The sequence below is a fragment of the Girardinichthys multiradiatus genome, chromosome Y (genome assembly GCF_021462225.1).
Source record: "Girardinichthys multiradiatus isolate DD_20200921_A chromosome Y, DD_fGirMul_XY1, whole genome shotgun sequence".
NCBI lineage: Eukaryota > Metazoa > Chordata > Actinopteri > Cyprinodontiformes > Goodeidae > Girardinichthys > Girardinichthys multiradiatus.
Genome location: NC_061818.1, coordinates 4558443 through 4702621, shown reverse-complemented (window position 1 = coordinate 4702621; position 144179 = coordinate 4558443). Strand labels below are relative to the sequence as shown.

The following is a 144179-nucleotide window of genomic DNA, read 5'->3' as shown; positions in this document are numbered from 1 at the left end:
TGTTAGTCATCGCATGATCAGTACTCTGCCACAGCAAACCCATTTGTGACCAAAATTTTTCATCTCTTTCTGCTTTGTGTGCAAGTTGCTTCCATTTTCCTCTGCCCAACCATCTGCTTTCTCTACACTGTTTGTCAGCCAAGTCTCTCTCCTGTTTTGATTTATTCACCTTCAACCAAAACCACTTGCCAACATTCTCTCTATCTGTCTTGCTCTTTTCATTTTTTGACAATTCTTCATTTATTTTAGAATCCATCCGTTTAACCAATTTCTGTCCTTCTCTGTATTCAAGTGATTTTTTAATAGCAGCTTTCATTACTGGGAGCTGATTCTCTATGCTCTTCCATGAATCATTCTGTTTCTCTCCACTATTATCAAATTCACCTTCCATTCTTATGACAACTACTATCCTTTTTTCTAAAAGATATATTTTTAATGCGTTATCTTAGTCACTCACTCATTCAGTTCTGACCGACCTTCAAGACACCAGAACACATTCAACCCCCAGGTGCCTGTTTTCAGTGGCCAGTGTGTGTGTGTGTCTCACAGCTCATGGACTTAAACTATAAATATTGTCTGATTTTTGCCGGAGTGTGTGTGTGTCCAGCTCATTCACTTTTTAATTCTAACAAGTCTGTTGTTGGTTATTTATCTCCAACTCACAGCTCATACATTTTTAACCCTAACAAGTCTCTTGTTGGTTATTTATATCCCCAACTCACAGCTCATGGCCGGTCTTACAGTTGTAATAACTTCTGTTCACGGCTCTTAAGAAAAACGTCTCGAACTCACAGAACTTTATATATCTTACGGCGTTAACTCCACCGCTTATACTGTTCCTTCTGTGTTTGTGCAGACGTCTGTAATCTGAGTTTTCACAGAGAAATATTTCCGTTACTCATCAAACGCAGCAATCAGCAGTCTGTCTTTGTTATCACCGTTAGGTTACTGGACAGAAAGCTGCATTCAGTCACCTGCTATGAGAGCCGCTCTGCACAGCGCTGCTCTCCAGTCGCACAAATTTTCACTCACTCCGCCTAATAATGTCTGTAACACAGATTATTTCCTCTGCGCACAGCTCATGAGTTTTTTACCAAAAAGCCTGGTCTTGCTGAATTCCTGTATTCAGCTCACAGTTCATTCATTTTATCACAAACCTGGTCTTGTTGGATTATTTCTCCAACTCACAGTTTATCACTTCACAGGATTTATTCTCAGACTACGTGCTTGTGCTTTTATTACGTCTATAATCTGGTTTTACTGAGGCAGAACTCACGTAAAACACGGCATTCACACCCAAGTGTTTATGCCTGGTCTCAGTGTATTAACTTTTATGTAGAATTTGAGGTTTCTCACTCCCCTCGGGCCTCTAACCCGGCTAACAGTAGTCCCCCGTCGAGGACTACTCTAAACTGCCACGTTCGAGAAATTACTATATTTTTCCACACAACACCACCACTAACATCCTATTCACCAGTTTAAATCCTAGTCAACATTTATGACACTCTTTTTCATATGTTTTGGTGGACTCAGACTTACTTAGACATCGGACACAATATTAATTTAGCCTATTGAAAATCCAAAAGCAGAGTTTGATAAAACAGGTTCTGCTTATCTTTTCTGTAGTTTATGGCTAGCCAGTGTCCGATATCTGTTGGTCCTTGTCAGTGATCCCAATTTTGTTCACCTGTTCTTCCAAATCCCGCATGAGCCCTCAAGTTGTCGAGGTCCGTTGATTTGGGCACAGGTTTCAAAAGAGTGAAATAAACACAAAGTGCATCAGCTTATGTTCGCCTCTGCGCAGAGTGAGAGAAAGATGCCCCAGCCAAACACCTGCGAGCCCAACTCTGCTCTCTTTCTGCTTCCAGCTTGTTTTATTATTCAGTCTCAAGGGTGTGTTCAACATATGCATATATCATGTCACTCATGTATAACATAACAGTTCCTTAGGTCCAAATAAGGAGTGCTTCTGGTTATTTTCTTCTAGCAAGCTTGTCCTCCCCTATCTCCGGCCTTCCGTGTCCTCCACCCAACTCTCTCTATCCTCTACTCCTTTGTCATTCACCAATTTATGACCTTGCACTCTCTATGCTTCACTCCCTATGCTTTTAATCCCCTCTCCTCTATCTGCACATTCCAGTTACACACATAGATAGTTTATATTCTACAGTTGTTTATCTTGATGTTCTGGTTCACATTGTAACTGTTCAAAAAAAAAGTCATAGTCTCTGTTGTAGAAAAATTTTATTTTCTAAAGAAAGCGAACGATGATAACCATTCAATCAGCTTTATTAATTTAGCCTTAAGGGAGACAGGTCTTTCAGCATCCGACGTATTACTGAGCGGAGCCGAGACCAAATCCGATGGACAAAGGCTGACACTTCCTTATATCAGTTTGGCAAAAACCTCATGTGGCCTGGCACCCCCTCTAGGATGAGCGGAGGTGAGAATCAACCTAACTTTCACGCAGACATCTCGGCTCCTCTGCAACAAATTGTTTGTTGGACCAGCAGGCGTTCCAGGGACAGGAAGAGAAACAAAACAACTTATGTTCAGGCACATTTCCCCCTGAGCTTGTAAATGCCTTGGGATGACCAATCAGAGGGGGCAGAAAGGAAGGTGGAAGCCATTGTCATTTCAGACTTGGTCATCACTTCAGAAGCACAAAAGCAATTTAAATTTTAATATCACAATTCCACACTTTTTCATCATAAATGAAATGTGTTTCATGTGTGATCAACACCAATTTAAAAGCAATTAAGAAACTGAATAATATAATAAAAGGAAGAAATAAAAAGAAAAAACAGTCATCCTCTGTGTGAGCGAAAAATCTGTCAGACGGAAATTAAAAACACATTTGTGTATCAACAAACAATCAGGCAGGAAAATACTCACACAACCCCTCCGCCAAGGTGGTCACCGACATGGTAAAGGAATGACCGGAAATAAAAGAAAGAAAAATAAAAAAAATGCAATAAAAAGAAAACGTTATACTCAAACCATCGACTCTCTGTCTTCATTATTCTTACAGAAGCATCATTAGAATCAAGAAACAACAAAATGATAAATGTAATGTTCATTAAACAGGAACAAAATCATCGTTTGAATAAATGGAGATTAAACAGTGGTAAAATCATCAAAATCCCCATCATGAGTTATTGAAGCTGAGTCATCAGGGCCATAAGGAACCCCCTTCAGAAATATGTTGAGAAACAGGAACTCTAACCTGCTGGAAGTTAGGCTTCCATAGTCCAACTAAACAACGGTGGAAATGAACACATTTCAAATTTGTACTAAAACCATAAAGATAGATATCAAACAATAAACATGAAAGTTAGATAAAGGCTTCCGAGATTTCCTCCTCAGAGTCAGTTTCGCTGTCAAAGTGGGAGAAAAGAATTTGGCTGACCCTCGCTGTCCAGGCAAAGGAGCGCCTAGTAGCCACCAAATGTTAAGAAATTAAGGAGATGCTTATTCTCATGGCGCATGGTTGACAGTCTCTCTGTTGCAGACGTCACCAGTCTATCATCTGAAGAAAGGTTATGTGAAAATGTTTAGAGGTCTTCCCTGTATGTTTCCTATGTGTCTCTCACTGTGGTGTGTGTGCAGTGAGGCAAATGACCTTATGATTTCTAACTTTCAGGCAAGGCGATGGCCTTAAGTAGATTCGGAAATAACGTTGCACTGCCCAAGGAATTATCATGCCCTTGTAAGAACAGCGTTCTTCAACCACCTCTTCAATCACTCGCCGGTGATCAGCTTACAGTTCTTTGTCTTGTGGTGGTCCGCTGTCCTCACACCTTTTTAGGCCGTGGATGATCCAGTTGGAAGATGACTTTTGTCCTTGACAGCGTTTTGGATGACAGTAGGATCTGATATGGGCTGTTCCAGCGTCTGGACGTCCAGTGTTTTCTCCTAAATTCTCTGACCAGAATCCAGTCGCCAGGAACTGTCCAAGCTACCGCACCCTGTTGGTGGTCAGACGCCTCGGAGCTCCACCGGTCCTTCAATCCCTGAAACAGTCACCACTTCTATCTAAAGACTCTTAAAGGAACGACTCTCAACCATTTTCTAACTTTTAGCTCTTTTTTATCTAAGTTAAGGCAGAGGAATGATTACAGAAATCAGCGCTGAGGCTCCTGTCTCAGACCGTCACCGTATGTTAGAGGATGACAAAGAGCCTCGATAGAAGGTCACATACAGTTTTATATCTGGCACTCCAATGCAATGGATGTGCACTCCCTCAGTGATTATCAGTAGACTATGTGTCACCAATGTGGTGTCTATCTGTTAGATTGTGTAGTAGCGGGTGTCCATACTTAATCTAAGTGTGCTGTAGCTTTCTAATCAACCCAGTTATACCGGCTGCTCCACTATCAAACCCAGTGCCCCAGCCTCAGGTCATTTATGACAAACCTTGGGCCATTTATCCTTGTACCGTATGTCTATGAGCATTCTTATCCTCTTTTAACAAAAGGGAAACATTAGAACTTATATTTTATTTCACTATAGTATAAAAGGGAAAAGCAGCTATAAGCATATTAATAAAGGTTATTCCTAACAGAACAAAGGAGTGGAGTTTGGAAGTGGATGTTTCCAGTAATGCAGCCTTCACCGTCTGTGAAATTTGAGAAAGCACAGGCGAGAGCTTTTGACAGTAAAACAACATCCTATCTTCACACAAAGATGTGGAAGGCAATGATCTCTGCAACACTCCCATGCCTAGATTAGGAGGTCTGCCAAACAGCACTTCAAAAGGACTGAGGTTTGCTCGTGTCCTTTGTCTCAATATCATGTAAGTGAGAACAATAGGCAGAGCCTTCACAACACTTGGCTAATTTTAATTTCAAAGTCCCATTCTCACGTTCCAAGTCTCCGTCACTCTGTGGGTGATAAGCACAGTGTGTTTGTAGTCCAAAAACTTATCTCCTCCATCTACAGAGGAATCATAACCATTCTATGGCCTTCAAGAGCGCAAGAAACAAACAAAATGAAGCCTATGTCTTCCTTCTGGATTTTGCTATGTAAATACAGTGGTTCATTATTACCCATGGTGCTTAATTTGTCACAGTCTGTTTTTCAACTTGCCTGCTACTAACTTTCTCTCACCCCTAAGAGGCGCTGGAGCTGCAGGCCTGAGGTTGGACAGGTGTACGTCGTTGCCTCATCAGCTGGAGGACTATATGAGGGTGGTTCGCTGGCTCTTCTACGCCTGAGTGTTTTGCCTACTGTGGTAGTGTTAACCTGGCCAGCATTTCCTGAATTTTGGAAGATCCCCTTGTTTTGAGCCTTGATTAATTGTCTGTATCTTCCCTTTGTCTTAGGCTGTTCAAGCCGAGCCGCCGAGCTGGGTTTCTCCCTCTGGGACTCACCTCCCGTCAAGATTGGATTCTGCTGCGCCTGGCAGCCGCCCTTGCAAGTGCTCCAGTCTGAAAGCGCAACCTGTCCACCCACCTTGCTTATGTAGAGGCATAAGGCTGTGTTTGAATTGATTAAAAGTGTTATTATTGTGCTTACCATTATGAGATGAATTCTGTGAATTCTTTCTTCTGTGCATAAGGAAGCAGGCCTGTCCGGAAACAGATTACATTAGGGAAAGGTTCTTGGTGAGAGGTAAAGACTAATGGGTTTGTTATTGCAGGAGATCTTGTGATGCCCTGACTCTGCCAGGTCAACGTGACATTAGAAGTTTTGCATCCAGATAAGTAATGAGAATGTTGTTATAAACTGTCACATAGGCCAATCTGATGTTTTCCAGATGTTTGGCTGAATGTGTATTCTCGGAAAAATAGAGAAAGCAATGTTGTGGATGCCAGATGTCAGTCATTTTCTACCGCTTATTCCATAGTGGGTCGCGGGGGAGCTGGAGCCTATCTCCAGCAGTCTTTGGGCGAGAGGCGGGGTACACCCTGGACAGGTCGCCAGTCCATCGCAGGGCAAAACACAAACAACCATGCACACACTCTTTCATACACCTAAGGGAAATTTTAGAGTTACCAATTAACCTAACAGGCATGTCTTTGGACTGTGGGAGGAAGCCAGAGTACCCGGTGAGAACCCACGCATGCACGGGGAAAACATGCAAACTCCATGCAGAAAGACCCCCTGCTGGGAATCGAACCCAGGACCTTCTTGCTGCAAGGCAACAGTGCTACCAACTGCGCCACCATGCAACCGGATGCCAGATGTATTACGTAAATGAATATGATGTATTTCAATTGGTCAAGAGAATCCAAATACACACCAATGCTTTGTATCTGTATAAAAACCGCCCCGTAAAGACTGAACGGGAGGGAGACTTCTGGAATTGTTGTGAAGATGTTGTTTGTGCGCTTTGAATAAAGTCCCCTCTCGTGAGGATTGTTACAAGGGAGAATATTTCTGAGTACTGTTTAATTATTTTGGCTCAGTGATCAGACCGCCCACTCCTAAATATTGGTGGCCCGTACGGGGACCTCTCTACAGGGAGAGGTTTGCGGTCATTCCTCCGGAGAGGGGCCTGAGTGACTGTGGTTCAGGGCCCACAGCAAGAGAAGGTGAGTTCTTGTCTCTTTTCTTGTTGAAAGGATCTCGGCCCCTCGGCCCCTCGACTGAGGGGGAATAGATAGAGACTTTGGTCTCTCTCTCTTTTTCTCTCTTCTAACAGTCTTCACGGTGTCCTGCATGCAGGGAGACTGTCAAAAAACATAAAGCTGGAATTGGCTAAGGCAGTCTTAAAAAGAGTGGTGCCAATGCAAGGCATAAGCTTTTTTTTCATATAGTACTTGGCATTAATATTGATTCTCTCAGAGAATTAATCCTTCTTGTTTAAGAGACAGCTAATTCATATATATGAAAGCTTGTTAGAAAAGGTACGTAGGGGACCTTGAGGAAAATTAGCCGGTGGATTTAAGTTGAAGTAAGAGAATTGTGCCTCCGTGTGATGTCCGGAGGGCAAAAAGCGCTGGAAAAGGCCACAGCTGTTGAAGTTTTACATGTACATGATTCGGAGGTTGCAATGTTGATTGCAGTGTTTTCTTTTTGTTTGAGATCTCTATGGTGAGCAGTGGTGATCTGTGTTCTGCAGACGTAGTAATGTGATCTTGTTAAAAAGACAAAAGTGAGTTAAGCAAACAATTAACTCGTGAGCTTACACAAAGTAAGAGAATTGATCACTTGGGACATCAATAATACTATAAATTAGGTTCAAACTCCCCGGGGAAGAACATCAGGTGTGAGTATGAGAGTGTGAAGAACGTATGAAGTTGGTGTGGTTTGTGAATGGCTTTGATCAGCGCTGATTGAGTGAAAGGCAGCGTGTCGATTGATATCTTATGTGTGAGGCATGTAAAGCGTATGAAAATGTGCATGTGTTGGCCATACTGAATGTGTGCATTGCTTTCTCGGGTTCCATTGTTCTGTTCAGAATGATAACTCTGAGTTTCTAAATTAAATCTGTTTTCCTCTTCTCAGCCTGGAAACCACACACACACACACACACACACACACACACACACACAGTCCCAATTCCAACCCCCTCGCTTTTTTCTCTCTCTCTCTTTCCCCCAATTTTTCCAAACCCAACCCGCCCCCCGCTCAGATAATTCACTCAATGATAAAAAGCACCGTGAGCAAAACATACTTGCGTTTACTTTACATTACTAATTTTGTTTTACATTAAGAGAGCAAACCATACAATCAACATAAAAATACGAAGCAACCAGTTGCTTATTAAGTTCAATATTATTGAAATAAGTATCTGGAATGGATAAGGCTTGATTAGGATACAAAGAGTAAAATCAAGACTCATTTGATTTGAATAAGACAATATTAAATAGTTACTAAAACTAACAACAATAATAGGAAAATAAATATATTGAAAGAACACTAAATTGTTTGGAAAAATACAAATAATCTTTTTAAGAGGACAAAAATGAGCAATCTACCAACAGTGATTATCGGGTGTAAGAACCCAGAGTATGCTTCAAAGATCCCAAAGTTTGGGTGATTGGTGTTCTGCAGAGATGTTAAATTAATCCTGTTAAAGGGATTGGAGCCAATAATCTAATAATTAGAAATGTGTGCACACATAAAAAATTTTAAACTGACTCGGCTGACCATCAAACTATTAATCCGGTCAGTGGACCCCCGGGGGCATGAAAGGGTGTGAAAAAAGGATGAAAAGTGTGGATGAGATGTATGAATGAAAAAGCTTGGATCCGCAGCGTATGGCAGATAGATGAATGGATGAATCTCTGAATGATGTATGAACAATGGTGTTTTGCATTTATGTGAGCCGTATGCAATGTCAGACTGAAGTCCGTATGTGTGTGTGGCCATGAAGCGAGTTGCATGTGATGAGAGACTGAAACTGCATGTCTTATTTTGATTACCTTAAATTCTTTCTAAGATTCATTTGCTGTGTTAAAACAACAAATTAGCTTTCGTGGTGCGCACAAGAAGCCTTGCTTTGATTTGTTTTATGGTTTCTATGGGTTAAGTGTTGAGTTATGCCCGAGTCAAATATAGATATAGCTGTGTTACGGGTTAAAATTACTGCTTGAATTTTTTGTTTACTCTTGAAGGATAGACCTAAAGAAACGTATGCATTTGGATTAGAATTAAAGCATACGTTAAACTGGGAAAGGAGTGCGCTTGTGTAACACACAGCACCCACACATGAACACATACACATGCAAAGCACACAAACATACAACACACATACACGAGCACACACCAAAGAACAGACACACACAAATGTGGGGAGCAAAATGCATATATGATGTAAAAAGAAAAGTATGAATGTCAAATGGCGGCATATGTCTGTCTAAATGTCTGTCTAAATGTCTGTCCATGTGTCTGTGTTTAATCTGTCTGTCATACATGTGGGTTTGTTGTCACTAACATTTGTTTATCCGAGTTTTCTTTTCCTTTGTTCTTTATTTTTGATAATTTATTCACAGAAGTATAACAGGTTTTTAGGAACTCCTTGGGTGCAGACCTCTCAGTGCTCACAAAGTCCAGGCTTATGATTGAACAACTAAAATTTAAATTCAAACGAGCGCGGAGTGGTCTGCAGTTACCTTGGAGTCTAAATTAACTTCACAAATGCGCAAGAAAATTGATAGAATGTCTACAATTAAAGTAAGAATCCAGGTTTACCTAATTTTTTCCTTTTTTGGTCGAAGCTCAAATGTTGACTGCCTGATGCAGGAAGACTTTTGTGAAAATACAAAGTAAAGTGTTTATATTTTCTTAACCATCAAAGGACAACTGGTATGTTTAAGATTTTATGGGGTTTAACTGAATGTTTAACTGAAGAACGTTTCTGAAATGGAGGAAAGTGTTGCACGTTTGTGAAAGTCAGTATGAAACTCAGCATGAGTGTGTTGGGAGCAGAGCAGAAGGGGGGCTCCCAGTTCCCCTCCACAGGGACGGAGCTCAAAGGGGGCCGGGCCCAGAGCTTCTACTGTCTACTTTTCATTTTACTGTAGTTCATTAATGTTTTACTGGAAAAATGGGTCACATATCATTTTGGTCAGCCTTCTATAAATAATAATGAACGTTGATTACATATTTTGGAGAAATTTGATGAAAAGAAATTCTCTAAATGTATAGAATCAGAAATTAATCTTTATCAAGGTATATTCCTTATTGTTTTTGGCATATTTCGAGTTCTTAGATTTAACCATAGAAAGCATCAGTTTTAAAATATTTTAGTGGGTGGAACAAATTCTTGGATCAGGTTCAAACTGTTTCATTAACCTGAATGTTGGGATAATACAATATGACAGTCTATGCTTTATCCTTGCTTAGTTAATGTGCAAATGTGTTTTTAGTGTAATATGAGTTTTTGTTATTTTATTTTGTTGAGCAATGTAAAAATCCGAAAGTGAGAGGTGTAACAAACCAAGAAGAAGAAATGAAAAACAGAGAATACAGCTTGATTTAATGATTAATATCAGACAGGTGAAGAGAAATGACTTGTGATTAAAATGTTATCAATTTAATTAATTTATTGTAGGAAGGAAAGGATTTTACTAGAGATTTTAGTTGGTCCATGCCAGAATTATTGTTTCTTTAGATTAAACATTAGGGGACAGAATGATACAATGATTCAATGTAAAAACAAAAAACAAATAAGGAACACTTAAAAAGGAATATGAATAGCAAGTGAATGGCTTATGATATGTGCTACATCGCCTTATCATTTAAAAATTACAATGGTAATGTTATGGATTTTGCTATTGGGAGAACTTTGCCAATTTTGCCAAGTACCTCAACAAAATTAATATTAGAAAGATTAAATTTAATGTGTTTCTCAAAGTTTTACAAACAGTGGCATGACAATAATTTACAACTACAAAGTTTTTATGCTTAAGAATAAATAAATAAACAAACAAATGAACTCATCTTGCAGCAACAATAATGCAGCCATTAAAGAATGAAAATGTTCTGTTATGGCAGAAGGGTTGAAAATATTGTGTCTGTTGTATCGAGACAAAGTCTCATGAAGGAAGCTGCCTGGTATTTTTTCTGACTGATTACTCAGTGAATTACAGCCTGTTAACACGGAGACCCAAACTGAACATCCACAGCAGAGCCTGCGTGGACAACGGAGCACTGGCGCACAGCCTGCTCAGACCTCAGATGACAGAGAAGAACCCTGGAGCCGACAAAATAAAAGGCCGAGCAAAGGAATGGTCTCCACACACGTTAACAAGGCTTTGGACAGAGCAGCACAAAGCTTCACTGAACAGCCCAGCTAGATCAGACCCGAGGCTGTAGAGATAAATTAGAAGATGTGCTAAAAAGATTCACTTAGATCAATTAAATTCATTTTTATGTTTACAAAATATAGAATAACCAAATATCTCACAAATCTTAAAAAAAAAAAAAATAGATAAATAAAATAAAACAATTTGGCCAAATTTGTTTATTAATCAGTTGGGGACTAATGACATATTTCTGAAATTGAATTAGAATAAGCTACAACATTAAACAGCTACTGAACAAAACATTGATGGCCATCATGAGTTCTTTCCTTAGCAAAATAATTCATTGCCTTTTGAGCTCCAACCAGATGATAAATACAAGTTCACTTTATAAAGCTATATAAGATATTCAAGACATTAAAATGGGACAAATTAAAAAGCTCAAAGTAACCAGACATTTTAAACAAATTAATACAGCGTGAGCAAATACTGAAATGGGAATTAGGAGTCTAACAAAGTCTAAACTTGCAAAATCGCTGATGCCCCACTCACTAAGACATGTTAAAGGGGGGCGGAGGAGAGCCTGAGAAGCTGTATATATAATGTTAATAGACTGGTTAGGTTACTACTACGAGATACACTCGGTATTTAACAGAAATGTTTAACTGTTGATGCTTTGACCTTAAAAAGCTGAAGAACTGATATTAGAACAGTCTCTATGAGTTCAGAAGCTGATTAGCTGTTGGTTGGAAATTTAATATATGTCTTTGCATTCAATTTTAAGCTATTATTTTCATTTTAATTTGAATACTTTATTGATTGTTTAATTTTTTTCATTTATGGGAATCTTATTTTAATATAAAAAGAACTGTGAATTTCTGCAAAGCTTTGTTGTTAATTAATGTCTTTACTTTGTTCTTTCTGCATAGAAATAGGTACATGTCTGACATTACCATGATCTCCTTTGAAACTATCAACTATGAACTATGTGCAGCGACACAGATGAACATTATGGGACCAGAGATGTTTCATGGTGGAACAGATTCAGCCTCACTATTAAGTGACACAAACAGGCCCAGGGTTTGATTGCATGAGTTGCATTTATAATCTGACTAACAAATAACTAACTGTATTGCTTTAAGTTTTCTCTTTTCTTTTTTTTCCAGAAGCTGCTAATCTTTCGCATTCTACCTACCTTGTTCCAATGGAAGACATGCAAATGCTATCAAATGGTTTGTTACATACATACCGTCATGTTGCCTCATGATTTATCTAATTGAAACTGGAGGTGGCCATAGGGATACCAGTGAGTCATTCCTACAATACAATCCATGTGTCGTGTACATTTGAAAAGTAAAGCATTCACATAGTTAGGACAACAAGTAAACAAAGGGACAATTAAAAAACAATTTTCAGTTGCTAGGCAGACTATATAGCAAACTAGGCGTAGAACATTTGAAATATTTTACTTATTGTAAGCAGTTTACTAAGTTGCTTCAAAGAATTACACTGTTGAATATTCTTTCTTTTTCTACCTTTTAAGTATTTGTGCTGAATGTAAAATTGTTGAAAAACATCAGTGTTAGCAAACAGTAGTTTTCCTAAGGATTAGAGGCATAAAAATATGTTGAGGAATAGAATTGTGGAACATTGAGAAACATTTCACGACTTCAGATAGTTGTTTATGATGTTAGGCTGGAGGTGACTTGCGTAGAATTACGTTTTAGTGCATAAAATTCAACAGGAAAATTTGTTTCAAATGACAGAACTGGCAGTTCTGAGTTTTTGGTCGAAGGAGTATTTATTTATTTATTTGTTTTTGTTGAGGATTGCTGGGAAAGGAATTTGGCTCTTTAGCGTTGTCACAAATTTAACCTTGAAATTTGATCTTCAGGAGACTGATAGAGTATTTTAGATGTAAAGCGAAAATAGATTTTAGAAGCCTTTACTTACAAACCACCAACGGGAACTAACTGCAAAACCAATATGATTAATATGCAACTTATTTTGAGAAATGAATGAACTGGAAAAAGCAGAACAAACGATGATTTATGCACAAAATCAAACATAAGGTTAGTGATTATAAAGTTTCTTCAAGGATACTGATCAGAGACAGACAGAACTCTGAGGAACTATGAACATTCTTGTGATAAAAGTCGTCCAACAACAACTGGAGCCAGACAGCATTTGGCTCAATCTCACTACACTACATGTTAAGGACTGACGGATGAGAAAATAAAGGAATTTAGGGCTAGGAATACAAATGCACAACAAAGTTCAAATGATAGTAATGGCAAATTATGACAGTTTTAATGATTGAAGGTGTTACCCTAGATCCCAAGAAAAACTCTGTGGGAAGTTTAACCTCTAACATATTAGCTGAGAATGAAAGTCCAGGAAACATTCTTCAGAATGCGAGTAGAGTTAGGAAATGTTTTTTGGATTAGATCCCAGAACAGAGACAGAGATAATAATTATATAAAGAACAGGGATTTGACTTAGGAAAGTTGCTTAGAGAATTTAAAACAGGAACTTGAATACATTTACAATCCTGCACGACTGAAAGGTTTTTACAGTATAGCATACTGGATTCTAAGTCTTCGCAAGTAAGCCTTTCACAGATAAATGAGTGTTTGAGATGTACAATGATAGTATATATGTACAAGATAAAATAGGTTTCTTGTTTTCTTTAAACAATGGATTTTATTAAATGTTTGTTACTGTAGGGAAAATAGTAGGAAAAAGCAATGTCCCCTTTAAGGCAAAATTTAGTTAACACCTCTTTCGCAAACAGAGAAAGTGCCATGTGATCTGGATGTCTTTCAGTAATTATATGGGGAACTTTTTGATTGTGTGTACAGACAATTATAAATTAACAAAATCTTTGTTAGTGGAAAACAGCAGCGGTGTTTGACGTAGCTATAAACAAAGTCTCAGAATGTTAGCAAACTAAGAGGTTTATATCATGGGAAGGAGGAATGAACTGCCTCCTTTTGGAATTGGTTATCTTCTGTTTGAGAAATTCCAGGCGTTGCCTCTACAATGTCAAACATCACATTCCTTGGACAAAGCACAAAATTGCAGACTCCATTAAGTATTCGCACCCTGAATACAGAGAAATAAGGGCTAAACACTTGGCATAGAAGTTAAACTAAATCTTTTAGATAAGAATGTGTGAAGGAACCAACCCTAACGGAGCTGTGATCTCTGGTACTGGATGCCAGCTGAAACTGAAAGGAAACTGACAATACTGGCAGGAGAGACAAAGTATCATATAATTTGATTATTAGTACAGAAGCAGTGGTTAATTAAGTTATTATCATGGAGATACAACATTATTCACACTTACAAAGACACAGAATGTCAATAAACAGGAAAACTTTGAATGCTGAAAACTGACTTCTTCATCTGAAAGCTTGCAGTAACAGGATGAAGTTGATTATAGAATATCAGCTGAAATCTGATACATTAACAAAATAGCAGAAACACTAGCAAACTTAAATTGTCATCTGACCTGTTTAAAAAGGAAGACTATCAGTGGAGAATATGTATCTCTCTGATCAAATGGGGGTTAAATCAGAAGTTTATGAGATCGATTTAAGAATAAAATAACACATGAGGTGAGGTCACACACGGTTTTATAAAATGACTAATTTCTGAATGATAATAAAATGTGCACCAGACAAACTATTTTTAGGTACTGGATCAAATTGAAGACTGTTTAACTTATTTTGAGTTACTGTACAAAAACACAGTAGTTAGCAATGTCAATCTATCTCTTTTCAGGATATTGTCTGAGAAATACATAGTTTAGAACAATATCTGTGCTGATAGGGCGAGGTAGAATGGCACTTCATGCTTCCAGGGGAAAAGGTGTTTGCTTGAACTATCCGTGCTAACTTCTGTTTCTTTCTTTTGCATGAAAACCCTGAGCGAATATAATAGATTATCACTGCTAAAAGGAGCAGTTCATATCTCTCTATCAATAGCCTTTTACAGGTGATGAGAGGGAACCAAATTGACCTACAGAACGTTACCCTTCGTTGATGTGGAGGCTGGACCTGGGTTGTCGTTCAGAGAGCTTGTAGAAGAAAGTTCTTTCTGATTGGAAAATGGTCAGTCAGTCATTTTCTACTGCTTATTCCATAGTGGGTCGCAGGGGAGCTGGTGCCTATCTCCAGCAGTCTATGGGCAAGAGGCAGGGTACACCCTGGACAAGTCACCAGTCCATCGCAGGGGAACACACAAACAACCATGCACACACTCATTCATACACCTAAGGGCAATTTAGAGTGACCAATTAACCTAACAGGCATGTCTTTGGACTGTGGGAGGAAGCCGGAGTACCCGGTGAGAACCCACGCATGAGAACATGCAAACTCCATGCAGAAAGACTCCCGGTTGGGAATCGAACCCAGGACCTTCTTGCTGCAAGGCAACAGTGCTACCAACTGCACCACCGTGCAGCCCCTGGAAAATGGTTTGACCATTTATTTTATTTCTTAAGAACTTTATGTATTTTATATTTGCTGCAGCACAATTCTACTCTAAAAGTTTAACTTGTTAAATTTGGTTTCAAAGTTTCATTTGTGCTCATAATTATTTTGTTTTCTGAGATTCCTATGCACTTGGGGCTGGAGTTTGAGCACTGCTCTGAAAGTCATCACACCCCTGTTCATATCATCATCGCATTGGACTATGATAAAGGAGGACGTTGAGGAAATACAGGAAAAAGGACACTAAGGAAATACAGAAAAGGTGATGCTACCGATGCAACAACACCCATTTACATGTGATACTTCTGTTACAACTATGATCTGAACAAGTTCCCTGACGTCTAATACTTGGATAACATGTATGATGTAATAACTAAGAGGAGATTAGTAAGGGTTTAACTGCCATTTTTTTTTTTACGTTTTCTCCTGTTTCTGTTAATTTAGGAAGGTGAGATGAATGTATTTGGTTTCAGTTTCTTTTATCAGGTAAGTTTTATCCATAAAAAGCAGGTCTGTTTTGGTTGTTATTTTGGCCTGGGTTAACCCTGAAGTTACAACAATCTCCTTTTTGCACAACTTAAGCTTTGATACTAGGTACATTAGTTGGTTTCATAGTCTTGAATTTTTTAGAGCTTTGTATGGTTTAGAGGGGAATATGTAGAGCAGTTAAATGGACACAAACAGTAATCGGACTGTGGAGATCTCAATAAAGGATGTTTAATTAGACATGTGGTACTTTAATGTCATGGGTTAGCACAATACTGGTCAGTATTCTCTGTCTTCTCAGAATGACACCAATCCAGAGACTGGCTGTACAAGTAACCTTTTTGGGCATTGGACTCAGAGACCTATGGACACATGAAGACTTTGTGGGACCCTGAACCAAGATAAATGCAATGGCAGAACAATAAAGTTGAAAAGAACCAATCTAAGAGACTAAAGAAGGTTCCAGGAAGACCAAGGACAGAGACTGTACTACACTGTTTTTCTGCTGAGAATTTACCTGATGTTTATCTATTTTCTGTTATAACTTAAAATTTGTCTTTATGTCGTTTTAATGTTCTGAATTGATTCAAGCTGTTTATGCACTCTGATAGAAAGGGAGCATCCATTCTTGTGATATTCAGCTCCAGAGGTTCAACATGGTCAATGTTTTCTGTTACAAATATTGTGGTCAATAGGAATGATGAACCAGGACCTGATTGGCATTAAAGGTCCTTAAAATAGATGATAATGATGCATATTAGATTCAATACAGGGATCTCTCATTCAGATTGGCCGAGAATGAGATTTCTCTGAGACCTCCAAACGTTTTTCCCCGCCTTTTAGGACGGGTGGGTTTGTCGACTGGTGTGCCCTAAGCCGACCTGAAGGTCCCCTTCATCGATACGTAAGCTTGGGAGTTTGACTGACATGGATGTTTGTCCGTGGGTGAGTTGATGAGATGTGTTCCTGAAGGAGACTTTTGGGAAGAGCTACAGAGTAGCCGGATTTGGTCTAATTAGTGAATAGGTTTAGTCTAGCATAGTCTAACTGTTATGATTTGGGGTTTTTTGGTTTCAGGTTTTTTCCTTATGTTTTTCACTGCTCAGGTTTTGAATCATGCTTTTGTTTATTATTTTTCTGGTCATGTTTTAGTCTTGTTCATGTTTTGTTTGTATATTAGAGTCTCTGTTTTTGCCGCAGCCACATTTTGTTCTGTCTGTCAATTAAGTTTATTCGGTTCACCTGCACCATGTTAATCAGTTTTGTTTTCCACCTGTACCATGCTCCATTTATACACACCTGTTCAGTTGGTCGTCGCGGAAACACTCTCATGCTCATGTCTTGTTCTCATGCTCATGTCTTGTTTTCATGCTCAAGTCTTGTTTTTTGATCATGCCATGCCTGTCTTGCCTGCCCGTTTGTTTTGTTCCTGCCTCCTGTAGTGAGTGAGTTTTTTGCTATTAAATCTTTTGCACTTACCGTCACGATGCCTGCTCGTCTGCATTCTGGGGTCCAATATCAAGTAAACCGTAACACTTACACAGTTAAAATAATGTGCGCATAGGAGCTCTAAATAGGATCTTAATTAATTAGTTGAACTTGAAATTTCAGACCTAAACAAGAACAATCATTCAGGGTTGCTTATTAATTTTGTGCATGAAGTATCTTCACTACCTTCCATAATCGTTCACATTTTTATTCGTTTAATCACTTAACTACATCACATATATTCACAGAATATTTGTAACATGAATATAAGACCTCTCTCAGCTGTTAATTAGCTTAAAAAACCTAACTAAGGGGGGAATATGTAGAGGCATAAAGCTGTGTTTGAATAGATTAAAAGTGTTATTATTGTGTTTACCATTATAAGATGAATTCTGTGAATTCTTTCTTCTGTGCATAAGGAAACAGGCCGGTCTGGAAACAGATTACATTAGAGGAAAGGTCTTGGCGAAAGACTAAAGACTAATGGGTTTGTTATTGCAGGAGATCTTGTGACTCTGCCAGGTCAACGTGACATTAGAAGTTTTGCATCCAGATAAGTAATGAGAATGTTTTTATAAACTGTCACATAGGCCAATCTGATGTTTTCCAGATGTTGGCTGAATGTGTATTCTCGGAAAAATAGAGAAAGCAATGTTGTGGATGCCAGATGTATTACGTAAATGAATATGATGTATTTCAATTGGTCAAGAGAATCCAAATACACACCAATGCTTTGTATCTGTATAAAAACCGCCCCGTAAAGACTGAACGGGAGGGAGACTTCTGGAATTGTTGTGAAGATGTTTGTGCGCTTTGAATAAAGTCCCCTCTCGTGAGGATTGTTACAAGGGAGAATATTTCTGAGTACTGTTTAATTATTTTGGCTCAGTGATCAGACCACCTGCTCCTAAACTTACCTGGAACATCGGAGCGCTCCAGCCGGTTCTGCGCAGGCTCACGCCCCAGATTTGTACCCGTCTCTTACCTCTGGTGGATCGATCGTCTCCTGAATAGTGAGCATAGATCTTGATAGGCTTGATTTATCCGATCCGTTTCCTCAGCTCATCTCTGTCTTTTCCTTACAGCCTGACTCCTGACCACTCTGCTCGCCTCGTTCCTGAAACTGAGAAATAAAACTTTAAATCTACGCTTCTCTGTCTGAGTGTCCTCTGCATGTGGGTCAAGTCGGCCTTAAAAACTATGACATAATTACATAGAACTCCAGCAAAATATCCAGCAAAATCAAAGAGAATTAATCTTCTGACTCCACCTAGTATACTAGCAGTGACCATCAGCTAAATATTCTGAACATAAAAAATGTGACATATGATGTTTGAGGAAGGCCTGATTACAGGTCATTATTTCCATAGTTTCAGAATACCCAAAGAGAATTTTAAAAGTGGTCTAATCGGTGGAGATGTAAAATTTCACAAAAGAGTTAACACCATACATTCAAACAGGTTTTCAGAATGTGATCTTAGGGAGCAGTTCACCAAATCAGAATCAGAATCAGAATCAGCTTTATTGCCAAGTTCGTACATACAAACAAGGAATTTGTCTCCGGTACTCTTTGCTCTTTTGTTCTGTTTTTGCATTACAGAATATACAAATTTACAATTTACAATGTACAATATACACATATCTAATGAAAAAGGTGCATTTGCAACATCTGTATTCTGTTGTTCTGTACTCTATTGAATGTTCATCAGAGAAACAGCCTGGGGGAAGAAACTGTCTCTGTGGCGGCTGGTTTTAGTAAACAGTGCTCTGTAGTGGTGGCCTGAAGGTAAAACTCTAAACAGTTTATGTGCAGGGTGTGTGGGGTCGGCAGAGATTTTGGCAGCTCTTTTCTTGACCCTAGACCTGTATAAGTCCTTGATGGAGGGAAGGTCAGCTCTGATTATTCTCTCTGCAATCCTGATTATTTGTTGCAGTCTGGACCTGTCCTGTTTTGTGGATGAGCCAAACCACACTGAGATGGATGAAGACAGGACAGACTGAATGATGGCAGTGTAGAAGATGACCAACAGCTCCTGTGGAAGGTTGAACTTCTTGAGTTGCCTCAGGAAGTACAGTCTCTGCTGGGCCTTCTTTCGAACAGTGTCTATGTGTGAAGACCATCTCAGGTCCTCAGAGATGGTGGTTCCTAAGAACCTGAAGTGGTCCACAGCCGATACAGTGTTGTTGAGGATGGTGAGGGGGGTGTATGGGGGTGGTGTTCTCCGAAGGTCCACCACCATTTCCACAGTCTTGAGTGGGTTCAGTTCAAGGTAGTTCTGACCGCACCAGTGTACCAGCCGATCCACCAAGAACAAGAACATCCAAGAACAACGTCTCTCTCGCATTGTCACTAAGTCCTCACTGGAGGTATTCAATTCAATTCAATTCAATTCAATTCAGTTTTATTTATATAGCGCCAATTCACAACATGTTTTCTCAAGGCACTTCACAACAGTCAGGTACATACATTCCAATTAATCCTAACAATTGAACAGTGCAGTCGGAGTTAGCTTTTTATTCAAATTGGATAAAAAGTTTTTCTATCTAAGAAAACCCACCAGATTGCATCCAGTCGGTGACTTGCAGCATTCCCTCCTCCCGGATGAGCATGTAGAGACAGTGGACAGTCACTGGTGTTGACTTTGCAGCAATCCGTCATACTGAGCATGCATGTAGCGACAGCGGAGAGGAAAAACTCCCTTTTAACAGATCTCCAGCAGAACCAGGCTCAGTATGAGCAGCCATCTGCCATGACCGACTGGGGGTTTGAGAGAACAGAGCAGAGACACAAAAAGAACACAGAAGCACTGATCCAGGAGTACTTTCTATGGGAAGGAAAAGTAAATGTTAATGGATGTAGCTCCTTTAGTCGTTTCACCTAGAAAGAAAGAACAGATAAACTCTGAGCCAGTTTTCAAGGTTAAAGTCTGAAAGAGAGCACATAGAGTTTGTTACACTTAAGCTCAGTCAATCGCCATGTCTAGGAGAGAGAAAGATTTAAACACTAAAAGACAGGGCAGGTGAGCATTAAGTTGTTGTCAGCAGAAGCTCGGACGATGCCCATCTCCAGAAAGGTGTCACAGGTAGACACAGAGTCAGGCCAGTTGTATCTTCTAGGAAGAGAAAAGAGAGAACAAGGTTAAAAGCTGAAATAACAGCAAATACTGCAAAATTGGAGAGTAGTAGCGAAGAGGGTGAAAGTGGTCGTTATGTCCTCCAGCAGCCTAAGCCTATAGCAACATAACTACACAGATAGTTTCAGTTCAGATTATTTAGTTAAATGGCGCTTATTTACAACGTCGTCTCAAGGAATCCCACAAAGGGTCCCACTGATGGTCATTGTTATACTAAAAACCACAAGGATTGGGATACCTCTCTCTGTCAGACTGATCACAACCATCGGAAAAGAGAAGGGGTCACACAGGTAGCAGAAATGGAGGGTGTGTTTGCACCTCAACCATAACTGAGCCGGTTTAGGCTAAACCTGACTCCCCCTTACTCCAACTAACAGGGAGGGAGGAAGGCTCCCTCCCTGATAAACTAAGCCACTCTAACTATAAGCTTTATCAAAAAGGAAAGTTTTAAGCCTAGCCTTAAAAGTAGACAGGGTGTCTGCCTCACGGACTAAAACTGGGAGCTGGTTCCACAGGAAAGGAGCCTGATAGAAGCCCGACTCCAGCGTCTCTCCAGCGTCTCTCTCTTTTAACCATACGAGCAGACAGAGATTTAAAGAGGAGCGGCAGTACTTGTGAACAACAGATGGTGTAATCCAGGACATGTTACTGTGAAGTGTCATCTCTGCAGTCCAGATATTGAACTGTTGGCAGTAAGTTTTCGTCCATATTATTTACCCAGAGAGTTCACCAGTGTTATTTTGGCAACAGTTTACGTTCCACCTTCCGTTGTTGCTGACACTGCATGTGCCATCAGCTCAGTTGTTGCTAAGCTACAGACACAAAACCCCAATGCTTTTGTGGCAATTTCTGGTGATTTTAACCATGCTTCACTCTCTGCTACACTTCCAACGTTTCAACAGTTTGTCAGCTGCTCTACCAGAGAAAACAAAACATTGGATTTGTTTTATGCAAATGTCAAGGACTCATACATCTCTACAGCAAGACCTCCTCTAGGCAAATCAGATCACAATCTTGTTTTTCTCTGCTTGAAATATAAGCCCCTTGTTCAGAGGCAACCTGTAATAAAGAGGACTGTGAGAAAATGGTCACAGGAAGCTGAAGAAGCTCTACAAGGTTGCTTTGAGTCTACAGACTGGGACGCACTGTGCCAGCCACATGGAGAGGACATCAATGCCATGACTGAGTGTGTAACCGACTATATAAACGTCTGTGTGGATAACATCATCCCCACCAGAACTGTGAGATGCTTCCCCAATAACAAACCTTGGATCACCAGTGACCTGAAGGACCTGCTTAACAAAAAAAAAAGAGCCTTTAGAGAGGGAGACAGAGAATTATTGAGGATTATACAGAAGCAACTTAAAGTCAAGATAAGAGACAGCAAGGAGGTGTACAAGAAGAAGCTGGAGAGCAAGCTCCAGCAAAACAATATCAGAGATGTGTGGACAGGGATGAAGAAGATCACAGGCTTCAAGCAGAAGGATGATCAGACTGATGGAGGTCTGGACAAAGTCAATGAACTGAACACATTCTTCAATAGGTTCAGTTCAGAAACAAGCTTCGCATCCTCCTCTCCTGCTCACAGCCAAACAGACATTCCATCTTCCTTTGACCCACAGGACCCACAGCTCTCCAGTAACACCTCACATTTTTTATCTTCCACCTCAGCCCTAGACCCTTCTGCTTCTACATGTTTGCCTTCAACCATATCAGAAGATGCTGATGCTTCCTTTGCTTCCCCCTTCCACCTGTGTGTCTCAAGAAGTCAGGTGAAGAGACAACTGGAGAGACTGAATAGGAATAAGGCTGCAGGTCCAGATCATGTCAGCCCTAGAGTCCTGAAGGCCTGTGCAGAGCAGCTCTGTGGGATTCTGCAGCACCTCTTCAACCTTAGCCTGGCCCAGAAGAAGGTTCCGGTGTTGTGGAAGACCTCCTGTCTTGTTCCGGTACCAAAGAAAACTCACCCATCAGTCCTCAATGACTATAGACCTGTTGTCCTGACATCCCACATCATGAAGGTCCTAGAGAGACTCCTGTTGGCCCACCTGAGTAAGCAAACAGTAAACCCTTCAGTTTGCTTATCGCTGTGGAGTTGGAGTTGAAGATGCCATCATACACCTGCTTCAACAAACCCACTGTCATCTGGACAAAGCCAGTAGCACTGTGAGGATCATGTTCTTTGATTTCTCCAATGCATTTAATACAATCCAACCTGATTTGCTTTGTCAGAAACTCCAGAAGACTCAGGTGGAGGCCTCAACAATCTCCTGGATCAAAGACTACCTGACAAACAGACCACAGTTTGTGAGACTGAAGGTTTGTGAGTCTAACCAGGTAGTCAGCAGCACAGGAGCACCACAGGGGACTGTATTCTCACCATTTCTTTTCACTCTGTACACCTCAGACTTCCAGTACAAGACAGACTCCTGTCATCTGCAGAAATACTCGGATGATTCTGCAGTCGTGGGGTGGATCAGAGATGGACAAGAAGCTGAGTACAGGAAGGTGGTGGACCGCTTTGTGGCATGGTGTGGAAACAATCATCTCATTTTGAACGTGACTAAAACAAAGGAGATTATTGTAGATTTTAAGAGAAACAGGAATAAGTCAAAAACTATTTCTATCATGGGAGAAGAAGTGGAGGTGGTGGAGGAGTATAAATACCTCGGTGTTCACCTGGACAACAGACTAGAGTGGAGATGCAACTGTGAAGCCATCTACAAGAAGAGACAGAGCAGACTGTACTTTTTGAGGAAGCGTAGGTCCTTTGATGTTTGCAGCAAGATGCTGCATATCTTCATAAGTCTGTTGTGGAGAGTGTGATCTCTTCTGCCATCATCTGCTGGGGAAGCAGCATCAGAGCCAGGGACTTAAAAAAGCTCAACAAGCTGATAAAGAAGGCTGGCTCTGTTCTGAGGACTCCTCTGGAACCTCTGGAGATCATTGTGGAAAGACGGATTCTTCATAAAATGAAGAACATTATGGAGAACCCTGAGCATTCTCTTCATGAGACTGTCCTACAACAACAGAGTGTCTTCAGTCAGAGGCTTCTTCAGATCTGCTGTAAGACGGAGTGCTACAGGAGATCCTTCCTGCCCACAGCCATCAGCATCTACAACGGCTCTTTGAGGAAACCTTCATAATATGAGCTATAACAACATTTAATTTCCCTTTGGGATTACTAAAGTATTTTTGAATTGAATTGAATTGATAACTAAAGGATCTGCCTCCCATTCTACTTCTAGAGACTCTAAGAACCACCAGTAAACCTGCAGTCTAAGAACGAAGTGCTCTGTTAGGAACATATGGACCAATCAGATATCTGATGTATGATGGAGCTAGATCATTAAGGGCTTTATATGTGAGGAGGAGAATTTTAAATTATATTCTGGATTTAACAGGGTGCCAATGAATGGAAGCTAAAATAGGAGAAATATGATCTCTCTTTGTAATTTTCATCAGAACTCTTGCTGCAGCATTTTGAATCAGCTGAAGGCTTTTAACTGCATTTTGTGGACATCCTGATAGGAAAGAATTACAATAGTCCAGCCTTGAAGTAACGAATGCATGGACTAGTTTTTCAGCGTCACTCCTGGAAAGGATATTTCTAATTTTGGCAATGTTCCGGATGTGAAAGAAGGAAATCCTAGAAACCTGTTTAATATAGGATTTAAATGACATGTCCCGGTCAAAAATAACACCAAGGTTTTTTACTTTATTACTGGAGGTCAATTTAATGCCATCCAGGTTAAGTGATTGACTAAGCAATTTCTTTTTTAAAGACTCCGCTCCAAAGACGACAACTTCTGTCATCCAAGTTTTTATATCTTCAAGACATGCTTGTAGTCTATCTAACTGGTTGGGTTCATCAGGATTTATGGATAAGTAAAGCTGAGTATCATCAGCGTAACAGTGAAAATTTATCCTATGCTGCCTGATAATTTGACCTATTGGAAGCATATATATAGTAAAGAGAATTGGCCCGAGTACTGAACCCTGTGGTACTCCACAATTAACCCTGGAGTTTAAAGATGATTTATCATTTATATGAACAAACTGGAATCTGTCAGACAGATAAGATTTAAACCAGCCTAGTGCTGTTCCCCTGAGCCCTACAGCATATTCCAGCCTTTCTAAGAGAATATTATGGTCGACTGTATCAAATGCAGCACTGAGATCTAACAGAACCAGAACAGACACAAGTCCATATCTGAGGCCATAAGAATATCATTAGTGACTTTCAGCAGAGCTGTTTCAGTGCTATGATGAGCTCTGAAACCTGACTGAAACTCTTCAAACAGGTCATTGCTGTGTAAATGCTCACACATTTGATTAGCAACTATTTTCTCAAGAATTTTAGATAAGAATGGAAGATTGGATATAGGTCTGTAATTTTTCAAGTCACCTCGATCAAGCGAAGGTTTCTTAAGTAAAGGTTTAATTACAGCTACCTTAAAAGCTTGTGGTACATATCCATTTACTAAAGATAGATTAATCATATCTAAAATAGGGCTGGTAATCAGAGGGAATACTTCCTTAAATAATTTGGTTGGGATTGGGTCTAACATACAAGTTAAAGGTTTAGTTGAAGCTAATATTTCTGATAACTCAGGAAGCTTCACAGGATCAAAACAGTCCAAACACAAATCAGGTTCTGCAGTTATTTCCAATGTTGTCTCACTTGCTGAGGATGAAGTAATCATCTTCGGGAGTATGTCAAAGATTTTCTTTTTAATAGAATCAATTTTATTTAAGAAGAAACCCATAAAGTTATGGCTGCTAAGAGCTAAGGGAATGGATGGCTCAACAGAGCTATGACTCTGTGTAAGTTTAGCAACTGTACTAAAGAGAAACCTAGGATTATTCTTGTTCTCTTCTATTAATGATCAGAAATAAGCTGTTCTGGCCTGGCGAAGTGTCTTTTTATACAACAGTAGGCTATTTTTCCAGATTAAGTAGGAATCCTCTAGGTGTGTAGAGCGCCATTTTCTCTCCAATTTTCTAACATTGTGCTTTAAAGTACGCAAATCTGAATTAAACCAAGGAGCTAGCCTCCTATTAATGATTACCTTCTTTTTCAAGCGGGCTGCATTGTCTAATGATGAAGTAACACTATGAACAAGAGAATCAATTTGTGAATTCAATTCAATTCAATTCAATTCAGTTTTATTTATATAGCGCCAATTCACAACACATGTTGTCTCAAGGCACTTCACAACAGTCAGGTACATACATTCCATTTAATCCTAAAAATTGAAAAGTGCAGTTAGCTTTTTATTCAAATTGGATAAAAAGTTTTTCTATGTAAGGAAACCCAGCAGATTGCATCCAGTCAGTGACTTGCAGCATTCACTCCTGCTGGATGAGCATGTAGAGACAGTGGACAGTGACTGGCGTTGACTTTGCAGCAATCCCTTATACTGAGCATGCATGTAGCGACAGCGGAGAGGAAAATTCCTTTTAACAGGAAGAAACCTCCAGCAGAACCAGGCTCAGTGTGAGCGGCCATCTGCCACGACCGACTGGGGGTTTGAGAGAACACAGCAGAGACACAAAAAGAACACAGAAGCACTGATCCAGAAGTACTTTCTATGGGAAGGAAAAGTAAATGTTAATGGATGTAGCTCCTTTAGTCGTTTCACCTAAAAAGGGGCAGAAACAAAATTATTGCCCTCCATTGTGCTTTTCAGTGATAATGAGGAAATTAAAAGTGGAGCAAGTTCTTTAAAGGTTGTTACAGCATCGCCTGATAATGATCTACTATAATGAAATTTTCTTTCAGGTGTGGAGTACTCGGTTAAATAAGCTACCCTTTTTCCCATGAGTGCTAAAACGTTTGTAACCCAATGTTACTTTATTTTGTTGGACCCTGCGCCTCTTCTGGCGCAGGGTCCGACCTATGCGACAATCCATCAAAAGGTTTGAAAAAAAAAAAATGTTCCAGTAACCAAGATAACATTACAGAGAACCAAATAAATGAATTCTGACATAACTATGTATCACTATGAATTTACCGAAAGCAACATAAATAAAATCCAGTTGTTTTTAAACTGCAATTCAGTTCCATTAACAACAAAACACAAACTTTAGTTGTTATGCAATTCATCAATGTCTCACTTAGAAATAAGTCACATATCATCCTGATTTGTCTTGTATGAAGATAAGTATTAGATTAATGCTAATCTAATGTAATTCTGATGCATAAACTCTACAAATTGAATCTAATAAATATTTTCCACCAAGTATGAAATCATGACTCAGATTCTACATCAAAAATATATTCCTTACTTTTGGCATATCTTGAACTGTCAGCTAGCTTAATGGCACCAGGGAAAACTTTCAATCTAATATATCACCAATGATCCTGCATGCAAAACAAATTCTTCAAACTAGTTTAAACTATTTCATTAACCTATTAATAGTAAAACACAGAAATCTAAATGTCATGCTACATCCTTAATTATTATACAAAAACATGTTTTTAAGGCAACAATCACTACAAGCCTTTTAATTCTATTGTCTCATAAACAGTGTTAAAACTCAGGAAGGGAGGTGCTGAGCATTTCCATGAAAGTGAAGATGTGTACAAACCTGGTAGGTGGGTAGAGTCAGGCAGAAGTAACCACTGATGGGCAGCCTATGGGCGGACCCCACAGTTTCTTCATTCCAACCCATCTTAGTGAACCTTAAACTGCAAAACTGTTAACATGCACCTACCTCAGAAACAAGCTGCTTCTTAACTCTCCTGAAAACTCAAAGTTTTAATCAATCTGGGATTTAGAAACATTATTCTAAACATGGATTATTGTCATGCAACATATAAACAAACATTCATTCCAACAAACAAAGACAAAACATCAAAGACAAACAAATGGCCAATTTTTCAAGAATTCAAAGAAATTTTTAACAATCTCTTTTCAAAATATGTTTTCTCAGCCATATCTTTTAATGCTGTAATTGATAAATTTTGTTATGACAATCTTCAGGATCCTTTTTAAGATGAGTGCACATAGTCCAATAAGATCTCAAACTATTTAGAAGCATAGCAACAGTTTTCTCTTAAATGAATCCAAATTTACTGATGCTGAAACCCTTTGCCAATTCTTTGTACTGTAACTCTGTAATAATAATAACTACAATCCTGAGAGTTATTGTTATAATTACATTTTTGTTTCTCAATTTGATCGCAGCAGCATTCAAGAATTTCTCTGCTCAGGTTAAATGCAAAGAAGTATTTTAAGCCGGCGTCGACATTTTTATGGTATACCCAAACAAAATAAAAACTGCAGTTTGACTTAATCAGAAATTAAGATAAGAAACTTGACTCCAAACTGGGCTTTTTTTTTCACAGTGTTTCAAAGGGAAGACACATAATTTTCCTTAATTTGGCTATTTCAATTTTGAGAGTTAGGGATAAACTTAGTACTAGAACCCCTCTTTTACAATCCAAATGCTGATAAATGTTCCAATATTTTATGATTTAGTAATCTGAAATTACTTTGTGTACCTTTGTACTCCCATGTATTCTTTTAATTTTTAAACCCTAAGAAATCAAACAAGGAGACTGTAGTTTGAGCCGACCATCCTCTTTAGTGTTGAGAGAGCCTTTATTTATTTTCTTTTCCTAAAATGAAGGATTTTACTTGTCTTTATTCCATTATAAAGAATCCTAACCTTGGCTCCAAAACAAAACTCTTCAGCCCCAATCTGTGTTCCCCAGAGCAGAAATTTTGAGTATTAATGCATTTCAAAGCCATAAAAATGACTGGAACTCATCACTGGCTTAGATGTGTTTTTTAATAGTTCTACCTTTAATTAAGTATTACAATTTTATGGACCCAAAATCTATGGCTTACGGGCTTTAGGAGGCCAGGAACCTCAGGTTGAGGACCGTTGCACTGAACAATGATGCCAGCTTTCTGCAGAGATTGAAGGATTGGCTAAATATCTCCAGATCTAAGAGTTTATCATTTCTGGTTTGGACAATAATCAGATTTAAAAATTGCAATCACTAGTTCACAGCTCCAAACCCAATTCATAAGAAGCTTCAGACAAACATTATGCTAAAAAGACAAAAACAAAACAAAAACACAGATCTGTTTTAAAATAAAGAAAAAGCATGCTTAAAGAATTTGGTACTGTGTTGGGAAATAATTCCACAGTTCTGGACGAAGGCCTTTTCTATGCAGTCTTTTAGGGAACATAAGATTAGTTTAATTTTGTGTGGTACCACTGTCCAATCAGATTATTTTTCACACTCTGACACAAAATAAACTACATCTATCCAGTCCTGCAATACAGGTTTTGCCAAAGCAATGTTTGGGACAGTCTCCTGTTTTGAAAAACTGCAGCTGGTATGAGTTCAGACAAACAGCAAGCACAGCTGTATTAGCATTCCAATACAGCATAGACGTGGTTAGTTTTTCACAAGAAATGTGGAACCAAGCTTTCTCATATTCTTTGTCAGGACCCAAAGACACATGAGCAATACAGTTTAAATCAACAGATTGCATAAAATCAGAGGAGGAATTAACAGCTGATCTAACCTCCTCCAGCAACTGCTGTGAAAACAATGAATTTTGAACTTTCCATACATAAGCATAATGTAATGCTTGTGTAGAAGCCTGTATTGCAGTAAACACAGTTTCAGACTGAGTAGAGACATTTACTCCCTCTGGAGTAGAGATTAATATTATTCCAAGCTTGCACATGAGGTCTCTCCCCATCAGATTAATGTGACACAGCTCTGAGAACAGAAAACAATGTTTGAAGGAAAACCCGTCAGGTGTTACACATGCGATGGGTTTTGTAACATGTTCCTTCGTAGTCTGCCCTGATGCTGACATAAAGAAAACATAGTTTCCACTGAGTTTAGGGGGTGTTGGAAACTCATCCATCTTAACAACAGAGGAAGTTGCTCCTGAGTCTACCATGAATGATATTTTCTTCCCTGAGACCATAAGATCAAACATTGGAAAAGCTTTATATGCCTCTGAGGTAAACTGAGCATAGGTGGGAATGTAATTCTCAAACTTCTGTTCCAAAACTGAAATAGCATGTTGTAATTTAGTCAAGTCATGATTACAGTCATTGCAAAGCAGATCTTCATTGCGAGAAACAAGAAAGAAAGAGAGGTAGTTTGGACTTGTGTGTGGGTATGTGTGTGTGTATGCAGGTGGGAAATGGGAGGAGTAGAGAGAGTGTGTGGAGGAGATGTGTGTGTGTCAGAGAGGTGTGGTGCAGTACTGCTTTGACGAGATGGCTGTTGCTGTGGTGGCCCAGCTTCCTCTGTCTTGACTAGTCAATCAGCCTTGTAAGGTGGAGCAGTGGTTGGATGGGGACAGTCATCTTGCCAATGTCCTGTCTGGCCGCAGTTGTAACAGGCCCAAGGTCTCTGCCACATCCACCACGTCCTTGTCCTTTCCATCTTCTTCGTCTTCCTTGATCTCTCTCTCTTACACTCTTTGTGACATGCTGGTACATTATAATTGCAGCAAGATGCAATTCTTTTTCAGATTTGTCCTTTTTAATTTTCTTCTGTTCGTCGGCCATGAGTTGAGCATGTCTGGCATATCTGCCAATATCAGAGAGGCGAGGTTGTTCTGCCCAGCCCATATATGTAGCTTTGAAAGGCTGTGCCACATGTGAAAGCAGTCCTTTTATAACAACATCACAGACCAGAGTCTCCCATACCCCTGATACCTGGCCCACGTCAGTGGGTTTTTGTACACCACTGTACATTGTCACAACTTCAGTCACTCTTTCAATGAAAGCATCTGTAGTTTCATCAGCTTTCTGCTTGCAAGTGTAGATGGTAGTCATGTTGATCTTCTTAGGAAATTCTTTCTTTATGGCATCTGTTAGAACAATAACAGCATCCTTATAAGTGTCATTTGCAATGTTGTCCCAAGCTTCATGTCTCAGACGTACGTTTACATCAGGGAGCTTGTCATGGATCTTGGCAATGTCAGAAGCAGCCATTTTACGTGCCAAGATTCTCCGTATTTCAGCACCAGTGGGACAGTATTCCCTGCAAAAAGCTGTGAATTCAGTGGAGAACGTTTCACCTGACTGAGCTATGTCAGGGAGAAGTTAGGCAAACTCATCAATGCCCTGGGAAGTGCATGATCGGAAAACCAGGTGAGGTCCATCAGGACCCATTACTTCAACCATAGGTGCAGTGATAGTGTGTCCATGAGTCTTCTGTCTGGTATGCATAGATGGGGGACTGGAACTCGGTCCTGGCAGTGAAACAGAAGAGCCAGAGGTGCTGTGAAGTTCAGCAGATGTTGCTTCAGAGCTCTCTTGCTTCAGTGAGAGTTGTTGCTGTGGGTCTGCAGGCGTAGCTGATTTTGTAGAGGCTGTTGGTCTAGCAGAGGAGGTGCTGTCAGGGTGCTGTCTGTTCTCTGTTGATCGGGTGAAGACACCAGTGTCCAGGTCCTGGTCCACCACAGCTGCCAGAGTCGCCAAAGCTCACACATCAGGCTATAAAGAGTGAGAAACAGAAGAATTAACAGGGGTTTTGGATGTTGCAAAAGTACTGTAAGGGGGTGGATTATGAACGTGTATGCTTGCTTCAGATTTTTCAGTAGAGTGTTCAGGAATAGGAGCAGAAATACAGCAATTGTCCTGTTGTCCACATATATCTTTAATGTCATCCTGACTACCTGCCATTAGTTTAGAATATTTCTTCCTCTGACGCTTCTCAGCATTCTCTTTCCAACATTGTAAGCATGCCTTATGCTTTTACAAAGCCTGCAAATCTTTTTGATAAACTTTCTTTTGTTTTTCTAATTTTACCTCTCTCTTGTTTATGGCCTCCTCAATGTTTTGTAGAATAGAAAGATTGAATGAACCATCTACAGGAAAATTAAATTTTTTAACTCATTCATTAATGCACTCTGTGCTTTTTGGTCCATATTTTTTTTTACCATGTAGTCAAACATTTCTCCCTGAGGAGGAGGTGTCTCCTTAGAACTTCGTCAGACCCATTACACACCGGTTAATGGGGGAATATTCCTTAAAACCTGTAGACGTCTCCATAGGAGTTCAAGGCTTTCTGGCACCCTGATAGCCTTCCTTCCAGCCAAGTAGTCAGGAGAGCCTTATTCAATCACCTAAAGGCTCCTAATCAATTGACCAGAAGAGCCTCACTCAACCACAGATAGGGAGGGGACTCTGCCAGCGAGCTACTGATCAGTTCACAGTCATAACCACCAAGGGAGAGGACATGGACCGAACCATTGCTCAACCGCACACAGCTATGTCCTTTAAGCTGTATGCTCTAAGGTGGAACAATCCTATAACACTCACACCCTCTTCCTCAGTAGAAAAGTTTTATAAATTTAAGCTTTCAATTTAATTAGTAGGACAAAATATCTAGATTCAACATTTTAAATTTCTACCAAATTTAAAATGTTGAATCTGGATATTTTGTTCTAATTTGTTTTTAGGTTTAAACCCAAGCTTGGTAAAACAAATAATGATAGTAATTATTAAATTACGCTGATTCAGGATCTCACCATCTCTGAGGAAAAATAAAAATAAAAATCAGGTTCCTTCCGGATTCCAGTGCTGAGTCTCCAAGAACCTCGGCGCAGAAGTCCTCCTTCCCTGTAACAGTAAATTGGGGTATGAGACGAGGAAACTCTTCCAAGGCTGGCCTAGCACTTCTCCGTCGATGTCCTCAGAGGAATTCAGTCAAGGAATCCTGCCGCACAACGCCAAATTGTTGTAGAAAAATTTTATTTTCTAAAGAAAGAGAACGATGATAACCATTCAATCAGCTTTATTAATTTAGCCTTAAGGGAGACAGGTCTTTCAGCATCCGACGTATTACTGAGCAGAGCCGAGACCAAATCCGATGGACAAAGGCTGACACTTCCTTATATCAGTTTGGTAAAAACCCCATGTGGCCTGGCACCCCCTCTAGGAAGAGCAGAGGTGAGAATCAACCTAACTTTCACGCAGACATCTCGGCTCTTCTGCAACAAATTGTTTGTTGGACCAGCAGGGGTTCCAGGGACAGGAAGAGAAACAAAACACTTTTTGTTCAGGCACATTTCCCCTTGAGCTTGTAAATGCCTTGGGATGACCAATCAGAGGGGGCAGAAAGGAAGGTGGAAGCCATTGTCATTTCAGACTTGGTCATCACCTCAGAAGCACAAAAGCAATTTAAATTTTAATATCACATCTCACCGGGTGAAATAAATTTTATGTGAAATGGCTTGACTTTTTGGATGCAATTTCAGATACTGTACATTTATTCAATGCTTTTTTTTTATTCATTTTTTAGGAGAATGTCCATACTGAGCTTGAACCAACATGTTGTTATTTAGCAAATACCATAAAAGGGACTTCACTTCTCTTTTATATATTTTTACATGCTTGGTCACACACAGTTCAAACAACATTCAGGGTGTGTGTGTGTGTGTGTGTATATGGGGTCAGAAAGGTTAGGGTTCATTTGTCTTGATTATAAACAAACAGAGGAAGTGGGAAGTGGGGACCTGGTGAATAGCCCCCAGATGCTGCTCATAAAATAATAAAAGCATAAAAGCATAACTCATTCTTGTGACCATCTCCCTTCCTGTAACATGTAAGGAAGGAAAAGCACTTACATGGGTGATAAACAATACAAAAGATATAAAAAACCTAACAATCTGTGACCAAGACAGCAAGTCTTTGTGATGTATCAAGAGCCACGGTATCCAGGGTAATGTCAGCATACCGCCAAGATGTACGAACCACATCCAACAGGATTAACTGTGGACGCAAGAGGATGCTGTCTGAAAGGGATGTTCGGGTGCTAACCCGGATTGTGTCCAAAAAACATAAAACCACGGCTGCCCAAATCAGGGCAGCATTAAATGCGCACCTCAACTCTTCTGTTTCCACCAGAACTGTCCGTCGGGAGCTCCACAGGGTCAATATACACGGCCGGGCTGCTATAGCCAAACCTTTGGTTACTCATGCCAAGGCCAAACGTCGGTTTCAATGGTGCAAGGAGCGCAAATCTTGGGCTGTGGACAATGTGAAACATGTATTGTTCTCTGATGAGTCCACCTTTACTGTTTTCCCCACATCCGAGAGAGTTACGGTGTGGAGAAGCTCCAAAGAAGCGTATCACCCAGACTGTTGCATGCCCAGAGTGAAGCATGGGGGTGGATCAGTGATGGTTTGGGCTGCCATATCATGGCATTCCCTTGGCCCAATACTTGTGCTAGATGGGCGCGTCACTGCCAAGGACTACCGAAACATTCTTGAGGACCATGTGCATCCAATGGTTCAAACATTGTATCCTGAAGGCGGTGCCGTGTATCAGGATGATAATACACCAATACACACAGCAAGACTGGTGAAAGATTGGTTTGATGAACATGAAAGTGAAGTTGAACGTCTCCCATGGCCTGCACAGTCACCAGATCTAAATATTATTGAGCCACTGTGGGGTGTTTTGGAGGAGCGAGTCAGGAAACGTTTTCCTCCACCAGTATCACGTATTGACCTGGCCACTATCCTGCAAGAAGAATGGCTTAAAATCCCTCTGACCACTGTGCAGGACTTGTATATGTCATTCCCAAGACGAATTCACGCTGTATTGGAGGCCCTACACCATACTAATAAATTATTGTGGTCTAAAACCAGGTGTTTCAGTTTCATTGTCCAACCCCTGTATTTTTCTTTTATTATTATTGTTAGGTAGTCATTGTTATTCCCTTTGTGTAGAACGGTGCTTGTTAGTTAGGTGAAGGTTTTTGGACCAGAATAATGGTATATCAGGATTATTTGGCTTCAATAAATCTTCATATATATAATTAAGAGAAGCGTTTATTTCGTGCAAGAGTGATTTACCTGTCAAAACAAGGTTGAAGTTCCCCCACCTTCGGTGAAGCGATTGAATAAACAGTGACAGTTGGTGGCTTTGGTTAATAATTTGTAATTATTAAAGAGTTTTGAGCCCATAATCACAACACCAGAGGACATCTCTGATTTCTATTCGTAAGTAATGATTTTTGGTTAAGAAATTATTTTTTTTCAAATTATGATTTTAAATTATAATTCTTGATGAATATTAATTAACCAATAATCATAATCCTTACAATTACATCAGGCCAATAGAAAAACACCTTTAAAACAGAAATGTGGGCTTGACGTATATTTAATACCTGCTTAAAGGTTGTTATTTTCGAATTATATTTTTAATCTGACAAGCATGCCTCATTGAAATGCATATTCTAATAATCCTAACAATTAGAATATGTGTTTCAATGAGGGTTAAATTAGAATATGCTTGTTATAGTAGATTCTTCTGTGAAAATCTGAGTAAAATGGTTTATTTCTGACAATGCTCAGTAAAAGGAAACTTTGTTTAAAATGTTGGTTGGTGAGGTGAAAACTTTAAAATAGGAGCAAAATGTGATCCTTAAAAGCTTTAAAATGGAAACAAAACCAGAAAGATGTGAAAGAAAACTGAAAACTTTGATTCAGCTAGATGGCAAAAATGGCACCAATAATCAGCTCCAGGAAGATCTGAGAAAATCAACAGTTAGTGAGTAATGGAACCGTTAGATCAGGTTGTTTCTCATAGTATGGTGCCAGGCCTACCTTTCACATACCAGGGATCATGGATTTATATTTGAATATACATTAAAGTACTTTGAAAGGTTATATTACTTTGCTGATGAGGGAATATCCTTGAAATGTGTGTTTTAACAAACACACCAGTAAGTGAGCAGCATATTGGGTCCAGACCCAACAAGATTTGTATTATTTAGTGTGTTGTGCAGCTATGGCTGGTTTCACCCTAGGCATGCTTATATGAGGGGGCAGCCAGAAATGTGAAGGGGGCATCATCATGCGTACACATTATGCTCCGGCATGTTTAATGTTGTTGTTGATTAGTGTTTTCTTCATGTGAATGGGGTAAACCAGCGCCAAAGAAAGAGAGAGTTACGACACTCTTTGAACTTGCCGATAGGCGGTCACGTGGTTCATGTAGCTCTCAATAGTTCCAAACATCTCAGCGGTGTCAGTCAGGTTGAATGGCTTCAGGCGCGACATAACGCAAAAAGCGACTTTTTTCACTCTTTCCTGTGACTTTTGGTAATTAAATAATAATGAACTGATTACTGGCTACCAAATCATAATTTGAAAAGCCTGACAGAAGTAACAATACCTATTATAAATGCTCTTTCTGATCTCCTCCGCATGCTAGCACATGCTAGCATGGGAATGCTATAACTATTCTGTGCCAGCAGTTAAGAGCTCTGATCAAACTTACCTTCAGATCTACATCCTATACTACGTGGAAAGATCTATTGCCTATGTATTTCAAAAAAAAATATCCAAATTACAAGCAGCACGTCTACAGATGTTTTCCTAAATTTCCGGGTTTGTGCTCTGTCCCGCCCCCGTCATTTCTTTCCAATGGGAACAATGATCGTCACCCGCGTGGCTTTGTTCACAAGTAATAGTTCCCTTACAAAAAGTACAATGTGAAAACAAACCGCAGCAAATGAAAAAAATAAAGTTCGCTTTTGGTCCGAACCAAACAAGTGGACCAAAGGACTTTCTTGGTGTGAATATACCCTAGAATAACCATGAACTAAAGGAAACAGAGAAACTGGAGGAAACAGAAAAACAACAAAAACAACAACAACAACCTAAGATCTAAGGACTTAACAAAATAGAAACCATAAGGTGTTGGAATAATTGTATATAGATTTATCTTATATTTCCTCCATTGCTGTTAACTCTGCAATTTGACCTTTATAACCTTTCATGTTGTATGTGTAAGTAAACATGTGATGAGTTGTTTGCAGGCAAGGAGGAAAGGTGGAGCCGGGATGATGCTGTCACAGTTGAGGACATCACAAAGATAATGGCTGATTGTGCTGAACAAATGAGGCACATATCTTAAGATTATGGAGACTGTGCAAGTGTGTTTGTACAAGATAATGGTGTGCATGACCTATGTCACGTTGCTGCTGTTTTCCCCCACCCTTAAGAAGCAGCAATGTTTATTGTAACTAGGGACCACCCCAAAGATAATAAAAAGAGAGGTGCGGACAGATGGTTTCCACAGCGGTAGGTTTGTAACTGAAAACACATCTCTGTTCGTTCTCCTCGCAGCGAGTAAAATAACTAATTCTTTGTCTTTGTCTTCTTTTTGTGATGTTATAAGTATTTTAGGTTGATTGAACCTGACATAAGGAAACCCTGAGTACAAAAGTAAACAAACCTAAACAAACACTGACTGAACCAAACAGGGAAATGAAGCAGAGGATGTGAGGACTTAAATACATACCAAGATGTAAACAAGAAGTAAGATTCCAAAAAATAAATCCAATAGGGGAAAACTAGAGTCCATAATCCAAAGCAAAACAAAGTCCAGGAAGCTAATGTTCTGGTAGCCTGCAGCAATGGAGCAAGCGGCGAAGATGCAGGCGGTTAGGAGGCCAGTGACGAAGATGCAGGCGGTCAGGAGGCCAGCAACGAAGAGGCAGGTGGTCAGGAGGCCAGCGACGAAGATGCAGGCGGTTAGGAGGCCGGCGACGAAGATGCAGGCGGTTAGGAGGCCAGCAACGAAGATGCAGGCATCCAGGAGGTCTGCAGCGTGGCCAGGTTAACCTACGAAGCGAGAGTCCAAAAACTTCCAAACCCTGACAACTAGACAGTCAGAACAATGGTTGTGGCCATGCTTTTACTTTAACATGCTTTTTCTTAGACTTTAACATCAAAATAAGTTTATGAAATTAGTGAAATGGTCTAATTAGTCTGTTTGTGTATCTCCCTCTCTTTTTCTCTTCATTAAACCTGACAAACATCAGTCAAATGCTGGACAAGGCTTTGAAATCACTGGCTTTATGAGTACAAAACGATAGGCAATGCATTATGCAGCCATGCATGGATGCTGATTGAAAGAAAATGCAAGCATTTTTCAGCAGGCGTCGCACTGAAATACCACCGTCTCCGGCCCTTTTTTTGTGTGACATAGCGTACGTCGTCATAAAAATTTAGCTCTGCAGACATCTATGGTGTCCGAGCTACCCTAATGTCGGTCAGATGTCTCGGATCTCCCCTGAGTCCTTTTTCCCCAGAAATGTCACCTCTGTTTCCAACACTGTCTCTTAAAGGAATGACTCTCAAACTGTTCTATACTCTCAACAATTTTATTCTAAATAAGGCAGAGGAATGGTTACAGAGATCAGTGCTGATTGAAGTGACGAAAAAAGCCCCAAAAGAAGGACACACGTGGTTTTTATGTCTGGTACTGGCTTCTTATCCTATCCTAACAAAAGTGAAAACATTAGCATTTATACTTTATCATTATGGTGTGTGTGTAAAAGCTCATGTGTAAAATTCTAAGTAATAGTAAGCAAGGTTATTCCTAACAATGGCAAGCCAACAGTGCCACAAAACGCCACTTTTACCACCCATCTGGGTAAAATATCACAAAAATGCTGTTTTATAAGTCAGGACGCCATAAAATACGGCGAAAATCCCATTAAGGCGCCGTTTACTGTGACGTTTTAAGAGCACTGAACGCCGAAAAAATGACGTTTTTCTAGGCATTGAATGCCGCTTTTTACGCCTAAAAGGTTTTCAAAATCCGAACAAAACACCGTTTTTTTGCCGCTTTGTTACATTTTTTACGCCGAAGCAGGGCCCTGCCAACACTCTTTTTTTAACCAATTAATTTAAACTCCAGCAACCCAATAAGAAAAGAAGAACTGCAGACTCCACTTATTCATAACAGTCCGACTGTGCTGAAAAGAGATCTGATAGTTTTTTTTCTGATGAATTTCATGCATTCTGCAGCACTCTGTAATCATCTCAATATTAATTTTAATGCCTTTAAAGTCAAAAGCAAAGAAAAAAAAAACACAATAATTGTCTGAAACAAGTGAAGACCGACATGCAATTTTAAAATCCGAGTTGTAGCTGTAATACTTTTCTCCTCCACCAGATGGCATTCGCACGGGAGCTAGTCCACAGAAATGCTATCTGTGGACATTTGGTGGTTGTAATGTTATCAAAAACAGGAAAATAAATCTTGTATGCAGTATTTGCTGTTATTTTTCTATGAACAATTACTAGAAAGATTCGTAATCTATGAGTTGGCATGCATTAAGGACTGAATAAGATCCCTAAAATAGTAAAATGTCCCTAAAATAATGAAAAAATCCCCCAAATCATTACCGGAATTATCATGTTACATATTTTCAATCAAAGCAAGTCTGCTCAAAAAGGTATACAGCTGTTGTTCCATCTGCATGTCACAGCCCTAAATAATTAATAATATAATCCAGGGGTTCTTTATCATTACTCAAACATTTCTCTCAAAGTGCAAACACAATATTAAGAGAATGAAACAAAAAAACTTGTCAAAATACTTAACATATGAAAAGATAATGTAAAGGTATTTGCAGAAGTCTTTCATGTTAAAATTAAGCATTCCCTGTGCTATATCGTTGTGGTAAAAATGGGTCTCTGAAATATAATCTTCTAACTCCCAAGGTTTGTATTATTAAAATAAAAAAGAATTGGGTCCAGATATTCAGCCATTCTTTTGACATATTTTCATCTACACATATATTCCCTCACTTGTACATGTAAGCCACAATTTTACTCAGACTGAAAGTTAGCACCAACTTTGACAAGAATGACTTCTATTCAGTACCATTTGGTTTTTCAATTTTAGACAGATATTTTGTTATAATTTGGTTTGTATTTTTCATACTAGATTGCCTGTTCTGGAGTCCTAATATATTTAATGGACACTTTATAATCTGTTGTCCATGTTGTCTGTGTTCTGTCTAAGCAATAAGCAGGCCTATATTGTGATATGTATGTTTCCTAGGTACTTATTAAGAAAAACATTTTCCTTTTAGCTTTCACTCCTGTTTAATCACTTCATTCTGTATATTTTTGTAGGAAAATTAAATAAAGGCACTTCACATTTTTGCTTTCCTTTTGAAAATAAATGTCTTCACAATTCCTTATTCTTTAGAGTGCATTTTTGCCCCAGGTGTTACCTGTTTTTTGTAACTTCTATATGACCCTGTTTTTGGCACATTATCACGTCAGTAAGTCAAGGTCTGATGGCTGATTTCAAGCCAATTCCTTTTTCATTCTGCTTTGTGTTTAATTTTTTTTAATGGAGTGCATCATTTTATTTAACTAAATGTAAAGTTATGTCTGCATTTAATCTTGTCACTTCTTTAGGGTTCCATTTTGGGGAATATTTATAAGGCCATAATAGCCAGGTCATGTCTTACCCTTGTTGATATTTTGTTTTTAAAGAAAGCAAAAACAAAACTCTAAACAATTTATATATATTTATATATATTTATATAAATATATATTTATATATATTTATATATATATATATATATTTATATATATATATATATATATATATTTATATATATTTATATATTTCATGGGTATATGGTTACTACGTTTCATTCTGTTGTGTAAAACATTTAAAATTCAGCAATACTTCAGAATCTTATGTGAATGCCCTATAACCTAAATATAGCCAGTTTTTTAAACTGTTACAATTCAGTTCAGTTCAATTCAATTCAGTTTATTTATAAAGCACCACTTCACAACACATGTCGTCTCAAGGCACTTCACAAAAGTCAAGCTACATACATTCCAATTACTTCTAATCATTGAACAGTGCAGTCAGATTCAGTTATTTATTCAAATTGGATAAAAAGTTTTTCTATCTAAGGAAACCCAGCAGATTGCATCCAGTCAGTGACTTGCAGCATTCACTCCTCCTGGATGAGCATGTAGAGATAGTGGACAGTCACTGATGTTGACTTGGCAGCAATCCCTCATACTGAGCATGCATGTAGCGACAGTGGAGAAGAAAAACTCCCTTTTAACAGAAAGAAACCTCCAGCAGAACCAGGCTCAGTGTGAGTGGCCATCTGCCACGACCGACTGGGGGTTTGAGAGAACAGAGCAGAGACACAAAGAATACAGAAGCACTGATCCAGGAGTACTTTCTATGGGAAGGAAAACTAAATGTTAATGGATGTAGCTCCTTTAGTCGTTTCACCTAGAAAGAAAGAACAGATAAACTCTGAGCCAGTTTTCAAGGTTAGAGTCTGAAAGAGAGCACATAGAGTTAGTCACAGTAAAAGCTCAGTCAATCGCCAATGTCTAGGAGAGAGAAAGGGTTAAACACTAAAAGACAGGGCTATGTGGATAGAGGCTGAGCATTAAGTTGTTGCCAGCAGAAGCTTGGACGATGCCCCTCTCCAGAACGGTGTCACAGGTAGAGAGAGAGAGGTAGAGAACAAAGTTGAAAGCTGAAATAACAGCAAATAATGCAAAATTTGAGAGTAGTGTGAAAATGAAGGGTGAAAGTGGTCATTATGTCCTCCAGCAGCCTAAGCCTATAGCAGCATAACTACAGAGATAGCTCAGGATATCCTAAGCCACTCTAACTATAAGCTTTATCAAAAAATAAAGTTTTAAGCCTTAAAAGTTGACAGGGTGTCTGCCTCACGGACTAAAACTGGGAGCTGGTTGGCTCCACACGAGAGGAGCCTGATAACTAAAGGATCTGCCTCCCATTCTACTTCTAGAGACTCTAGGAACCACCAGTAAACCTGCAGTCTGAGAACGAAGTGCTCTGTTAGGAACATATGGAACAATCAGATCTCTGATGTATGATGGAGCTAGATCATTAAGGGCTTTATATGTGAGGAGGAGAATTTTAAATTCTATTCTGGATTTAACAGGGAGCCAATGAAGGGAAGCTAAAGTAGGGGAAATATGATTTCTCTTTTTAATTTTCATCAGAACTCTTGCTGCAGCATTTGGATGAGCTGAAGGCTTTTAACTGCATTTTGTGGACATACTGATAGTAAAGAATTACAATAGTCCAGCCTTGAAGTAACAAATGCATGGACTATTTTTTCAGCGTCACTCCTGGACAGGATATTTCTAATTTTGGCAATGTTCCGGAGGTGAAAGAAGGAAATCCTGGAAACCTGTTTAATATGGGATTTAAATGACATGTCCTGGTCAAAAATAACACCAAGGTTTTTTACATTATTCTGGGAGGTCAATTTAATGCCATCCAGGTTAAGTGATTGACAAAGCAGTTTCTTTTTTAAAGACTCCGGTCCAAAGATGACAACTTCTGTCTTGTCTGAATTTAGAAGCAGAAAATTTAAAGTCATCCAAGTTTTTATATCTTCAAGACATGCTTGTAGTCTATCTAACTGGTTGGGTTCATCAGGATATATGGATAAGTAAACCTGAGTATCATCAGCGTAACAGTGAAAATTTACTCTATGCTGTCTGATAATTTTACCTATTGGAAGCATATATATAGTAAAGAGAATTGGACCAAGTACTGAACCCTGTGGTACTCCACAATTAACCCTGGAGTTTAAAGATGATTTATCATTTACATGAACAAACTGGAATCTGTCAGACAAATAAGACTTAAACCAGCCTAGTGCTGTTCCCCTGATCCCTACAGCATATTCCAACCTTTCTAAGAGAATATTGTGATCGTCTGTATCAAATGCAACACTGAGATCTAACAGAACCAGAACAGACACAAGTCCATTATCTGAGGCCATAAGAATATCATTAGTGACTTTCAGCAGAGCTGTTTCAGTGCAATGATGAACTCTGAAGCCTGAGTGAAACTTCTCGAACAGGTCATTGCTTTGTAAATGCTCACACATTTGATTAGAAACAATTTTCTCAAAAATTTTAGAAAATAACAGAAGATTGAATATAGGTCTGTAATTCATTAAGTCATCTCAATCAAGCGAAGGTTTCTTAAGCAAAGGTTTTATGTTGGGACCCACTACCATGGATTTCAACATTAAACTCTGGTACGGACCTTTCTGGAACTTTCAAAATAAAGTACATTAACCTTCTTCCGGCAAAGCCAGGAAACGGGATAACTGCGGACTTCCTGTGACGCCACTACCCGAATAAAAACACAGCTGTTGCTACATCCGCCCTCTTGCAACACGACTTCTAGTGGGACCGGTCAGGGGAGGCCCAGCGCGCTGATGTCTCTTTGCTGGCAAACAGACATAAACTCTTCAACTGGATCCAAGGATGTCATACGATCATCGATCATATGCAAAGTTAAGCACGAATGAAATACTGTCTGTGTATCCGGTATTTTCATTCATGAACGGGGGTAATTAAAGTACAAGCATTGCTTGACTGTCTCTCCGAGCCCTGTAGGAGCAAACGGTGTTCGAGAGAAACCCCCTGCAAAGACGCAGTCTCCCAGTCTGGAAGGAAGATAGCAGAGACCGCAGCGGACAGGACGGACCGCCCAGCTACAGCTCCGGAGCAAACCCTTTTGTTCAGAGCGAACGCACCTTCAACCCCCCGCGAAGCTACCGAGCTAACCAATTGTTGACTATGGAGACCTTCTTCAAACTTCGCCCTTGGACAACGTTTCCTCACCACGGTTCATGAGGTTAAGTGTTTTGGGCAGAGACAGATTTAGAATGAAGTGATCTAAACGTTTTTCATTTTATGAAGTTTTGTTTGTGTGAAACTCGGCTACCTTAGTGCTAGCAGGCTATCTGCAGTACACGTGCCGGTTTGTGTTATTTGTATGTTTTTATGGTTTTTATGCTTTGTATGCTTTGTATGGTTTCTGTGAGGCAAAATAAATCAATCTGATTGTTACAAATCAAGTCACTAACTAGCAAAGTCTTTGAAGAGATAGATCTTATGTTCAGTAAGCCACATTTAATTGTTTTATTTTTCTTTTTAGTCTGAGTTGTGTTTATTTTTATTAGATTTTCCTGATTTTCTTGTATTAGATTTTTTTTTTATCTATTAAATTTTGGCCGTGGGCGAGACACTGTCTTAATAGGGTAATGGGTGGGTAGCAGTACAGAAGCTGCAGAGAGGAGTATTAAACTACGACCCTGCTTCCTGGTCTGCACCCTGGTTTGTCAGAGTTTTGGAGAATTAAGAAATTCGGCCAGATTCCTAGAAAGAAGAGCTGCTCCATCCAAAGCGGAATAGATGCCGTCTCTCCGGATCAGTCCAGGTTTTCAACAAAATGTTTGCCAGTTATCAATGTAACCCACATTGTTTTCTGGACACCACCTAGACAGCCAGCGGTTGAGTGACAGCATGCGGCTAAACATGTCGTCACTGGTCAGCTCAGGGAGGGGACCAGAGAAAATTACGGAGTCCGACATTGTTTTGGCAAACTTACACACCGAAGCAACACTAACTTTGGTGAATGTATTTACGCTGATCCTTAGCCAGCAGTTTCAGGTAGGATTTGATGTCACCCGTTCTAGCCCCTGGCAGACATCTGACTATGGTCACTGGTGTCTCTAGTGCCACGTTTCTGACTATGGAGCTGCCAATTACCAGTTGGCTTCTCAGCGGGTGTGTCGCTGAGCGGGGAAAATTTGTTAGAAACGCAGACAGGTTGGTGGTGACCTGTGGGCTGGGATCTAGGACTATGCTTTCTACGTACAATCACCCAGGCGGCCTGAGGCCCCGGCTGCACGGGCTCTGCTGAAGGACTGCTACGGGGAGCTACCCTCGGTGGCTCCGCACTGGCTAAAGGGCCTTGGCTATCTGCTGGCTTGAGGGGGTTGTTTCATGAGTAAGTTGTTTCTTCTTGTTTCCAACTGATTTACTTTACATGTTTACTATTTCAACAATGTTTTCGTTATTCTATGTTGTAATAACTGTTGTGTAGGACATGTGTTGTGTAAAAAATCTATAAACAACAATCAAATCACATCACATTATCATTATACAAAGGGTAAATGTCATGACCAAAGGCTATTTCATATGCAGAAAGAGTCCTACAATGGAAATCAGCACTTTTTTATTTGACCAGATTCCCTTTTATGAAATGAAAAACACATTTCCAGCTCCGCCTGACACATTGCACACTAAACCTTTTGTGGAACATAATGTTTCAACTGGTTCAGTCCAAATTTACTGTAGTTATGGCCTAGGATTTCAAAAAGATTTTCATGATGTTTTGCAATGTTCATTTAGTGAAAGATTTTGGCAAGGCTAAAAAAAAGTTAATTTTTTCTCTGTTAACAAAAAAATCAGACATAGTAACAGTTACAAAAGTGGTTTCACTGGAAAATATTCTTTTATGTCTTACCTTACTAAAAGTTTGCATTTAGACTTTATAACTGTAGAGTTATACTTGATTTATTTGAGGTATGTAATTTCAGGCGGACATTGCCACTAAAACCTTTGGGGCTTCACTCTCCCTCCTTCAGTCTCTCTTCCATCAGCTGCTCTTAATTCCCCTTTGATTAGCTCCCATGGTTCATTGGTCCATTCTCCACTCTCCCTCCGTATTTATACCTGATTGTCATTGTTCCCCACTGGTTCCTCCTGTAAACTACCCTGGCTTCTACACATTCCATGTATGTTACCCAGTCTTTAAGTTTTCCTCCTTGTTGTTATTATTATTATTATTATTATAATAAAATTGAGCTCTACAACTCACCATGCTGCTCCTAAGTATTGTTCTGCACATTGGTCCGACAGAAACTCAACATTATACAATAGAAACCCACAGGAGGAGCCTGCCTGGAGAACAATTTGTCCTCTTCATTTCTTTATTAAAAACTATTAGGCCACTACCTTTTCCAGTATAAAACAGTGGTGAGGTGTGCTGTAGGTGTGACAGAGGAATTCAATGTGCAAGTGAGATTGCATCAAGGCTCAGATCTGAGCTCCTTGTTCGCTGTGATGATTGACAGGTTGAGAGTTGAGGTTAGACAGGAATCTCCATGGACGATGATGTTTGCAGATGACATTGCGATCTGTGGTGAGAGCAGGGAACAAGTGGAGGAAAATCTAGAGAGATGAAAAGGAGAGGAATGAAGGTAAGCCAGGGGAAGGCAGAATACAGGGGTTGGACAATGAAACTGAAACACCTGTCATTTAATGTGGGAGGTTTCATGGCTAAATTGGACCAGCCTGGTAGCCAGTCTTCATTGATTGCACATTGCACCAGTAAGAGCAGAGTGTGAAGGTTCAATTAGCAGGGTAAGAGCACAGTTTTGCTCAAAATATTGAAATGCACACAACATTATGGGTGACATACCAGAGTTCAAAAGAGGACAAATTGTTGGTGCACGTCTTGCTGTGACCAAGACAGCAAGTCTTTGTAATGTATCAAGAGCCACGGTATCCAGGGTAACGTCAGCATACCACCAAGAAGGACAAACCACATCCAACAGGATTAACTGTGGACGCAAGAGGAAGCTGTCTGAAAGGGATGTTTAGGTGTTAACCCGGTTTGTATCCAAAAAACATAAAACCACGGCTGCCCAAATCACGGCAAAATCAAATGTGCATATCAACTCTCCTGTTTCCACCAGAACTGTCCGTCGGGAGCTCCACAGGGTCAATATACACGGCCGGGCTGCTATAGCCAAACTTTTGGTTACTCATGCCAAGGCCAAACGTCGGTTTCACTGGTGCAAGGAGCACAAATCTTGGGCTGTGGACAATGTGAAACATGTATTGTTCTCTGATGAGCATTCCTTCACAACCGTCCCATCATTAAATGTTTTTTTTTATGTTGCCCCATGATTCACGATATCTTGAGTGAACATTCATTTGCAGTTGTCTTTCTTCTCCCATATAATTTGTGGCCCGTACTAGATAAATTAGTTGGTTTCGTATTCTTAAATTTTTTAGAGTTTTGTACGGTTTAGAAGGGAATATGTGGAACAGTTAATCGGACATGAAAGTAGACACAAACAGGAATCGGACTGGAAACATCAAGAATATAATCATATACGAACAAAGGATGTTTAATTAAAAATGTAGTACTTCAATGTCATAGGTTAGCACAATACTGGTCAGTATTTTCTGTCCTCTCAGAGACACCAATCCAGAGACTGGCCGTACAGGTAACCTTTTTGGGGCATTGGACTCAGAGACTTATGGACACATGAAGACTTCGTGGGACCCTGAACCAGGATAATGCGATGGCAGAACAATAAAGTTGAAAAGAACCAATCTAAGAGACTATAGAATGTTCCAGGAAGACCAAGGTGAGAGACTGAACTACACTGTTTTGCTGCTGAGAATTTAACTGATGTTTTTCTATTTTCTGTTATAACTTCAAGACATGTGTGTCTCTGTCCACATTCTGCACGGCACCTGACCTTTCATGCCTGCTAATATGTTTTCCTGCGAGGTGAACATCAATGTGAGCGTTATAGTTGACAAACCAGATGAGAAGGAGACTGCAGAGATGTACCTGTCCATGTGAAGGAGGATCGAGCCTGCTAAACGTTTCCTGCATCAGTGGAGAAGTGCAGCTGCCATCAACATTCCTGCTGGCCATTTCCAGTGAGGAGAGCTCGTTCATCTAATTTTTTATGCAGCATAAACACATAGAGCTCTATATAAGCAATATTTTCTCTTGCTGGCCAGCACTTACTTTATTTTTCTTACTAAAGACAACAAAGAGACCATTTGATAATTTTAGTACTTTATTTCAAGGACTGAGAGGAGGACTTGGTATAAAAAAAGTGAAAGAAATATTATTTGTCCCGCACAGATAATAAGTGTGTTGAAGTGAAATAAGTTCATTGCCTGTATTCTAGAGTGAATTTTTACATTTTTTTGTTATCAGACAAAATTTATGTTAAAGGTATGGAGTAGGGTGTGTTTCAGTCCAGAGCTTTTGTAATAAGCTGAACTGGTTGATAGTAAACTGTTATCTGAACCTGAGTAAATTCTATTCATTGGTTAATTTACCCCTTCCTCTTTCACTCTGCTCCAGCGCGCTCACTGCGCTCCCAGCGCTGCTGGGGCAGGAAAAACAAAAGATTTGATTGGTTCAACTAAGTGACGCTTTTGCCGTAATACCTGGGGTAGAAGTAACGCCCAAAACACGCTGCCGGCATCTCTGCTTGGCTATGCATTTAAGCTGTATAACACTGCAAACATCGGAAAAAATGCTTCACGACAATTATCCATTTCGTCAAGTTATTAGATTGGGCAGGGATCCGGACAGAACCATCACTTGCTCCGGATTTGTACCGAGGTCCGCCATTTGGTGATGGCTGCCTTAAAATATTAAGAATCTCCAGAGGAAAATAATATATTTTATATTCTGTACTTGGAATTATCCACCACATATACTAAAACGCTTTTTATAGCACTTTCAGCCACTACAAATTCATAACAGGTAGGGATAAATGACAGAGTGACTTGCCGAGTTCAGGCTGTGGTTAGAAATAGAAATGCATCCTCACTCCACCCTTCAGAGGAATCCCACCCCTGGAAGTGTGGAAAGAAGATATTTAGAGAAGGTAATCTGTAAAAAGGGATTTGAAAAGAATGCAATTAAAAAAATGGCAAACATGGAGGGAAAAATTTTGCATTCACATTCTCAAAACTTTTCTTGATTGAGAGCTTTTTCAAAGTTCCATTTTTGAAACACGTATTTTTATCAAGTTCGATTTGTGAAACGCTTTCTTTGCTTGTGTGGAGATAAATTATGTGTGTGCATCATTATTATTATGTTCATAACCAGTGTGGGAAATAAAATGTATAACCTGTGTTAGTATAAGACATTGTGGCCTGCAGAATTGTTATTGCACAAACTTGGCCTTGAGTGTGATGAAGCAGAAAAATACTGAGAGCTGAAGGAGTATGTGAAAAGTAGAGACTGACTTACTCCCTGCTTATATCAGTAGATACGAGTGCAGGTGCTGGAACAATGACTGTCTAAATATGGTAAGCGGGAAAAAATGTGTACGTGACTATATGTGAGAAAATATTGTAATCAAGGGCGCTGCCCATTTTCATGTGTGTTTTAATAAAAGCAATGTGCCCAGTGAGAAGCTCTGAAGTCGTCTCGGTGTGTGGCCTGATCACATGAAAGCTTCCCCTTGTCCAGGTATTTTAATTACATACAGCTGTCTCCGTGTGATTTATTCTAAATGTGTGTAATTCCTCCAGGTTATGGTGAATAAACGAACGCGCAGAAGGCCTCTTTAAAGAGTTTCTTCAACACTTGTAATACTTTTGAAACAAAATTCTCTTCATACATATATTCAGTGGATGCATACTGACTCCAGAGAAGGCTGTGCTCTCTGCTGTATGGACACACGAGTTACCGTATTTTCCGCACTATAAGGCGCACCGGATTATAAGGCGCACCTTCAATGAATGGCCTATTTTAGAACTTCTTTCATATATAGGGCGCACCGGATTATAAGGCGCATAGAATAGAAGCTACTGCAGTAAAACGTTTGACTGGGGTTGCGTTATGCCTCCACTAGATGGAGCTGTGCTAAAGAGAATGTCAACAAAACAGTCAGATAAGTCAGTCAGTCAAACTTTATTAATACACTACAAACCAGCGTTCTGATAACTCCATTCACTCTCATGGTAAGGTCTCCTCTACATAGAATTCTATTGAATAGAGCCAACTGCACGTTAGGAATGCATTGGAGTCTATGAAGTTGAAATCAAACGTTAGTTAAAACGTGAAAGGGAACTTTTCCCTGATTCAGTAAACACGTAAAAGAAACAGTTTGATGCACTAAATCAAACGTTAGTATTGTTAACCTTTCCTGTTTCTGTCCCCTGACCGTAGTCTGATGACACAGGGGAGACGCTTTCTCCAGGGCCGAAGTTACTAGTTTCCTCGGGGTTAACTCCCTCACTCATACGTTGCTGAGTTGAGCATGAAGAAACAGCATCAAAACACTGAGTTGTTGACGAGATTCGGGGTTCTTTTTAATGACTTTGCAGCACGTAAAAACACAGGGCTTACAGACTCATACACCGCTGCTCCAGTCGCCGTCTCTACCCACCCCACACACACAATAATACCGACGTCACTCCTTCACTCTTGATTCTCAGCTACGGCAGCACACAGCGCCACCTCTGTCCAGAGGAGTAATGTCAACATCTTCCATACACACACACGAAACATACACCCCACACACTGAGCTTCTAATCACATATAGTTCAGGCAATTCCTGCAACAGTACATTCAAACGTTATACACACACAAGTGGTGTTGGACTAGGAGTAAGCACAGTACAGGTGTTTACCGCTATTACTTCGGCGACGCCCCTGACTACGGTAGCCGTAATGCTGCAAGCGGTGCGGCTTTGTAGTTTACCAGTCGTACTGAAACATTTTGACAGAGCGCCGTGTACAACCAGTATGGATAATTGGTTATATATGGTTAATTGGTTGAATTAACCATATATAAGGCGCTCCGGATTACAAGACGCACTGTCATTTTTTGAAAAAATTAAAGGTTTTTAAGTGCGCCTTATAGTGCGGAAAATACGGTACCTTCAGTTCTCTACACATATCTGTGAGATCAATGTTGCAAAATCAGACAGGCTTGTAAAGGAGCATTTTGTTAGCTTCATAGCATAATTGCCAAAGTTATATGAGTTGTAGAGCAGAATCTCTGTGCCTGCACTAAAGAATTTGTGAAGGTGTAATAGCAGGTTTGTACTGAGTGACAAAGAAATATACACAAGTTCTTTTTTCGTACTCAGGTACTGTATCTGGATGTATTTTGCACCATTTGTTTTTAATCAGAATGAACACAAATATGACTGTAAGAATTTTTTGATGTGACTTAAAGAAAATTATTTCTGCATATGTTATATTTCTGCATATGTTCTTAAGAGTCTGAAATGGTGTAACTGTTGTTTTGTATTTGTGAAAAAATCTAGAATTACACAAACTTCTGTAGCATTTGTGTCTGAGTTCCAGTCCACAGATACAAGTGCATGATTCTTTTTGCACCAGAATTATCTCTATATAATACCTTCACTAATCATAAAATAAAAAAATGCCATTGGCTGTTTAAAATCACAACTGAATAATTGTTATTATGGGGTGGGTGGAGAACCAATACCTAGAAGAAGAAAAAATGCTAAAAATGGTTTGATGCATCATCAAAACAAATATTTTTTTTCTTTCTGACTTTCCAAAAATTATGGGCAATGGCCAAACTTAGTCTTTAATGGTAACATGCAAGCATTTTTTACAAAAGAAATACAGAGAATACAAACAGTGCTTGGAATAAAAAGCTGTGTCATCTTAAAGGTTACCTCAAATACTTCCTTTTAAACATTTGGGATAGGTCTATGGGCTATAAAAAAACATGTTAATTACATTTTTCACACAAAATCATTCTCAGATAATGAAATTTCACCTCCTCAGTTCCCCCAACAGCACTTTGTACACTTTAAAATGGCTGCCAGCAGATGGACAACAGTACAGCCATACATCTGTCATCTGCAGATTTGCCACGAACAGTAGGGACAGAATTTTTCTTCAGTCTAAGTCTTTCTGCAAATCCTGACGTGTTCTGATGTAAGTCCTCAAAGCAGTCTGTGGTGAAGTGATTTGCGCAAACTAGTACTAGTACTTCGGCAATGTGGCTGGAACATTGCCCTTAAAAATAAAATGAAGCCACGAATCTCTGTTATCCAACAGTGGGAGAATGTGCATGGACACACGTGGGTCTTTGCAGCCAACAACAGAACATCTGCCTTTGAGAGTAGCTATTTTAAAGGTAAAACCAGCTGGCGAGATGTGATCCTCTACTGAAAATTAAGTGGGAGGAGCTTCGCTTCAGTTGCTAGTCAGGGCATGACTCAGGTATCATTTCTAGGTGCCAGTGTAATTGTGACATTGCAATTACACAGCTTTAGAAAGTGCATGTTTGCTAGAAAAAATGAAACATTCATTTATAGCCCAAAAACGGCTGAATGTTTTTTTTTTTTGCGTTTGGACTAGAAGCTTTAGAGACCCAAATGGAAGTAAAAAAACAATCAAAAAGTGAATTTTGCATAATAGGTCCCCGTTGCAAAGTTTTTTAACAATCGGACGCTAGAGCATTTAAAAAAATATTTGCAGCAAAAAGTGTTATATATGCATGTAAATAAGTAAATAAAACAACATATTGCAGAGGGATTTGTAGAACCAAAATAATTCAATTTGGAACACCAAATTGTCTCTATAAATACGTAGCACAATGACATCTCCTAGGTTATCATGGCTGTGAAGCTATTACTTAGCAGCATATATTAAATCACCTTCAGTCCTCAAACTTCATGACTCCATCGAAGCCATGGTAGGTAAAGGTCTCCAGGGTGGCGCTACAAGTCTCATGAGCCAGGCATGCCATCCTGTTGTTCTCACAGCTGTCTTCAGCACCAGGGCTGAGATACACCGAATCTGTAGAATGGATCGATGGGTCCTCATCAAAGTAGTTATGTGGTCGTAGTATGACTCCACCACCATTACCCACCGTTACAGTGTTGGGAATGTCTTCAGCATGAGGAATATGAAGGAACCCTGTGGTCACCCAGGCAACAAGGTCCTGCATACACAATAAAACGTCTTTTAGGCAGGTTATACATTTAAAAATTTAGATTCTTTATGTAGTTGCATTCTATTATCAAATAATATTACAACATACTTGGTCTTCAATGCTTTCGTTGTCCTCAATATATTTGCTGAAGTCAACAGCTGGAGTCCAAATGTCATTTTGATTGTAAAGACTGCTGCTGGTTTGTTCTGAGTCCTTCTGTTTGGTGATGGCAACCTTATACCTGGGAAAAGACAGAAAGCGTGCTGTAGTAATCTGTTTTGAAATCCATTATAAACTTTACTAAGACTTTCAACGCTGTTCAGTGACCTTTAGTTTTTTTCTAGGGTTGTGCCCCAGCCATGTGATTAAAACATGAATTGAACTGTACACCAACAAAGAGAATGGTAAAAACTCTGAATCCCTAAATGTACCTAATTAGCCTACTTTTAGTACAGCCCAGGAAGGAGGAGTAACAGCAGGAAACCCTGTGATGTCATGGAACCACTAACAAAACACTTCTCCCAGCTACACCTCTTTGCCTTTACCCGCGGCAGAGCAGCTGATCACATTGGAGGGACAGTACACGACCACCTGGGCCACGTTTCAGAAAGTGGGGTTAACTAGCTCTGAGTAGAAAAGAGATACTCTGATTCATACTCTGGTTTAATTTGTGCTGTTGTTGGCTGCCACAACAATTCAAGAAAACTGAAAAACGAGTTAGAAACATTTTGCCTTGAGCATCGACAAATTTGAAAGGCTTGTCCATGCCCAGCGCTTTACCCACCCAATTCTATGCCGAAGAAGAAGAATTGGAAACTAGCATGGCTGGTGGCTTTAAGACCCAAAAACCCTTCAACGAGAATTTATGTTTGCTCCTTTCATTTTATCAATAAAAAGTCCACAGAATTACACCCCGACTCAGAGCTGTTTCTGGGCAGTGACCAGCCACCACCAAAGAAAAGAAGGCGGCTAATCTGGACCACTGTGAGCCAGATAGCTTCAACAGAAACACAGAATCTGTGGCTGGTGAGTGAAATAGTAAATGTGTTTTGTCCCTGTTTCACATTTTAATCATGCAATACTGAATACTTCACTGAATTATGGCTTATGGTGAATGGTGTTAGCATCAGCGTAGCTGGTTGCTGTTAAATGTGTTATGCAGTGTTAGTCTGGATGTTAGTACCTTATTAGCAGCTACATCTCAATTTTAAAGAAAGATTCAGCCTATGGTTAGTAATTAATACCAGCTGCATGCTGGTGTATATACTAGCTTCATTTAATGGTCCCAGAAAAGGTTTTTATTCTGTAAGCTGGTAAAATTCAACAATCCTCTTCCAAAATGCCAGCAAAACATTTTTTGTGTGCTCCAAAGTCAATAGGATTGAAAGATAGGGCAAAATTAGCCCCAGGGCTGTAAAAGTCTGTGGTTTGTGTTCATAAAGAACATGCTAATAGTTTTTTATTTATTGTATTATTTATTTAAGCACCCCCGACCATAACCAACCCAAACTTCAATTTGCCTTAATTAATGTTTACAACTGGTTCAAACTATAACATGTAACTAACATTCAAATTTTATTCCTTCTTCAACTGAAATTTATTCACTTTGAAACTGTTATTTATTATTACATCCTCTGATAGCCATGTAACATATGTACATATTTATATACATATACCCTCTCGCACTATTAACAGCATATTATATAGTATATATTTTCTATTGTACATATCATGCTTTCTGCAGTGTATATTACACCTTCTATATCACATCTCTTTTTTAAGAGAAAACCATCTTAAATGCCTTGTTATTTTTTTGTTTATCCTACTGTGGTGTATGGTAGCCCAGCACAAGCACCCTCAATTTTGTTGTGCCAGTTTCATATATCACAGAGCAGGGCTAGCAAGATCATGTCATGAACCTCACACGCGGTGAGACTCAAGGGTAATGGTGACACCTGGTACCACTGGAGTCAGTGTGCGACAACAGAAGCTCCACAGAGATCCCTCGCTGAGGTCCAGGAAAACCTAAGAGAAAACACCGGGAAGGAAGATCAAATTTCCCACACAACAGAAGGGGCAGAATAATCCCCAGGTGTGAGAACGCAAAGCTCTAGGTCAGTCTAACCTGAGAGCTGAAGAGAAGAAAGAACATCAGGAGAAGAGGCGGTAGTGATTGAGTGTCCCTCTCACTGAAAGTGGTAGAGTTTTCCCTCCCACTTGTAAAATACTTTTAAAAAAAAACTGAACTAAAACATTTGTATCTCTATTAATTTCTTTTTTACAGGTGTCAAAGATTATATTACTCACAAGTATTACCAGGAATAATCATGGGGAGCCAAAAGGTAGGACCAAAACCTTCTAAGGGTTGGTCATGGGATGTTTGTGTGTCATATCTTTTTGCATTATTACAGTGATTTTGGGTTTGTTTTGTGAACTTCCATTCCAGACATGCTCTGACAGCCACCAAACTGAGCAAATGTTCAAATGCGCAACCAATAAGGGAAAAGCGGACTGGTGTATGGCTAAAAACGAGGGGATAGAGCTCAAGTATGTTTGTGGGGCCACCACCACCTTTTCTTTTGACCTCTGTCTGGTAGTGAATTGCGGTAATGGCGGAACCGGGTGGGAAGGTTATGCCATTTATTTATGCATGGACGAAAGATGGTCTAAGTACTGTAAACAACGGAGGTACTCCTTGCCCAGGCCCCTACCATGTGGCTCTTGGAGCGGGGTGACTAGTTGGACGGGCTCTGGATGGACTCCTGATAAAAAGGCAGAGTACCCGGTAATTTGACGAATATCAGCATCCAGCGCGGCACGCTAGGTAGAACCATTGGCAACGGACGTAACCCCCTTATGCTCTCCATGCACGTTAACTGCACTCAACCCTCTGTAGAGTATTTTACTCTTGCAGTATGGCAGTCAGGAACAGACACATGGGAACCAATAAAAATTAATTTTCAAACACCGTCTGTGCACCAGGACAACACAATTACCGTCCCGCCGACAGTTAGGCCAAAAAATAAACCCCAGGTGATGGAACTTGATTATTCCACATTGAAACCTATAAAGGTAATCCAAATGGCAAAAGGATATACTGAAGATAACCTTTGGCTTCAGTGGATAGCACAAACAGCAAAAGAACAAAGCAAAGCTGATTGTGTGGCCTGTGCCTCGGCCCGACCACATCTTATCCCACCCTTCTATATCGAGGGGACACGTGGGGTTACAATTGTATGATACAACTAACTAAGGAGGACACACCAGCTAACTGTACCACACTAGCCAGCATTTTTCCTCCCATCCCCAATAGCACCAAAACAGGACCATTTACCCCTCAAAAAGGGAATGGCACTTACACTTGTTTTAATTTTACTGCTCAAAACCCTAAAATCAATGTGGGACAGATCCCCTTAGATTGGTGTAATAGGACCGCTTCAGGTGGGGGCATTGGACGTTGGGCAAGGTCAGGACTCTACTATTATTGCAGAGACCATAGACTGCTCACTAATATCCCACAAAAGACCATAGGATTGTGTGCCATGGTTAGGCTACAGGCACCACTGGTCCTGATAGGACCTAATATAACATCTGCCACGACCACTCATGATAAGACCAGGGTGTTAACACGTAGAAGAAGAAGGCGCGTCATGAAAAGGAGCGCACTACATTTCTACCCTATGGCACTTACATTGATGCCATAGGAGTACCTCGGGGAGTGCCAAATGAATATAAAATCGCAGATCAAGTCTCAGCAGGTTTTGAAAATATCCCAATAATTGCAGCCTTTTTCCCGGTGATCCCAAATAAGAATGTTGACCGCATCAACGACATCCATTACAATGTTTTACGTCTAGCTAACCTAACAAGGGATGCAATAGAAGGCCTGTCTGAACAATTGGCACCAACCTCCCTCATGTCTGTGCAAAACCGAATGGCATTAGATATGTTGTTAGCAGAAAAAGGGGGCGTCTGCGCGACGTTTGGAGATATGTGTTGCACTTTTATTCCCAACAACACTGCACCGGATGGTTCAGTGTCAAAGGCTTTAGAGGGACTTAAGACCCTCTCCGCAACCAGGCATGAACATTCTGGAATCGATAATCCCCTTGAGGAGTGGATGACGGGCATGGTTGGACACTGGAAGGGTTTGATAATGTCTTTGTTGATTTCTATTGCTGTGTTTGTAGCTATTATGGTGACGTGTGGGTGTTGCTGTGTGCCATGTATCCGTTCGCTGGTGGTAAGATGTATCACCTCCACTATTGAAGGGAAGGCTTCTCAGCATCCCACCATGATGACACTGCTAGAGGTAGACGGTGATGATGAGGAGCAGGAAGGCATGCTCAAGATTTAAAGTTGCTTAAAATATAATCTGCGGGCATTTTAGGGTGAAGTCTTATTGAGACTTCAAAAGGGGGTAATGTTGGAAACATTTAAAATACTTAATAGGGTCTGAATTGCTATGCTCAAGTTATGTTTAATAATGTGTGAAATAAAATGTATTGTGTAACTTAGTGGCCTGCCTAAACAGGCCTCTATGTGTGTTTGACTTAGATATAATTTGCCCGGCAACAGTGAAGATATGGAAACAGACAGTTGAACTGACATCTGATAAAGTGTATGTTTTTTCTTTGCATGTACACGCCTTGCTTTTGAATAAAAACTGCTGAAGCTGGGGAGGAGATCAGAAGTGTTCGTGGTGATGCAGCTGGAGCGGTACACTTCTCCCTGGCGAGGCAAAGAAACTTAACTGTGCAGTCTTGTGTTTTTATTTTTACTATAAAGTATAGCAGGACATAGCTTTACCAAAACAAACGAGCACGCAGGAGTTCTGGGGAACAACTCCAACACCTGTCCAAGTTAATCTGTCCCCTTGCTCCACCTGGTTTTCACTCGATATATTCACACCTGCTCTGTTTGTCTTCGCGGAAACATCTTTCACTCTCATGCTCATGTCTAGCTCTCATGTCTAGTTGTCTAACCAAGTCTTGTTTTTTTTTTATCATGCCATGCCTGTCTTGCCTACCCGTTTGTTTTGTTCCTGCCTCCTGCTGAGTGTGGTATTAAACCTTTTTTTTTTCACTTACCATCACGCTGCCTGCTCGTCTGCATTCTGGGGTCCAATTCCAAGTAAACCGTGACAGTATGTTTCCACCAAACATGGACCTCGCGGACAGTAGGCAGGAGAGCGCCAGGGATCGCTGGGTTAAGCAGCACATGAAGGAGGCAATGAGACTTCTGCCGACTGATTTGGAGGTTCTGCCGTCTCCTCTGCTGCTGGAACAGATGGAGCGTGAGGCGGCCAAGAGCCAGAGAGTTCGGGAGGGCTGTTCTGTCCCTCCGCCTCAGCTCCGACGTTCCCCACCTGCTTCCGTACCGGCAACAAAACCGCCATCTTCCTCCCGTCGCAAGAATCACCGTCATGCAGGGATTCCCAGCCGGTCGCCTGGCGTGGAGGTGGTTTCCCTGCCAGCTGATGTGAGGGCTGCAGCAAGTAAGCCCGCATCTTTGTCTGCCACAGCAATGTCAGCCAGGCTCGCTGCAGCAAGTGAGCCCGCATCTTCGTCTGCCACAGCACTGTCTGTCAGGCTTGCTGCACCTCCACCCACACCTGCCGAGCTGGAGCAGCGCTTGAGGTTCACTGCAAGCCAAATAAAGATCCTCAGGACGACTGGTCTCCTGTATTCCTTTCCTGAGCTGATGGAGAGGATAAGGCAGATAGAGATGGAGTATGAAACGGCAGTAAGGTTGTTTTACTGCCATCCTCCTTCATCCACACCAAGCCACATGAAAGCTGCTGCAGAGCGGCCCACGTCAAGTCTCCAGGAAGCTGCTGCAGAGTGGCGCACGTCAAGTCTCCAGGAAGCTGCTGCAGAGCAGCCCACGTCAAGTCTCCAGGAAGCTGCTGCAGAGCAGCCCACGTCAAGTCTCCAGGAAGCTGCCGCAGAGCAGCCCACGTCAAGTCTCCAGGAAGCTGCTGCAGAGCAGCCCACGTCAAGTCTCCAGGGAGCTGCTGCTGCTGCTGCTGCAGAGCAGCCTACGCCAGGACTCCAGGGAGCTGCTGCTGCTGCAGAGCAGCCCACGCCAGGACTCCAGGGAGCTGCTGCTGCTGCTGCAGAGCAGCCCACGCCAGGACTCAAGGGAGCTGCTGATGCTGCAGAGCAGCCCACATCAGGTCCACAGCCTGACACACCACAGCCTGACTCCAGGCCAGACACACCACAGCCTGACTCCAGGCCAGACACACCACAGCCTGACTCTAGGCCAGACACACCACAGCCTGACTCCAGACCAGACACACCACAGCCTGACTCCAGGCCAGACACACCACAGCCTCAGCCTGACTCCAGGCCAGACACACCACAGCCTCAGCCTGACTCCAGGCCAGACACACCACAGCCTGACCCTAAGTCAGCCTCAACCCCCTCCACACGGCGCAGAAGACGTCGTAAGAGGGACGCCCCGGCCCAAGTCATCAGGTGCCCCGGCAACGCCTCTGCTCACGCCACTGAGGGTCTCGGTGACACCTCAGCCCCTGCTCACGTCACTGAGGGTCCGGCCGACGCCTCAGCTCCTGCTCACGTCACTGAGGGTCCCGCCGACGCCTCAGCTCCTGCTCACGTCACTGAGGGTCCGGTTGACGCCTCAGCTCCTGCTCACGTCACTGAGGGTCCGGTCGACGCCTCAGCTCCTGCTCACGTCACTGAGGGTCTCGCCAACGCCTCAGCTCTTGCACACGTCACGGAGGGTCCGGTCGACGCCTCAGCTCCTGCTCACGTCACGGAGGGTCTGGTCGACGCCTCAGCTCCTGCTCACATCACGGAGAATCCCGTCGACGCCTCAGCTCCTGTTCCTAGTCTGCAGGAGTTTAAGGAACGTTTTGTCCTCGTTCTGGCTTTTGAACCCAGATCTGAGGGTTTGCCAGGCTCTGCTTCAGCCTCTGAGGGTTCGCCAGGCTCTGCTTCAGCCTCTGAGGGTTCGCCAGGCTCCACGCCTCTGGAGTTCAACAGAGTGTCTGGGAAGTCCTCTACTCTGCTCAGTCGGCCTCCACGTCTTTGGTGCAGGCCTGGTCGCCTGCCTGAACTCTGTGCCTGCTCGGGACGACCTCCTGGTCGCCCGCCTGAACTCTGTGCCTGCTCGGGACGGCCTCCTGGTCGCTCGCCTGAACTCTGTGCCTGCTCGGGACGACCTCCTGGTCGCCCGCCTGAACTCTTTGCCTGCTCGGGACGACCTCCTGGTCGCCCGCCTGAACTCTGTGCCTGCTCGGGACGATCTCCTGGTCGCCCACCTGAACTCTGTTTTTGGCCCTCCTACCAAGGCCCCCACCGCCCGCCCTGGTTGGGTTGTTTTTGTTTCTGGCCCTCCAACCGAGACCCCCACCGCCCGCCCTGGTCGAGTTGTTTTCTTTTTGTTTGGACTGTTGTGGGTGTCTGGTATCCGCCCTTAAGGGGGTGTTCTGTCATGATGTATGGTTGTTTGATTTTTGGTTTCGGGTTTCTTCTTATGTTTTTCAGAGTTAAGGTTTTGACTCGTTCTTTTGTTATTATTCTTCTTAGATTTTGAATCATGCTTCTGTTATTTTCCTGGTCATGCTTTAGTTTTGTCGTCTTGTTCATGTTTTGTTAAGTTTGGTTTTCGGATCTGGGTATGCTTTAGCTTCATGTTTTTCTAGTTTGTTTATTAGAGTCTCTGTTTTTGCCGCAGCCATGTTTTGTTCTGTCTGTCAATTAAGTTTATTCGGCTCACCCGTCCAAGTTAATCTGTCCCCTTGCTCCACCTGGTTTTCACTCGATATATTCACACCTGCTCCGTTTGTCTTCGCGGAAACATCTTTCACTCTCATGCTCATGTCTAGCTCTCATGTCTAGTTCTCTAACCAAGTCTTGTTTTTTTTTTATCATGCCATGCCTGACTTGCCTGCCCGTTTGTTTTGTTCCTGCCTCCTGCTGAGTGGGAGTGTTTGTTATTAAACCTTTTTTTTTTCACTTACCATCACGCTGCCTGCTCGTCTGCATTCTGGGGTCCAATTCCAAGTAAACCGTGACAGAACCGTGACAGGAGCAAAACGTTTCCTGACTCGCTCCTCCAAAACACCCCAAAGTGGCTCAATAATATTTAGATCTGGTGACTGTGCAGGCCATGGGAGATGTTCAACGTCACTTTCATGTTCATCAAACCAATCTTTCACCAGTCTTGCTGTGTGTATTGGTGCATTGTCATCCTGATACACGGTACCGCCTTCAGGATACAATGTTTGAACCATTGGATGCAAATGGTCCTCAAGAATGGTTCAGTAGTCCTTGGCAGTGACACGCCCATCTAGCACAAGTATTGGGCCAAGGGAATGCCATGATATGGCAGCCCAAACCATCACTGAGCCACCCCCATGCCTCACTCTGGGCATGCAACAGTCTGGGTGGGGCTTCTCCACACCGTAATTCTCTCGGATGTGGCGAAAACAGTAAAGGTGGACTCATCAGAGAACAATACATGTTTCACACTGTCCACATCCCAAGATTTGCGCTCCTTGCACCATTGAAACCGACGTTTGGCATTGGCATGAGTGACCAAAGGTTTGGCTAAAGCAGCCAGGCTGTGTATGTTGACCCTGTGGAGCTCCCAACGGACAGTTCTGGTGGAAACAGGAGAGTTGAGGTGCACATTTAATTCTGCTGTGATTTGGGCAGCCGGGATTTTATGTTTTTTGGAAAATATCCGGGTTAGCACCAGAACATCCCTTTCAGACAGCTTCCTCTTGCGTCCACAGTTAATCCTGTTGGATGTGGTTCGTCCGTCTTGGTGGTATGCTGACATTACCCTGGATACCGTGGCTCTTGATACATCACAAAGACTTGCTGTCTTGGTCACAGATGCGCCAGCAAGACGTGCACCAACAATTTGTCCTCTTTTGAACTCTGGTATGTCACCCATAATGTTGTGTGCATTTCAATATTTTGAGCAAAACTGTGCTCTTACCCTGCTAATTGAACCTTCACACTCTGCTCTTACTGGTGCAATGTGCAATCAATGAAGACTGGCTGGTCCAATTTAGCCTTGAAACCTCCCACACTAAAATGATAGGCGTTTCAGTTTCATTGTCCAATCCCTGTATATGACAAGAAAAGAAACCCAGAGTGAGTTTTAAAACCTTACACTTGGCCAAAGAAAAGGGGGGATGGGGTTTGCCATCTGTGAAAGATTATTATTATGCAACACAGCTCAGGGCAGTGATAAACTGGTGCAATGGAAAAATAATGAGGAAAAAACATTTTCCTTTCCAACACAAGTGGCTCTGGCTGACACTTGTATTCAGAGACATATAGATGAAGCTAGGAATCCATGGGTAGAATGCACTCTTAAGGTATGGAAAAATGTGGTGAAAGAATTCAGATTAGACAAAGACATTATAATATTCAAATGATATGCTTTTGACTCAGATTTTCTACCAAACAAATATGATTCCCGTTTTAAGACAAGAGGTTTAACGGTTATATTGTTTAAAAACGATATATTGCTCAGCTTTTAGACACTCAAAAGGAAATATTCCTAAGAGAATCATGGTTTTACAGTACTTACAATTAAGACACTATGATAAAAAAAAAAGAGGGATGTGAGGAAGAATGGACATCAATCTGGAAAGCCCAATGGAAAGGAGCCAAAAATTTGGGTGGAAAACAATAATGTCGAAACAATTTGGGTGGAAAACAATAATGAGGTACTTTATTACTCAAAGCAAGAAAACACGCTATGATGGGGCGTCCCCTACCTGTTGGAGAAACTGCAGAAATCAGAATGCTAGCTTCTTTCACATTGTGGTACTGCCCTTTCTTAAAACAATATTGGACAGACATTCATGTAGCTTTACGGGACATTTTTTAATCTACCTTCCCCTTTGGAATAAAGACTATATTCTTTGGCTGTATACCACAGGATTGAACAAAGAAGGACAAACACTTGTTAAATATGTATTTGGTTGTAAGCAAGCCGACAATAACATGGAAATGACAGGAGACGACAACTCTGAGCAGTTGGACTGAAGTTACCATGGACATTTTATAAAATGGAGAAGGTAATAGCTGTAGTACATTACAAATTGGATTTTTGACTCATGCTGGAAAAGGTGGGCTCAATACATAATACTACAGAAGCCAAACATAACTTTGTAGTAAATGTAATATTCCAGGTCACCCCCAAAGGTTTTGTTCTACAACTTTAGTGTTGTCACTGGTGTGGAAATTTCAGTTGATGTAATTTCATACTATTTTGTAAGATAAGGTAGCCTTTTTGTCAAAATGGAGAAATTAACTTGTTACAGAAGCTCTTAGTAACACACAAGTAGGGTGCAGATAGTCAAGTAAATGTGCAATCAAAGAAGAACGAGGTAAATGTGCAAAAACAAATAGTAGTAATAGAATAGAATTAAATAACTTATGTACAATACGTAGTGGAGGTTATTGTGCTAAAGTGACAATGATTGCGGGTATTTACAAATGCAGAGGGTGTTCTACGAGTCATTATACTATAGAATTGAACAGTCTGACAGCGGTGGGGATAAAGGACCTATGGTAGCACTCCTTCTTGACCTGAGGGTGTTTCGGTGAGCCACTAAAGGAGCTGCTCAGCCTCTCTACAGTATGGTGCAGTGGGTGAGAGGTTATGTCCATAATGGATGTAAGCTTGACTAATATCCTCCTCTCACCCACCACCTCCATAGAGTCAAGTGGGCAGCCCAGGACAGAGCTGGTGCTGATGCTTTATTAGCACCCAGGTGCAAAATACAACAGGATTTTATCAACCAAAAGAGCAAAAAAGGCACAATAAAACAACTATAGGTGGGAAAGACTAGAGCAGGGGTGTCATTGCTGTTCACCTGCACGACGTTTCGTTACCAGGGAAGAGAGAAAGAGAGAGAGGGAGAAAAGTCACAGCTGTTTCCACTCTGCCGATCTATCAAAGCTTATCAAGGACGAACAATTTCAGGTGTCTCATTAAAGCTCAGTCAAATGATGAAAACAAAGTCAAACTGATATAGTGAGCCTGAACATTATTATAGTGTTATGTTAATGATTTTTTAGGTTTAAATGTCTGTTTATTGTAGTTTATTTCTGTTATAACAAAAGCAAGTATATTATTTTAGTTGATTTTGTATTTATTTAGATTACTTATTTTTCTGTTACTGCTCTCGGTGGAGGAGGACTCTTTTCTCCTGTCTCCCGCACTCCCCGTCTGCCCTGCTTCTGATCTGTGTCTTGTCTTCTTTCGGAGCCTCTCTTTGCATATTACCCGAATTGTGAATTATGGATCTGGTCAGCTGGTCTCTCAACACAATTGATCAAATTTGTACGATGGGAAGACAGGGTAAGGGAGAGCCCTCTTGTCCAGATGGGACATTCTTCTCTATATACACAATGGACTCCTGGCAGATAAGGAGGATTGTGTGTCTGAGAATGATGTCAGACATAATTGGATTTCTGCTTTTCGGAGTTTGAGGTTACCTGGGATATCGTGAAATTTGGAAACGTCAGCAGCAGTTCTGGCCATTGCAAGGCTGCCTAGCTTATGTGAAGGGATCTGCAGAGCTATCAACACTCAGACTGAAATGTCAAGGGAGCAGAAACGCAAACTGGATGTGATCCTACAAGATCGCAAGCTGGCTGCGGTTCCTGGACTCAGAGGTGAAATGGGATAAATCTTGGAGAAGTTGCATGCTCGGATCTGGCAAAAGACCAGGAATTTGGGTGTTTGGATTCGCCTTTGAGAAGCACCAGTGAGACTCTCAAGGCTGACGGAAAATTAAGAGTCAGCCTGACCCAAATAATAGTTTTTTTTCTGAATCTGGCTCCCCTGCACGGCCTTGATGGCTGGCTATCTTTGACTTCTCCTGGAAGTTATGTAAACATGACGCTCTGCTCCCTCTGCCCCCTCGCTTCCCTGAGGACATCTGTGGACCTGCTCAGAACTTTGTGGCCGGTTGATGAACATTCCAACGTACCATCAAGGACAATGGCCTCTGAGACAGTGCTTCATGGACTTACTTGCACACACTCACATGCACACACACACATGCTCAAGATAAATTTACATATTTACTGTAACCCTGGATTTACCAGTGGTCCAGTCTGGTCCACTGCGAAACCCGGAAGACCTCCAAGTACCATACGCAGATCGTGCAATAAAAGCTACTGATAAATGCGGTAGCAAGTCCAGGACAACTCATTCTGTGGAAGTCAAACCAGTTAAAACTGCTTAAATTTTCATTTTATACATCCAGATATCTTCATGTGTTCAACAATGGGTGAGTTCACTGGGTGCAGAGAAGCTGTTTGTTGCTTAATTTGGAGCATTTCATGTTTAACTGCTCAGTTTATAATACCTCAGTTAATGTTTATAACCCAGTAACTGATCTTATTGAACTAATGTAAACAACTGCTAATATATACACATGTATTTATAGATATATCTGTGTATTTATTAATATAGCAAGATGTAGTCATTCCTTAGTGAGTTATTTCTAAAATCCTTGTGCTCGTTCTGTTTTCTGGTGAAAAATAGACTTTGCTCGAATAAGACGGCCATTCGAACGCCACAGGACTTGTGCTCTGCCATCTGATGACAACTGACTTTCTTCTCCTGACTCTGCTTGCTTCTCTCTGTGATAGTGACTGAAATATATCTAAAGAAATATCAGATTCTTCGATGCTGTCTGTGTTGCTGCCATTGTAGCAGCAGTCAGTTTACTTGCGGGGGTTCCCCTCTGACATCATAAAAGAGCGCAACAAAATCGCAAAGGAGTAGTCTGGAAATGCCTTTTTAGTGAAATTGATGACCATATATCTCAACAACTGTTCATTCTAGTGGCATGAATTTACTTTTTAAAATATTGTATCAATGTTTCCTTTCCATAAATGTAATTGGATTTATCATTGAAAAATTCGATGTCACAGGCACTTTAATGTCAGTCATTGAAAACAGGGAAAAAAGCTAAGTATGTCAAATGTTGTCAAATGTCAAATACTTGGATACGGCCCTCTTGAACTGCCAGCTTCTTCTCCAATGACCTTTTATGAATGACCCCAGCTTGTGAAAGGAGTCACTGACTGTCTCCTGGTGAAGTGTAAAATCAGTAACCCTCCTGATGATGGTATTGGCTAAAATATAATATTATTATTATATCTGTATTAAAAATATTTTTTATTGGTCTGATGTAATATTCAAACATTTCTTATACATATGTATGGCAGAATCATCAAAATCTCAGAAATACACACATTCTCATTTATTGAGTTGCACTTTTTATATAATATAAAAATGTAGCAAAGACAGCTCGTTAAGAAGATATTATGAATTAAATGAATTTCCAAAAGTGTTTATATTAATTACATTCTGTTGTTTAATGACTTTTTTTAGCTGTTTTTTGTACATTGCTCCCCGAATGTAAAAAAAACAACCTGTTATTATACATAGATTATGGGTTAAAACGTTGTTGAATAACTTGTTAGACCATCGTTCATTTGACAGGAAACAAAATACTACTACGCCTCCCAGCATGCAATGCAGCTCTGACGGCAACGCCAGTGATAAATAGCAGTGGAAGCCAAAGTTGACACTATTCCAGTGTCAACTGTCGTCGGTCACGATAAAATTCCTCCAGTTGGAGATAAAATGATACAATTTAGTTCAATTTCATTTCATTATATTGATTTTATGATGTGCACAATTGTACATATTGATGATATACAGGGTAAATCTCATGACCAAAGGCTATGTTATATGCAGAAAGAGTCCAACAATGCAAATCGGCACGTTTATTTGACCAGATTTTTGCTGCAGTTATAGTTAAGATATTGATGAATACAACCTGGTGCTTCTACTAGGATTTCCAAAAGATTTTCATTGTTTTGCAATGTTCTTTTAATTTTTTCTTTATTTAATCACAAATAAATTAGACATAAATTAGTAAAAGTTACAATAGTTGTTCCACTTGAAAAATATTCTTTAATGTCTTACTTTTACACAGGTAGCAAGAGTTTGCATGTAGACCTTATAACTGTGGAGCTATACATAATTTATTTAAGTTATGTAATTTCAGATGGAAATGCCTCTAAAACCCCTCAGGGTTTCACAGGTTAAGTGCTGTGAGCCCAATAATCACAACATCAGAGTGTTGTATTGACTGCAGGTTATTAGAATGTATTGTGCTTTTCTAAAATACTTGAGCTACGTAACTGAGATGGAGCTGATTCGGTTATATGTAGAATGCAATGGACTATAATACATTTGTTTACCGTTTCCAAAAATGGGTACATAAAAAAAAAGATTTTATATCTGTGTCAAAAATAACACATTTTAACACATCTTTGTGTTGCTTTCTGAGGCAGAATAGTGGTTTTAAAATGACAAGAACATTATTTGTATCATAAAAGACAGTATGTGTTGTCCCTGATCTGATTCAGCACATATGTTAAAATTTAACATATCACGTGTTGTTTTTAACACATCAGTTTTAAGAGTATGACTGAATAAGGAACAGCCAAACAACTCTGCTTCTTAGCATGTTAAAGATCACATAATGTCATATTTTCCCAAAAGACTGGTTTGCCTTCGGTTTAAAAGTGACTTCCATGGGATAGTTTGTTTTATGTGCTGTCTTGTGAAATTTTTACCAGTAGGCAGGATAGAAATAGCAGGAGAATCAGTGAGATTTCACCATCAAGAAGTCATAGCTTCTCCACATGGGGCCACTCCATGAGTGAATTTCTCAATTTTCTAGTATTCCAAGCCTCTCACCTCCCAACTATTGATTGGACTACCTACTGCAGTCTAATACCAAAATCAGGACAAACAATGTGTTTATTTAGATGTTTATTTACCATCTGATAAAGTTGTAGGGGTATGTAACTCGGTTTTATTGGAGTTTACTGGCTGTGAATATGGTTTAGATGTATGTTTCTCTTTTGCTCTATTTTAAGGTAAAAACATTGTTTTGAGGGGTTTAATAGCTGTGTAGACACAGTGCTTTATTTTGAATGCTGTACATTTTTTATTTGTATATAAAAGATGTTTATGGCTTGTAAGGAGGAGCAGCCAGCGTTCGACCACCTTTGCATTTGCCTCGTCCCTCGCATTGCAGCCTGACAACGATAACAACATTACCACAATGCAGAGTCCCATGGTGTAGAGAGACACAATCCCTTATGGGAAGGTGTACAATTGAAAGTGTGAAACTACTTTATTATTCAAGGACTGAAGCCTCTGTATATTGGTTGAGCGCTCAACAATACTCAACACGCGGTGCCCCCACTTCTAACATAGTTAAATCATAAACCAGGCAAAATCTAACGTTACATAAGGTACTAAATTAGAATGTACCTTTTGTGCATGAATAAAAATGCTGTTTACAAAATTACTAAAATATGTCAAGATGTTAAAAACGGGTAAAGAATCCGAAACCTTTTTGCTCAGAGAAGCAACATAATGTAAACAGGTCAAGGAATGAGACCAGATGCTGCACAAAAGTACAGTGATTGTGTTCGCACATGTAAATAAGGTATAAATAAAATACAAACATTTGTATACACACACTTGTGTGAAAATGACAAAAAAAGAAAGAATATTCAAAACAGAAAAACAACACAACATAAAGCATAATGAGTAAACTGAGTCCAGAGAGTTTTTTTGCATTCTACTCATAGCTTGGAAAAACAAATTACTGTAACCCTGCTCAGGTCTGTTATGTTTATAATGCTTTTCCCAGTGAAAGTCTCAGCCTTGGATGGCAAGCACATACAGTGCCTTGCGAAAGTACTCGGCCCCCTTGAACAGGTCAACCTCTTGCCACACTTCAGGCTTCAAACATAAAGATATAAAATTCTAATGTTTTGTGAAGGATCAACAACAAGTGGGACACAATCGTGAAGTGGAATGAAATTTATTGGATGTGTCAATATTATTCGGCCCCCTTGCGTTAATATTTTATAGCGCCACCCTTTGCTGCAATTACAGCTGCAAGTCGCTTGGGGTTTGTCTCTATCAGTTTTGCACATCAAGAGACTGAAATTCTTGCCCATTCTTCCTTGCAAAACAGCTGGAGCTCAGTGAGGTTGGATGGAGAGCGTTCGTGAACAGCAGTCTTCAGCTCTTTCCACACATTCTCGATTGGATTCAGGTCTGGACTTTGACTTGGCCATTCCAACACCTGGATACATTTATTTGTGAACCATTCCATTGTAAATTTGGCTTTATGTTTTGGATCATTGTCTTGTTGGAAGATAAATCTCCGTCCCAGTCTCAGGTCTCTTGCAGACTCCAACAGGTTTTCTTCCAGAATGGTCCTGTATTTGGCCCCATCCATCTTTCCATCAATTTTGACCATCTTCCCTGTCCCTGCTGACAAAAAGCAGGCCCAAACCATGATGCTGCCACCACCATGTTTGACAGTGGGGATGATGTGTTCAGGGTGATGAGCTGTGTTGCTTTTACGGCAAACATATTGTTTTGCATTGTGGCCAAACAGTTCGATTTTGGTTTCATCTGACCAGAGCACCTTCTTCCACATGTTTGGTGTGTCTCCCAGGTGGCTTGTGGCAAACTTTAAACAAGACTTTTTATGGATATCTTTGAGAAATGAGGGGGGGGGTTGTCGACATTTGGTAGTGAATGGTTTTCAGAATACTAATACGATGAAGATGCTTGCTGGGCACCCTGGAACAAGGACCTGATGTGTAGGACTGTACTGGGGGAGACAGGAGTCATTTTCCACAAGTTAACTGAGGATCCGGTCTCCTAGCCATTTGAAATGCTGAGGTGGACCGGGAGGATGGGGACCACAACATTATTCTTGGTGACTGGAGGGCAAAACAACAGGTGGAGGAAGTATCCCAGGGCCAGGCACCCAACAGAGATAATGACATGGGCAAAGTAATGAAGAAATATCTAACGGAAGCAGGTTTAGAGAAGCAGGTTCATATGGAAAGAAAAAGATTTAAACCTGAAAAATAAAACTTTGTTCAAAAGAAAAAAAATTCAAACCTAAAAAAAAACTGTTTGTTCAAAAAAATATATATTGGAACCTGAAAACCTGAACGTCCCCCCCAAAAAATGTGAAAACTGAAAAAAAAAGTTTTGCAACTGAAAAAAACAACAGATGTGAAACTGGAAAAAAACAAGTTCAAAACTACTTTTCAGATTCAAGTTTTTTTTCAAACTTGCAGATTTTTTTTTTTCGACTTCAGACTTCTGGCCCTGTTTTGGCGTGGGGGGCGGGGCCTCAGATCACAGGGTTGTGGAATCATGACTGACAGCTCAACACAGCGGCTGAACAACAGCTGCTGCATTAAGGGACCGTGGGAACTGGAATGATCTGTAATACATCATCAATATTCTATATATATGTGATTGGTTTTGAAAGATAACATGCTTCACCGATAGAAGCAGCTTACGTGAAGAGAAAATATGATCTTGACAGATTTGTACAGCATTTTAAGTCTGTGTTGGAGATTTCCCATGCTCTCAACATAAAGCAAAAGAACCGCCAGACTAAGCGGCGGTGTGAAAACAATTGCAAAACGAGCCGGTATTTTCCGAATATCCTTGCATAATTAAGCCTGGACTTGTTTTCACATGGACTGGACTTGGGTTACGGTTTCTGGTGCATTTTTGATTTAAACGTGTTTGGTCTTCATTTAGTGAAGTGACTCACAGCCAGGGGCAAACTGGCATACGGGGCAACCGAGGAAATCCCCGGTGGACCGCTGGCTTAGTGGGACAGTGGTGTATACAGGTCCTTCTCAAAATATTAGCATATTGTGATAAAGTTCATTATTTTCCAAAATGTCATGATGAAAATTTAACATTCATATATTTTAGATTCATTGCACACTAACTGAAATATTTCAGGTCTTTTATTGTCTTAATACGGATGATTTTGGCATACAGCTCATGAAAACCCAAAATTCCTATCTCACAAAATTAGCATATTTCATCCGACCAATAAAAGAAAAGTATTTTTAATACAAAGAAAATCAACCTTCAAATAATTATGCACTCAATACTTGGTCGGGAATCCTTTGGCAGAAATGACTGCTTCAATGCGGCGTGGCATGGAGGCAATCAGCCTGAGGTCTTATGGAGGCCCAGGATGCTTCGATAGCGGCCTTTAGCTCATCCAGTGTTGGGTCTTGAGTCTCTCAATGTTCTCTTCACAATATCCCACAGATTCTCTATGGGGTTCAGGTCAGGAGAGTTGGCAGGCCAATTGAGCACAGTGATACCATGGTCAGTAAACCATTTACCAGTGGTTTTGGCACTGTGAGCAGGTGCCAGGTCGTGCTGAAAAATGAAATCTTCATCTCCATAAAGCTTTTCAGCAGATGGAAGCATGAAGTGCTCCAAAATCTCCTGATAGCTAGCTGCATTGACCCTGCCCTTGATAAAACACAGTGGACCAACACCAGTAGCTGACACGGCACCCCAGACTATCACTGACTGTGGGTACTTGACACTGGACTTCTGGCATTTTGGCATTTCCTTCTCCCCAGTCTTCCTCCAGACTCTGGCACCTTGATTTCCGAATGACATGCAGAATTTGCTTTCATCCGAAAAAAGTACTTTGGACCACTGAGCAACAGTCCAGTGCTGCTTCTCTGTAGCCCAGGTCAGGCGCTTCTGCCGCTGTTTCTGGTTCAAAAGTGGCTTGACCTGGGGAATGCGGCACCTGTAGCCCATTTCCTGCACACGCCTGTGCACGGTGGCTCTGGATGTTTCTACTCCAGACTCAGTCCACTGCTTCCGCAGGTCCCCCAAGGTCTGGAATCGGCCCTTCTCCACAATCTTCCTCAGGGTCCGGTCACCTCTTCTCGTTATGCAGCGTTTTCTGCCACACTTTTTCTTCCCACAGACTTCCCACTGAGGTGCCTTGATACAGCACTCTGGGAACAGCCTATTCGTTCAGAAACCTCTTTCTGTGTCTTACTCTCTTGCTTGAGGGTGTCAATAGTGGCCTTCTGGACAGCAGTCAGGTCGGCAGTCTTACCCATGATTGGGGTTTTGAGTGATGAACCAGGCTGGGAGTTTTAAAGGCCTCAGGAATCTTTTGCAGGTGTTTAGAGTTAACTCGTTGATTCAGATGATTAGGTTCATAGCTCGTTTAGAGACCCTTTTAATGATATGCTAATTTTGTGAGACAGGAATTTTGGGTTTTCATGAGCTGTATGCCAAAATCATCCGTATTAAGACAATAAAAGACCTGAAATATTTCAGTTAGTGTGCAATGAATCTAAAATATATGAATGTTAAATTTGCATCATTACATTATGGAAAATAAAGAACTTTATCACAATATGCTAATATTTTGAGAAGGACCTGTATATATATATATATATATATATATATATATATATACTTGCCCTGTGATGGACTGGCGACCTGTCCAGGGTGTACCCTGCCTCTCGCCCATAGACTGCTGGAGATAGGCACCAGCTTCCCCGCGACCCACTATGGAATAAGCGGTAGAAAATGACTGACTGACTGACTATATATATATATATAAATAGTTTTTAATAATTGCCACTGTTTGTTTTAGGCTTTTTTTTCGGATCTCCGCTCTTGATTGTGAGCTCAGCTGACTGCCCTGCAGCACATGTTCATGTGTTACAGATCAGCTGTTCGCCAGCACGCAGCAGAGCTGATCTGCCTGACTGGAGCAGAGGAAAGGTTTGTCCAAGCTAGCGCACCCTGTTGGCAGTCAGACCTCTCGGAGTTTCTCCGGTCCTTGGTCCCCAGAAGCGATCAGACTCTATCTAACACTGACTCTTAAAGGAACGACTCTCAAACAGTTTCTAACTTTCAGCTCCTTTAATCTAAATTTGGCAGAGGAATTATTACAGAGATCAGCGACGAGGCTCGTCTCGGACCGTTGCGTCTGTGAAAGGATGACGAAGAGCCCCGAAAGAAGGTCACATGTAGTTTTATATCTGGCACTCCGATCCAATGGATGTGCCCTCCCTCAGTGTTTATCAGTAGACTATGTGTCACCATTGTGGTGTCTATCTGGTACATTGTGTAGTAGCGGGTGTCCATCCTTAATCTAAGTGTGCTGCTGCATTCTAATCAAACCAGTTACAGCCTGCTCCACCATCAAACCCAGTCCCCCGGCCACAGGTCATTCATGAAAAACCTTGGGCCATTTATCCTTGTAATGTGTGTCGATGAGCATTCTTGTCCTATTCTAACAAAAATGAAACATTAGAACTTATGCCTCATATCATTATGGTATACAGGGGTTGGACAATGAAACTGAAACACCTGGTTTTAGACCACAATAATTTATTAGTATGGTGTAGGGCCTCCTTTTGCGGCCAATACAGCGTGAATTCGTCTTGGGAATGACATATACAAGTCCTGCACAGTGGTCAGAGGGATTTTAAGCCATTCTTCTTGCAGGATAGTGGCCAGGTCAATACGTGATACTGGTTGAGGAAAACGTTTCCTGACTCGCTCCTCCAAAACACCCCAAAGTGGCTCAATAATATTTAGATCTGGTGACTGTGCAGGCCATGGGAGATGTTCAACTTCACTTTCCTGTTCATCAAACCAATCTTTCACCAGTCTTGCTGTGTGTATTGGTGCATTGTCATCCTGATACACGGCACCGCCTTCAGGATACAATGTTTGAACCATTGGATGCACATGGTCCTCAAGAATGTTTCGGTAGTCCTTGGCAGTGACTAGCACAAGTATTGGGCCAAGGGAATGCCATGATATGGCAGCCCAAATCATCACTCTGGGCATGCAACAGTCTGGGTGATTCAAGATATTGTGAATCATGGGGCAACATAAAAAAAACATTTAATCATGGGACGGTTGTGAAGGAATGCTCATCAGAGAACAATACATGTTTCACATTGTCCACAGCCCAATATTTGCGCTCTTTGCACCATTGAAACCGACATTTGGCCTTGGCATGAGTGACCAAAGGTTTGGCTATAGCAGCCCGGCCGTGTATATTGACCCTGTGGAGCTCCCAACAGACAGTTCTGGTGGAAACAGGAGAGTTGAGGTGCACATTTAATTCTGCCGTGATTTGGGCAGCCGTGGTTTTATGTTTTTTGGATACAATCTGGGTTAGCACGCGAACATCCCTTTCAGACAGCTTCCTCTTGCGTCCACAGTTAATCCTGTTGGATGTGGTTCGTCCTTCTTGGTGGTATAGTGACATTACCCTGGATACCGTGGCTCTTGATACATCACAAAGACTTGCTGTCTTGGTCACAGATGCGCCAGCAAGACGTGCACCAACAATGTGTCCTCTTTTGAACTCTGGTATGTCACCCATAATGTTGTGTGCATTTCAATATTTTGAGCAAAACTGTGCTCTAACCCTGCTAATTGAACCTTCACACTCTGCTCTTACTGGTGCAATGCGCAATCAATGAAGACTGGCTACCAGGCTTGTCCAATTTATCCATGAAAGCTCCCACACTAAAATGACAGGTGTTTCAGTTTCATTGTCCAACCCCTGTAAATGGGTCATATAAATAAAGGTTATCCTTAACAGGTTGATATGGCATAGTTTAGGGCACAATGATCCAGAAAAATATCAGCATCCCAGAAACTGTCGCCTCTTGCGTACTTGATATCGCGCTCGCCCTGCGTCTGTGCAGGACAGTGGGCCAGTGATTCAGCTCGTGGGCCGGTGGTTCACGGGCTGAAGTGAACCACCGGCCCACCGCCCTGCGTCTGTGAAAGGCGGTTATTAAAAACGAAACATTCAGAAAATAAGAAATGCCTAAGCCTACGGTCCACCGGGATTTCACCGTATGCTAGTTTGACCCTGGCTGTGAGTCACTTCACTAAATGAAGACCAAAAACGCTTTAATCAAAAATGCACCAGAAACCGAAACCAGTCCATGTGAAAACAAGTCCAGGCTTAATTATTCAAGGATATTCGGAAAATACCGGCTCGTTTTGCATCTGGTTTCATTCTAGTCTACCGGTTCTTTTGCTTTACGTTGAGAGCATGGGAAATCTCCAACATGGACTTAAAGTGCTGTGCAAATCATATTTTCTCTATGCAGCTAGCTATCAGGAGATTTTGGAGCACTTCATGCTTCCATCTGCTGAAAAGCTTTATGGAGATGAAGATTTCATTTTTCAGCACGACCTGGCACCTGCTCACAGTGCCAAAACCACTGGCAAATGGTTTACTGACCATGGTATCACTGTGCTCAATTGGCCTGCCAACTCTCCTGACCTGAACCCCATAGAGAATCTGTGGGATATTGTGAAGAGAACGTTGAGAGACTCAAGACCCAACACTCGGGATGAGCTAAAGGCCGCTATCGAAGCATCCTGGGCCTCCATAAGACCTCTGCAGTGCCACAGGCTGATTGCCTCCATGCCACGCCGCATTGAAGCAGTCATTTCTGCCAAAGGATTCCCGACCAAGTATTGAGTGCATAATTATTTGAAGGTTGATTTTTTTTGTATTAAAAATACTTTTCTTTTATTGGTCGGATGAAATATGCTAATTTTGTGAGATAGGAATTTTGGGTTTTCATGAGCTGTATGCCAAAATCATCCGTATTAAGACAATAAAAGACCTGAAATATTTCAGTTAGTGTGCAATGAATCTAAAATATATGAATGTTAAATTTTCATCATGACATTTTGGAAAATAATTAACTTTATCACAATATGCTAATATTTTGAGAAGGACCTGTATACACCACTGTCCCACTAAGCCAGCGGTCCACCGGGGATTTCCTCGGTTGCCCCGTATGCCAGTTTGCCCCTGGCTGTGAGTCACTTCACTAAATGAAGACCAAACACGTTTACATCAAAATTGCACCAGAAACCGTAACCCAAGTCCAGTCCATGTGAAAACAAGTCCAGGCTTAATTATGCAAGGATATTCGGAAAATACCGGCTCGTTTTGCAATTGTTTTCACACCGCCGCTTAGTCTGGCGGTTCTTTTGCTTTATGTTGAGAGCATGGGAAATCTCCAACACGGACTTAAAATGCTGTACAAATCTGTCAAGATCATATTTTCTTTTCTGAGATGCGCGTCGTGTATTCACGTAAGCTGCTTCTATCGGTGAAGCATGTTATCTTTCAAAACCAATCACATATATATAGAATATTGATGATGTATTACTGTTATGATTTGGGGTTGTTTGGTTTTTGGTTTCTGGGGTTTTCTTGTATTTCTCTCAGTTTTTGAATCATGCTTCTGTTTATTATTTTTCTGGTCATGTTTTAGTCTTGTTCATGTTTTGTCAAGTTTGGTTTTTGGTTCTGGTCATGCTTTAGTTTTTGTTTGTATTCATGAGTCTCTGTTCTTGCTCCAGCCACGTTCTGTTCTGTCTGTCAATTATCGTTATTCGGTTCACCTGCTCTAAGCTAATCTGTCTCCCTGCTCCACCTGGTTTTCTCTCCATACCTGTTCAGTTAGTCATCACGGAGTCATTTCTTAATCACGCCTTGTTTGTTCAGATCATGCCTTGCCTATCTTGCCTGCCCGTTTGTTATTTTGTTCCTGCCTCTTACTGAGAGTGAATTTTTGTTAATAAAATCTTTTTTGCACTTACCGACATGCTGCCTTCTAGTCTGCATTCTGGGGTCCTCTATCTCGCAAGTCCTAACAATTACAGATAATTCCAGTTCCCACAGTCCCAGAATGCAACAGCTGTTCAGCCGCTGTGTTGAGCTGTCAGTCATGATTCCGCACCACCGTGATCTGAGGCCCCGCCCCCCACGCCAAAACAGGGCAAAAAGTTTGAAGCCGAAAAAAAAATCTGCAAGTTCGAAGAAAAAAAACTTGAATCTGAAAAGTAGTTTTGAACTTGTTTTTTTCCAGTTTCACATCTGTTTTTTTCCTGTTTTAAAATTTTTTTGGGGGAGGTTTAAAATAATTTTTCAGGTTCAAATGTTTTTCTTTTGAACAAACTTTTATTTTTTAGGTTCAAATTTTTGCCTTTTGAACAAACTTTTATTTTTCAGGTTCAAATTGTTTTTGGTTGAACAAACTTTATGGCCCCAATTTAGCTCGATGGATTCAGTTTCATGGCAAGAGAAACTACCAGGAGAGAATGTGATTTGAATTATGAATCTGAATATTTAGAAGTGAAAATGTTTAAAGTGATATTTTTGCAAATAAAATGTCAAAATTGGAGTGCTTGTTTTGTGACATAAAACTTAATAAGACGGTAAATAAAAGCAATACAATTTACTTTGGCTTATATTCGTTATTTATTTTACATTGTTTCTATTTGTTGTTTATTTTTTATTTTATGACTAAAGACTGGGACACACTGTGCCAGCCACATGGAGAGGACATCAATGCTATGACTGAGTGTGTAACTGAATATAAACTTCTGTGTGGATAACACCATCCCCAACAGAAAACTGAGATGCTTCCCCAATGACAAACCCTGGATCACCAGTGACCTGAAGGACCTGCTTCACAAGAAAAAAGAGCTTTACAGCGGGAGACGGGGCATTATTGAGGAGTATACAGAAGCAACTTAGAGTAAAGATAAGAGACAGCAAGGAGGTGTACAGGAAGAAGCTGTACAATATCAGAGATGTGTGGTCAGGGATGGAAGAAGATTAAATGCTTCAAGCAGAAGGACGATTGGACCAATAGATGGCTGGACAGAGCCAATGAACTAAACTTCAACAGGTTCACTTCCGAAACAAGCTCAGCATCCTTCTCTCTTGCCCACAGGCAGACAGACATCCCACCCTCCTTTGAGCCACAGCTTTCCTGTCACACATCAAATGTTTTATCTTCCACCTCAGCCATGGACCCTTTTGCTTCTACATGTTTGTCTTCAACCAAATCAGAAGATGCTGTTTCTCTCTTTGGCCCCCTTCCACATGTGTGTCTCAAGAAGACAGGTGAAAAGGCAACTGGAGAGACTGAGCCGGAATAAGGCTGCAGGTCCAGATCGTGTCATTCCTAAAGTCCTGAAGGCCTGTGGGATTCTGCAGCCTCTCCTTAACCTTAGCCTGGACCAGAAGAAGGTTCCAGTGTTGTGGAAGACCTCCTGTCTTGTTCTGGTATCAAAGACAACTCATCCATCAGTCCTCAATGACTACTGACCTGTTGTCCTGACATCCCACATCATGAAGAGAGACTCATATTGACCCACCTAAGTAAGCAAAAATAAACTATCAGGACCCCCTATAGTTTTCTTATCACTGTGGAATTGCTGTGCTCTCTTTCATACTCTAAACTTGAAAACTGGCTCAGAGTTTATCTGTTTTTTCTTCCTAGATGAAACCACTAAAGGAGCTACATCCATTAACACTTACTTTTGTGAAGAAATCAATGCAAACAAGTAGTGATCCAGAATCCACTGTACAAGCAGACAAGAAGGAAACAACATTGCCGGACAAGGTACAGGTATCATCCTCTAACTTTAGTGCAAGTGATGATGAGGATCCAGAGCAGCAGGTTAATCAGATGTTACAGACAGTATTACTGTAAAGTATTAATGTACTTTGGAGAGCCTCCTCTTTCAAAAAACAGATTCCACTCATTTGGATGAAAACAAATGAAGGACGCTATACAACTCTTTCCAAACTGGTAAACTCTTTTCTGTGTATTCCAGCCACCTCAAATCCATCAGAACAACTGTTTTCAGCAGATGGGAACATAGTTCCAAACCATAGGGCAAATCTAGGTTATGAGCATGTAGATATTTTGACTTTCCTGCACTATAATAGTCACATGTTTGTTGACACTTAAGCTTATCTAGACAGCTAAACTGTTAGGTAAGGTAAGGTAAGGTAAGGTAAGTTCATTTATATAGCGCTTTTCAGCAACAAGACACTCAAAGCGCTGTACATACAATTACAATACAATCACAAAGCAAATAAACACAGATACAGACACAGAAAAACAAATCAAATGATAAAATCAAACAACAGAGGTCATTTAAAAAAGTAAAATAAAATAAAGAGAATAGAATGATGGACAAGAAAATGAAGGAAAATTGGACTGAAAACGCAACTAATCATGCCTAGATGGCACAGTCAAAGGCCACTCTAAACAAATTAGTTTTTAATCTTGACTTAAAGCAACTTAGGGTTTCAGCGCTTTTACAGTTTTCTGGAAGTTTATTCCAGATTAATGGAGCATAAGAACTAAAAGCTGCTTCTCCATGTTTGGTTCTGGTTTTGGGTATGCAGAGTAGATTTGAGCGAGATGACCTGAGAGGTCTGGCTGGTTGATACACTGACAACAAGTCTGTAAGACTGTGGAAATGGTGGTGGACCTTCGGAGAACACCACCCCCATACACCCCCCTCACCATCCTCAACAACACTGTATCGGCCGTGGACCACTTCAGGTTCTTAGGAACCACCATCTCTGAGGACCTGAGATGGTCTTCACACATAGACACTGTTAGAAAGAAGGCCCAGCAGAGACTGTACTTCCTGAGGCAACTCAATAAGTTCAACCTTCCACAGGAGCTGTTGGTCTTCTTCTACACTGCCATCATTCAGTCTGTCCTGTCTTTATCCATCTCAGTGTGGTTTGGCTCATCCACAAAACAGGACAGGTCCAGACTGCAACGAACAATCAGGACTGCAGAGAGAATAATCAGAGATGACCTTCCCTCCATCAAGGACTTATACAGGTCTAGGGTCAAGAAAAGAGCTGCCAAAATCTCTGCCGACCCCACACACCCTGCACATAAACTGTTTAGAGTTTTACCTTCAGGCCGCCGCTACAGAGCACTGTTTACCAAAACCAGCCGCCACAGAGACAGTTTCTTCCCCCAGGCTGTTTCTCTGATGAACATTCAATAGAGTACAGAACAACAGCATACAGATGTTGCAAATGCACCTTTTTTATTAGATATGTGTATATTGTACATTGTAAATTGTAAATTTGTATATTATGTAATGCAGAATATTGCATTGTACATTGTATATTGTACATTGTAAATTGTAAATTTGTATATTCTGTAATGCAAAAACAGAACAAAAGAGCAAAGTGTACCGGAGGCAAATTCCTTGTTTGTATGTACGAACTTGGCAATAAAGCTGATTCTGATTCTGTAATGTATTTTGGTGCTAAGCCATTCAGTGATTTATAGACTAACAGAAGTATTTTAAACTCTATTCTCTGAGCTATAGGGAGCCAGTGTAGGGACTTGGGGTGATGTGCTCCACTTTCTTAGTTCTAGTGAGGATGCGGGCAGCAGCGTATAGCTGTGTGTCGTCTGCATAGTTATGATAACTTACGATGTTGTTCATTAAAATCTGAGTTAGGGGAAGCATGTAGATATTGAATAGGAGGGGCCCTAACATGGACCCTTGGGGAACGCCACATGTGATTTTTATGGTCTCTGATGTAAAGTTACCTACAGACACAAAAAAGTCCCTGTCCTTCAAGTAGGATTTAAACCAGTTGGGTTGGGTGCTATATAGGAGGCGCTCATGTTTGAAAACTTGCCTTCTGCTAGAAACCGGTCTGGCGATTGAAGCGCGTCACTTTAAGAGAAGAGCTCTGTGCAGAGTTTCATTCATTCTCTCTCGTTGGACAACGAACCATTCATAATTGAAGGTTTTGGACTAAGAAGGCCAGAGATTTCACTTTGCCGATCGAAGACGTGAGTTAACACGTAACTGGAGACACGGAGTTTCGGAGAGACGAACCGCTACCGTGTTTCATTTTCAAGTCGACTTTGATGGTCAGATCATATTTTTCCTTTTTGTCAAGAAGACCAAAGGACAAAGACTGACCGTTCCCCTGAAGTTAATTGTGGACGTACATTAACTTAACCCCACTTTTCCTCGCTCGAATTCCCTCACTTGGAAGAAGACGACACAAGTAAAACCCATCTTTTATTTCTTTATTAGAAGGCCTGGGCAGGGTCAGAGGTTGTAGAAGCGATCAGAATCGCTGGTTAGGATCTCATGTGTTCTGAATAATATGTGCATGTAACCTTGCTTGTTGAAACTTTGATGTGTTATGTAATATCGGGATCCGCCGTGTCCCCCAGAGCTGTTTGTGTTTACTATCTGAACGCGGGTGCGTTGCAAGACTGGACTGTTAAAACGACCTCATGTTAAAATTCTCCATTTTACCTTTGTCTTCAATCTCACTGTGCTAGCTTGCCGCCAAAAGTTATCAATCCTTTGTGGTCAGGAGTTAGGGGGAAGTTTTATGATCAGAAGACCATAAGGACAGTCGGAGCTGCGCTCCAACCCCCACCACTCGCCACCACTCATATCCCCCTCTCCCTTCGTCTGTAGTGCCATAAACTGCTGGTTGACTCAATACATACCCACTACCGTTTGTTGATTTTGCTTATTTAGATGTGTTACCCCTGTGTTTGTAGAATTTTGCATGTTGAGTAGGTGAAAATTAATAAATATTCACATAGATAAAGAGAGAGCGTTTGGTGTTTCATTGTGTGCAAAAAGTGATGTGTCAGTCAAAATAAGGTTCAAGTTCCACACGTTTCGGCAGAAACGGTCGATTAAACAGTGACATCTCCGGCAATAGTTATTAATTATTACGGAGTATTTAACGGTTGTAATTGTCAGAGGCGTTGAGCCACAATTACAACACCAGAAACATCTCTGGTCTCGATTCGTAAATGAGGATTTATGGTTAAGAAATTGATTTTGTCAGATTATGATTTGTAATTATAATTATTGATCAAGATTATTCAATCAATAATCATAAACCCAACAGGTCCAATAATACCAGCACTGTGGTTCTTCCACAGTCTGCATTTATTCGGATGTCATTGAACACCTTGACAAGAGCAGTCTCTGTGCTGTGGTGAGCAGGAAGCCTGACTAGAAGACATCGAAGCGGTTGGTCGTTGTTAGGAAGTTGTTTAACTGCTGAAACAAAGCTTTTTCAATTATCTTACTGATGAAGGGGAGGTTTGATGTAGGCCTGTAGTTCTGTAGTAGCAGCTTGTCCAAGCTGCTCTTTTTCAATAGAGGTTTGATAATTGCTGTTTTTAGGGCCTGGGGGAAAACACCTGACAAAAGGGACGTGTTTATTATTTGTGTTAAATCAGATGTCATTACAGGCAAAGCTTTCTTAAGGAAAGCTGTGGGTAAAAGATCGAGACAGCAGGAAGAAGAGCTTAGTTGGTGTACGATTTCCTCTAGGTTTTTGCAGTTTATTTGGTGAAATTGGGCAATTTAGTCAAAATCAGTTCTAGTTGGAGACAACATTGGTACTGGAGTTGATGTGGATGTGCTGACTGCCCCTCTGATCTTTTGGGATTTTTCAGTAAAGACTTTAGCAAATTCATTGCAAGCCCTGGTAGAGTGGAGTTCAGATGCTACAGTTACAGGAGGGTTTGTTAACCTGTCGACCGTGGCAAATAATGCACGAGCATTATTAATGTTTTTGCTGATAATCTCAGAAAAGAAAGATTCCCTTGCATTTTTCAGTTGTAGGTTATATCTGTATAGTCTCTCTTTATAGATAATATAGTGAACCTGGAGTCCAGTCTTTCTCCACCTGCGTTCAGCTTTTCGACAATCCTTTCTTTCTCTTCTGACTGGTGGAGCAGTTCTCCATGGAGACATTTTCTTCCCAGAAACAACTTTCACTTTAATTGGAGCAATTGAATCAATGATGTCCGAGATTTTAGAATGAATGTTATCTACCAGCTCATCTACAGTGTTACAGGGCAAAGTGGAGGTAGAAGAGTAAATCTGGTTAAAGGTTTCAGCAGCACCGTCCTTAAAGATGCGTTTTCTTATCATGTCTCTTTGGCAAACTGAGTAATTGCAGATGATGCTTTTAAAAATAACAGAAAAGTGGTCAGATAGAGCAACATCAGTTACAGACACCTTGAAAATGTTTACACCCTTAGTGAAGATCAAGTCCAAAATATGTCCCTGTTTGTGTGTTTGCTGTTTAACATGTTGAGTCAAACCAACATTTCTAAGAGTGTCACATAGATGTATTGGACTTCTGTCTTCAGGATTGTCCATGTGAATGTTGAAGTCTCCCACAATAATTATACAGTCATAATCAATACATATCACAGATAAAAACTCATTAAAATCACTGATAAAGTTTGTTTTGGACTTAGGAGGCCTGTAAATATTCAAGAACATGGTTCGGACCGGGCTCTTTACCCGGAGAGCCAAATATTCAAAAGAGTCAAATTTGCCCAGAAATACTTTTTTACACTCTAATAAATCTTTAAACAAAGTGGCCACCCCTCCACCTTTTCTTTGCTGTCTGCTCTCACAAAGAAAATTGTAGTTCGGAGGCATCGCCTCTATCAGAATGGGAGCTTCATTAAATTCATGTCACCATGTTTCTGTTAAAAACAGAACATCAAGATCGTGGTCAGTAATGAAGTCATTGATTAAAGATGATTTTCCTGACAGAGATCTAATGTTCAGTAAAGCCAGTTTATATGACTTAGTTGTTGATATTAACTCTGTGTCTCGTTGTACCTGACAGTTTATGGCTTTTGTTGATTGTTTATTGCTGTCTCTTATCCTTTTGGCTTTGTTCTTTCTGTCACGTATAAGCACAGAGATTTTACAACTATCTCCTATTAGGGGCCCAAGTTTTTCATTTCTGATAGAGTTACCACTGGGGCCCAGACTGTATCACAGAGAAGTGATTTGAAGGTCCTGATTAGGAAGAGATAGATTAGGAGGTGGTGGAGGTCTGCAGCATTTGGAAGATGTTGGTCCAGTAGCAGGGCCTCGGCCACGGGGGGTGTTGAATGGAGAAGATGTCAGAGCCATTTGGGTCCCGATTTTAAGAGCTCCTTTCATGTTATCAGAATCCAGTAAAGCAAAAAGCGGGCTCAGTGGGGAGATGGGAGAGTTCTGTGCGGTCTGGGTTGGGGTCTAGGGTAAAGGGGGTTTACCGGGGGTGTCGGTCTGGGTCTGGGTTTAGGGGGATGGGGGTATAATGGGGGGGTGGGATGGGGGTATAATGGGGGGGTCCGCTTCTCCTGTGGATTTGGACAGGGAGACATTTTGTGATGACCTCTCTTTCTCAGCCAACTGGCTGATTGTTTCTGCTGGAGCTGTTGGAGGCTGTTGGATACTCCATGTTCTCTGCTGAAGGTCGAAGCTGCTGGCGGATTATTTACTGAATAGAAGAGATTATATGTGAGACGTCTGGCTCCTGGCTCGTTCAAACAGAAACCATCTTGCTTAAAGAGTTGTCTTTTTTCCCAAACAATATTAAAGTTGTCGATGAAGTTCACAGGTGTGGTAGTACATGTTTTTTTCAGCCACTTATTAATCATCAGAAGTCTGGAAAAAACCTCATCTCCACAGAAAATCGGTGCAAAGGGTCCGCTGAGAAACACCTTGATATTGAGACCTCCAACAATATTCAGAAGACAAGTGAAATCCTCCTTCAGTCTTTCTGATTTTTTCTTAGCCACGTCATCTATGGCTCCACAGTGTATAATAAGGTTTTCTAGAGACGGGCGCTTTTCTGTGATTGCAAGAATATTCTCTGAGATATTGGACACCATGTTACTGGTACCAATCAGAACTTCTGTGTTTTTCTTGTTGCAGAAGTTTTTAATCCCCTCCACAGCTGGGTTGCCCACTATTAGGGTTCTAGGTCCGGTGGGGTGCTTTTTCTCTGGCAATTTAGGAGAAGACTGTTTAGAATGGAGGTTGTTCTCAAACATTTTATTGTTCTCAGAAGATGGATCATGTTCCGGGTTTTCATTCCGTAGTGGAGCAGATCTGTTCTGGAGGGGAATTCCATTATTTCCAGCTGTCTCACTCCTATCAGTTGTTGTGACAGCAGCTCGCTGTCGAAGTCTCCTTTTCCCAGGGGAAACGGGGGCATTTCTCTGAAATACTGGCCATTCTAATTTATTTAATTGCTGAGATCTTCCAGTGAGTCGTCCACCTTGATTTTTTGGGCATGCGCCTAAAATAAGCCCAGGTGGGTCTGCCGGTAGGTTTATTCTCAGTGTTCTGATTGCCGCCTTAGTCGTTGAGCAGGCTGTCACTGTTTGGGATCACAGGCAGAGTTGAATCATGGGTGTACCCCATATTCACCTCCACATTCACTTCTAGTCTGTGGATTTTCATCTCCAAAACAGCCAATTTCTGTAAAAGTTTGTCGAAGTCCTCTGTGGTGAAGGGAGGCATTTTGTGTTGATTAGCTGGCGTCAACTTGTCCTGCTTTCAAGTTCAATTATAAAAACATCAAAGTCCTAATAATAATAATAATCCTTGGGAGTCGCTGGTAAGAAGTTGTTTTAGTCCAATATTTCCGTAATTTTGTCTAAGAGATAAAAAGTTAGGAGTAAAAGAATGCAAGCAAGCAGGGAGCTTAGGAGAAAATCGTCTTAGCAGGCAGAGAGGCAGAAGCAGTGCTGTTAGAAGCATTGTTCATGTTCCTAGAAATGTTGCACATTGCATGTTGCACAAAATGATAATAATAATTATTATTATTGTTATTTTTATTATCATTATTGCAACTGCACATTGGCATATAAATTGTTCTTTTTTTATTCCTACCTGGCCCAGGACATGGATCTCTCTTCAACCTGGTTCTCTGGTAGATGGTCTCCTGCAAAGCTAAACACCTGCAGTTTGTAGGTACGCTGATGGCCCCAACGGTTGGTTTTTTTGCTAGCGATGTGAAGATAGCGAGGTGTCTTGGTGTCAAAACGTTGGGCTGCCTCCTGTGGAGGGGTTGCAAAAGTTAACAGTTAAGATCTGAGAAGTAAGAAATGGCATGTGCAAATTTGGGAGTTATGGCGAAAGAGAAGCAGAAAGATGAGATAGGCATCCTAGGACGATTGTGTTAATCATTTAACTCATTCAACTTACTTATCTGCCAAATGGTTCTAAATTCAGACCAATGGTATTTCCACCAAAGCAGTTCTAGTTCTGAAGTAGAGGTGGTGCTGAGGCCATTTCTTAACATGTTCAGTAAAAGAACTGGATTGGTTTTCCACAACCTGAAAGCAAGCTCAGTACCACGTCATTACATCACAAAAAATTTCAGTAAATGTTTAGTCCTCTCTTTTGTCCATTTTATTTGATTCTGAGTTTTTGTGGAAGATTGCAGGGCATGGAGAACATACAAATCATATTATCAATTACCCCTGCAAAACTATACAGTACAGACCAAACGTTTGGACACACTCTCTCATTCAAAGAGTTTTCTTTATTTTTATGACTATGAATATTGTAGCTTCACACTGAAGGCATCAAAACTATGAATTAACACATGTGGAATTATATACTGAACAAAACAGTGTGAAACAATTGACAATATGTCTTATATTCTAGGTTCTTCAAAGTAACCACCTTTTGCTTTGATTACTGCTCCGCACACTCTTGGCATTCTGTTGATGAGCTTCAAGAGGTAGTCACCTGAAATGGTTTTCACTTCACAGGTGTGCCCTGTCGGGTTTAATAAGTGGGATTTCAAGCCTTATAAATGGGGTTGGGACCATCAGTTGTGTTGTGCAGGAGGTGGATACAGTACAGAGCTGATAGTCCTACTGAATAGACTGTTAGAATTTGCATTAAGGCAAGAAAAAAGCAGCTAAGTACAGAGAAACGAGTGGCCATCATTACTTTAAGAAATGAAAGTCAGTCAGTCCGAACAATTGGGAAAACATTGTCCCCAAGTGTCCCCAAGTGCAGTCGCAAAAACCATCAAGCGCTACAAAGAAACTGTCTCACATGAGGACCGCCCCAGGAAAGGAAGACCAAGAGTCACCTCTGCTGCGGACGATAAGTTCATCCGAGTCACCAGCCTCAGAAATCGCAGGTTAACAGCAGCTCAGATTAGAGAACAGGTCAATGCCACACAGAGTTCTAGCAGCTGACACATCTCTAGAACAACTGTTAAGAGGAGACTGTGTGAATCAGGCCTTCATGGTAAAATAGCCGCTAGGAAACCACTGCTGAGGACAGGCAACAAGCAGAAGAGACTTGTTTGGGCTAAAGAACACAAGGAATGGACATTAGACCAGTGGAAATCTGTGCTTTGGTCTGATGAGTCCAAGTTTGAGATCTTGGGTTCCAACCACCGTGTCTTTGTGCGGCGCAGAAGAGGTGAACGGATGGACTCTACATGCCTGGTTCCCACCGTGAAGCATGGAGAAGGAGGTGTGATTGTAATAGTACAATTACGTAATTCAAATGTTTTTTGCCTCAAAATATCAGAAAAAACCTTTGGATAGATTAATGTCCCATTCCTGCACCTGCAACAGCAACCTGTCGATCAGCTGTGCACTGGTGACCGACTTTAAAATGGCTGTTAGAATTTTTTTTCCTGGAAAAATAACAGGTAATCATGGCATTCATTATAATTCATTTTTAAAGGTAGCACTATAACAAACATTGTAAAAAGGCTAAAAGCATTGCCATGTCTAGTGAGGAAATAAACAATCAATAGAGGATTCGCTACTTTGGCAGCTAACAAGACTTGCTAAGCACAAAAACCAGTAGTTCTTGTAAATATTGAAACAAAAAAGAAGCAAATCATACATATATCAAGATAGACCTGTTCTGTTTGGAGCTGCTTTTCCACCAGCCGAGGTACCATTGCATGACGATCAGGCATCCAAGGCAAAGATACATTGACAAATTCCATGTCTTTGATCTGGAATACATTCTCCACACCTGCAAAAAGAAAAAGAAATATTGCAGCAATATTTTTTTCCCTCCTCAACTTTTTTACAGGTTTTAAATGTTCTTTCATACATCAGCTGGACAGCAAATGTGTTCCTGTAGCTACTATTTTTCTTTTCTTTTAACTTGTCCAGTCCGGCAACAAGATTTACTTTCACAAGTGTAGCATTATGGCTTTGGCTACAATGCTCCACTTGAAATATATATATATAAACCTAATTAGAAATTGCTTTGGGATTATTTCAAATGCAATGCACGCAGAAACCGATATGAAAGGAAAAAAGTAGCAAGAAAGAGAGGGGTGGGGCAAAAAGATAAAAGGGAGAAAAGGAGATACAAATAGAGGAGAGAAAGAAGGATATAGAGAATACAAAATACCCTAGAAGACTGCTTCTCCACATGCAACAACGCATATACAAACAACAACGTTACTCAAAAGTACAGGGTACTAATGAATTTAGTGGATTTATTTAGTTGCAACAGGGGCTCAATATTGAGTATATCTGTGTATCTGTTAGCACCTGTATCCAAACATCGGTGGGTGTATGTGTGAGCACGCTTGTGTATATAAGGTTTCACCATAACAATATGCAATAGTGGGTACAAGGAGCAACAGACCTGCCCCCTGGGACCCAAGACAGACACGGAGTAGATCTGAGCCACAGACATCCAAAGGACCCCAGAGCATGGGGATGCTGGGAGGACCTCCTCCGTAATTACCGCACCTAAGATGATCCAGGAAAGAGAGAAGCCCAAGACCCGACCTAACACAAAAACAGGTGCACACAGTCACACGTTACCACCCTCATGCGTACACATACAAACACTCATAACCACACACCCAACGTAAAGACACACAACAATGGTACACTCACTCGCACTCCTCATACATACTCTACACTCCTAAGTCCAGTCACCCATACCCCAAAGGAGGCAACCAGCCCCCCGATCCCAGAGGTGGTCCACTTCATTCTGGGGTGGAGACAGGCCGGCAGCACGAGCCACTAGTCCAGACTAGTGGCGGCACTGCCCAAACCTAAATGATCCCAGCCCAGACCCTGACCCTAGCCTCTAACCACCCGTGTCCCCATCTAAGGAGCGGTCCACTTGGTCCAAACGAGTCCAACCAGAGCCATCCCAGAACAAAACAGTCTCAACCCGCTTTGAACCCTAACATAAATGTCCAATGCGGACACAGATATTGTACATCAAACCGGCCTCTCTCCAGACATCAGCCGGCACCAACACGTACCCACTACCCCACCCAGAACCCTCAATGTCTTCATGCAACTTAAAATTTAGAGGTGGGTGCATGCACCAGAGATGAGGTTTTTTTCAATAGACCCCCCGTTGGATGCCATAAAGTGTACCCACCCCCAAGTGGTGCATATCATGAAAATATTATAGGTAAGATTGTCCAAATTGTACAATAAAATTGGGGCCCAGGCCACCATGGGACAGAGGAGATAGAAAACCTTCCTCACACTCCAATGACACACCCAAACCCCAAGGCCCTATTGGTAGTGTGATGGAACGGGCAGAGGGAGGTGTACGTGTATGAGGGAAGGACTGGAGGACAAAATGCCAGCTCCCTGGCTGTCCCCAGTAGGCATTCCCGTTTCCCGAGTTCCACCAAAGGAGGAAGACATGGTTCCATCCACTCCCACCCATATGACCAACATGCCCAAACACATCTGGACCCACGGCGCAGAACAAACAGAGCACCCAGTCCCTGATGCCCCCTGGCCTGGCACCGGATTGCAACCACAACCAGGCCAGCAGAGCAGCAAAACAAGCCCCACACCAACACCGAGGCAGCAAATAACCACACCCAAGCCAAAATGGCAGGACACCCAATTACAAACCCTAGCCAGGATAACATAGGCTGTGCACCCCTCCATAGACAAACAAACCAAAAATTCCAGTGCCAGCCAGGCAGCCAATCAGACCCCGTGACGCACAACCCTGCCCACTACAGTGCCAAAGATGCCGGTCCAGCAAACCCAAGAGTACCACAGAAAGGCCACGGCCCGCACCGCAAAGAGGCCACACCCCCTCCGAGACAGAACCACCGACATCCAGGCTAGCCAAGAAAAAACCACACACCACACATTCTTCCATACATCCTTAGGGACACGGTGAAAACCATTAAACCCGCCTACACACCATACAGCAGAGGACAAAACACAGCAAAAAGCCCCTAAAACAAAAGCCGTGCACAAAGCCCTCTTCGCACAAATGTGTCCCCACCAGCCTCCCAAACATAAAGTCCCCTGCAAAGGTAACCCCCGCGAAAAGAAGACCCACAACATCTATACCCAAGCACACATCCATAACCATACCCACCGAGAAGCTAAGACCACTCCACCCGGAAAACAACTCGTCAGCACATGTGCCGAAACCATGCAGACCCCTCCTCCAAACAGAATTGATACCGAGAAGCATAAGGAACCGGAACCAAAACGAAGAACCAGAATCCAAACGTGAGCCACCCAGACCCAAAAAATGTCCATCATCTACCCCCACCCCAGACTCTCCACCCCACCAGCACTAGCCCAAAATTCCGGCAACATGCCTGCCAGGACCCAAGTCACCCAGGCCCAGCCAGGGCCCCCACTATGTGATGACGCTGATCAAAGGAGCCCATAAAGATTGATCTGATGTGGAGGCAGAGGCTGTCTCCAGACTTATGTAATCCACCAAAGGGTCTCTATACTGATTAATACTAATAATATTTTTCCAATTCATGAGGATAGTTTTCTTAGTGATACATAAGGCAGTGAATAAAGGGTTTTGTATTGTAATAAGTGTAAACTGGGGTTACTAGTCATTTTAAAACTTCTTAAATATATCTGAGACCAGAATATTTGGTCATAGTTGACTGATATATCCACCTCCCATTTCATAATAGGAAGGGATATTGAATAATCTATTTCAGACAGTGTCCTGTGTATTTTAGACAGTAATTTGGGGGGTTGAGATGAAGAAACTAATACACTTGATGAAGTTTGTAACCCAACATTATTGAGCCTAAATTTATTTTGTTTTGTCATGATGTAGGGTTGTTTGGTTTTTGGTTTCGGGGTTTTTCCTTATGTTTTTCACTGTTCAAGTTTTGAATCATGTTTCTGTTTATTTTCCTGGTCATGCTTTTGTTTTGTCGTCTTGATCATGTTTTGTCAAGTTTGGTTTTCGGATCTGGTTATGCTTTTGCTTCATGTTTTTCTAGTTTGTGTTCAAGAGTCTCTGTTTTGCTCCAGTCACGTTTTGTTCTGTTAATTAAGTTTATTCAGTTCACCTGCTTCAAGTTAATCTGTCTCCTTACTCCACCTGGTTTTCACGCCATATATTCACACCTGTTCTGTTAGTCTTCGCGGAAACATCTTTCACTCTCATATGCTCATGTCTAGCTCTCTAACCAAGTCTTGTCTTTTTTTTTTGATCATGCCATGCCTGTCTTGCCTGCCCATTTGTTTTGTTCCTGCCTCCTGCTGAGTGTGAGTTTTTGTAATTAAAACTTTTCTTCACTTACCATCACCATCATGCCTGCTCGTCTGCATTGTGGGGTCCAATTCCAAATAAACCGTGACAGTATGTTTCCGCCAAACACGGACCTCGCGGATGAGCATCGGTCTGGCTCCATTGGCCTCTTTGCCTTCCTGTCTCGGGAGGCGGAGAAGTCGTTGCGCCGTTCTGCGGGGCTGTCAGTGCCGCAGTCGGCTTATGAAGGATCCAGGGTGGCTGTCATGGAGTGACATTTTGGACTTGTTGGTTTATTTTGTAATTTTGATTCTCCTTATGGCTCTTTGTTTATTTCTTAAGTTATTGTTTCTATGTTCCCCTCTAGTTTCTCTGTTTACTTTAGTTCATAGTTATTCTAGTTCTTTATTTCCTCCTCTGATTTATTCTCTTGCTTAGTTTGTGTTTTCTGTTTTAGTCCTTTCACCCATCCTCAGCCTTTGTATTTGTTTCACCTGTTCCTTGTCACACATGTTCCCTGTTTCTTTGATTACCTGCCTTTTGTTCCCCTCTCTGTGCTCTGTGTATATTAGTTGTTCTGTTTGTTTAGTTCCTCGCTGGTTCCTTGTTTCTATGTCGGTGATGTCTATGCTTCGTTTATGCTACGCTACGTTTCTATGTCTATGCTTTGTCTATGCTTCGTTTATGCTACGTGTACCATGACTATGTTTTGTTCATGCTTCGTTTTGCCATACTACCTGGAGTGTGGAATAAATTATGATGCGGCTACCGAGCTCTGTTCTGCGTTTTGGTCCGACCCACAGTCCTTCCCCGACATTTAGGAACCAGCCAAAAGAAGGACCAAGCAGAACCAGAGATGATTACCTTGTTTGAGTATTTCCGACGTGCCGCGGAGAAGAGCGCACGTCAGGATCAGGAGGAGAGAGAGCAGCGGTCACCGTTTTGGGGCACAAGACTGGCTAGGCCTCTTCTGGGTACTGGTCCGCTGCGTCACAGACCCTCTCCTCATCCCCGGAGTAAGTCACTAGATCCAGTCTACTTTTCCTCCTCGTTTTTGGAGCCAGAGTTGCCTGCAGCGCACTCTCCCAGTTCGGAGCCCGCCCCATCTCGTCGGAGATGTCGCCGGCGCCGCAAGCAGTCCGCAGCAGCAGCAACGCCTGAGCTCGTCACGTCCACTGCTGCAGCAACAGTAGCGCCTGAGCTATTCACGTCCGCAGTAGCAGCTGCAGCAGCAGCAACGCCTGAGCTCGTCACGTCCGCAGCAGCAGCAACGCCTGAGCTCGTCACGTCCACAGCTGCAGCAACAGCAGCGCCTGAGCTTGCCACGTCCGCAGCAGTAGCAGCAGCAGTAGCAGCACCTGAGCTCGTCATGCCCTCTGCTGGTCTCCGGTCGTCGGTGCGACCGCCTGGGTTCAGGCCGGGTTGCAGGAGATCAAGAAGGAACTTATGAAGTCACGTTGCCTAGAGTGTGTTCCTCACTTGATTAGCAATCCTCAGGATCTGGTTGACGTGCACACTATCTTACTAGATGACTTTCTTGCAGAGGGATGGCTAGACGCTCCAGCTCCACTCTCCGCTCGAGGTCCCTTCAATCCTCTTCTCGTGGCCGTTAAGGCAGCCATGCCTCTGGACTCACAGCATGCAGCTAAGCCTACAGAGCCTCAGCCGGCCGCCGCCGGATCTACAGAGCCTCAGCCGGCCGTCACCGGATCTACAGAGCCTCAGCCGGCCGCCGCCGGATCTACAGAGACTCAGCCGGCCGTCGCCGGATCTACGGAGCCTCAGCCGGCCGTCGCCGGGTCTACAGAGCCTCGTCATGACACGGAGGAGCCCGTGGGCGGGCTGCCTCCATTCCCACACCATGCTTCGGTGGAGCCCATGGATGGGCTGTCTCCAAGACCTGGTCCTGAGCACCTGCTCAGTTTCCTCTGGGGGGTGTTACTGGAGATACGGACTGACTTTTTGACTTTGATTGACTCTTTACCTGACTCTTTGCCTGACTCTTTGCCTGACACCGAACCGGACGCCAGGGCCAAGTCTTCAGGGTTTCTGCCTGGGTCCAAGTTGGACGCCAGGGCCAAGTCTCTGAGGATCTCGCCACTTCATACACTGCTTGACTCTTCGCTTCGTGGGTTTGCCTGGCATCGCCGCTGTCGGACTCCAGGAAGCCTGCATCCTCGCCGCAGACCTCCAAGGCGCCTGCATCCTCGCCGCAGACCTCCGAGGCGCCTGCATCCTCGCCGCAGACCTCCGAGGCGCCTGCATCCTCGCCGCAGACCTCCGAGGCGCCTGCATCCTCGCCGCAGACCTCCGAGGCGCCTGCATCCTCGCCGCAGACCTCCGAGACATCTGCTCCTTCATCGCTGGCTACTTCGTCACTGCCGGCCTCCGGATCAACAACCACTTCGATGGCTACTTCGTCACTGCCGGCCTCCGGATCATCAACCACTTCGATGGCTACTTCGTCACTGCCGGCCTCCGGATCATCAACCACTTCTCTGGCTACTTCGTCGCAGGTCTCCGGATCATCGGCCTCCTGGATTTTGTTATGCGCCCCTGGAGATTATGGACTTTGGTTTTGTTGTTTTGCTTATTGGGAGTTATTTTTGTTTTGGACTCTGCACGCCAAATCAAGATCCTGAGGACGACAGGTCTTCTGTATTCTTCTACTGAGCTGATTGAGAGGATAAAGCAGATCGAGATGGAGTATGAAGCGGCAGTAAGGCTGTTTTACTGCCATCCTCCATCACCCACGTCAAGTCTCCAGGGCGCTGCTGCAGAGCAGCCCACGTCAAGTCTCCAGGGCGCTGCTGCAGAGCAGCCCACGTCAAGTCTCCAAGGCGCTGCTGCAGAGCAACCCACGTCAAGTCTCCAGGGCGCTGCTGCAGAGCAGCCCACGTCAAGACTCCAGGGAGCTGCTGCTGCTGCAGAGCAGCCCACGTCAAGACTCCAGGGAGCTGCTGCTGCTGCAGAGCAGCCCACGTCAGGACTCCAGGGAGCTGCTGCTGCTGCTGCAGAGCAGCCCACGTCAGGACTCCAGGGAGCTGCTGCTGCTGCATAGCAGCCCACGTCGGGACTCCAGGGAGCTGCTGCTGCTGCAGAGCAGCCCACGTCAGGTCCACAGCCTGACACACCACAGCCTGACTCCAGGCCAGACACACCACAGCCTGACTCCAGGCCAGACACACCACAGCCTGACTCCAGGCCAGACACACCACAGCCTGACTCCAGGCCAGACACACCACAGCCTCAGCCTGACTCCAGGCCAGACACACCACAGCCTCAGCCTGACTCCAGGCCAGACACACCACAGCCTCAGCCTGACTCCAGGCCAGACACACCACAGCCTCAGCCTGACTCCAGGCCAGACACACCACAGCCTCAGCCTGACTCCAGGCCAGACACACCACAGCCTGACCCTAAGTCAGCCTCAACCCCCTCCACACGGCGCAGAAGACGTCGTAAGAGGGACGCCCCGGCTCAAGTCAACGGGGGCCCCGGCGACGCCTCTGCTCACGCCACTGAGGGTCTCGGTGACGCCTCAGCCCCTGCTCACGCCACTGAGGGTGATGCCTCAGCTCCTGCCCACGTCACTGAGAATCCGGTCGACGCCTCAGCTCCTGCTCACGTCACTGAGGGTCCGGTCGACGCCTCAGCTCCTGCTCACGTCACTGAGGGTCCGGCCGATGCCTCAGCTCCTGCTCACGTCACTGAGGGTCTCACCGACGCCTCAGCTCCTGCTCACGTCACTGAGGGTCCGGCCGACGCCTCAGCTCCTGCTCACGTCACTGAGGGTCCGGTCGACACCTCAGCTCCTGCTCACGTCACTGAGGGTCTCGCCGACGCCTCAGCTCCTGCTCACGTCACTGAGGGTCCGGTCGACACCTCAGCTCCTGCTCACGTCATGGAGGGTCCGGTCGACGCCTCAGCTCCTGCTCACGTCACGGAGGGTCCTGTCGACGCCTCAGCTCCTGTTCCTAGTCTGCAGGAGTTTAAGGAACGTTTTGTCCTCGTTCTGGCTTTTGAACCCAAAGCTGAGGGTTCGCCAGGCTCTGCTTCAGCCTCTGAGGGTTCGCCGGGCTCTGTGCCTGCTCGGGACGACCTCCTGGTCGCCCGCCTGAACTCTGTGCCCGCTCGGGACAACCTCCTGGTCGCCCGCCTGAACTCTGTGCGTGCTCGGGACAACCTCCTGGTCGCCCGCCTGAACTCTTTTTGTTTGGACTGTTGTGGGCGTCTGGTATCCGCCCTTAAGGAGGGGGTTCTGTCATGATGTAGGGTTGTTTGATTTTTGGTTTCAGGGTTTTTCCTTATGTTTTTCACTGTTCAAGTTTTGAATCATGTTTCTGTTTATTTTCCTGGTCATGCTTTTGTTTTGTCGTCTTGTTCATGTTTTGTCAAGTTTGATTTACGGATCTGGTTATGCTTTTGCTTCATGTTTTTCTAGTTTGTGTTCAAGAGTCTCTGTTTAGCTCCAGTCATGTTTTGTTCTGTTAATTAAGTTTGTTCAGTTCACCTGCTTCAAGTTAATCTGTCTCCTTACTCCACCTGGTTTTCACACCATATATTCACACCTGTTCTGTTAGTCTTTGCGGAAACATCTTTCACTCTCATTCTCATGTCTAGCTCTCTAACCAAGTCTTGTCTTTTTTTTTGATCATGCCATGCCTGTCTTTCCTGCCCGTTTGTTTTGTTCCTGCCTCCTGCTGAGTGTGAGTTTTTGTAATTAAACCTTTTCTTCACTTACCATCACGCTGCCTGCTCGTCTGCATTGTGGGGTCCAATTCCAAGTAAACCGTGACAGAACCGTGACATGTTTATTCATTTTGATTTAATTTGCTGATATTTTAAAAATTTATTCTGTTCCATCACATATAGTATAATATTGGTTAATCCTCCACCATCGTCCCTGTTCCCAAGAAGCCAAGGACCACAGGGCTTAATGACTTCAGACCCGTTGCCCTGACCTCTGTGGTGATGAAGTCCTTTGAGCGCCTTGTGCTCTCACACCTAAAAGACATCACCGACCCCCTCCTGGACCCCCTGCAGTTTGCCTACAGAGCCAACAGGTCTGTAGATGATGCAGTCAACCTAGCCCTTCACTTCATCCTCCGGCACCTGGACTCCACAGGAACCTATGCCAGGATCCTGTTTGTGGATTTCAGCTCTGCCTTCAACACCATCGTCCCAGTTCTGCTACAGGAGAAGCTCTCCCAGCTGAGTGTGCCCGACTCCACCTGCAGGTGGATCACTGACTTCCTGTCTGACAGGAAGCAGCGCGGGAGGCTGGGGAAGCACGTCTCTGACTCCCTGACCATCAGCACCGGTTCCCCCCAAGGCTGTGTTCTCTCTCCTCTGCTCTTCTCCCTTTACACCAACAGCTGCACCTCCAGTCACCAGTCTGTCAAGCTTCTGAAGTTTGCGGACGACACCACCCTGATCGGACTCATCTCTGATGGTGACGAGTCCGCATACAGATGGGAGGTGGACCATCTGTTGGACTGGTGCAGCCAGAACAGCCTTGAGCTCAACGCTCTAAAGACAGTGGAGATGGTTGTGAACTTCAGGCAGAACCCAGCCCCACCTGCCCCCATCACCCTCTGTGACTCCACAATTGACACTGTGGAATCTTTCCGCTTCCTGGGAACCATCATCTCCCAGGATCTCAAGTGGGAGCCAAACATCAGCTCCCTCATCAAGAAAGCCCAGCAGAGGATGTTCTTCCTGCGGCAGCTGAAGAAATTCAACCTGCCAAAGACTATGATGGTGCACTTCTACACAGCCATCATTGAGTCCATCCTCACCTCCTCCATCACCATCTGGTACGCCGCTGCTACAGCCAAGGATAAGGGCAGGCTGCAGCGTGTCATTCGGTCTGCTGAGAAGGTGATTGGCTGCAGTCTACTGTCGCTCCAGGAACTGTACACCTCCAGGACCCTGAAGCGGGCAGGGAAGATTCTGGCTGATCCCTCCCACCCCGGTCACAGACTCTTTGAGACTCTCCCCTCTGGCAGGAGGCTGCGGTCCATCCGGACCAAAACCTCACGCCACAAGAACAGTTTTTTCCCATCTGCCACCAGCCTGGTTAACAAAGCCCGGAAACCACACTGACACTCTCCCTTTCACCCACACCCCCCTTTTTTGCTGACAGGACACCTGTAACCTGTAACTCTATGCGTTACATTAACGCTCAGCTTGGACTCCTGCTTACTTGCACTGCTTTACTTGCACAATGATCATCTGCACTGTTGTATTGCTCTTGCATCTTATACTGCTCTATATTTACTCTCACTCACTTAAAACTGTGCACTTATATTTATATTATATTGTAGATATGTTTGTACTGTTTAATTTGTACTGTATTGCACCGACTATGCCAAAACAAATTCCTTGTATGTCCAAAAACGTACTTGGCAATAAAGCTTTTCTGATTCTGATTCTGATTCTAATCTGTTAAACGGGATGAAACGAATTCTTTCAAGTATATGTTCCAGGTATTTAATTCCTTTACAACTCCAGTGTGTAAAGTTCAATTTCCACTTTTTGTAAAAGCAGGATGAGGTTTAGTTTTGTTAAATTATCCAATACAGGAGAAACATTGATACCCAAATATGTAATTTTCCCTGACTATAGTTGTGTATTAATGTAATTGTGGAAAGAACAATTAATTGGAAGAACTGTAGATTTTAACCAATTTATTTATTGTATAATCTGAAACTCTTAAGAATTAATTAGTCCAATTACCTAGAAGAGGTAAGGTTTGTGAGTGCTGGAGAAAAAGTAATACATCATCGGCATAGAGACTGATTTTATGTTTGATATTCATGCAGTTATTATCTATTAAATGAACTAATCTGCTTGAATTTGTGGATGATTACCTCCCTTTTATAAATCAGTTTGGTCAGGATGTATTATGAGAGGAGTTACCTTTTCTAGTCTTTATTTCCAGGCTTTACAGAATATTTTAAGATCGTTAAAAAGGGATATGGGATGATAGCTGGTAGGAAGTATAGTGTTTTTGCCTGGTTTTAACAGAAGAGTAATGTTGGCAGAATTTATATTTGGTGGAAGTCAGCCATTTTCTTAGGTTTCCTGCAACATTCTGTGGACTGTTGATGCCATAATATTCCAGAATTCTTTGTAGAACTCTGCTGGAAATCCATCTGGGGCTCGAGCCTTTTTATTTGTTAAGCTTTTGAGGGCTTCCTAGATTTCAGCTGATGTCATTGGAGAATCCAGGGTCATCGCTTGACTATCTGATAATTTAGCAAGTGTTACTTTATCCAGAAATCAGTGTCAGTATCTGTCTGTATCGAGTCTTTAACAGCACTAGCTGTTAGCTGGTTAGCTAAAAAGTTACCTGATTTATTGCCATGTTCAAAGTTTTCTATTTGAAGTCTTCGTACTAAGAATTTTTTTTTTTTTTTTGTCAATTATTTAACTTAATTAGTTTTACTTTACACGTTTTCCCCAGCCTTTTCTTTTCTTGAGAAGCTTCTAACAATTTAATGGTGCCATCTTATTTTGTCATCTAATGTGTGTTTTTTTTTTATTTGTCTTCCTATGTAATGAGAATTAGATTATTTTACTTCTGATCACTGCTTTCCTGGCCTCCCAGAGAACGAATGGGCAGGCCATCATACTCCAAATATGAAGTCCACTGTTCTTTAAAATATTTGATAAAATCTTTATCCTTACGCAAAGATGTATTAAACCTTTAGCTTTTGCTTTTTATTTACTTAAAGAGGCAGTTAAAGAGGCAGGAGCAAGATCTCTGACAGCTATAGGGTGTATCTCATTGTCTAAAATGTCAGTCAACAATGGTACACACACTCCCACTCCCCATACATACTGCTGACTAAGAAATATTCCAGATGAGAGTAAAAGTGATGGACATGTGAGAAGAAAGTATATTGTTGACGGTTAGGGTGAAGAGATCTCAAAGATGCATCACAAAGTCCGTAATCACTCATGTGTTGTTTAACTATATTTATCTTCTTGTATTCAACCAGTCTATTTCTTCATTTAGACTATAGCTGAGGTTGCCTCCAAGAAGAAGTGAGCAATCCAAGTTTTCAGACAGTGCAGAAATAAAAGTATGGGAAAATGGGGGTTATCAACATTTGGGGCATATACACTGACAATACATAACTTTTGGTTATGTATAGATGTTTTTATTATGATAAATCTACCCTCTGGATCTGTAATTGTCTAATGATGTAAAGTTAACATTTTGGTGAATTAAAATTGCTACTCCCCCAGAAAACAAATTAGGAAATTAGGATAATTTGCAGCTGTGGCAAATTTATGAATCTCTTGTAATAGGACGACTGCCTGTGGTCTTTTAAGTTGGTTAAAAATCTTTAAGTTTTTCTCTCTGGTGCTGGCTCCATGCACATTCCATGTAACAAACTTTAGTGTGCCCATAGTTGTGCGTGTGTAGCTAAACCTGGATGTAACCCTGTCAGTATAATAGACCAATATAAGTGTTTATCTTTTTGGGTATTGCTTCATACATGTAAAACAGTTTTGTATTTTATTAGAAATGTAGAAAAACAATTATTTAAATTAATTTCCCAATTCTTTTCTCATGGGTTAAAAGGAACTTTAGTTTTCTCCAGTGTTCAGTGAAGCGCACAGACATGTCGGGGGAAAGTTTCTTTTTTCTGAGTGCTTAGTGCTTACTTTCTTTGTTCTGTATTGTCCAGGAGTGTTTTTTATGTGAATTTGCTGACTTTTATCTGTTGTAGTGCCTAAAACAGATAATTCGTCATTTATAGACAACTATATTTATAAACCTGGAAAATTCTTAATTTTACCCTCTGTGGTCATTGAATCCTAAAATGTGACATTAATAATATATTATCTCCAAAACCAGTCAAAATGACTTTTGGACACAGGGAAAACCAGTTCACCTGTAATACACCCTAATCAACAGAATCTAGACAGAATACAGTTTTTTCATTAAGAGAATTTTGAGGAGGTATTTAAAATTTTTCTTCTAAAAATAGAAGAAAAAATATCTAAATAATAACTACCAGAGTACATGTTTAATGTTTTTAGATTTGCTGCCAGACGAGCCGGATCTGGACAAAACAGTTTAGAAAATGTATTTTTCCTACCTGAGAGATAAATTGTCTTAGACAATTTGATTTATGAGCAGAGATATTTCAGCTGTCATGTTTTGCGCATATTTAAACATAAAAAAGGATAACGGAGCATTCATTACCAGAGGGCACTTAGATGATCCTATATCTACTTATGGGGTGTCGTTTGTAAAGTTACCCATTCAAAAGCTGACAGCAATATTTTGGGTCAACAGAAAGAAATGGGAGTTCATTTTTCATAGTCATTTTTTCACTATGCCATTTATACATTTATAAATGCCACCATTCCAAACTAAATATTTAATTAACAAATGAAATATTTAATTAACAAAATAAATATTTTGCTCTAAAATAAAATTATATTAGGAAGCTAAATGTTTAGGCCCGGAGCTAAATATTTAGTTTAAACACTAAATATTTATTTAGTTTGGAGCTAAATAACTCACAATATTGCTGTCAATTTGTGACGGTGTAACTTTACAAACAGCACCCCATATGTACTCAGTATCAGACAGACATTTACCAAATAATGTAATACTATGCTGCTTCTTACCTGCCACATCTAGGTCCACCTTGAAGTTGATGAAGTGCGTATGAATATTGCCGAGGACATTTTCTGCCACTTGGTGTCCGTACTTCAGATTGCCGTCTACCAGGTAAGAAGATGAGATGTAGCCAGTGGCGTGCACTTTGGCTTCAACCGATCCACTTTGATAAAAGATGAAATCCCACATGTAGTCATAATTCCCTATAGCTGTGATCGTTCTGAAGATTAAAGCGCTGTTTACCATCCCTCCATAGCTGTTGTGGAAAAAATCGGCGAAGTGTCTTCTTAGGGGCTGACCCATGTTGTGCTCAAATATGCATATTGAGTTCCTAAACCTGACTGGGACCGAGACATCGATGTAACGGTATGTGTCAACATAGTCGGCGTTATAGGGACAATCTACACCACGAACTAGCTCATGTGCGAAGCGACCGATTCCAATACTTGAATCCAAAAACTTAGTGAGAATCATCCCTGGTGTCACTGATCCATACACCGACATTGCCTCCTGCACGCTTATTTCATAGGCAATTCTTTCACCATTGAACCTCACATCAAACACTCTCATACCTGTGAGGGAACTGAGTCCAAAAGCAAAGCTCCAGTCCAGGTAGAGGACGTGGTTGTACCCGATGCTGTAACGCTTCCCTTCTGAATAAAATTGCTGGGGTGGGAGCTGCAGCGGCTTTTTTCTAGGTTTAAGAGAACCGTAATCAGGAGATTCCTTGTAGACAATTTTTTTCACTTTTCCATTATTATATTCCATCTTAAGTTCTTCCACCGTGTTAAAATATTTGCCGTTATAAAGCAGCTTCTCCACTTTCCACTGAGATGCGTTTACGCTTTCGTGGTTCAGCAGCACCTCGAAGCCCACTGGGTGAATGTACATGCCGCTCATGTCCCTAAAGAAAGAAACCCAAGTTTTTCTGTCCCCTGACCGAAGGCCCCGGGGCATTTGCTCGAAAGCCGTCAAGCGTTTTTCATTATCCACACCAAAGCTCTCTTTAAGGAGTTTCGCTAACTTAGAAAATACCTCTGTCTCAAAAAATTTAAACATCAGATTGTACTCCCCAATGGTAACCAGGCGCTTATTGATCGGTAAATCCATGTTGTATCTCTCCTTAGTCACATCTCTGCGGTATGTCGGGTTGGGAAGAGGCCCTACCACATACTCCTTAATGAAGCTCTTCGAGCCATAGAAGACCACCACTGTTGCTTCTCTTATTGGCTTTTGACCTTTCCCATCTAAGTAAGCCACAGCCTCCGATTTCTTTGGTAGTGAGAGATCAATTAGAAATAAAAAGTTATCCGATGGCTTAGTGGTTTGACTGGTGGAGATATCCAGATCCCTCTGTTTGAGCATGTACTGCTGGACTTGCAAGTACTCCTCTTGAGTGAGATCAGCAAACACGAGGCTGCGTTCATCGTGTTCACTCTTCAGTGGGTGGACACGCAGAGCCGAACATTTGGGCACCCTGCCTGAGTGAATGCCGATCAGTACGATGTTCAGAATGACAGAGATGAGTCCAAAAATGATGAGCGCCCATTTTACAAGGGAGTTCATTCTCCGTTCTACCATTACGCACTATGTGTAGAAAAGACACGCATGCATTCTAAAGAGGAGGAGGGGTGGGATAGTTAAATAATATGACAAAAGAGAGGCGTGTCTCCAAATGTTTCCCATCCCTCTCAGCATGGACCCATAACCTCCTGGCACTTCTTGGAACGGGATAATTTTGTTCTCTTCAACCGTGCTTGATGAGAAACGTTGGTAGAAAACTGAATGCAAATATTTTCTTGCAAAAATAATTTATTTATCACCTCAAAAAAGAGGTTTATGGTATCATTGCTACTTTAAGGAACCTACATTCACACTCATAACTGTTACAAATGTTAACGTTTGAAAATAGTTGTATTCAAGTTAAAAATTAAGAAATGTTACTACTGCTTTTTTTTTTTTTAACCTTAGAACAAAAGTGTCACCATTTAGGATACTTTAAAAGTAATTATGAATTGTTTGGTCAATTATAAATATCACTATTCAACCTACATGTGCATAGTGTCAGAATACAATACAGCAAGTACAACTTTTGTTTCTGCCCACTTATGGATTTAAAATATGCGATCACTCCCTTCAACATGTAGACTTAGTCAGTTTTAGTAATTCTAATGTTACCCCCCCCCCCCCACACACACACACACCAACACCTCATAACCAAAACAATAGATTTCAAATATATTTGCTATATTCTAATCTCACACTCCTTCCCCTTTGAGTTTGAGCAATCTTTTCATTGCAAAGTAAGCTGTTTGGTTAGATAGTACTTGGGCATAGAGAGGAGCCACAGGCTGTTAATAAGAAACAACATATAAAAACAAATTGTGCAAAGTGGTAAAACTATTACATCTCTGGTAATGTTTGCTAAGCGCTGTATATTATAGTGGACATAATAGTGGACATATTGGTTTTAGCAGTAAATGTAATCCATTCTAACCAGATGTTTTTATCAGAAAATCCAGTTTCAACTTGTCCTCACATGTTAAGCAGGAGATGATCCAGGTAAAAGATTCTTTGGATCCTGGGGATCCTGAGGAGCTGGAATCTTTTTGCAATGCGATGCGGGTATCCACGGATTCGCTCTGCCACCTTCACAGCAGTGTGGGTGACCAGCAGGATCTGAAATGGTCCTCTCCAGCGCCTGGACTTCCAGTGTTTCCTCCTAAACTCTCTGACCAGAACCCAGTCGCCTGGCACCAAAGAATGGAGGGGAGATGTGGCTGTCTCAGGTAGTGTCGCTATCACCATCTGTGAAACTTGAGAAAGCACAGTCGACAGGTTTTGACAGTAAGATAACATCTTATCAGCTTCAATTTTCCAACATTTTAAGCATGCTTTATATTTTTTCATATCCTGGTAATCTTTTTGATCTATTTTCTTTTGTCCGTCTAATTTTTCCTCCTTTTCTTTTATAGCTTCTTCAACCCTCTGTAAAACTGTAAGATTGTATGAACCCCCTGCAGGAAAGTTAAATTCTTTGACCCATTTATTTATGCACTCAGTCCTTTGTGGACCATATTTTTTTACCATAAAATCGAACGTTTCTCCCTGGGGAGGAGGAGATAATCCCTTAGAACTAAACCGCTGTCCCATACTGACAGCCTTGCCACACTCTTTACTTACTGGTAAATGGGGGAATATTCCTTTAAAACCTGCAGACGTCTCCACTCTGGGAAAAAAAAAAATTAGGTTCTTTCTGGATTCCAGTGCTGAGTCTCCCAGGAACCTCGACGCAGAAGTCCTCCGTCCCTGTAACACTAAGCGGGGTAAAGGCAAGGAATCTCTTCCAAGGCTGGCACCTGGCACTTCTTCGTCGATGTCCCCAGAGTAAATTAGTCAAGGAATCCTGTTCGTGATGCCAAATTGTTGTAGAAAAATTTGCATCCAGAAACTGATGGTTGTCACTCAGGATCAGCTTTATTTTAATCTTGCAAGAGAGAAGGATTTTACAGCATTGCAGATGTGCTCAGTAGTGCTGCCAAAACATTCTGACCAGACAAAGTAAAAGTTCTCCTATAAGCTACAACAGTTTTCAAGGTGACTCTCATGAGACCTGTTGCCCTAGACATAATCTTAACAGTGTGGCATACATATTATCTCACACAGCTGCAAGCAGAAGCCCGAGAAACCATTACTCTAAGACTGAACAAAGAAAAATAGAACAACACAGAGGGGTTCTAATACTTTTGTCAGTTCCTGTAGAGTATCAAGGAGCAAATCAAGCAAGGCACTAAAATTTCCATAACAGGCGTCGCCGAGACCCCCAGTGGCGTGAGCAGGAGCTGAGGCATTGCCGAGACCCTCAGTGGCGTGCATAGGAGCTGAGGCGTCGCCGAGACACTCAGTGGCGTGAGCAGGAGCTGAGGCATCGCCGAGACCCTCAGTGGCGTGACTCAGCCTGACATAGCCTGACTCTTGTTACGTTTGCTACATGCTATGGTTGTTCAACATTTAATCGCCACAAACCTTGCTGGAAAAAGCAACAGCTAAAGTGGAGTAAAGGACATTGTTCTTTTATAGTGAAGCTAATTTTTAACTCACAGCCACAAATTTCACTCTATTGTCACCATTTTTGGCCAGTTTATAGGCTCAGTATTTTCAGTAGCTATTTTTACATGCACAAAATTTCAAGATCGGATTCAAATAAATAGATCTAAATATACTGTTTATATGTGCGCAAAAGTGAATAATCTGATCATGACTTGTGTTGACATGCACCACATAATATTCAGAATAGAAGCAATAGAAGTCAGGTCAGTTTGTCTTATTTACAATGGTACAATCCAAACAAACAAGTGTTTACACTGATTGACAATTGGAATAAAACACCTCTCTAATTTAGGATACAATTTCATTCGGATCAAGCCTATTTCAATATTCTGACTGGCATTCTGACTGGTGCGATTACATGACACATTTTTATTTCGAATACTTATATCCAGGTAAACATGCCTAGTGACACTTTGAGCAGGAATCCATCAGTAGCAAACTTTCTTTCCATTGCCCGATCTTTTACTATAAATTAAGTAGAGCAATAAAAATCTCCATGATGGTAAATGACCCAAATACCCCAAAGTTCTTTACACTACAGCCTGGGGGAGGCTGTCAGAATGCCATACATCAGCACCAACGGGCTCTGACCACCATCAGGAGGCAAGGTGGGTGAAGTGTCTTGCCCAAGGACACAACAACGACTGAGACAGACAGAGCGGGGATTCGAACCGGCAACCCACCGGTTACAGGGCGCCCAATGATTGGGGATAAAGGAGTGCAGTTCCATAATCTTCCATATATGTTTTTTTTTTTTATAGGGCCCTCGATTGTTGGGACCCTTTTTGAGATTAAAGGTGCGTTCACACCGAACTCGATTCCAGCAAATCTTTCGCCTTATTCACATGTTGTCGCTCGCCTGACATTTCGCCAGCAATGTGCGCTACAACGCTCCACCCGCTTCACTGCTTCATCAAATAGGAGGAGCTTCTATCTACTGCTTGTCAATTTCAACTCAACATGGTGCGAGTGACGCTGCTTTATTTATAGAAAGCCAAACATCCACGCTGGCATCGATGTCCCTGGGTTCACCAGATTCTCCAGAGATGGAACGAGTTTGGAGAGTACCACCACCTACTCCAGGAGCTGCATCTGAATGACAGTCACTTTTAGGTATACTTCCGTCTATCTAGGACCCAGTTTGAGGACCTGCTGTCCCATGTTGGGGGATGAATCAGCCTCCGGGACACCGACTACAGGCACTGTATCCCTGCTGCAGAACACCTGTCCATCTGTCTTCAACGAGTAACAGCCAAACTGTACTGTCCACATCTCCTCAATCTGAGCTGGATGGTTTTACTGTGAAGGCGTGGTAAGGCGTACTTGTCACTTCCTGTTTTTACTGTTGCACTCGGTGGATTGTTTGTTGTGTGAAGGCTCTCGTTTGATCTGATTTCTCTCTACTGTGATATCACTTACTTGTTATAATACATAAGGACGTTAAAACACATACTTTCTGTTGCTGCATTTAACGATTGGGGACTCTCCGTGTTTTACACGGTTTTTCTAGTAGTGGTAAGGGGTCGCTAGCTTAGCGTTAGCTTTAACTCCACCATGACTACCCGTCCTGCTGTTTCTCTCTCTGAGTCTCATCAACTCTCCTGCTCTGTGTGTCAGATGTTCAGTTACTCCTCTGCCTCCTTTAGTGATAGTGGTACGTGTAATAAATGTAGCATTTTTTTAGCTTTGGAGGCGAGGGAGTCGGAATTGGAGGACCGGCCACTGAGAGTAGCTCCCCGTAGCAGTCCTTCAGCAGAGCCCGCGCAGCCGGGGCCTCGGGTCGACTGGGTGACGGTACGTAGAAAGCATAGTCCTAGATCCCAGCCCACAGGTCACCACCAACCCATCTGCGTTTCCAACAGATTTTCCCCGCTCAGCGATACTTTGGATGGAGCAGCTCTTCTTTCTAGGAATCTGGCCGAATTTATTAGTTCTCCAAAACTCTGACAACCCAGGGTTCAGACCAGGAAGCAGGGTCGTAGTTTAATACTCCTCTCTGCAGCTTCTGTACTGCTACCCACCCATTACCCTATTAAGACAGTGTCTTGCCCACGGCCAAAATTGAATAAATAAATAAAATAATCAAAAAGGAGGAAATCAGGAAAATCTCATAAAAATTAACACAACTCAGACTGAAAATAAAAATAAAACAATTAAATGTGGCTTACAGAACATAAGATCTATCTCTTCAAAGTCTTTGCTTGTTAGTGACCTGATTTGTGACAATCAGATTGATTTATTTTGCCTCACAGAAACCTGGCTGCAGCAAGAGGATTATGATACTATAAATGAGTCAACCCCTACTAATTATAAAAATTTTTACCTTCCTCAAAATACAGGGCGAAAAGGAGTAGCAACTATCTTTCAGTCCAATTTATTGATTAGTCCCAGACCAATCAATAGCTACAACTCTTGAATATTTAATCCTTAGTTTTCCTCATCCAAATGGCAAAGCACTAAAACCACTTCTGTTTGTTGTTTTGTACCGTCCACCAGGCCCTAACTCTCAATTTTTAGATCAGTTTTCAGACCTTTTATCTGATTTAGTGTTAAATACAGACAAGGTTATTATAGTGGGGGATTTTAACATTCATGTTGACACTGAAAGTGATAGCCTAAATATAGCATTTAATGCTATCTTAGACTCAATTGGCTTTGCTCAAAACATTAACAAACCTACCCACCTTTGTCTTCATTCTCTGGACCTTGTGCTGACATATGGCATTGAGTGTAAAGACATAACAATATTTTCTCATAATCCTGTCCTGTCTGACAGTTTTTTTAAAACCTTTGAGTTTAATTTAACCGAGTACTCCACACCTGAAAGAACATTTCATTATAGTAGGTCATTATCAGACAATGCTGTAACAACCTTTAAAGAATCTGTTCCACTTTTAATTTCCTTATTATCACAGAAAAACACAGTAGAGGGCAATAATACTGTTTCTTCCCCTTCACAAATTGATTCTCTTGTTGATAGTGTTACTTCATCATTGCGTGGTGCATTAGACAATCCAGCCCCCTTGAAAAAGAAGGTAATTATTCATAGGAGTCTGGCTCCCTGGTTTAATTCAGAGCTGCGTACTTTAAAGCATAATGTTAGAAAATTGGAGAGAAAATGGCGCTCTACACACCTAGAGGATTCCTACTTAATCTGGAAAGATAGTTTACTGTTGTATAAAAAGACACTTAGCCAGAACAGCTTATTTCTAATCATTAATAGAAGAGAACAAGAATAATTCTGGTTTCTCTTTAGTACAGTTGCTAAACTTACACAGAGTCATAGCTCTGTTGAGCCATCCATTCCATTAGCTCTTAGCAGTCATGACTTTATGGGATTCTTCCAAAATAAAATTGATTCTATTAAAAATAAAATCTTTGACATACTCCCGAAGATGATTACTTCATCCTCAGCAAATATGACAACATTGGAAGTAACTGTAGAACCTGATCTGTGTTTGGACTGTTTTGATCCTGTGGAGCTTCTTGAGTTATCAGAAATATTAGCTTAATCTAAACCTTCAATTTGTATGTTAGACCCAATCCCAACCAAATTATTTAAGGAAGTGTTCCCTCTGATTACCATCCCCATTTTAGATATGATTAATCTTTCCTTAGTAAATGGATATGTACCACAGGCTTTTAAGGTAGCTGTAATTAAACCTTTACTTAAGAAAGCTTTGCTTGATCGAGATGACTTAAAAAATTACAGACCTATATCCAATCTTCCATTCTTATCTAAAATTCTTGAGAAAATAGCTGCTAATCAGATGTGTGAGCATTTACACAGCAATGTCCTGTTTGAAGAGTTTCAGTCAGGCTTCAGAGCTCATCATAGCACTGAAACAGCTCTGCTGAAAGTCACTAATGATATTCTTATGGCCTCAGATAATGGACTTGTGTCTGTACTGGTTCTGTTAGATCTCAGTGCTGCATTTGATAGTCGACCATAATATTCTCTTAAAAAGGCTGGAACATGCTGTAGGGATCAGGGGAACAGCGCTAGGCTGGTTTAAGTCTTATTTGTCTGACAGATTCCAGTTTGTTCATGTAAATGATAAATCATCTTTAAACTCCAGGGTTAATTGTGGAGTACCACAGGGTTCAGTACTTGGGCCAATTCTCTTTACTATATATATATGCTTCCAATAGGTCAAATTATCAGGCAGCATAGGATAAATTCTCACTGTTACGTTGATGATACTCAGCTTTACTTATCCATAAATCCTGATGAACCCAACCAGTTAGATAGACTACAAGCATGTCTTGAAGATATAAAAACTTGGTTGACTTTAAATTTTTTGCTTCTAAATTCAGACAAGACAGAAGTTGTCGTCTTTGGACCAGTCTTTAAAAAAGAAACTGCTTAGTCAATCACTTAAAATGTATGGCATTAAATTGACCTCCGGTAATAAATTAAAAGACCTTGGTGTTATTTTTGACCAGGTCATGTCATTTAAATCCCATATTAAACAGGTTTCTAGGATTTCCTTCTTTCACCTCCGGAACATTGCCAAAATTAGAAATATCCTGTCCAGGAGTGACGCTGAAAAACTAGTCCATGCATTTGTTACTTCAAGGCTGAACTATTGTAATTCTTTACTATCAGGATGTCCACAAAATGCAGTTAAAAGCCTTCAGCTGATTCAGAATGCTGCAGCAAGAGTTCTGATGAAAATTAAAAAGAGAGATCATATTTCTCCTATTTTAGCTTCCATTCATTGGCTACCTGTTAAATCCAGAATAAAATTTAAAATTCTCCTCCTCACATATAAAGCCCTTAATGATCTAGCTCCATCATACATCAGAGATCTGATTGTTCCATATATTCCTAACAGAGCATTTTGTTCTCAGACTGCATGTTTACTGGTGGTTCCTAGAGTCTCTGGAAGTAGAATGGGAGGCAGATCCTTTAGTTATCAGGCTCCTCTCCTGTGGAAACCATCTTCCAGTTTTAGTCCGTGAGGCAGACACCCTGTCTACTTTTCAGGCTAGGCTTAAAACTTTCTTTTTTGATAAAGCTTATAGTTAGAGTGGCTTAGGTTATACTGAGCTATCTCTGTAGTTATGCTGCTAATGACCACTTGCATCCTCTTCGCTACATTCTCACACTACTCTCAAATTTTGCATTATTTGCTGTTATTTCAGTTTTTAACTTTATGTTCTCTCTCTTTTCTCTTCCTAGAAGCTACACCTAGCCTGACTCTGTGTCTACCTGTGACACCTTTCTGGAGAGGGGCATCATCCAAGCTTCTGCTGGCAACAACTTAATGCTCAGCCTCTACCGATGACCCACATGGCCCTGTCTTTTAGTGTTTAACTCTATCTCTCTCCTAGACATAGCTACTGACTGAGCTTCTACTGTGAGTAACTCTATGTGCTCTCTTTCAGACTCTAACCTTGAAAACTGGCTCAGAGTTTATCTGTTCTTTCTTTCTAGATGAAATGACTAAAGAAGCTACATCCATTAACATTTACATTTTCTTCCTATAGAAAGTACTCCTGGATCAGTGCTTCTGTGTTCTTTTTGTGTCTCTGCTCTGTTCTCTCAAACCCCCAGTTGGTCGTGGCAGATGGCCGCTCATACTGAGTCTGGTTCTGCTGGAGGTTTCTTCCTGTTAAAAGGCAGTTTTTCCTCTCCGCTGTCGCTACATGCATGCTCAGTATGAGGGATTGCTGCAAAGTCAATGCCAGTGACTTTCCACTGTCTCTACATGCTCATCCAGGAGGAGGGAATGCTGCAAGTCACTGACTGGATGCAATCTGCTGGGTTTCCTTAGATAGAAAAACTTTTTGTCCAATTTGAATAAATAACTGAATCTGACTGCACTGTTCAATGGTTAGGATTAATTGGAATGTATGAACCTGACTGTTGTTAAGTGCCTTGAGATAACATGTGTTGTGAATTGGCGCTATATAAATAAACTGAATTGAATTGAATTAAATATAATAAACATCTATGGGCCTAAACATTTGGACGAGGACCGCCAAAATACACCAGGCAAGAGCTGAAATGACAACAGAATGTAGCATGGTAGCCATAAGTATTAAAGAATTATGTAGTTTAAATCGGTGACGGCTGATCAGCAACCTAGAAATCAGACTTGCTGACATGTGCATCTGAAAATTTTATACTTATGAATAAAATATAATTTCTCACATGAACATTGATGTACATGAACTGCTCTGAGTTTCATACTTGTATGACGACGTTTGTGCTGAAAAGAGGACTGCAGACTTAAAGCAAATTGCCAGATAATTTCAGGTCTTTCAACTCCAGCAAAATTCGCTTCGCATCCATCGCATGTTTTGCCTTACTCTCGCTGCGCTCTATTCGGCCTAATCACGGCGCTCTCATCACTAGAAACGCATCTTTCGCCTCGCTTTCCTGAACGTGTTTCTACATAGGAATAACATGTAAATCACTCGCTCCGGTCGCATCATTCCTGTTCAGTCTGAACACACCATAATAGGTTTGCAGACTCAAAGGAAGAAAATTAAATGGAGCTGTTCACTCACATGTTAGGAATAACCGTGCTTACTGTTACTTATTGAAGAGCTGCTACAAACAGACCAGAATGATAAAGTATGAATGCTAATGTTTTCACTTTTCTTAGGATAGGATTTGAGTCCACACTGACGCATGTCATAAGGACAAATGACCTACAGTTTGATATAAAGTTTAGTGCATTGGGTTTGATTATGGAACACTCTGTAAGCAGGTTGATTAATACTGCAGCCACAATTTGATTCAGAGTTGGACACCTGCTATTACACACTCTTTCTGATAGACACCAGAATAGTGACACATAGTCTGCTGATAAACACTGAGCGAGTGTACATACCCTGGAGGGAGTACCAGACATAAAAACCATCTGTTTTGTCACTTCAATCACCGAGCGGGTTAATGACCATTCCTCTGCCTTATTTAGAATAAAAGTGTTGAGAGTATAGAAATGGTTCAGATTGTTTTGTGGGATTTTTAGAAAAGGAAATGATAGCACTATAGTCCAACTGTAGGGGTGTGAATCCAAAGGGGAGAGGTCCGTCCTACTGAAAATATTACAGTCTTCACAGGAAGTTATTGCATGCAAGGGAAGATAGCTTTCTCTCGCACGCAATATAAAAGCGACCTCCCTGAACGAGGCACTCAAAACGTATATTAGTGAGCATTCCCCACAAAGATGCTCTAACATTTTAAAACAACAGTTTGATGGAGCGTGAAAATGGTAAGACTATTTTTAACCATTAAGAGAAACAAAGTGGTTCCACTCTCTAAAGTTGCACACGCATCAACTGCATGCCACTTTAGGACACAAAATAAGGCAATACATACTGATACAAAACACTGTTAGGATTAAGTCCAGAAAAAAATGTATATTTATTATTATTATTGAATGGAATAGCAAGATGTTTTACAATAAGTAAGTAAAGACAACTTAGAACTAGAAGAATTTACATTTCCTGCGAAAATGCAGTGTGAATGCTGAAAGCTGAATTTTTTAGCTGAAAGCTGGCAGAAACAAGCTGACATTGACTGCAAACAATCTGCTAAAATTTAATGAATTAGAAGAAAACAGAAATGCTAAACTCATGTTGAAAGCTGGCAGAAAGTGGCTAAGGCTCAAACAGAATGTCAGCTGAAATCTGATAAATTAGTAGAAATAGCAGAAACAGCAAAGAAAAACCGTCATCTGATCTGTTTAAGCAGGAAGACTATCGTGGTGGAGGGGTTTGAGTGCTCAAATGATCCTAGAGGCTATGTTGTCTGGGGCCTAAATGCCCCTGGTAGGGTCTCCCATGGCAAACAGGTTCTAGGTGATGGGTCAGACAAAGAATGGTTCAAGAACCCCTCATGAAGAACACAATATCGAGGCACGTGACGTCGCCCGGTACGGCGGAGCCGGGGTCCCACCCTGGAGCCAGGCCTGGGGTCGGGACTCGTCGGAGAGCGCCTGGTGGCCGGGTTGCTCCTCGCGGGACCCGGCCGGGCCAAGCCCGAACGAGAGACGCGAGGCCATCCTCCAGTGGGCCCACCACCTGCAGGGGGAACCGTGAGGGACCGGTGCAAAGAGGATTGGGTGGCGGACGAAGGTGGAGACCTCAACGGCCCGATCCCCGGATGCTTAGGCTGGCTCTAGGGACGTGGAATGTCACCTCGCTGGGGGGGAAGGAGTCTGAGCTTGTGCGGGAGGTCGAGAGATATCGACTAGAAATAGTCGGGCTCGCCTCCACGCACAGCGTGGGCTCTGGAACCCATCTCCTTGAGAGGGGTTGGACTCTCTTCTACTCTGGAGTGGCCCACGGGGAGAGGCGGCGGGCTGGTGTGGGTTTGCTTGTTGCCCCCCAGCTCAGCCGTCTCGTGTTGGGGTTTACCCCAGTGGATGAGAGGGTTGTATCCCTGCGCCTTCGGGCTGGGGAGAGGTCTCTGACTATCATTTCAGCCTACGGGCCGAGTGGTAGTGCAGAGTACCCTGCCTTCTTGGCGTCCCTGTCGGGGGTGCTGGATAGTGCCCCTCCCGGGGACTCCATTATTCTGCTGGGGGACTTCAACACCCACGTGGGGAACGACAGTGACACCTGGAGAGGCGTGATCGGGAGGAATGGCCTCCCCGATCTGAATCCGAGTGGTGTTTTGTTATTGGACTTCTGCGCTAGTCACGGATTGTCCATAACGAACACCATGTTCAAACATAAGGGTGTCCATCAGTGCACTTGGCACCAGGACACCCTAGGCAGGAGGTCGATGATCGACTTTGTTGTCGTATCATCAGACCTTCGGCCGCATGTTTTGGACACTCGGGTGAAGAGAGGGGCTGAGCTGTCCACTGATCATCACCTGGTGGTGAGTTGGATCCGCTGGAGGAGGAGAAAGCCGGACAGACTCGGCAGGCCCAAGCGCATAGTGAGGGTCTGCTGGGAACGCCTGGCGGAGCCCTCGGCCAGGGATGTATTCAACTCCCACCTCCGGGAGAGCTTCGACCAGATCCCGGGGGATGTTGGAGACATAGACTCAGAGTGGACCATGTTCTCTGCATCTATTGTCGATGCTGCTGCCCATAGCTGCGGCCGTAAGGTCTGCGATGCCTGTCGTGGCGGCAATCCCAGAACCTGGTGGTGGACACCGGCAGTAAGGGATGCTGTTAAGCTGAAGAAGGAGTCCTATCGGCTGTGGTTGGCTTGTGGGACTCCTGAGGCGGCTGACGGGTACCGTGAGGCCAAGCGTGCTGCGGCCCGGGCTGTGGCAGAGGCAAAAACTCGGGCCTGGGAAGAGTTCGGTGAGGCCATGGAGAAGGACTACCGGTTGGCCTCGAAGCGATTCTGGCAAACCGTCCGACGCCTCAGGAGGGGGAAGCAGTGCTCTGCCAACACTGTTTATAGTGGGGGCGGGAGACTGCTGACCTCGACTGAGGACATTATCGGGCGGTGGAAGGAGTACTTCGAGGATCTCCTCAATCCTGCCATCACGCATTCCGTGGTGGAAACAGAGGCTGGGGACTCGGGGTTGGACTCTTTCATCACCCAGGCTGAAGTCACCGAGGTGGTTAAAAAGCTCCGCGGTGGCAAGGCTTCGGGGGTGGATGAGATCCGCCCTGAGTACCTCAAGTCTCTGGATGTTGTAGGGCTGTCATGGTTGACACGCCTCTTCAACATTGCGTGGCGGTCGGGGACATTGCCTCTGGACTGGCAGACTGGGGTGGTGGTCCCCCTTTATAAGAAGGGGGACCGGAGGGTGTGTTCCAACTACAGGGGGATCACACTCCTCAGCCTCCCTGGTAAGGCCTACGCCAGGGTATTGGAGAGGAGAGTCCGACCGATAGTCGAACCTCGGCTTCAGGAGGAACAGTGTGGTTTTCGTCCCAGCCGTGGAACACTGGACCAGCTCTATACCCTCTACAGGGTGCTCGAGGGTTCATGGGAGTTTGCCCAACCGGTTCACATGTGTTTTGTGGACCTGGAGAAGGCATTCGACTGTGTCCCTCGTGATGCCCTGTGGGGGGTGCTCCAGGAGTATGGAATCGGGGGCCCTTTATTAGGGGCCATCCGGTCCCTGTACGAGCGGAGCAGGAGTTTGGTCCGCATTGCCGGCACTAAGTCGAACCTGTTCCCAGTGCATGTTGGACTCCGGCAGGGCTGCCCTTTGTCGCCGGTCCTGTTCATAACTTTTATGGACAGGATTTCTAGACGCAGCCAAGGGCCGGAGGGGGTCTGGTTTGGGGACCAGTGGATTTCGTCTCTTCTTTTTGCGGATGACGTGGTCCTGCTGGCCCCCTCTAGCCAAGACCTACAGCATGCGCTGTGGCGGTTCGCAGCCGAGTGTGAAGCGGCTGGGATGAGGATCAGCTCCTCCAAGTCCGAGGCCATGGTACTCGACCGGAAAAGGGTGGCTTGTCCTCTTCAGGTTGGAGGGGAGTTCCTGCCTCAAGTGGAGGAGTTTAAGTATCTCGGGGTCTTGTTCACGAGTGAGGGAAGAATGGAGCGGGAGATCGACAGACGGATCGGTGCAGCTGCCACAGTAATGGGGGCGCTGTGCCGGTCCATTGTGGTGAAGAGAGAGCTGAGCCGAAAAGCAAAGCTCTCAATTTACTGGTCGGTCTACGTTCTACCCTCACCTATGGCCATGAACTTTGGGTCATGACCGAAAGAACGAGATCACGGATACAAGCAGCTGAAATGAGCTTCCTCCGTAGGGTGGCCGGGCACTCCCTTAGAGATAGGGTGAGGAGCTCGGCCATCCGGGAGGGGCTCGAAGTAGAGCCGCTGCTCCTCCACATCGAGAGGAGCCAGTTGAGGTGGCTCGGGCATCTATACCGGATGCCTCCTGGACGCCTTCCTCGGGAGGTGTTCCAGGCACGTCCCACCGGGAGGAGGCCCAGGGGACGGCCCAGGACACGCTGGAGGGACTATGTCTCTCGGCTGGCCTGGGAACGCCTTGGGCTCCCCCTGGAGGAACTGGAGGAGGTGTCTGGAGAGAGGGACGTCTGGGCGTCTCTGCTGAGTCTGCTGCCCCCGCGACCCGGTCCTGGATAAGCGGAAGACGACGAACGAACGAACTATCAGGTATAAAACACTGTAACAAGGTGAAGTTACCTCAAAACTACTTGAAATAGTTGTTGAAATACAAGAACTGACAAAAACATTAAAAAGCAGGAAAGAGCTGCCCATAGATGAGCTGAAAAAGCATAGACTGAAGCAATAAAATAGCCTAAGAAGTTGAAGTCAGTGCTAAAATGTTTATTAGAAAAAGGAAGAACTTACAACAAATACACTGAAGAAACACAAAAACAAACAGGAAATTGCCTAAAAAGGCAAATGTGTTCTTCAGCTAATAGAGAAGAGAGGACAAAGAGAAGCCAAAATGCTATCATTAGCATACTGGCTATCACTAGCATGAAGGTGAATATTATTTTACCCCATCTACTATGCAAAATGCAATGCTAAAGCTAAAATTAGCTAAAATGGTAACGCTTACTACAGCCTATATTCAAAAGTCTATGAAATTGTCCTTTAAATTATTCACTCTTGTTCAGGTGTTGGAAGAGCAGTAGAAGCTGTTTAAGTAGCTGACATCAAATGGTTGCTGTTTTTATGCTCCCCTGGGACCTATGAAGATGGTCTTATCATCATAAGTCACAGAGTCGTGGTTTCATTCTGATTTTCATAGAGCTTCTTATTGGGGTTTTGTTTCTGATTCTGATAGAGGGTTCCTCCTGGATCTAGTGAAGATTTGTACCTGATTCTGATAGTTTGGACTTGTTTCTGATGGATGCTTGTACATGGTTCTGGTGTAGATTTGTTCAAGGTTCTTATGGAGATTTTTGCCAGGTTCTGGAGTTGGGACCTGGTTTTGATTAAGATATCTTCCTGGTTCTGATAGGTTTGACCTGGTTCTGATAGACTTTGGACCTGGTTGGGATGAAGGTTTGTACATGGTTCTGATGAAGATTAGTACCAGGTTCTGATGGAGTTTGGACCTGGTTCTTATAGAGGTTTATTCCTGTTTCTGATGGAATTTGGATCTGGTTCTGATACAGGTTTGTACCTAGTTCTGATGCTGGTTTGTACCTGGTTCTGATTGAGATTTCTTCCTGGTTCTGGTGGAGAGTCCCTAACTGGTTCTGATGGAAATTTCCTCTTTGTTCTGATGGAGTTTGGGTCCGGTTCTGATGGAGATTTTCTCCAGGTTCTGATGGACTTTCGAACTGGTTCTGATAGAGGTTTCTTTCTGGTTCTGATTGAGTTTGGACCCGTTCTGATAGTGGGTAACTAACTGGTCCTGAGAGAGAATTCCTCGTGGTTCTGATGGAGTTTGGGTCTGGTTCTGATGGAGATTTGTTCCTGGTTCTGCTGGAGTTTGGGTCTGGTTCTGATGGAGGGTTCCTAATTGGTTCTGATGGAGTTTGGGTCCGGTTCTAATGGAGATTTGTTCCTGGTCCTGCTGGAGTTTGGGTCTGGTTCTGATGGAGGGTTCCTAACTGGTTCTGATGAAGAATTCCTCCTGGTTCTGATTGAGTTTGGGTCTGGTTCCGATGAACGTTGGACCTGGATCTGATAGAAGGGACCTCCTGATTCTGAAGGAGATTTGGACCTGGCTCTGGTGGAGTTTTCTTCCTGGTTCTGATAGGTTTGACCTGGTTCTGATAGACTTTGACCTGGTTCAGATGGAGTTTTGTACATGGTCCTGATGAAGATTTGTACGTGGTTCTGTGTAGTATGATGGTTAAATGTGATTGTGGTGTCAAGGGTTGGCGGTTCAAATGTCAAGATTGACATTTTTTTATTTTGTGAGTTTTTCACACAAATGCTGAGTTATAAGACTCCATAGTGTGTAAAATGTTTCAAAAGTTGCTTCAGCCTTAAAAAATATTAAAACTCAGATCATTACCACTGAATGTGGTATGTTGACATGTTGTCTTTTAACATTAGGAATGCCAGTTATTTTCGCTTCTGCTGCAAACCCCCTCCCTTCTATGTCTAATCTTCCCATTGATTCCACACAACTTGGTAGTCCAATGGTTAAGCGCTTGGTTGGTTCAAATCTCAGGAATGTCAGATTTTATATTTTGTGAATTTCTCACACAAATGCTGAGTTATAAGATTCTATACTGTATATTAAGTTTTAAAGGTTGCCACAGCATTAATCCACACACATTTGAAAAAAGCTTAAAGGTTGCCACAGCATTAATCCACACACATTTGAAAAAAGCTGTTTTTATTTGTGTTTTTTCTCACACCATTGTTGTGGTTTCCCTTGCATTACATATAACCAATCCCAGAGTAGTCAGAGCTGCTGCAGACCACAGCTGTCAGTGTTTTGTGTGAAGCATGTCATGTAAAGGGGCCAGGACAGGGCCCCTGAGGATCCCTGACACGTGCTACTTTCTCACAAACTTTGGTAGATCAGTGATGTTGTTTATGATGATTTGTCATTTGGGGGTGTTTTTTTTTTTTTTTTTTTTCTCATTATCATTATGTTTTCTAAGTTATTTTGTTTTGGGATCTTTTTCCTGCCCACTGTTTTTATAATTTAGGTTTATTTTCTTGTGGTTGTTTTCAGTTCATAGTGCCTTATGGTTTATGTTCTGTTACAGTTATGTTTCTTAGGTTTTATCAGAATTTTCTGTGTTGTTCTAGCCATGTTTGTGTAACCAGTAATCAGCTTCATGCGGTCCACCTGCAACATGCAATCAGTTTCCTTGTTTCACCTGCATCATGCTCCATGTATACACATCTGTTCTGTTTATTCTTCGCGGAAACAATATGGATTACTTCTCTCTGTCACCTGTTCATGCCAGGCTTGTCTTGCCTGCCTTCTGTCGAAGCCGTCTCTGCTTCCCCGGGTCCGTTGATTTGGGCACAGGTTTCAAAAGAGTGAAATAAACACAAAGTTCAATCAACTTAAGTTTGCCTCTGCGCAGAGTGAGAGAAAGATGCCCCAGCCAACACCTGCGAGTAACAACACTGGTCTCTCTCCGCTTCCAGCTCGTTTTATTAAGTCTCAGGGGTGTGTTCAACATATACATATATCATGTCACTCATGTATAGCATAACAGTTCCTTATGTCCAAATAAGGAGTGCTTCTTGTTATTTCTTCTAGCAAGCTTATCTTGTCTTGTCTCCAGCCTTCCCTGTCCTTCCCCAATTTATGACCTTGCACTCTCTATCCTCTACTCCCTGTCATCTATCTGCACATTCCAGTTACACACTGTGAAGTACCCCTTTAACGGGTTCTTCTGCGCGTTCGTTTATTCACCGTAACCTAGAGGAATTCACAACACATTAGAATAAATCACACTCAGACACCGTTGTATTCAATTTAAATACCTGGGACAAGGGAGAAGAGAGAGAGCTCATGTGGTCAGGACACCGAGATTTCTTCTGGCCCTCTCTCACTGGGCTTATTTCTTTTATTAAAACACACGAAAAATGGGCAGCACCCTTGTTTACAATATTTTCTACACATAGTCACGTACACACTTTGCCGGCTGACCATATTTAGACAGGCATTGTCCCACAGCTGCATCCCGTATCTACTGATATAAGCAGGGAGTAACTCAGTCAGTTGTACTTATCACTAATTTTCACACACATGCAGTTCTCAGTAATTTTCCACTTCACCATACCCCTGTGAGAAATACTTCTGCAGGCCACACAATGTCTTATACTAACACATGTTACACATTTTATTTCCCACACTGTTTTGAATCATAGTAATAATGCACACACATAATATATCTCCACAATTCCCCCCTTTTGAAGTCTCCTAACAGTTCACCACTACTTGAAGATGCTTCATAAAATATTTTAATAGTCATTACAACCTGTGGAGCAGAAGGAAATGTTTGTCATCATGCTTTTTGACCCTGCCGCCAATGCCATGCCATGTTCCCAGGGACTATTGCCTGTCCGGCCTTTGTAGTCCCAAGGATGCTTACAACTTTCTAAGTCTTCACAGGGAGTATTGACCCCTCTAACTGGAGGGTGTCTATCCGTGCTTTATTCCATAGTCTGTCCAAATATGCCAATGTAATATTCTACCATTTTTCTGCTCCCTAGACAGTAATACATATCAGACGCCCTGTCAATTAGTCTTACGGGTTAATCTTCGTCCTCCTCCTCGTTAGCATCAACCGCAAGCAAAGGCATCATATGGGAAGGAGGAGGAGGTGCGGTTTTCCCTTAATGGTTGTAGTAATAAAGCGAACAATCGAAGATCTTATACATGGCACACAGCAACATCCACAGGTAACCATAATAGCTACAAAAACAGCAATGGATATAAACAATGACATAATCAACCCTTTCCAGTGTCCAAACATGCCCGTCATCCAGTCTTCTAACGGATTGTCTATTCCTGAGTGCTCATGCATGGTTGCGGAGAGGGTCTTAAGTCCCTCTAAAGCCTTTGACACTAAACCATCCGGTGCAGTGTTGTTGGGAATAAAAGTGCAACACATATCCCCAAACATCCACCAGACGCCCCCTTTTTCTGCTAACATATCTAATGCCATACGGTTTTGCACAGCCATGAGGGAGGTTGGTGCCAATTGTTCAGACAGGCCTTCTACTGCATCCCTTGTTAGGTTAGCTAGACATCAAACATTGTAATGGATGTAGTTGATGCGGTCAACATTCTTATTTGGGGTCACCGAAAAAAAGGCTGCAATTATTGGGATATTTTCAAAACCTGATGAGATTTGATCCGCGATTTTATATTCATTTGGCACTCCCCGAGGTACTCCTATGGCATCAATGTAAGTGGGGGAGCCTTGACTCAGGTCAAAGGTTCCTGCGCTCCTTTTCATGACGTGCCTTCTTCTTCTACGCGTTAACGCCCTGGTCTTATCATGAGTGGTCGTGGCAGATGTTATATTAGGTCCTATCAGGACCAGTGGTGCCTGTAGCCTAACCATGGCACACAATCCTACTGTCATTTGTGAGATATTAGTGAGCAGTCTATGGTCTCCGCAATAATAGTAGAGTCCTGACCTTGCCCAACATCCAATGCCCCCGCCTGAAGTGGTCCTATTACATCAATCTAAGGGGATCTGTCCCACATTGATTTTAGGGTTCTGAGTAGTAAAATTAAAACAAGTGTAAGTGCCATTCCCTTTTTGAGGGGTAAATGGTCCTGTTTTGATGTTATTGGGGATGGGAGGAAAAATGCTGGCTAGTGTGGTGCAGTTAGCTGGTGTGGGCTCCTTAGTTAGTTATATCATACAATTGTAACCCCACGTGTCCTCTGGATACAGAGGGGCGGGATCTGTGGTAAGATGTGGTCGGGCCGAGGCACAGGCCACACACTCAGCTTTGCTTTGTTCTTTTGCTGTTTGTGTTATCCACTGAAGCCAAAGGTTATCTTCGGTATATCCTGTGGCCATTTGGATTACCTCTATAGGTTTCAATGTGGAGTAATCAAGTTCCATCACCTGGGGTTGACTGTCTGTCGGCGGGACGGTAATTGTGTTGTAATTGTGTTGTCCTGGTGCACAGACGGTGTTCGAAAATAAATTTTTATTGGTCCCCATGTGTCTGTTCCTGACTGCCATTCTGCAAGAGTAAAATACTCTACAGAGGATTGAGTGCAGTTAATGTACATGGAGAGCATAAGGGGGTTACGTCCGTTGGTAATGGCTCCACTTAGCGTGCCGCGCTGGATGTTGATATTTGTCAAATTACCGGGTACTGCCTTTTTATCAGGAGTCCATCCAGAGCCCGACCAACTAGTCACCCCGCTCCAAGAGCCACATGGCAGGTGCCTGGGAAAAGAGTAACTCCGTTGTTTACATTACTTAGACCATCTTTCGTCCATGCATAAATAAATGGCATAACCTTCCCACCCGGTTCCGCCATTCCCGCGATTCACTACCAGACAGAGGTCAAAAGAAAAGGTGGTGGTGGCCCCACAAACATAATTGAGCTCCACCCCCTCGATTCTATCCATACACCAGTCCGCTTTTCCCTTATTTGTTGCTCGTTTGAACATTTGCTCAGTTTGGCGGCTGAGCATGTCTGGAATGGAAGTTCACAATACAAACCTAGAATCAATGTGACAATGAAAAATTATAAAACACCAATACCTCCCGTGACTCAACCCTTAAGGGGCCTGGGTCCTAGATTTTTACCTCCCATTCTTTTCAAAGGTACCTGCAAAGGAAGATAAGGAAACCTTTTTTTTTTTAAAGTTCAGAGTGTTCAGTTCAGTTATTCGGTGGGAGAGCAGCTACGACCACCAGTGAAAGAAAGGAAAGCTCAATCACATCCGCCTCTTCTGTGTGATGTCCTGGTCTTCACTCACAGGTGTAGACTGACCTGGAGCTAAGTGGTCTCACCAGGGGATTATTCTGCCCCTATTGGTGGGTCCACTGATCTGACGGTGCACCTAAGGTGTAGACTAACCTTTAGGTGTAAATGAACGCTTTCTCACCCTAGGGGATTATTCTGCCCCTTGAATTGGGTGAGAAGGGTCTTCTGGTGTGCTGGTGTTGCCCCTCAGGTTCTGCTGGACCTCTGACAGCGATCTCTGTGGTGCCTCTGCTGCTGCACACTGGCTCCAATGATACCACGTGTCTCCTTTGCCCTTGAGCCTCACCACATGTGAGGTTCTCTCTGTGACCTGGAATGGACCCGTCCACCTGGGCTCTGACCACTTTCGTTTGATGACTTTCAGAAGGATCCACTCCGCGTCTGAGGTGGTGGCTCGAGCCTCGGATGGTTGGGCGGCCACCTGTTTTGAGAATGCTGCAACCAAGCTGTGGAGAGATCTATAGTAATCACGGTGAGACATAGATTGATCACATTCAGTTAGAAATGGCAACCTGGTATGTGGGCCTGGAAAAGGTCTTCCAATCTGTAGTTCATGGGGCGTCAACCCATGTCTCTGGCTCACTGAGCTTCTTACTGACATCAAAGCTAAAGGTAATGTTGTCACCCAATTCATTTTGGTCTGTGCACAGATCTTAGCCAATTTGGTTTTGATTGTCTGGTTCATCCTTTCCACCTTACCTTGGGATTGGGGGTGGTACACTGTTCCACAGGAATGTCTCAGTCCCAGGAACTTTTCAACCTCTCTAAGTTCTTCATTTTTGAAGTGTGTGCCGTTATCTGACCTGATTTTCGCAGGAAAACCGTGCCTGGGGATGTAATGATTAATCAGACACGTCACCGCTGTTTTGCTGTCTTCCTTTTTTGCTGGCCAACCGGTGAACGCATTGTCAAAATAAGGTGAGATCTTTCCATGCAACATATAGCAACATATAGCAAACGTCTTATATTTGACTATAGAACAAATGTAATAAAGAATATCCCCAAGTGTAATTCATGGAGTGTATATTGAAGGCACACAGTTGAAACAGTGCAGGCCTGATCTGGAGTTCTGGAGCTGGTGAAGTAAAGAGGCCTGTAACGAACAAAGTGTAATCTGTGAAATGTTATGTGTTTTATCTCTAGCAGCAATAGGAACAAAAGCGATGATATTCTGTTGCAGGTGTAAAGATTATGATCTTTTGCATGTAAACTGTAACGAACAAAGTGTAATCTGTGAAATGCTATGTGGTTTATCTCTAGCAGCAATATGGACAAAAGCGATGATGTTCTGTTGCAGGTGTAAAGATTATGATCTTTTGCATGTACAACAAGCTAAAATAACTGATGGAAATGTATGATAACATGTTGAGGTTAGGAAACATTGTGGGCGGTTTGGAACTTGCCATGACTGAGAAGCAGCTGGGTGGTTTTGGAACTTTCCATGACGGAGAAACAGAAAAACGTTGAAGACCGGATCAGTGCATTGAGCAACCAAGTTTGTCAGTATAATCAAATAAGGTACATTTCCTGGACTATAAAGACAGTGAGTGAGTGTAGAAACGTTGTGGTATACCTCGCAGAAGATCAGTGAACAAGATCGGAGAGAAGCTACAGGTGCATCAGAGTTCCAGAGTCACAGCCAGACTGATTAACTGCCAAAGAAAGAGGATCCACCCGATGCCATTGAAGGACTGTGTCTCAAATTTAAGGATCTGATTTCATCTAAAGCCTTTTTTACCCAGACAACAGAAGTGAACTTGATCGGTGGCCAGCTGATTGCTCTACAATTCAGGCTTCGGGAAGTCCTAAATCTAACTAATTTAGGCCTCTGGATTCACCCAAACTCTTCCAATTAAAGAAACCATTACCTCCACAGGGAAACTGCAACCAAGAACTGGTTTAATCATCGAAAGTTTAGAACATCAGTATTTGTCACTTAAAGGAAGAAACCTGAGGATCAAGTCCTGTTTCCTTCAAGAAATCACTCGTCGTTACCAAGGAGAAAGCATTTGGTCTATGGAAGAATCTCCGTCTTCAAAGCCTCTCAAAACCCACTAGTTTCAGCTTCAGGGAAAGACAGGTTGAGTTGATTAATTTGTTTTTATTATTGTTGGAATAATCAGTGTTGCTGAATTTAAGCTGTTACTTGCTCCTGCCTAAGCGCTACTAATTAAAGAAAGCATATACAATTCTAGTTAAGTTGTGGACATTCAATTATTTAAGTCATAGTACTGTTGGTTTTTCATTCGTAGTAAAAAGTCTTGTTGTTTGGTCCTAATATATTATAGGAGGTTTTTAACGGTTGCCTTAGTCAAATAAGATAAAACAGCGTCCTTGAAGCTCGTGCCGAGCTACTAAAATTATCCTAGTCCATATACCAAGTGCCAGTTGTAAAATAGGGAATGAGCAGCCGTGAACAAAAGTGACTGTGCAAGGTGAGGATGACCGCGAAGGGCTACTCGGTCACCCGTGCCTCCAGTTGAAGGAGGGCGAGACTTTTGGATGAAGGCTGTCAGGGGCTAGGCGAGTCATTTCCCGACACCAGCTTAAACAGAACTTTCAGTGAGCCTGTTAGGCAAGTTCCTCCAGGTTTAGGGAAGTCCGGACCCGTTGGATGGAGAGCTGGTTTGAGCAATACCTCTAAGAAAAGGGAAGTAAGCGGGGGGGGGGGGGGGGGGGGGTTAGCTCATCGGACAACGACAACGAAAGGTGGCGCCCGAACAGGGACCCTAACAGAGATAGGGGCCCCAGAAGAAGGACGCTCGAAGCAGAGAGACGTGTCTGCCTGAGTGCCCCGGACGACCACAGGACGAGGTGGAGGAGGGTGCTGAACGACCGCTCCCGTCAACAGAACGATCGAGATCGACAAGGTCAATGTTACTCAGCATACCAACCGAAGTGCTGTTGAGTGGAGACGGATATTCAACATGGGATCCGACAGTAAAGCAGCTGTTCTTCAGTTTCAACAAAGAACAATCGGAAGAAAGACTGGTGGGTGAGCTAAAAGAACACCTGCAAAAAAGGGGACGTATATTACTGTTCAAAGATAAAACATGAACACAGGCTTGCTGTGGTGCCCTGCCCCAAAGGAGTCCAGAAGAAGGAAGACGTTGTTAAGTGGCTGGGGTGGTGGACACAATTCATGGAACTATGGGTACTGGGGAAACTGACCTCACTGCACAGTCCATCCGAGAAGTATGACCCGATCGTGAAGATGGTTGCCAGCGAATCTGGGCTGAACGGGATCCTCATACGATCCAAGGCCAGAGCAGCGGCAAGGTTTAGAGAATATGACGAAGAAATCAAAAGGATGAGCGAGTTCAAAAAGAAGCTCAGAGCCATCCAAGATGATGACCAAGATAGTCTGCTTGAGGAGGGTGAGGACTGGACACAGAAAGAGGGCTCTATAATCCCCGACCCCAGAGACTCAAGGACAGAAGAGGATGCGGAGAGTAGAAAGGGGAATCAGTACTTAAAGTAACTCAAAGCAACTGGAAGCAGCGGCAACGTGAAGTTAATGGACATGGAGATCGACTCTAGTGAGTCGGAACAGGAAGAAGAAGACGGAGCTCCCTTAGGGATACCAACTATTGAAATAACCAAAGAAACAGACGATGAAGAAATCGAGTCAGATCGAGAGCAGGCTCAAAGAGACGCTGAGTCCAGCCAAGAAACAACTACTACCCCATTCATCACAAAGAGGGGGAATAGTTTGCTTCGAGACAGGGCCCGGACCACACAAAATCTGCAAGAGGCCGCCCGGGAGAGGGCCAACTTAAACATTTCCTTAAAGAAACATAAAGAGACCATCCGAAGTATGCTCAACGCCTCAAGCCACAGAAAACACGACCCTGCACAAAGTGAAGTAAGAGACCTCACCTTCCAGTATGACCAAGAAAATAAACCAAACCGTGCTAGTAACCAACCCAGAACGACAAAAAAGATGGATTTTGAAGAACCAAGAAAGGTTACCCAGAAATCAGACGAAGTCATGATGAGGAGAGCACTAGACCCGATGCCGTCAGACGCAAAACAAATTTCCTTGCAAAATGGGACCCGACTCTATCAAGTTATCGGAGACCCCTGGAGGATGGAGGGAGACGGACTGTTAGTTTTCACAAATGATAACTTCAAGAGTCATAACTCCAAATTTAGGAAAAGGTTAAGGGCCGAAGCTGGAGAAGATTACAAACAAGAGGTTCGAGGGTTAAGAAAGAAAGTGAGCCAAAATAAAGCAACCAAGGTGCATCTGACTAGTGGGGCCGACCTCGCTTATTATGCTGTGATTCACTCTCCCATTGCCTCTTACAAAAAAGATGAAGACTTGAAAGATTACAGAGAAAAGATGTGGGTAGCCCTGGAGGAAGGACTGAATGCTGCCATCAACCACGGCTTCAGACGGGTGATGATATGCCTGGATGGACTGAGATCGCATAACCTGCCCTGGGAGTCAGCAGAAAAGGTAGCTGTTGCGACAGCACACCATGTAGTCAAGGATCTGCTGTCAAGTGCCTCACTGAATGAGATAGTCATCATCACTTCACCGAGCCAGCATGAGAGCAGAAGGAAAAGAGAGCTGGCGTTGGTAGAAAAGATGGAAGAGAAGAGGCCAATAAATCCTCCAGAGCTACACACGACACGAATCAAAAGAGGGAGTGAAATTAAACCACACCCTGATGAAAGACTTTATTCACACCAGAGTGAGACTAATCAAGAACCCCGCCTGGAGAAAAGGCCACAACAAGCAAAAAGGGACACAGCTTCTCCTTCAACTTCCGTGCGGGCTGTGGAACGTGGCCTCGCCAGTTGCAGCCTGGAAGACCTAGAAGAAACAGAGCCAGTTCCAATAAAACATTTAACAACAAAGAAGAACATAAAGCAAAGTCCAGCCATAGAGGAATTTCTGAGTCCAATTAGGATGGCTCCCCTAAACCCAGGGGAGGACAGTGAAGTCAGTGGCTCAGAAGAAGAGGAACCATCGGAACACGACATCTCAGGAGCGGAGAGTGATGACAGTGAAAGCCTGCTTTCAAACCCTGTGCCACCTGCGACCCCACACAAGCCACTCAAGATAGGACAGAGAAAAGGAGAAAAGAAAGCAGTGGAGGTGTTTGACATCTACCGAGTTTCAGAAAGACTGGCCAGAGACCTGGCATGGGGCCCGGTTCAAGCGAATGATGGCCGTCGGGCGTACATCCCAGAAGCTGGGCAGAAAGAATACCACATCCCGGCTGTATGGGCTGATCGGCTGGAAGATAAAGTCGAACTCAAGGTGAAAGCAACAGTCGGGGAATGGGCTAACATCCTGATGATGCCATCCTACCACACCCTAGCAACCTGTCAACCCCTAACTAGTAAGTTCAGATCTGCTTATGTTGGGGTTGTACATGATGTGATGTTAAGAAGAATGAAGAAAGCCGCATACCAGTATGCGCAAGAAACAGAGCGACAAGTAGATGAGCTGTCGGCTGAAGAAGAGGAAGAACCTCCACGGCCTACAGCACCCCTCTCCGCCAACAAGCCTAGGAAGGAAACGTCAGCACAGTGCCCGGCATCCAGCCCTGAAGGTGATGTTTTCCGTGAATACAAAAAGATCAAGACTTTAGTCAGAGAGAAAAGAACAGAAGAAAGTAATGAAGATTACATCAAAGATGTGTGGCCAATGATTAGAAAAGCTACTGAATGTGACGAAGATAAAAAACTGCGGCTTTGCCACATAACAGCACATCCCATAGACAAAGAAGAAACCGCTGAAGTCCACTATGGAAGATTAGTGTTGGAAGACATGGATGATGAAGACTCCCAGATCAGGAGAGCTAAACTGCGTATGGACGGAGGTCAGCGCCTTGCACCAGTGTGGCATGTGCTTAAGCAGACAATCTCACCAACCAGATATGTGAAAGCCCTCCGAGAAATAACCCAAGGCAGAAGAGGAGAAATCACTTTTGCTAAAATGCCGATGCTGGGGACAACAGTTCCACAGATGGATCGAGCAGTAGTTTCTTATGATCTGGAGCAGCAGTTTTACGAAGAAAGAAGGAAAAAAGAGACAGGACAAGGGGCCAGACCACCAACTAAGGCTAGTGTGAAAGCTCCAGTCAACCCTCCTAACCGACCACCGCTGCAGAGAAGACAAGAACCTCAAAGAAGATTCTACGGACCGCCACCATCCCAGGGTCCACAAAAGAATAGCACATACATCCCTAAAGAGGAGTACGACAAGCTGTCCACAGAGGAAAAGAAGGCCCTCTTCGAGTCCCGTAGACCTGGGACCGGAGGGCCTGCTAAGTAAATGATGACATGGCCGCGAGTCACCCTGGAAAATGCCTACTGGAGTGGGGACGAAATCTACACAGAAGTGGGAAAAGAACCCTATCTGGTGGACACAGGGGCTGAGGTATCCATGACTCGCAGAGGCCTAAAAACGACAGGATACCTTACGGTCCAATTTGCCAACGGGACCGTAGAAGAGATGCCGTATGGAACTTGGCAAGGAATCATTTGGGTGAAAGGACCATACCACCTCATCACCGTCACAGACCTGAAAGAGCTCAACAAACCTCTGAAAGAACGCCGCTCTATCTCAAAGGCTGAGCCAGCTACGGTCAAGGTTAGTAAAGATAGGACCGACTCAGAGTAGGACCGAGGCTCCAGAGTGGTACAAAGCAGTAGATGAGCCAGAAGTAACTGAACAAAAGCTGAAAGAAAGTGACGTCTCCCCGGCTAGGAAAGAGAGGTTGCGGAAGATCATCACCTCAGCTAGTGTTGCCCGGTTCAAGAATGACTGCGGAGATTTGGGACCAAAGTATGTACACCTCATAGAAGGGGGAGTGCATCCACCCATTCGGCAGTACCCCCTAAACCCGGGTACTGTTGAAGAAATGGATAAAATAGTAAAAGAATTGAGTGCTCTAGGAATCATCAGAGAAGAGCTAAATCCTATCACCCATTCAAGCTGTAAAGAAACCCGAGTCAGCAGGAGGAGGTTGGAGGCCAGTAATCAACTTCAAAGCCCTCAATCGAAGAACCATAGCAAACCGGGCCAGCCTAATCAATCCCCAGGGTGCATTGAAGACGCTAAGAGTCAAAAAATATAAATCCTGTATTGACTTAGCAAATGGATTTTCTCCCTCAGACTCGCAAAGCAATCACAAGGCAAGACGGCATTCACACACAAAGGAAAAAGTTATGTGTGGCAAAGATTACACCAAGGGTACAAGAACTCCCCTAATGTGTTCCAGTCAGCCGTGATGGAAGTTCTGGGTGACATAGGAGCAACGGTGTACATAGATGATGTGTTTATTGCAGATGACACTGAAGAAGAACATTTACAGAGACTGCAAACAGTGGTGGAGAGAATTGCAGCAGCAGGTTTGAAGCTGAATCTCAAGAAATGCCAGTTTGGACAGTTTCAAGTGAACTACCTAGGGTTCCAAGTAACAACAGATTTGGGACTCTCGGACGGATATCGAGAAAAGCTGACACAAATCCAGCCACCTGCACCTGAAAATGATCTACAAAAGATTTTGGGACTCTGTAATTATGTGAGAGATCATGTTCCTAACTATCAAAGATATGCTAAGCCACTGCCTGCCTAAAGAAGCGAGAAGGAGAGGATGAAGCGACAAAGAAAAACTGGACATGGACTGCAGCAAACCAGAACGACCTGGACAAGCTCAAAAAAGCAATCCAAGAAGCTGTGAGGTTGGAACCAAGAAGCCTGACTGAAAAGTTAGTAGCCGAGATCAGCTGTGAAGATGAGGACTCCATGCTGAAAGTAAGCAATGAAAATGGGGGGTTAGTAACGTTGTGGAGTTACACTCTGTCATCTGTAGAAAAGAAATTCCCCCAAGAAGAAAAAGAGTTAGCAGTGCTTGCTAGATACTGGAGTACCTTGAAAGACCTAGCACAAGGCCAGCAGATTAAAGTCAACACACAAAGTCAAGTCCACAAGTATCTCAGGAAAGGGACGGTGGAAAGCACAAAAGCAACAAACACAAGGTGGGGAAGATGGGAAGACATCCTGCTGGACCCCGACCTCGAAATTGGCCCGGCACAACCAGCCAACAAGAAAACACCTGTAAAGCCACCTGTGAGAGAAGGGCCGCCAGAATGGATACTATACACTGATGGGTCAAAGAAAGGACTGGATCAGATGGCCTACTGGGAGTTTATTCTCAAACAGCAAGGTCAAGAACGGTGCCGTCAGAAAGGTAAAACTCCCGGTAGTGCACAAACGGGAGAAGTGACAGCAGTGCTGGAAGGAATGTTGGAGTTGGTAAAGAGAAGAATTAAAACAGCCAAGATAATCGCAGCCACTACTGTGCTCAAGCCTTGAACGAAGACTTATCCATTTGGGAAGAGAATGGATTTGAAAGCGCCAAAGGAAAGCTGGTGGCCCATCATGACCTGTGGAAGAAGATCGCCGAGTTGAGAATGAGCCTGGAACTGGAAGTAGAACACCAGAAGGCTCACACCCGAGAAGGAGCTCACTGGCGTGGAAACAATGAGGTGGATCGCTATGTTCAACAAAGAAAAGTTGTCTTTGTCGGGATCGAGAAGTGGGACAGAACGCCACAAGGACGTGCGGTCCCTGAAGAGTACGTGGATGAGGTAGTACGGAGCGTGCATGAGGCCTTAGGACATGCAGGCGTGCTGCCTACCCGTAAAGAATTGGAAGAGCAGGACCTCTGGATCCCCATGAAACACGTCCGCCGTGTGCTACGGGACTGTGAAGTATGTGGTCAATACAACGCAGGACGCCGAGGACAGAGGCTGGAAGGTTTAACCATCAAAAGCACCATCCCTTGGGGCTCAGTGTGCATGGACGTCGCAGGCCCCATGGGGATAACAGGGAAGAAAGGTGAAAAATACCTCCTGGTGCTAGTGGATTCAATGTCAGGGTATGTAACTGTAAGAGCAGCAAGGAGAGCCAACGGCAGCAGTGTCGTTGCCATGCTGGAGCAAGTCTGTAGTTCCCTGGGGGTACCTAAGGAATTACGAACGGACAATGGGACTCATTTTTCAACACACAGGTTGATCACTGGTGCCAGAGACATGGAGTAATGAGAGTTTACTCTCCACCATACACTCCCCAAGCGAACGGAGTGGTGGAACGCACCATAGGCCTGGTGAAAAACTGGATAGCAAAAAATGCTAATTCTCGAGACTGGAGCACAAAGGCTGTAGAAATTGGACAAGCACTGAATGACAGACATCGAGTCAGTAGGACCTCCCCTGCAGCAGAACTTAACCAACGACCTTTCTCTTCAACAGAAGTGGGGCGGAGCTCCAATGAGAAAACAGTGAAGCCAACGCCTAAAGTACCATTCCGTGGGGGACAACGAGTGTGGGTGAAAGCATGAGATCATCCTGTGTTAACAGCAGTGAAACCCAAGTATGATACCACTGACATTGTAAAACAAGTCTTAGATCGTAACACAGTGTTGTTACAGAAGAAATGGATTCAAGGAGTTGAACAGCTCAAACCTATTCTTAGCTAAGGATAACCAGAAACCGGAGAATGGCCAGCGGACCAAGCACCATGCCACCCTACATCAGACTGGCCAATGTATATGGGGTGGTTGCCATTCGAAGAACCACTTCAGGGCTTTGGGCAGGAAGAGCCTTGAAGAAATAGGAATTTGCTAAAAAAGGATTCCTGTCGACAGAAGATGAGATGTTGTGCTGGCGTAATGTCAAGCACTGCTGTGCAATCTGCCTGGGCCCGACTGAGCTCATGGTCCGCTGGGAAGGACCAGGACGAGAGAAACCACTACATCATTACCCAGGGACCGAGGAGTTTGACAGACTAATGTACAAGCCCATTAAGGTAACTGACATCTACATTTGTGGGGGGTGCCGAATCACCACTCTCCCCAGAGTGGTTTTTGAGACCCGGTGGGATATAAGTGGAGAAGAAGTAAAAAACTGTATCTGTATGTGGGACGGTTGCTACCTGAAGTATTGTGATTCCTGTGGAAAATTAACAAGATCAGGACGGCTGATGCACGTGGCCCAGGCAGAAGGGTGGCAAGTGAAGCGGTTTTACAACCCACTAAGGCCCTTCAAATCACATCCTGTAGAAGAAAGGCCTGCACCGTATCACCAAGGCGTCCAGGAACAACCTAGTGCGGAACTAACGGCTCAACCATCAGCTCCTCCACTCTACGAAGGGCTGTGTGAAACCGAGGACTGGGGACACCCGAGTAGTAGCCGGGAAAGAGGACCAATAGATTTCCTGAAAGCAGCAGTTGAGGGTTCCTGGCCGTACAAGTTAGCCTCAGGCCAGGTCAGCAGTCCACCTGTAGCTACCACCCAATACCCCCTGGTGTTCCGAGTATATAGGGAGCAGGGTCCAGAAGGTGACGGACCCACGTCAAACCAACCTCATAACAACAACCCACAGCACGCACATCCAAGTGGATGGTTGGGGCCCTGGGAGTTGACAACCTGGGGACAGTTAATATTAGAAGTAGTAGCAAACCCAGCTCTCCCCTTGGAAGATTTACCCGACACTCCCAAAGAACATGGAGCCCGGGGTACCGACCTATATTACTTCACCACCGGTCTAGATGCATGGGGAAGCCACGGAGCCAGACCCAAACAGAAGGTGGGAGAATTCCTGGTGACCTCTGAAAACTGGCAGCGTGAGAAAGTTCTACAAATCCCAGGAACACCAGCCCACTGGGCTCACACGCCCACCGACCCTAGCTCCACCCTGAGGGTACAACTGGCGATACAAATGGTTTTAGTCCCATTTAAAGGCGTATACTCCATAGGAGCAACAGTGACGGTCATCACAGAAAAGCCAGAAGTTGACACGGCAGCAGTATACAAGAAAAAATGCTCAACTCCCCGGTCCTGGCAATCGTGGCCGCAGAAGTTGAGATGGATGAAGGTTCACAAAAAATGACGGACCAACGAAGTAGAGGGACAAAAGTTGTCGGGCGTCAAAAGAAAAGAAGAGTACAAAAAGAAGGAAATTGTTCCCCGTCAGGTTCCTACAAAAACAACAGGGTTAAAATCGGGCCCAGCACCTGGAATGGCCTATTGCACGGAATTCCCTATTTACAGCTGCCCTCGGGATTAGTTCTACTGGACAATCCAAGAGCGGATTTTACCCCTTACTACCCAAACTCAGAGAGTTATTTTGTCTCCCATATAGAGTTTCACCGAGCGATGGATCTGCAAAAACCTGACGATGGTGTGAAGGGTCACCATTTGCCATGGGATATAAGTAACTTTTTTATCTCATACCGTAGAATGTCCTGGCCTGGTAGCCGGGGGCATGGCCCGCTAGCTACTGAAGTTGCACCCTCACCAGGCATGCCTGCAAATCTACCATGGGTATTCAATGCAGTCCATCTTAAAGTAAGAGGAGCGGTTCTGGGAATCAGATGGGGACCACATTATCAGGAACCATTACAAGGCATGTATTATGAAGTTTCCGTGGCCGGAGCTGTAATTTGGGCCACTATGTCAAGAAAAGTTAAGAGAAGAGAGCATCAACCTGACAAGTATGTCTTCAACAACACCCAATTACCCATCTCAGTGAGAGAAAGCACGGTCTACCCTAACCCTCCACATCCGCATTGCACCATACCGGCTCGGCCGAGCCGTCAAGTCGAGCTTATGATTCACAGCCACCCGCTGTACACAACAATCTGTATCCAGTCAGAGGTCGGGTTGGCCTACGAGACCTACAGACAACGGCGGGTTATAGAAGGATTTATGCTTGCCGGACCACAGGTACAACCTGACTACTGGCTAGTATACCAATGGACGTGGGTGTGGAAGGGGCTGGAACCTGGATTGCCCTACCCATCCCCTATTTATCAGACCCTGCTCAAAGGACGAGTAGACAGAGCCGAAGAAGCAGATCAACTGGAGTTGGCAGGCCACTCTCAAGGATAACCATGCCAGAAACTCATTCAGATATGATCCCTCTCCGTACTTCAGCTACTTCCAACGATGAAGACAAAGAACCTCCTGACGATCCCGACAACACAAGTCCCTCTACTCGACCCAAGCTATGGAAACGGATAACGATTACGGATAAAGCGTCTTGTTTAAATACTTTTCTTAGGTTTTTTGCTTTGCATATAGGCATTGTTCTTTTGTTAATCGTCCTATACCAAGCCGGAGTGGGACCATGGAACTTAACTCATGTCAAAGTCGCTCATGGTCCTTCAAAATATGCCAACCAGACATGCTGGAACACATCAACTTTGAACTTCTTTCTGCCTTGGACAGAACACCCTCCCCTAAAGAACCAGACAGAACTCTTTCAAGAAGGTAAAGAAAATAATGTCACCAAAATACAAAAAATAATACAGAGAAACCCGACATGGATGAACGATTCCACGACTGAACAGCTTGTCAACCGCACCTGGTCAATCTCCAACCTTAAACCCACGGATGAAGGACTAATAATATGGGTAAGAATTCTGCATCAACGCATCAGCCGTACAATTCGCTGCAATTGGATTCACCCTGATCGAGGAGTCCCGGAGTGACACTGCGACTGGGCCTGTCGGCCCTTGCTGCAATTTAAAGGCCATGGTTACTGGGAACCTGAAGTTATCCACAAGGCTCCTTCAAGAGTTGTGACCTGTCCAGCCTGGTTTCCTCGTTGGGAATTTTTGGGAAAGTATCAGTTAAACTGTGGCGAGACTAGGTCTACTACACCGGGCACCACTCAAAGTACCAGTAACCACACCGACTGGGGCCTTATCAATTCTGAAGAATCCAACACAACAGAGCAGGATCGAACCCGCTCTTCTAGCACCCCTCGGAGGAGAAACACTTCATCCACCAGAAGCAATGCAAGTTAAGGATTGTCCTGTGAATACCAGCCCCATGAAGGCGATGGTATTAGGACAGAATAGAAAGGTGTGAGACGAGCTCTGGCATTATTGAACAGCATAAACTCTGCACATATATAGAATGAATTCACACAATTTCTTAAAATACAAGAATTTATTAACAAAAATAAGTCAACTCAAAGTCAAACATATTTCAATCAACAAACTCTTTACTATGCTAAAACAATCCAACTAAACTACCAAGCAGAATTAAAGAATAATCAACACTAATGGGCTATGTACAATATAAACAAGTTGATTAAAGATGATTGGAAATCATGACCAAAAAGAGTGATGCAACATTACCATGCAATGTTTATGTTTGAGAACTAAGGATTATCTTGATGAATCTGGAAGTGAAGTTAAGTTAGTCTTGAAACTAACTTAGGAAATAATCAGCAAATGTTTAGACAACCCTTCACAATGCAAGATCAGGTAAAATATTATTTTAATAAAATAATGTTTTAAATAATGATCTGCCGAATAAAACCAACCTCCTGGATGACTAATTTTCAACGGTGTCTAATTAACTGCCTTTATTTATTGAAATAATATTTGAAGAAATATTATTGAGTATTTTGGAAAAGAGCCAAATCTTTCTGGAGAAATGGGGCTTAATGGTGTTTACTTAGTTATCAACTCTAGTAAATGATGTTCAGGGACTATTATTCACTAGCTTGAAAACCAACAACCTTTCTGTTGACTAGCCTTAATGCTAGCACACACGTGTTCTTACCGTTAGCAGTTAAGCTAGCAAGAAGCGGATAGCTTAGCACCAGAATCAACACATACCTTTAAAATACCAGGGTTAATAAAAGGGTTAAAATGCATAAGCGCGGACGACGCGTTATGAGCGATCTTCTGTTTAAAATCACCCTTTCAATAAAGCTTATCTTAACTTTACAACATACAAAGAACACAGAACCGGCGCATGCCGTAGCTAGCCTATTAGCACTAAAGATAGCCAGGTTCCACAAAACAAAACTTCATAACATGAAAACGTTTAGATCAGTCAGTCAGTCAGTCATTTTCTACCGCTTATTCCATAGTAGGTCACGGGGGAGCTGGTGCCTATCTCCAGCAGTCTATGGGTGAAAGGCAGAGTACACCCTGGACAGGTCGCCAGTCCATCACAAGGCAACACACATTCAACCATACACACACTCATTCATACACCTAAGGGCAATTTAGAGTGACCAATTAACCTAACAAGCATGTTTTTGGACTGTGGGAGGAAGCTGGAGTACCCAGTGAGAACCCACGCATGCATGGGGAGAACATGCAAACTCCATGCAGAAAGACCCCAGGCTGGGAATTGAACCCAGGACCTTCTTGCTGCAAGGCAACAGTGCTACCAACTGTGCTACCAACGTTTAGATCATTTCATCCTAAACCTATCTGTTAATCTGCCCAAACCTAACCTCTGACCATGTTGAGGGAATGTTGTCCAAGGGCGAAGTTTGAAGAAGGTATCCGGTCAACAAGTGGTTGGCTCGGTAGCTAACCTCTGCGTTCGCTCTCTGAACAAAAGAGTTAGCTCCGGAGAGCTGGCGGCTCGGCCTGTCCGCTGCCCCGCTGTTCGTTACCGTAACACGGTTGTGCAGGCCGTAGTAACTTCCTTCAGACTGGGCTTGTAGAAACAGCTTCTCCACGGGTTTGCTTCTGTGGGGCCTCGAAGAGAAAATGTAAGCAACTCTTACACCTTAATTTCCCCGTTCATGAATGAAAATACCAGATACACAGACAGTATTTCATTCTACTTAACTTTGCATATGATCGGTGATTGTATGGCTTTGGATCCAGTTGAATTTATGCCTTTTTGCCAGCAAAAGACATCAGCGCGCTTTCCTCTCCTATCCGGTCTCTCTGCAAGGCCGCGTGGAAGAGAGCGATATGTGGGAAGGGTGGGGGTCTTATACGGGCAGTGGCATCACTGGGACATCCTCTGCTACCCCTCTTCCCCCCTCGGAGTTGTGCTTTATTTTGGGTAATGGCGCCACAGGAAGTCCGCTGTCATCCCCTTTCCTGGCTGGGCTGGAAGAAGGTTAATGCACTTTATTTTGAAAAGTTCCAGAAAAGTCTGTACCGCAATTTTAATGTGGAAATCCATGGCTGTAGGTCCCAACACTGGGAAGGGCTTGGAACCCGTTCATAACTGCTTGCCATTCTAGTTAGCTTTGTATCTGTAAACAGACCTTACCAAAAATTTCAACTTTATTTTTAAAAGTACAAATCTGTTTTACACACACATATTGCTATCTACACATGCACAAAGCTGAAATTCACAGTTTTGTTTTTTTTCAAAACCTATTTCACAGGAAGTCACTTTTTTTACTGGGAAAGGTCACTATCTGGCTGTCTACACTTAATCCGCTTCAAACTGTGTCAGGTGACTGATAACTATTGGGTCTAACTTTGTTTGAAGCACAGTGACTTTTTATAAAAGGGCGTGGCCGTGGTGGCGTGGCAAAGTTGGACGTCATGCCATGGCCATACGTTTGCCTCTAATTTCCCCATAGATAATCTGATCTGCACCAAATTCATTATGATTGATCCTTGTCCAGTCCCCAAAGGAGATCTGATGAGATATTTTGTGGGCGTGGCCTAATTCTTCCACAGCGTCCCCTACAAAATTTTAAAAAATTAGCCCCGAGCCATGCTTTGACCGAGGATTGTGAAACTTGGTACACATATGTATCTTCTCAGGACCTACAAAAAAGTATCTTGGAGAGTTGGTCCAAACCCAACAGGAAGTCATATTGGTCCAAAATGTCCATTTTGGAGTGAAGTTGCCAATTTGACCCCAGTTTTGCCATTTCTTGCCCATATATCTGAGCGAACTCCTCCTACAGCTTTTGACTTAGAGACTTGAAAATCACTCAGTATACTCTTAAAGTACCGGGGATCAAAAGTTATCAAAAGTTTTTTGATACATGAAAACGTGTGGGCGTGGCCACGCCTCAAAATATGACTTCTCGCTATGAAAGATGAAATTGATATAGTTCCTACAAGGAAAGTCACAGAGATATGAAACCTTCTGAGATTGATCTCCCACTGGTCCTGAACAATATTCATTGGTCAGATGCTGACATCATCAAAGCCCTGCCCCCTGAGAACAGGAAGTGTCATGTTTTATGTTTGATGGTCCATATTTGGTGTCCTTTACCTAATTAATGTGAAACCGTCCCAAATGACACTGACTGGTACTGACTAGTTTAGCTGGAGGATGGGGCTGTGACGGTGTGGCGAATTCTGATGTCACGCCACGGCCATACATTTGGCTCTAAATTACACATGCATGGTCCGTTTCACTCCCAAATAATTATGGTTGATCTTTGTCAGACCCCAAACAGCTCTATTGGATTACATAGGAATTTGGATCAACAGCGCCCCCTAGGACACTTCAAGTGCTTTATCTCCCTCATACATCATCGGATCCACTTCAAATGTATTATACATGATTATGGGTGATTGCCAAACATGTTGACACAGTCAATTGATGACATAATTTTAGCCCCTCCCACTAATAAACAAGTGAGTGCAGCTTCCATCTGGAAGATCGGATTTCCCACAAATTTTAAATGCTTCTCACCAGATCAGAACTCTGCATGAGTGAAGATAATATGACATGTCGCACACAGTGCTACCTAGTGGTGACATGTAGAATTGAACGTCAGCCTTGTCAGGGGCGTATAGGCGGCGATGCCAGGCTCCCGCGGTTGCTTCACAGGCCGAGCAGCGCTGAGCTGCGAGGGCCTTCAGTGCTGCTTGCAGCTTTAATTAGGCCCGAGCAGGAAAACTGCAAGGGCCTATTGTAATCGCTCGAATTCTTATTATTATTATTCCGTTGCCTCTTTGCGGGGCAATATGGGGACTTTGCCATACCCCAAAACTCACCAAACTTCGCCCAAAATTGTCCCGCGCGTGAAATTCTTGATCCTTAATGTCGTCATCAGTGGGCGTGGCCAAACCACTTAGCCACGCCCCCAAATGTGAGATAGCCCGAACCGTAAGTCGTAGAGATCTGAAATTCGGCACAATGCTAGAACTCCTCAAAACAAGACAAAAAGTCTCTTGGGGGTATGCCCTAAAATGCACAGGAAGTCGGCCATTTTGGGTCAAAGATCATCTGATCTGCACCAAATTCAAAGTGATTGAACCTTGTCTAGTCCCCAACAGAGATCTGATGACATATTCGGTGGGCGTTGCCTAATTACTCCACAGCGCCCCCTAGAAAACTTAAACAAATCAGCCCCAAGCCATGCTTTTACCGAGGACTTTGAAATTTGGTACACAAATGTAACTTCTCAGGACCTACAAAAAAGTCTATTGGAGCATTGGTCCAAACCCAACAGGAAGTCGGCCATTTTGGATTGAAGTTGCCATTTTGACCCTCTTTTGGGCGTTTTTAGCCCGCATATCTGAGCAAACTCCTCCTACAGCTTTTGATTTAGAGACTTGAAAATCACTCAGTATACTCCTAAGGCATTGGGGATTAAAAGTTATCAAAAGCTTTTTGATACATGACAGCGTGTGGGCGTGGCCAAGCCTCAAAATATGACTTCTCGCCATAAAATACTAAATTTATATAGCTCCTACAAGGAAAGTCACAGACAAATGAAACCTTCTGGGATTGATCTGCCTCTAGGCCTCAACAATATTCACTGACCACATGCTGACATCATTGAAGCCCCGCCCCCTGAGAACAGGAAGTATCACGTTTTCCTTTACAGACTTAATGTTTGATGTTCTTCACCTAATCAATGTGAAACTGTCCCAAGTAACAGATAACATGATGCTCTTAGACAATCGACAGTACTTACTGCTTTAGCTGGAGGGTGTGAATATGATGCCGTGGCGAATTCTGATGTCACACCACGGCCATACGTTTGGCTCTAAATTACACATGCATGGTCCGATTCACTCCAAACTCAATATTCTTGATCTTTGTCAGCCCCCAAACAGCTCTACTGGATTACATTTAAATTTGGATCAATAGCGCCCCCTAGGACACTTCAAGGGCTATATCTCCCTCATTCATCATCGGATCAACTTGAAATGTAGTATACATGATCATGAGTTAATGATGGACATTTTGACACAGTCAATTGATGATGTTGTTTTTGCCCCGCCCACAAACAAACAAGCGACTGCAGCGTCCTTCTGGAAGGTCCGATTTACTCTAAATTTTGAATGCTTTTTGCCAGACTGAAACTCTGCATGACCGAAGATCATATGACATGTTGCTCACAGTACCACTTAGTGACGACGTGAAGCAGTGTCATCGTCGGTGGCGTGTATGAGGTGATGCCAGGCCCCTGCGGTCGCTCAACAGCCCGAGTTGCGCTGAGGGGTGCGAGGGCCTTCAAAGCTGCTTGCAGGTTTCTAGTTTGATTTATTACTATATCTTCGTCTTAAATTCCCAGAGTATCAGTTTGTTGTTTTTTTGTTGGTTTTTAATCATTATGTGATTGCAATTAGTTAGGTGATAATTTGTATTATGCCCAATGCTATTGTGTGTTTATGTTCATAATGTTGCACAGAAATCAGGTGAAGAGGCACCTGGAGAGACTGAACCGAAATAAGGCTGCAGGTCCAGATCATGTCAGCCCTAGAGTTTTGAAGGCCTGTACAGAGCAGCTCTATGGGATTCTGCAGCACCTCTTTTTTACCTTGGCCTGGCCCAGAAGAAGGTTCCAGTGTTATGGAAGACCTCACTGAAAAACTCACCCATTAGTCCTCAATGACTATAGACCAGTTGCCCTGACTCCCAAATTGTGAAGGTCATAGAGAAATTCAAACAAACAAACAATAAACTTTCAGCACGCCCCGCCAGTTTGCTTATTGTGGTGGAGTTGGAGTTGAAGATGCCATAATACATCTGCTTCAACAAACCCACTGTCAACTGGACAAAGCCAGCAGCACTTTGAGGATCATGTTCTTCGATTCTTCCAGTGCATTTAACACAATTCAGCCTGATTTGCTTTGTCAGAAACACAAGAAGACTCGGTGGAGGCCTCGACAATCTCTTGGATCAAAGACTACCTGACAAACAGACCACAGTTTGTGAGACTGAAGGGTTGTGTGTCTAACCAGGAAGTCAGAGGCACAGGAGCACCACAGGGGAATTTGCTCTCACTATTGCTTTTCACTCAGCTCAACTCAGATTTTCAGTACAAGACAGACTCTTGCAATCTGTAGAAATACTCGGATGATTCTGCAGTTGTGGGGTGGATCAAGATCATGGACAAGAAGCTGAGTACAGGAAGCTGGAACCAGGAATATACAAATCTCAACAAGCTAATAAAGGAGGCTGGCTCTGTTCAGGGGACTCCTCTGGAATCTTTGGAGATCATTGTGCAAAGAAGGATTCTTCATAAGTTGAAGAACATATTGGAAAACCCCGAGCATCCTCTTTATGAGACTGTCGTACAACAACAGAATGTCTTCAGTCAGAGGCTACTTCAGATCGCTGACAGACCGCTACAGGAAATCCTTCCTGCCCACAGCCATCAACATCTACAAGGGCTCTGTGAAGAAACTAGTATAATATGAGCTCCACCAACATTTAATTTCCATTTGAGATCAATAAAGTATTTTTTAATTGAATTGAATTAAACTGAATTGAAATTCAAGCGTCGGGTCATGTCAGTTTCCCTCACACACATACAGTCTTCACCTCTTCTAGCACTAACAGTATTTTGTTGTCATTAGTTGTTTAGTTGTATTACCCACAAGTAGAGTACTTAAGTTTTATTCATAGGCCTACACAAAAAAAACAACTGCAAAACCCCTTTTCTGTATAAATTGAATGCATTGACTGACCCCAGTAAACAGCAGCAGAAAAATAAATGCTATAAATACAAGTAGTGGAATATATATATAAAGCAATGCAAGAAAAACAGACCCGTACATAATTACAATCCAATTAGATGCAATAGTATACTGATAACAAATCTCTAACAGAAGCATGGATTACTAAAATGGTAGCACCTTATGACCCTTGCATTACACCAAAAGCTGAGCTTCTGCTAAAGCTAAAGCTAAAACAAAACACAAGCTAAATATAAACAGAGCAAGTGTGGATTTGAGACAGACCAGGAGTCAGAGGAATCCAAAGAATGGATTGTCTAAGCTGAATTGCTCCGAAGTCATTAATCATTTCAGAGTTCAGTTACTGGTCATCACAACTTGGGAAAGCAAGTACCAAGCACAACCAGTATATATGTTGCTTTCTGTTGTTTCTTGTACTGTCTATGGTACATTAACTGCAACAATGGGAAACTGAACATAAGGGCAAAAAAGTTTGGCTATAATGCACAGTGTCTTATGCTAATACTTTGGAGAAAACCAAAGCAAAACATAATTTGTATACATTTATTTATTTAACATACTATTTTAAACTTTACCAAATATTTTGTTTGCTCTGTTTACACTAATTCACATTATATTCTTATTTGAAAAAGTGTCCCCGCAAGGATAATTAGGTTTGTCTGTCAAATCTAATGGTACTAGCTACAAAATAAATCAAGGCCAAAATCATCAAGTGCCTGTGGGCCACAATAATTATTTTTTTTTATTAAAAATTCAAACGTTTTAGAATTTTTATTACCTCTGTAAATTACTGTGGATCCAAAACATAAACAGGGTTTTGTGGGTTTGCCTTATTTAAAAAATGCATACAGTTTACATGAATTTTTTGGGGGATGACAGGTTTTTATTTTCTTGTCTATTACAGAGACAGTAGCATTTGCTTTATTTAGCCAAGCTGTTGTTTCTAACATTTTACATTGTAAGATTTCAATATTCCAGTAAAAAATAGAATTTAATTAAAGAAAGTATTTACCTGCAACCTGTGCTGGGAGGTCAATTATGTATCAATCTCGAATTGTGGTCAGGGGCCCCACAAAATCAGTTTGGCGGATGCAAATGGCCCCTGGGCCTGAGGCCGGCTTTACCCAGGGCAAGAGGGGGCAATGCGCCCTAAACAAATGCCTGGCCCCTTCAAATTAATTCTCAATAACAAAAGCGCAAGCATTCGCCTTGACTCTCCCTCCTCTCCCAACACTTAAGGCAGAACATAGTTGCGCGTAGCATACTTGTCTCCGTGGACTCCGCTAGGACTCAAAGCAGCGGTTCGCCGGACATGTCAGCGCAAATCTCAGTTTTTACGCAATAACCGCGTATGCTTAACAGTATAGCATTGCTGATAACATTAGAGGGTTTCTGACCTGATGTTTCTTTGAAAAAAGGTCGGTGAGTGGGACATTTCGGCACAACACCTGCTGAGAAATGCTTGCATTTTCTTCCAATCAGCATCCATGCATGACACGTTTTGTACCCAGAAAATCCATCATTTCTAACCCTTGTCCAGCTGCTGGCTGATGTTTGTCAGGTTCAATGAAGAGACAGAGAGGGAGATATATAACCAAACAGACAAATTAGACCATTTCACAAATTTCACTTAATCATTTTGATTTTAAAGTCTAAAGAAGAAAAGAAAAAGCATGGCCACAACCATTTTCCTTTGGAGTAACTCACAATAAAGTGTGGATAATAGGAACAAACATACAGTATTCTATAATTACAGAATGCTGGCCTAAACTCTGTTTTGTGTAGGTAAAAGTCACTTTAACTCAAGGAACCCTTTTACGCAAACATTTCTACTCCAACAGTTGAGGAATCATTTTGCTAGGTAGTTAACATTACAGGCTAATATATGTTGAAGGGTAAGTATAATACTCTGTTATATAGAGCAGCAAACACAAAATGATGACTTAATAGGAACATGTTACTTAGCTTTCTGTTTGATTTTATTAGCATAATAACAGACCCAATGTTAACATTACCTAAAATTTTATTAATATATTTGGCACTGGATGCCCTTTCTTGGCACCTACCTCCGAAATGTCTGTGCATGTTCTGCATGATTCTGGTTTTAGCTTTCTGGATATTTTTTGTATTTTCCCCCTCCAGCATGAAGCTGTCTCTCAATATCAAGCTTAATAAAGTAAAGGCCGCACCTCAGTATATATAAGATGAACTTTTAACAGGATTTTGGGCGTTTACAATTGACCAATATAATTTCACAGTGACAGTCGATTAACCAATGACCATCAGTGATTGATGATGTCATGTTCAACAAATTCTCCTTTTCAAAATAAATGAACTACTGATATGAGAAAAAAGACAACACTTTGAGATTTTGAGATGTGTAGGTTTTTACTTTTCTGCCACACAACAACTATTTTGATAGAATTTTCCCATGAATAATTTCTAAACATTTCAGTTTAATTCAATTCGATTCGATTCAGTTTTATTCATTTAGCACCAATTCACAACACACGTCGCTTCAAAGCACTTTACAAAGTCATTTCAATCGAATCATACAGATTTCAGGTACATACATTCCAATTAATCCTAACTATGAAATAGTGCACTCAGATTTAGTTTATTATTAAAGTTGGTTAAAGGTTTTCTATCTAAGGAAACCCAGCAGATTGCATCCAGTCAGTGACTTGCAGCATTCACTCCTCCTGGATGAGCATGTAGAGACAGTGGACAGTCACTGGCGTTGCCTTTGCAGCAATCCCTCATACTGAGCATGCATGTAGCGACAGTGGAGAGGAAAAACTCCCTTTTAAGAGGAAGAAACCTCCAGCAGAACCAGGCTTGGTGTGAGCAGCCATATGCCACTCCAAACCCTCCAAATGTTGTGAAAAGCAGTGCAAATTTTAACAACCCGTACAAAGCTATTTTCTTCCAGCCCAACGTGTTCAAAAGAAGCCCAACATGGATGAAACCAGTCCTGTCTAGCAAATTGCACAGCACTACACAGTTTACCCCAATCCCATAAAGAAAGCACTATTCAACAGGAACAATAAACATGCCAGCGCATAATGGGCATGCATGATGATGCCCCCTTCACACTTCCACCTGCCCCCTCATATATGCATGCCTAGAACTGGCCCTGCGTGGGTCACACTTCGGCCACCCCTGCCTTGGAGCTATCAAGCTGTTCCAGGACAAATTTGATGACTAGGTAAGGACAGTATACTCACAGATGCTGAACATATGCAAGTGAAAACATTGTACATACCATTGTTCCTACACAGAGTCACTGTGTCCTCTTCTGTATTAACTGTAGTTTATGCATGCTCTCATTTTGCATTAAAAGGAACATTGCACGCAGCTCAGCAAGCTCTGCTGTCAAGGCTACCAAGCTGTATAACGCCCACTGTTAATGAGTCAAGCTTGGCTCCCAAAACTGGTGGAAATTCATGTCGGTACTCAACAAAACACAAACGTTGGAAGGCATGTGAACCGAACGAGTTCAAGAAAGAGTTCTTTCGGTGGAAAAACAAATCAGAGTCTTCCTCATCATGCTGTTCATATTTTGAAATTTGAGACCAAGACGACACCTGACTGATCA

The 144179-nt window shown here is 42.5% G+C and overlaps 1 protein-coding gene across 1 annotated transcript; it reads right to left on the bottom strand.

Moving 5' to 3' along the window:
• Positions 1-50318: 50318 nt before the first annotated feature.
• On the bottom strand, positions 50319-101079 carry LOC124864756 (primary amine oxidase, liver isozyme-like). Its single transcript, XM_047359659.1, has 5 exons — positions 99473-101079; positions 86208-86326; positions 84203-84369; positions 51800-51932; positions 50319-51700 (listed from the first exon to the last, which is right to left on the bottom strand). Exons 1-5 carry the CDS (start codon positions 101043-101045, stop codon positions 51416-51418), a joined length of 2277 nt encoding a protein of 758 aa, XP_047215615.1. The 5' UTR covers positions 101046-101079; the 3' UTR covers positions 50319-51415.
• Positions 101080-144179: the final 43100 nt, after the last annotated feature.

Excerpts from the sequence above, each read along its gene's own strand:
- LOC124864756 (XM_047359659.1), bottom strand. The coding sequence starts at position 101,045 with ATGGTAGAACGGAGAATGAACTCCCTTGTAAAATGGGCGCTCATCATT. Across the intron at positions 51,933-84,202 it reads AGATCCATGTCCTGGGCCAG|GTATAAGGTTGCCATCACCA; the intron begins GTAGGAATAAAA and ends GTCTTTTCCCAG. Across the intron at positions 51,701-51,799 it reads ACGAAAGCATTGAAGACCAA|GACCTTGTTGCCTGGGTGAC; the intron begins GTATGTTGTAAT and ends TTGTGTATGCAG.